This window comes from Esox lucius, chromosome 10 (assembly GCF_011004845.1).
Source record: "Esox lucius isolate fEsoLuc1 chromosome 10, fEsoLuc1.pri, whole genome shotgun sequence".
Classification (NCBI taxonomy): Eukaryota; Metazoa; Chordata; class Actinopteri; order Esociformes; family Esocidae; genus Esox; species Esox lucius.
The window spans coordinates 21261212-21384753 of NC_047578.1; the positions used below are offsets into that span (position 1 = coordinate 21261212).

A 123542-nucleotide genomic window follows, 5' to 3' on the forward strand; every position below is an offset into this window, starting at 1 on the left:
GCCCACATCCCGTGACCCTCAACCACTGTGTTGTAGTGATGGGAAGTCTGGGCCCTTTTGGTGATATGACTCTTCTGGCTCTGTTCACCTGAAAGAACCAGCACCAGAATTATGTTACAGAATGAAATTCATGTTTATGAAAGGTAACATGTTTTAGTTCAAATTGTTCAGAGAGCATACCATATGCACAGCCTTTGCTTTTTGCAAAAATAAGATTAGCACTTTTTTATATACATTTATTTGAAGAATTCAATAGGTTTTTTGTTGAATGGCTTAGAAACCTCAAACCATTTTCAAATTGTTCAGAGAGGACACCCACGTATTGCACAGCCTTTGGTTTTTGCAAAGAAAGTTTAAATTGTTGTTTAATAAAAAATTGAACACAGCCTTTGTTTTTTTCAAAAAAGTATTTAATTTATTTTATAAGCATTGAAAAATCGAAAAATTCTATATATTTTTTGTTGAATGGCTTAGAAACCTCAAACCACATTCAAATTTTTCAGAGAGGACATTCAAATTTTTGAATTTCTTTATTTAAGAATTACATTTTTCAATTTCCAGATGTTTATAAAATAAATCTTTTTTTTGTGCAAAACTCAAAGGCTGTGCAACATGTGGGTGTGCTCTCTGAATTAATACCTTTGAGGCATGTAATTTATTGACAGGACCTAACCATAAGCAGACTGCTGTATACATTGTTTTGATAAACATTGTTTGGGAAAACAAGAGCTGATCTCGGGTTTTGAATATCCGTTGAATTTCCAATATTGAATATCAAACCAACTATAGGAGAGTCAGTTGATTTACTATTATGTGAATCAGAACATAGTGCTACCTGGATTCCTTAAGATAACGATTTTGAAATGATGTATACTTTTTCAAACTAACAATATTTATTGATGTATTGAAGTAGGCTAGTATTTGATTCATTTTAAAGCTATATAATACATTATGAAATTAATTATTAAAGAGACCGCTAATTAATTTGTATACCCATTCGATTTCTAACATTTGGGCAAAATTGTTTTCTTTAGGCTAATTGCCTCTTCATTATTTTCTCTCATTCAATATTCAGACACGACTACAAAGAAAACAACCTGGAACTCGCCGTGTCTAAGTAGCAGAAATACAATGGCAATTAACACCAAACACCAGAAACCAAACACCAAGGAGACTCCAGACAGGGAGGCCAGAGAACTCACCCGGATATTTAAAAAAAAAAATGGTACGTGACTATGTGTGGTGTCTCGCTTTTTGTATGATCTCTGTAGTAGGCTACTCTGGAAGCCAGCCAAAGAGGAAGTACGTAGGGACGGGCGAGTCTATCCGAGAACTGATCCGCATTATTTAACTCTATTCACTTCAAAGAACCGTTTATTTGGCTCTTATAGGTTTATATTGTTTTTATCTGACTCCAAAAGGCTGTCAGCTAACTACAAACGACTCTTTTACACATGAGATTTGGTTTGCGACGTTCCCTAAAAAGAACCGTTCATTCGCAAACGACCTATCATCCGCCACTTTGTTTAGGCGACCAAAGCTACTGAACTTAGCAACTTATATTACCAGTGAACAGGTACAATCGAATGTATTAACAACTGTAGACTAGGATCAACACAACTACATTAACACAATGGCATTTGCAGACGATGTCGGATGGACATGGTCCCCGGAGGAGACAAAGGCGCTTATCTCCGTATGGTCAGACGAGCAGATTCTTCTGAAGATGGAGCAAACGTATAGAAACAAACATGTTTACAGCGAAATTTCAGAGCGGCTGAAGGACCTTGGTGTCAAACGGACATGGAAACAGTGCCAAAATAAGATGAAGGCCTTGAAGTGGAGATACAGAGAGACCCTTAGGAATCCAAGTAGCCGACCGTGTCCATTCTTTTCTAAACTGCACAAATTTCTCGCCGCCATGCCTGACATGCCTGAATCCAAGGAAACTGGCGATGAAGAAGATGAGGAGGATGATGGTATGTAATGGTTAACAAGTTGTAGTGTATGATAGTAGGTTTGTTGTTATGTTATGGAATAGGCCTATACATTAGTTCCTTTTGAATCATGGAAATGCGCCTATTGCCTTTCACAACACCCACTTGTGTGACAGAGGGTCAGAGAGATGATGTGGACGGGTTAAGTGCCTTGCTCAAAAACGCAACAGTAGGGGAAGTTTGTTTTAAAACATTTGATTAGTTTTCGGCATTTTTTTAATATGAAAATATAAAATTGTACAATTTTAAAACGGAAAATCTGTTCCGATCAATCAGATAGAGATTCAGATTTGGTCATCCAATTTGACCTTCAGCAATATTTACATGCTGTTTTACCATTTCTTAATTATTTAAATCACTTTTTGTCTGCGCACTTTGATTTAAATGAAAACGGTATCATGCTTTTGTTAGCACCCCAGAAAGCAGCGAGTCAGTGGGAGACCGCCGGTCCTCTGTAGGCATCCAGGACCGCGCGCTAGGGAGATCGCAAGTGGATTTATTGACGTTTCTATACTTGCTTCCTCCACTGACAGTGCCGGATCCATGCTCAGCGCAAATCTGTGGTTCTCAAGTTCGCGACACATGACAGTCCTTTACAACGTTTCAATTTTAGGCCTTTGCGCTATATGACTACACAAAAAGTACGAGTGATTAGACAGCCACAATTGCGACATTTCCAGCGAGCTGTGGAGTGAGTTCTGTGAAGTTCTAAACCCCTCGGAAATGTCTTTCCACTTCTTAAACTACACAACCGTGCACAATGTATGTGCACAAACGTGAGCATGAAAATCAAGTGCTGGTCCAACTTATTTATGTATTCGAAAAGGCGTGGACTGGTGTCAACCCAATTGAATCAGTGGTTTAAGGTTGAGACCGCTTTGAACCAGTGGTTCCCAACCAGGGGTACTAGGACCCCTGGGGGTACTTGGCCTCTGCACAGGGGGTACTTGAAAACTTTGTTTATGGTGGGGACACCATAGACTTACTAGTGAAATTAACACGAGGGGGTACTTCAGGGGTACTGAAAGCAGTGCAAAAACATTTTGGGGGTATAGTAACTGAAAAAGGTTGGGAGACACTGCTTTGAACAACAGGAATGTGCTGAGACTTAATGTAGACCCTCACAACAGTGGATCCCTGTCCTGTTATGAATGGCGCCTACACAAATAATATTTTTTTAGTTACATTTGAATAGCATATAGTGTTGTACAAGTAAAAAAATTGCTTATCACATTCAATAATTGCCAATCAAAAGACATTGTGGTTCCAGCGTCTCAAACAGCTGACCTCCTGGGATGTTCATCATACAGTCTCTAGAGCAGAGCCTTCGCTAGGATCACAATACATTCGGGGCTTAGCCCACCCCACAGCCCTGCCCGGGACAGAAAATACAGGGTTTTGAATGTACATATATACGCTAGCGGCCTACACTTCTACGTTGTCATAATGCACGATCGAAATTATAGATGAATAGATCAGGGGCAATTTATTTATTATATTTTTTTTTGGTCAATTTGAGATCCGGGGGTATTAATTAAAGATCCGGGGCTATAACCCCAAATGCCCCGGCCTAACGACGCCACTGCTCTAGTGTTTACAGAGCATGTTGCGATACAAAACACCCAGTGAACGGCAGTTGTGTGGCGAAAAACACAGTATTAATTTGAGGTCAGATGAGAAGGGCCTGTTCAAGGTGACCGAAAGGCTACAGTCCAATAACCACTCTTTCCAATAGTGGTCTGCAAAAGAGCGTCTCTGAATTCACAATTGAACATTGAAGCAGAACACATACTCCAACACACACTCCTAGTTGCTCCTTGCTGTCTCTCAGTGTAACACACAATAGCACTAACTTTGGCTGTACAGTAACATCATTAGTCTCACTATGCCATTACCAGCTTGCAACTTTATAGATAACGTTAAGCAGTAAGTACAAAACATACCTAGTTAACTTACTAACTCCTTTCTCTTTAGAAAAGTTCACAGGTCGGAGTGACTTTTTGAGTTGGGTCTTTAAAAGACAGTTATCATTAATGATTGTATCAGAGAGCTGAGGGTCTTCGGCCCCAGTTGCCATCACAGCAAATTAGCTTGCCAGCTAAAGCACCACAGGCTCCCAGCTACTTGATATTATCCCACCCCTGTTCAGGTACTACTGGCTTAAAAAGCAAAAAAATGAAAATCCTATATTGCAAATATTTTTTTTTGCATGTTGCACCTGTCTGGGTATGTGGTGAACATGTTTGATCATCAGCTAATAGGAGCAAAAACAGGCTTGGCTGTGTGCAATCAGTAAAAGGACCTATACCTGTCTGTGAACTGCACCTGTTACACTACAAAGCAAACAGATTGTCCGTGGAGCTGTGGTGTGCTGGTAGTCAAAATCTTCTGTAGGGTTTTATTTAGGAAAAAGTTAATTGTGCCATGTTCATGAGGTAAATTCACAGATGCAGTTCATTCAAAAAGTATTCAGAACCCTTTATTTTCCCCCATTTTATTACATTACAGCATTATTCTCATATGGATAACATGTCATCAAATATTTTTTCCCCCTTATTTAATCTTCGCACTATCCCATATTGAACAAGCAAAAATAGGTCTGTAGACATTTTTGCAAATTCGTAAAAAATTATTACATTTACGGTAGTATTCAGCCCCCTGTACTTTGAGAGCTATTACAGTCTTGAATATTCTTGGGTGTGACGCTACAGGCTTGGTACTACTCCTTGGGTATGACGCTACAGGCTTGGTACTCCTTCTTGGGTATGACGTTACTGGCTTGATATTTATTCTTGGGTATGACGCTACAGGCTTGGTATTCCTTCTTGGGTATGACGCTACAGGCTTGGTACTCCTTCTTGGGTATGACGCTACAGGCTTGGTACTCCTTCTTGGGTATGACGCTACAGGCTTGGTATTCCTTCTTGGGTATGACGCTACAGGCTTGGTACTCCTTCTTGGGTATGACGCTACAGGCTTGGTACTACTTCTTGGGTATGACGCTACAGGCTTGGTACTCCTGTATTTGGGAGTTTCTTCCAGTTTCTCTGCAGGTCCCCCCTTACAAAAACAAAATGTCACTGGCAAACATGTTCACTGCTTGTTCGCCACAAGTTCCAAGTTGTGCCAAACGTCTAGTAAACTTCTGGTAACAAGCAGAAACAAATATGAATTTGCGGGAAACTTGCTGCAAACAGTAAATATTCTAGCAAACCTGCAGCAGGAAAATAGACTTAAAAATAAATTGGGCATCAGTGACTATAGAGTCAGTGGTTGTAATCAAACGGTCCCCTGTTCGAATCTCGACTGGGTCAACTGTCCCTGGGCAAGGCACTTTACCCTATGTTGCTCTGGGGAAAAATGTCCCTGCACTTACTGTGAGTCACTTTGGATAAAATTGTCTGCTAAATGATTAAAATGTAATTGTTTGCCTTAAGTTTTCCACAAAGTTAGCCAGAAGTCCACCACAAGTTTGCCACAAACCTAATTTGCATATGAAAATATTACCTTGCTGCAAATTTGCAACAACATTGCCAAAGGTTAACCACAACTGTCTGCCAGAAACCTAGTATGTTTGTAAGGGCTCTCAAGCTTGGTCTGGTTAGATGGGGAACATCATTTTCAGGACTCTCCAGGGATGATTGATAGGGTTCAAGTCTGTACTGTAAATGTAATGTTCCAGTTTTTTATATATAAATTTGAACATTTCAGACGTTTATTTTTTTCTGAAACGTTCATAAAATAGACTGCTGACCCCTAAAATCTACCTGGTAAACCATTGATATTTAAATTGAATCAAAACGTTTGCTTCCAGTTACTACAAATCCCCTGTTAAATGTTAACTTGAATGGGAATGTCTGTTGTATTTACAGTTTCGTATAAAAGATTGAGAGTTTACTACAATAGACACTGCCACCAATGCTGTACCCCTTGAAAGTTTACATTTTACCACAATGGGTCTTGCAGGTGGTGCAGATGTCTAATGCACTATTTTGTTGCATGAAGCTGAACACTAGAGTGCAGGTTTAAGCCTTGACTGTTTAGCTATGTGACAAGTAGCTGAGAAGCACCATGGGCCATGCAAACCTGCCAGCATCTCCAAGGTAGCCGGGAGTCATTGTCCACCAGGATTTTCTGATCTTATTTCACTCTAGTGGCTAGCTCCGGCTGTTGTAACGGTAATTGAGGTAGTCAGGTGACGGAGCGTTCCCTCATGGTTTGATCTGTGTAATTTCCAGTTGAAAGTGCAATGTGTGAAAAAAGTAGAAAACCTGTCAGGGATGCCTTAGGACAAAAATCAGTGTGATGACTATAAAAAAGACACTCCTTCATACACACTCCTCCCAGAATAATTCATCAGTTTGAGAACCCTGTTTCTAATCTTTGAAATGATATCAAAATCAGCAGTTAATAATTTCAGTGTCATGGGAGGGAGATGCAGAATGGGTCAACTTTGATCACTTCTGTGGTATTTCCAGAATTAAATAATATAAAAAAGTTACATCCCACCATCCGATCCGACCACAAACATCTACGGAAGGTTTTGTTTATATCAAAAGTTGTGCAGTGAGAACTGTTTGTAAATCAAATGGAAAGAGCCATTTATCGAAACTCAGTGGTAGCTTAGAGATTAAGCAGATTTTTACGCATGAAATAAGGAAAATCTTAAACCCACTGAAAATGATTGAGGTTGGATTAAGGCCCTATAACTGAGAGGCTGAGAGGGAGGTTTAAAAAAGATAATTGCATTACATTGACTTCAATATGGCTATGTGGTAGGTTGTATCAAGATGTGTTAAATAAATAAATGAAATGAAAGGAAATATAAGCTCTTACATTTTTTTTTTATTACTTCATTTCATATAGTTTAATAATTTCTGTTTGAATATGATTGCAGAAGTTTTACCTCTCCTGCAGATGCCAAGCTGGGTACCTACCCACATTTAGATACCCAGTTATAACTCCTTCAAGTGTGTAATATCCAGTAACCTATACACTGCATAAACATGGTCTGGAATGTCACTGTTTTCCCCCCTGTCCTACCAGGTCCCCCTCTTCCTCTGTCGTCTCTGCGTCTTTTTGTTCCTCCACTGCGTTTGGTGTCGGCAGCTCTATGGCAAGTTGTTCAGCAGGGAGACATAATGGACTACGGCTTGGTGGAGGAGTTTGTAACCACTGTGTTGGAGGTGGTCCCGGATATGATGAGTTACAGAGAGAAAGTCCAACTCGTCATGGGGCTGCGGGCACAGGTGAGAGTTCAATAGGCCTGACTGAGGTGGAAAGATGGGTGGAATGTGAGACTTTGGACTCAGTAGAACCTCTAATTAATGTCAACAACAAAGAATAAAAGATGAATTAAAAACATACAGATTGAAACCAATGTCAGATGCAATATATCACACATGATCATTGTTTTTCCTATACTTTAGCTAATTGGCATTTTGTATTTCAGTAACTTTGATACATGCTTTTGCCATTCTCAAAGCTTGTCGTCTGTGAAATATATATACATATACATAATTTACTCCCTCTATATTGTTCAGGGGAGATCAGCCACTGCAGCCATTCCATCTATTAAATGTTTCCCAGAGCTAGCACCCCTGAATCAACTTATTAACTAATTAACAAACCCATACCTGTTGAATCAGGTGAGCTAGCTCTGGGATACATTAAATAGATGGAATGGCTATGGGGGCCAAAGGAGAGGTTTGGGAACCACTGCCCTAAGGCACTGCATTGTTTTTTATTTGTGCATTTTCACACAGATGGATGGAGAGGTGTACCTTATTATCACATGCATTTGAATGATTTTGAGACTTCATGTAAATGATCAAATAAAGATTGGTGTAGACATACAGATTATTAAATAGTTTATATTATTTAACATAAGCACATGTACAGTAACATTGGTTTGCAGTAGTTTACACATCCCATTACAAAGTTATGTGTAATCGATTGGAATTCCTAAGTAATGCCCAAATGTTTTTTTACAAGAAAATAAAGTAAACTCAGCCAACCTATTCCTTTATGATGTAAACTCTATAATATTGAAAAAAAATTAACAAAATGTCTGGTTTCCACCGTCCAGAGGTGGCAAAGGGAACGTATGAATTCAAAAACAACAGGGACGCCTAAAAACATGGCACTTCACCCAGAACTTGTGTGTCTTCGCTGGAGTGTTCTGGACTTTTGTGAGCGCAGTGTACATGCTGTTCTCTGGGAGCACCATTACTCAGCACTCAAATATCAGTACACGAGCATAGAATAAAACCACATGTCGTTAATAGACCAAGTGGAAGTACTCCAGGGGAAATGTGTTTCATGACATTCCAAAGGTGTATACATAAAGATACAAATCATTCAATATTTTTTTCTAAACTCATCAACATATTTTTTACTTTGCATTCAAATAAATTGACAGCTCATAAAATGTGTATTCCCTTTGCTACTCTCTGGATGTCACAAACGTATTGTCAGCCACACTTGACAGCAGAGTTCCCCGTCCTGAGGAAGTTACTAGGGGCAAGTGTTTTGGGATTCGATGTATGTTAACCCTGCTGCTCCAAATGCTCGGCTAAAAAACTCAGGAATAATGTGAGAGCCGAGATAAAAGCAAGAGATTGGTTTGTGGCCAAACTGTTTCAGTGCTACGTGTTTGTTTTTGCCAGCTGGTTCTGGAGTTGTGTCGATCTGATCAGTCAGCTGACCCAGAGACCATCCAGCCACACCTGAGCCGAATGAGGACCTGCATCATCACTCATACAGAAAAGGAGGTGATTAACAATCAGTGACAGATGGAGACCTGTAACACTGCTGGACAGCACCATTTACTAACTAATCATTTGATGTGTCATGCATATTGCCGTAGATTGATCCAGAGGTGGAAGCATCGGAATCAAACTTCTTGGAACTGGTCCAAACCCTTTTAGATGACCCAATTGAGAGAGAACACTTCTTCCAGGTTGGTGTGGAAACAATTCTGCTAAACAGGCATTTAAACCCAGGAGGTAAACTCAACTGCAGTGTGCACAATGTGTTACTTTCTGTTAGTTATACGTTTGCATCACTAACCCTAATGGTTGAGAGGTCTCATTAAATCAATTATGCTAAAGTTACATAATTACATAAGTATGATAACAGTACATAGTTGTAAAGCAGTAGTGTGATACTATACTTGTAAGGATTCATCCAGAAGTCTTATTCAAAAAGTAAAAATCCGTTGACTTCCCCTCTTCGCCTACATACAATACCGTTCGAAAATTTGGGGTCACTTAGAAATGTTCTTGTTTTTGAACGAAAAGCACATTTTGAACTATTATGTGTGTGTGCGCGCATGTGTGTGTATACATACATACATACATACATACATACATACACACACAACCAACCTTGGTCGATTAATTTATATATAAATACACACAATACACGAATGGCCAAAAAGCAGTTTATTAATACTATAATGATATGAATAATATATCAAAATGAACTTCAAGTCTTTTATTACTTTAACTCAACTTGCGTTTTAGTGACTGTTGAGTTGACTAGTATAGCTACTAGTGATGTAAACAGTATGCTGCAAGCTGCATGTTACATTAACTGGATATGTTATTCACTACTCGGATGCACTTTTGTTTTCTAGGAAATCTTCCCAGAAGAATTCGGCCCCATGTATGACAATGCACTGCAGACCCTAATGTGGGAGTTCCTATCCAGACTGGAGAAGCTGCTTCCAACACCTTCCTTTCAACAGGTAGGGGCACTTTTTGCCAAGAGGTGTAGCCTTGGTTCATTTTTATTAATGTTATTTAGGTAAGTCTACTATGTATACCTTATTGATGTTATTTGGTCACTTTAATTTGTTGCTCCTTTTGCACTTCCTGTAAAACAGACTGCATCATGGCTCAGACCTGCTCCCTCTCTGCTAAAGGAGTGTGCACAGACTGTAACTCAACCACAACCTTTGAAGACTCTCCTCCAGCACCACAGATGCCATGGTTCTTTGTTCACTAATGGTAGGCTTTTTTTAAATGTTCTTTTTTTTGTATTAAATAAAATGTTTCAACATTTATATCATGTTGATAACAACCTGTAAGACACTAACAGGCATCATACACTGAAAAGTAACCATTGCAAAAACATGCAGGTGGAGATTATTATTTACTAGTATGTTATTAACAGGCATTAAAGTAAAATAAGCATTTTTATAGGGACCACTAACGTCATGTTTGCGTTTGATTTTGAATGATTTATTTGTGTTTGCCATCTTTAGGAATGAGCATTATGGCAATCATGATTGAGCAATAGGTCTGAACTATGGTCACTCAAAGATAGCAAGTCTTGCGAAGATCCCTGATTTAACTACTGCTGATGAACAAATAAATATTGGCAAGATTGAAATACCATATCATCACTTCTATTGAGCTTTTCACATACTTAAATCAGCAAGTAATCCCTCCCTATCAAGCTATGCATGTACTGTTGTGACTGACAAAACTAGCCACTATACCAGACCAGCTAGCTAACACTATATTGTCTGACATAAACATAATGTGTTACTGTTAAACATAAAAATCATGCTTAGCTGGTTCCATGAATATTGCTGTATAAATACTGAGTTTCTGTCCAAACCAAATCTAGCATGCATAGTAAATCATGCTAACAATTGTGATATTGTCAAACTGTTAATTTCTGCACAACACATTCCCTCTTGTAAATTTTCACAATAAAGACGTGCTTATCAAATAATGTAGACATATTTACTTATTCAATCTTTTACATTTTGTTTTTTAGGCTGTATTAGGCATTTGACCTAAAAATCCTTAAGATGGTGCAACAATTCCGGCTTTAGGCACCATAGCACAACCAAGATCATGAGGCATTTTCTATATTGTTTTTATGTTAAGAATACATTTTTGTGTATATACTGACTAAGTGTCAATTCTCTTGCCTTATTGCTCTTTCAGCACATTCATCTTCTGCCAACAATCGCATCCTCTCTTCACTGTCTCACTCATTCTCAGAGAGGATGGAAATGGACATTGATGAATCACGCCAGAACAGTCAGTCTGTTGCCACTTGTGCTCCCAGTAATGAATGGGACACCTTAACAGAGCAAGGTAATGCAGAAGAGCAGCGGACGAGTTTGGACACAGTTAAGAAACCAGTAGAAATGACTGAAAGAAGGACAAAAGAATGGGGAGAGAACTATGAGGAAAGACTGCAACACCAGTTGGCTTATGATGTTTTAAAGGTAGAGATTGTAGATGGAGACGATATGTCAGAAACGTCCTCAATGACCACAGACGATGTAGGATGGACTTGCTGGACCCCAGGAGAGACCAAGGCACTGATATCCGTATGGTCAGATGAACATATTCTTCATAAGATGGAGCAAACATATAGAAAAAAACACGTGTACACAGAAATTTCGGAGTGTTTAAAGGAGCTAGGCGTAAAAAGGACTTGGAAGCAGTGCCACAATAAGGTAAAGGCCTTAAAGTGGAGATACAGAGAAACGCTGAGGAACGCAAGTAGTCGACCCTGCCCATTCTTTTCTGAACTGCACAAATTTCTTGCCCCCGTGCCTGATACTCCTCAGCATAAGGAACCTGGCAAGGTTTCAGGTGATGTACGCTTTTGGGATCAGGATGAAAGGCCTCACGCTTTTGTTGATTCGGAAGAACCTTCACATGAGGAAATGGCTTCTAGAAAAGTGACACAGAGCTCACTTGGGGCAGAGCGAACAGAACAGAAAAACAGTGAGGGAGCCTTTCACAGCCTTCCAAGTGACAGCAGGATGAAAATCCAAAGAAAAACAAGTCATCGCAAAAATATGGCCGAAGACATGTCCTCAACGTCATCCGACAACGACACGCGGACCTGGACGCTGGAAGGGACAAAAGCGCTAATCTCTGTGTGGTCAAACGGACAGGTTCTTCAGATGATGGAGCAAAGTTACAGAAAAAAACATGCCTACAGTGAAGTTTCAGAGCGGTTGAAGAATCTTGGCATCAGAAGGACTTGGAAGCAGTGCCAATCAAAGATTAAGCACATGAAGCACAGCTACAGGCAAGCTCTGAGGAACCCAAGTAGTGGTCGAGCCACCTGTCCATTCTTTCCGGAACTACATGCATTTCTTTCCAGCATGCCTGATATGCCTGAGTCCAAGGAAACTGCTGTGGTTTCAGATGGAGACCTCTTGTCCTCAGACCAGGATGAAGGGCCTTCGGTTGATGTCCAGTTAGACCCTCTTCGTGAAGACATTGGTTTAAAAAATGTGACACAGAAGACACTCACCGCAGAGCAAACAGAAGACACAAAGGGGGATGACAGTGACAGCAGGATTAATTTGGGTAGGAAGCGTGAGGTTGAAGACATGTCTGATTTGGAACTTCAGCCTGTAGTACTGCTGACACAACTTGATGACAATGGTCTTTTGACGGGTGAGTAAAATGTCATATTTATTTTTGATCAGAGAATGTATGCGTGCAATTAATGTTTTGTGTGCAAAATGAATTCCAAGAATAGGGAGTATGAAAATGTTGTATTGAAAATCATGCTTAGTGAATGTATACATTAGGGTTGAGTGTGACATCTTCCTGTGCATCTTTTTAAAATGGAACTTCTCTCCTGTCAACACCAGGTGGCGCTTCTCATTCTTTTACCCATAACGTCAGGCATTCTCCTAAAAGAAGTAAGCGTGCCAAAATATGCTCCTTCTGTGGAAGGAGTTTTCTTGGAGCAAAGGATTTGACAACACACATGAGAACTCACACCGAGCAGAGCCCTCACCAGTGTACCAAGTGTGGGGAAGGCTTTGAACATCTGGACGACCTACAAAAACATCAGCAGAATGAATGTGAGGAGATGAACCAACAGGAAGTCAATGAACCCCAGCTTGGAAAGAAGGACTGGATGTCAAGACTGTCCAGTACTGATTCCAAAACATGCCAGCTATGTCATAAGACTTTTGAATTTCAATATTTGTTAAGAAGGCATCTTATTTTATTTCACAAAGGCAAAAGCCTTTTTAAGTGCCCTCTGTGTCTGAAGGGTTTTGCCTTCCTCAGCGCTCTGAAGAAACACCAGAATAACAAAAGAGGTTGTCCTACAAGTGAAGGCATCAAAAAGAGGAGGGAGCTAGGACCAAAACCCTCCTTTGGTCATGTCATCAAAAGGCGTTTTAAGTGTCCCCGTTGTTTGAAGGCTTTTGTATCCCATAGTCAATTAAAAAGACACCAGGAAAACAAAAGAGGTTGTGGGATAGAGAGAGTTGAAAAAAATGGGAGGAAGCAGACATGGACACTGACTCCTGGGGAAAATAGTAAAGACATTCCTCAGCCTTCCAGTCTAGCAACTGAGGAACCAACTACCTCCTATGCCGTCACCACTTCAGCACATTCCTCAAATAAAAAGACTATTCCCAAAGCATGTCCTATCTGCCATAAGACGTTCACCTTTGAAGCTACCATGATAAGGCACATTGCTTCTCACCAAAAGGAAAGTCTCAACAAGTGCCCTGATATCTTAAAGTGCAACTTTTGTAAAGAGACGTTTTCTCGTGGCATGGAACTGAAGATCCACTACAGTCGTGTTCATCAATTTACGGGTCCGTTCCCCTGTCCTTCTTGTCAGAAGACATTTGTTTCATTAACTGAGTTGCGTTTACATCAGAGGAATGAGCCAACGCCATACCAGTGCTCTGTGTGCCAGCGTTTCTTCAGAACGCAGTATACCTTGACCATTCACGAACGAATTCACACAGGGGAGAAACCATTTGTCTGTGCTGAGTGTGGAAAGGGTTTCCGGAGTGAAAAGCTCCTGCAATCCCACTCGAAGAGTCATGTTGAGGGAAAGCCGCACGCTTGTTCTACTTGTGGACGAAGGTTCCAGAGAGAAGAGCTTTTGAAACAACATATGTTGCATCACAAAGATGCAGCTTTTGTCTGCCCAGACTGTGGCAAGAAGTTTTTCCAGCTGACATGGTTAAGAAGGCATATGTTTATGCACACCGGTGAAAGGCCGTTTCTCTGTGACCTCTGCGGCAAGGGTTTTAAGTCTACGGCTGAGCTGAAGATACACACCATGACCCACACAGGAGAGCGGCCATTCAAGTGCCCAGAATGTGGTAAAGGCTGTAGGCAGAAGAGTGAGCTGCAAGAACATCGGAGAAGACACACGGGAGAGCGTCCGTATCCATGCTCCATGTGTGATAAACGCTTTTATAGTAACAAAGACCGAAAACGGCATATGCTCATCCATACTGGAGAGAAACCGTACAAATGTCAAGCATGTGGCATGGCTTTCAACCGTGGAGCACTTTTGAGTGTGCACCAAAACAAGTCATGTGTATATAGGCATACAAGTCCTCTACATTACACTCCTCTACAATACACATCGTTGTAATGATGAGCTTTAGCTTTAGGAATGTTTGTACCTTGATTAGAAAAAAGCTTGATGTTTTTATTTATGTCTTTATTTAGGGCAATATTATTATTTTTCACAGTGTTATGTTTTCCTTCCTTATTTCCTGCACCTTTAAGTCATCATCCTGTGTATATATAACATAAATTGGGCATGTGAATTCAAAACAAAGTGTTTTGTCACATGACTATGAGTGTATGCGACTCCATTTTGTATTTCCATGACTGTGATTTGGTTTTTGATTCTGTTGCACAGATGATCAGACTGTTAACTCTAATATTGATTGGGTTCCTGTAATGTTAAACATTACTTGTTTTACCACCGTTGCATTCTTTTTTTGGTAGAACTACCTAAATAAAAATGTATTGGATGTATAGGATTGTGCTTCTTGTTATTGTTAGGTGTGTGGATATGATACAGTGGTATATACGCATAGCCTATATTAGCATCGAGCAAACTGCAAGTTGTAGAAGCAGGGCTTAGAAATTCAAAACAGGAATCTAATAATAATACTTTTATAGTTCTGTGTTTTAGCAAAAGGAATTTAAGCAATTCACAGAATAATGTTCAACTGTCTCTTTTTAGCTCATTTATCATCTCATGAACATAACTAAAGGCACCTAAATAGGTGATCTAGATGTCCTTTGAAGTGGAGTATATTTTCTGTATATCTCCTCTTCTTCAAGCAAAACTAGGTCCAACAAGACGTATTTCTAGCAAATAATGATATCATTTAATTGTGGTGTGAAACATCACAGAAGCTGAGTGATATGGAACACATGAGATTAGCATCTGGCTCTACTCAAGCAAATAGTGTAGGCTAAGGCTGAAAGAAAGGTATTAGTCTACAGGCTCTCCCAGTTTTAAAAGGTGAGCGAGACTGCACCAAAGGTGTTTGTCTTGGGACTGTCTGTTCCAAGGATTAGATTCTGCCTAATTCACTGTCCTCACTATATTTTTAAGAAATGCTCCCTTGTTTATACTTTAAACATGCAATTGAGTGTGTTGTGTGGTTATCTGAGATCAGACTTACATGATGGAAAAAAAAACTAGGCAAATATGTTAGCTAGACACTGCTTACAACTGTACCAGAGAATTGTACTCTCAAAAAAGGACAACGACGCAAGTTATTTTGTTCATGTTGAAATAGAAAATTGTCCACTAGTTGCATTTCAATCTGTTATGGAACCCTCTATGGTCCGGGAGCTCAAAGGCCATTATCTAGAGTTGGTCAGCTTTTTTGTTGCAGGGAGATAATGGAGTGGGTTTGTGATTGCCTTGTATTCAGGCATATCTTGACAGCACTAGCACTTCATCTTATGGCGACAAGTGAACAGCACTACTCTGAGTTGTCACCTTGACTGGTCACTGCCAGTCAAGTGAAACTTTTCTTTTGCATTGCCTGAGGTGGTACAAAACCTCAATTTGAATGTAGAACATTGATCACACAACCCTTTTCAGCTTAACCTACCCACTTAGCAAAATATTCTGGAAGACTTCTTTTCAATGTCCTTTGCTCTGTGGTTAGTTGGTAATAACATTGAGTTGAAGATGCTTTGACGTTACGTTCTACTTTAAATCCTATCAGGTGTCTTCCCTCTGTCTCATAACCTTCCAAACAAAAGTAAATAACACTCCACAATTAAAAAAAAAACTGTACCTAAACTTCATGAAGTAGCACTCCTTTACCCAGTGCATGTAACTAGCTGCTAATTGGGACTAATTAAAAAGACAACTTCCACTGACATTCTTAGAAAAGACAGTATAGCCACTGAAAACCTAGCCATAAAATGAATCCCCTTCTCCCCTTTTCAGAATCATAAAGTGCCCCAAATGATTCTGATTTAAATGTACTTTGCAACTGCTACAGATATACATAACCACATGGGGAAACAACATTTCTCACTTTTGAGGTGAAAAATTGTTATGACAAAACAGCACTCATAAATGTTCTATACATTGTAGCCTACCAGGTGGAAAATCAAGGTTCCTATCTGACTTCCAATATAGTGCCATCTTGCAACTATCCACCCTATGCCATAATGTTTGTTTTATTGACCCAAGATACACATCCTGTAATCTTCAATGTGAGCAAGCATATTGGTAACCACAAGGATGAAGAGGTGAGTCCAGCGTGAGCTATAGGCAGCCTATTCCCGTGTTCAAGCATTTATTGTACTACTTTAAAGTATGTGAACCCCTTGTGCAATTCTGGATTTTTTTGTTTGTTCACCAATAAATCTTTATTTAATCAGAATCAGTCTGTTTTATCTAACATTGCGGGGATATAGAGACCAATTCTATATGTTGGGTTGGAGGAAAAAATGCATGAAGTTGAAAAACTAAATTAAATAAGAATTTGTGCAGGTGCAAATATAGGTGAACCTCAAGTGCATTGATTAAATCCAGTAAGTAAGTAGGTGGGTACATAATTGGGTACTAAATGAACCAATAAAAAAGGAGGAATATTTAAGAAAAAGTTTGCGTGGGACTGATAGAGATGAAACATGGTCAGTTTGGTGTTACTTAAACAACATCTGGGAATTTGCAGGCCTCTTGCTGCATCAAAGTTTACTGTGCATGCTTTAACAATATTGATTGGAGTGGCAAGAGCTGGGCCTGCTTTTCCTCTTATGGACCTTGTCGACTGCTTATCAAGGGAATGAGAAGATTCTTGAATAGAAGTAAGAAAAGCAGTCAAGTAGCTAAAATTGAGCCGAAAGCTTCCAAGACAACACCCGAAGCATTTAGCAAATGAACTAAAGAATGGCTCACGAGAAAGTTGATTTGTGTTTTGGATTGGAAAGTCAAAGTCTTGACCTTATTCCAATCAAGATGCTGTGGCAGGACATGAAGCTGGCAGTACATGCCAGACACCTCTTAAATCTTACTCAATTTGCCGAGCTCTGTAAAGAAGAATGGGCAGAAATCCTGTAAAATAGGTTTTAGACACTGATTAGTGGCTATAGGATATGTTTAATCCAAGTTATCGCTACTAATGGAGGTGCTAAAAGATATTTAATGAAAGAGTTCACATAATTTTACACACATAAATTCAACATTTTTATTCAGTAGACCACTTTTATTAAAAGTTTATTCTTTTTTTATTATTATGTATTCGGGTTTAATATTTTATAAAAAAATATTTCATAATCAATCAAATTGATTGATGCAGGCTACAAATTATGACAGTGTAGGACCACCAATTTATCTCTAGATTTGTACCTTTGCTGTCCATGGTAGTCACAAATGCTTTTTTTTCTTGAAGAATAAACACAACATCCAAAAATGTATACACATTCATATCTTTATTAGAATAAGCAAATAAACATTCTTTAGAATTATTCAATCACACAATTTACCAGCTATTATTAAAAGATATTCCATCAAGGTCATTAGATTTTACTATTTAACAAACTCTAATATCTCTATTAGAGACATATTTCCATTTACACGTCACACATAACATTTCTATTTTTTCTTATTTTGACAAAGTTAGCTATTGACATAATGATTAGAGTGTCAAAATTCCAGTAATTTACCATTTATTCCCAGGTTATTCCCCATTTTTTTTGTCACCTAACCCATTATGAGAATTACTAGGCTACTCCGGCTACTCAAGGGCTCTTGGGCCTACTGGAAAATAAACTGGTGGCTGTGTTTAAACAAGCAACCCAATTCTGATGTGTCTTCCATTAATTGGGATTTCAACCACTTGCATTGGATCTTTTCACATCAGATCCTTTTCAGAGCTGATCTGTTTGGTCAAAAGACAAATGTGTGAAAAATCCATCAGGTTTCCAGTGTGAATTAATGTTTCAAACAATACTTAATCTTTCAACTAAAGTAATATTATACTATACTGTTTTGATATGTTTTAATGCCTCTAAACTACACGTGGGAATGTTTTGTTTGATTTGTGCATTGCATTAACAGTGGAGACAAAAAGTGAAATTTCATATCTTATCTTCTTTCTTTACAGTTATTTGTGTTTTACAATGAAATTAGATTGGTGCGAGGGCTTATTGCAGAGAAAAATATATTTGGGATATTCCCAAAAACATTTATAATAAAAATAGGTTCACAATACTGAAAAGATGTACCCTATTCATTTTTAAAACAGAGGAAACAATAATTGATTGAAGGAAAAAAGGGGGAAAGGACAGATCAGGATTATTTTCTGCAACAGGATTCACTCCCCCAATTTCCAAGCTCACTTTCTCCATGTGGTGGCACCTGCTGCCTTTATCTGTTTCTCTTCTGTCTTTTCCCTCAATAAATTACAGAAGTCTATATTCAGTCCATAAATGTTATAGACTCAGATTTCACATACATTTAAGCTCTTCAAGCAGAAACAGACATGGAAGTTGAACAGAGACAAAACGAGAGCTAGAGAGCGCCAGCAATTGGATAGTATACGTTGTTGTCCATTTTACAAATGGATTGATTTGCTGTCACAATACCCAACCTTACAGACAAACACACACCCACAAGGTTGGGAGCAGCACAGCATCAGCCACAAAATAGCGCCACTGGAGCAATTGTATGGGGTTGCGTGCCTTGCTCAAGGGCACAACAGCAGAAAACCACAATGAGAAAAAAAGAGGGAGAGGCATTGCGCCAACGACTACATACAGATGGTGGTTTTGGATGGAAGGCATGGTGAGGAGTGAGGGTTAAGGGAAAGTATGAGTAAGGGAAAGGCAGGATTTTACACATGTGGATTTGGCTTCCTTCCAGTATCTCGTCTTGCGCTTGTTGTCCGTCCCTGAAGAGACCAGCTCAATAGAAGAAATACACTGAAATGGAGAAGAATGAATGAGAAAGAAATCCATATAATAATCACAGATGCAACCTTTTTCCATTGAATGTGAGACAGTATGCAATATAAACAAAAATTGTGAGCATACATTATTTATGCATTATTAACAAATATTCACATATGGTACTTACAGAAGAGAACTCCAACACATATGACTCCTATGATTGCCATTATGATCATCATCTGAAAACACAAAAAAAAAAGATATTGTCTCTAACAAATATAATATAAATTTCCACATTCTTAATCTACCTTAACACCAAGTTAAATTCAGAGAATGTCGGATAGATGTATGCAACCATAATTAAAAGTTAATCTGAAATATTAATTTCAAGTTAGTATTAACAATCTCATTTACAAGAAATATCTTACCAGAAATAGCTGTATATACAGTTGAAGACACAATTAAAACCTAAAATACAAAGTACTACAATTTAAAGGTACATTTAAACATTATGCAGCCAGATGTTTTACGAAATGTTGCGACAGCCAAGGATCAAAGCATTGACAGACCCCACTTTTTTCCATTTAATTTAGCCCAAAACTCATAGCAGTTTCAGACAAAGCTTCAAAGACACAGGAGGCAGAGAACTGGAAAGCCTTTTCCATAACACTTTAAGGGCATTACACATATTTAAAAAATAAAATAACTTGTGAGTGCAGATAATGGTTTTCACTGCTAGACAATGTAATGGTACGTCAAATTGCCGTTTTAAAATGGCCTTTATGAATAATAATGCGCCAATGATTTAATCTTCGAAGAGCTATGGATGGCCAGTCCTATTTCATATAAAGCAGGGCTATTCAACTCTGGTCCTGGAGGGCTAAAACACATCTGTCTTTTCCTTTTATCTAAAAACTAAATTTCACTAAGCAGGTGTCCCAGGTTTGAATCAGTGAAAGAGAGGGTGAAAAGGAGAAACGTTTCAGCACTCAAGGACCAGTGCTGAATAGCCCTCATAGAGACTGAAATAGCCCTCATTAAGACTGAAATAGCCCTCATAGAGACTGAACAATCATAATCCCTATAAAACCTATCGGCAAAATGTGATACTGGTTCTTTTCACATTTCAACACATGTGCTTCAGTAAGCTCTACAAAAAATATCTTTGCTTTTATTTAGCCAATATTGATAAAAGTGAACTTGTCCTACATATACAGTTATGCTCAAAGGGTTGCATACCCTTGGGGAATTGGTAATATATGTACCATGTATAAAGAAAACGAGCAGGCAAAACACGTCTTTTATTTCTTATGGGATTCACATTCAACTGTAGGTCATAACAGAATGGCACAATCATAAAACAAAACATGGCAACAAAGAAAAAAATGAACTGACCTCTGTTCAAAAGTCTGCATACCCGTAGTTTTTAATACTGTGTATTGTCCCCTTTAGCATAAAGAACCACACGTTTGAGATCTCCCTAGAGTGGCTCGATGATGGCCACTCCAGAACCTTCAACTTTTTCTGCTGTAACCACTGGCCTTGTGCTTAGGGTCATTGTTGTGCTGGAAAATCCAAGAGTGTCCCATGCGCAGCTTTCGTGCAGAAGAATGCAAATTGTATGCCAGTATTTTCTGGTAACATTCTGCCATCTTGCTATCAATTTTCACAAGATTCTCTGTGCCTTTAGAGCACACACACCCCCAAAACATTCAAGGGTATGTAAACTTTTGATCAGGGTCATTTGGGTGATTTCTGTTATCATTATGATTTTAAAAGGAGCCAAACAACTATGTGATAATAAATGGCTTCATATGATCACTATCTTTAAATAAAGGAAGGATGCCAAGATTTCAGATTCTGGCAGGGTATACAAACTTATGAGCATAACTGTATTTTCATGGTTATCAAAATGGCAAGGTGGTGGAAGCCTAAACAAAACACAGACTTAAAAGTCCCCTGTGAAAGAAATGAATGGTGAAAGAACCCAAAGAGCCAGTTGTGCTGCAAGGTTTTAGGTTGTTCATCTGAGGTAGTATTTTCCAAATGTTTAGACCTCCTAAGGAACAGATGATTGTTATTATGTCCTTTATTATTATGTGTTTTCCAAAGGTCTCACTCAGGGTTCTGCACAATAACTGTGTCGTCAGCATAACAATGATAGGTAGCTAACATTTGACACTTTTCTACCAACATTATTTATATACTATTGAATTCCCATTAGAGCCAGTCCCACTGCACTCTTCCATGGTTCCCCTCTAATCAAATACTTCTAATTAGACCTTGGACAAATGGTGGGTGCAAATCATTATCAGTTAGAACTCAAATCCAACAAGATGTGGACCTTAAAGATTACTTTGCTTTAGTAAACAACAGGGGTCCAAGATCAGAGTCTTGTGGTGCCATTCTGAAAACAAATAATTGTTTCTTCTAAATGTCATACATTTTACAGTCACTGCCCACTTAACTAGGTACACCTATCTAAAATTGGGTAGGACCACCTTTTTATCTCCATCCGCTTCAAGGTTTGACACGTTGTGCATTCATAGGTACCCTTCTGCATTCCACTCTTGTAAAGAGTGGTTATTTGAGCATTTGTGGACCTTGTCAGCTGGAATGAGTCTGGCCATTCTACCTCTCATTAAAACTGTGTACAGAACTGCTGCACACTTTTTTTTATCACACAATTCGGTATAAACTTGAGAGACTATAGTGTCGAGTTTCTCAACAGGGGCTGTAGTGCCCCCCAAGGGGCATTCAGAGGATGACGGGGGGCGCTAGAAGCAATATTTTGGAAAGTGGGGTGTTGAGGTTTTTAAAATCGAGTTCACACAGAAGATTCACAACAATTAAAGTTTCAACTACTTGCAAAAAACTGTGGTCTGCAACTTTAAAATCTGCCCGTTTACTCCACTGAGACTGGACGAGACGGTGTATTGTAACTCTTCTTCTCTTCAGTGTTTCTGTCAGCTCCGTGCTGCCCTCATGGGAACAGGATGTCAGAGTATCATCTAAAAAATTTCACCCACATGGCGTTTACTGTGTAAACTCTGGGAAATGGTCGCTCTCTTTCTTGGTATTACTCGTGGAAGAATTTCACTCTTAAAAGCATTCATTTCTCTGGGGGATACACCATGAATGCCTTGTTATCGAAGTGGTTACATATTTATAAGAGGGATATTCTGCTGTCGGACTTCCCCTGAAAGCAACTTAGTGTCCAGCATCCAGACGCACATTAAAACACTATTCAATACAAGTTACTTTGTTGACATGACTGCAATACAACCAGGCGCATGGCTTGATAAGTGCCACCTTCTGTTGGAACAATTCATAAGAATGATCATTGTATGGCATTTCTGCATCTATTAAGATTGTTGTCTTAGAATGGATCTGTATCCCTAAAAAGTTGTCTTTCCTCTTCGTTGTGGCCTTCAGTGGTGTTGAGCTCATTGCTGTTCGCGTATGGCCCTGTAGGCACATTGGTTCTGAGCTTGGTTGCATTCCTAATTTAGGTTTGTAAATGTGATTTTACATGTGTGTGAGAGAGAAGGAGAGCAATTAATCCTATATTTAAATCCTATATTTCGAAATGGTTTGTGCCCCACCAATGTTTTTTACATATAAAAATGCCACTGCGCACGAGCATCAGAGCAACAAGCCCAGTCCTGCACGTTCAGAGTATCCAACTAGCTAGTGAGGTCAGAGAAAAGAAACTGGCTGTGTCTGTGCATGCACCCGTTTGTGTTAAACGGCCGGTAAGTGGCTGTCACACTGATATAAAGGTAGCCATCGTCTGTGCGATGGAAGAAGCTAACTGTACTCGATAGCTACTATGGATTAGCGTCATGCAGGCAACAATAGAGATTCGGCAGCAGCAATAAGACCTCCGTTTTTTTTACTTCTATCAAAGTTGCTCTTCCCACAGGACTGCCGCATACTGGTTGTTTTTCCCTTTTCACACCATTCTTTGTAAACCCTAGAAATGGTTGTGCGTGAAAATCCCAGTAACTGAGCAGATTGTGAAATACTCAGACCGGCCCCGTCTGGCACCAACAACCATGCCACGCTCAAAATTGCTTAAATCACCTTTCTTTCCCATTCTGACATTCAATTTGGAGTTCAGGAGATTGTCTTGACCAGGACCACACCCCTAAATGCATTGAAACAACTGCCATGTGATTGGTTGATTAGATAATTGCATTAATGAGAAATTGAACAGGTGTTCCTATTAATCCTTTAGGTGAGTGTACAGTTATGCATAAAAGTATTCATACCCATGCCAAACTTTTAGCTGTAGTGAATTTGTATTTGACCAATAGGTTTCTCTTGTCAAAACACAGTAGGACATTGTGCTGGAGATACAAATAAATAACTTAACTATTTACATTACTGCTGAAACTGTTTTTGTTCCAATTTTTACAAAAAATGCTATGTCCGAAATTATTAATACCCCTTGGAATTGTTGCAAATATTTGAGAAAATGTTTCTATACCATTCATAATGGTCTTGTAATTCCCACCACGAGAGAGCATTACAACCACCTATACATTGAGAACAGCTGAAGCAGTATTTCTCTAGTAACTAGTCAATTGCAAGTCATGGCTAAAACCAAAGAGCTTAGTGAGGACCTCCGGTTGCGCATTGTGGCTGCTCACAAGACAGGGAAAGGCTATAAAGCCATATTCAAGTGTTTCCAGGTGCCAGTGTCCACAGTTCAATGCATAATCAAAAAGTACAAGGAGTACCACATTGTGAAAAACCTCAAAGGGTGTGGTAGGAAGCCAAAAGTGACCCCTGCGCTTGCAAGAATGGTTGTGCGAGAGGCCAAGAAGAATCCAAGGATCACCACCAAGGCCATACTGATGAATCTGAGCAACTCTGGTACCAACATCAAGGCAGACACTCCAGCTGACACTGCACAAGGCTGGTCTCTGTGGACACTGACCAAGGAGGACTCCACTTCTCCAAGTCAGGCACACAAAAGCTTGCCTTGCCTATGCAAAAGCTCACCTTGACAAAGACAAAAGCTATTGGTCATAAATTCTGTGATCGGATGAGACAAAGATTGAGTTGTTTGGACACAGAGACGTGGCTTTCGTTTGGCGAAAGAAAGGAGAAGCATTCAATCCCAAGAACACCATCCCCACAGTCAAGCATGGTGGTGGGAATGTAATGCTTTGGGGGTGTTTCTCAGCCAATGGGCCAGGCAACCTTGTCAAAGTAAATGGCATCATGAAAAAAGAGGACTACATTGAGATTCTGGAATAAAACATCAGGCAGTCTGCAGAAAAACGTAGCCGTGGCCAGCATTGGATCTTCCAAGAAGACAATGATCCGAAACATACAGCCAAAGTGGTCAAGAAATGGTTAACAAACAACAATATCAACATTTTGGAGTTGCCCAGCCAGAGTCCAGACCTGAATCCCATTGAGAATCTGTGGAGGGAACTAAAGACCTGAGTGATGACAAGGAGGCCTTCCAACCTCGAAGACCTGGAGAGCATTGCAAAAGAGGAGTGGTCCAAAATCCCAGTGGAGACATACAAAAAGCTTGTTAGCAATTATAAGAACCGTTTAATTGCTGAGATGGCAAATAAAGGCTTTGCCATTGATTACTGAGAAACAAATTCCAAGGGCTATGAATCATTTCGGACATGACATTTTTCGTATAAATGTGACAAAAAACAGAGATAGTTTCATCATTCATTTGTATCCCTAGCACAATGTCTCACAGTGTTTTGTCACTTGTTTATGTCATTTCCAGCCAGAAGATACCTATTGGTCAAATATAAATTCTCTTTAGCTCACAATTTGGCATGGGTATGAATACTATTGGGATTAACTGTACATTCAGAAGCAACAATAAGACTTCAGAATTTCAAAATAAAAGCCTGCGATGGGTTGTGTGTATTTTTAATATTTAAAATATAAAATATAAATTAAACAAATTACTATTTAAATAATACATTATATAAGGTATAGAATATTATAAGGTGGAGCACACTGAGAAATGGTTAAAGCTTAAGTAAGTTAACATAGAGAACCACAACATGTTTATATGGGACAAAACATTAGTTTTTTTACTGAAAAGATCCTAACTAGTGCAGTGTTGAGTACTTGGTATTGGTACTCTTTATCAGCAAGAACATAAATATAAGTACTCCTACTTGTACTTGGTCTGAAAAAAAGTGGTATCGGTGCATCCCTAAAATTTATTTATGCAGGGACCGCCAATATTTTCATTGGTTGCTTAGAAATTGCCCTGTAGTTATTCAAGTTGGTGAGTTTTCATCCCTTTAACAGGTGCAGAATGCAGGTGGATTTCCATACACTAGGAACAACATTTGTCTTAACTGTGAGATTAAAGAGGTAGGTTAGGGGCTCAGCGACAATGTCAGCAGCACGTTTCAATAGATTTGGATTTAGATTATCAGGACCAGCTGTCTTTTTTTAGTCAATACCTTTTAGAGCTTTGTGCACCTGATAAACATGCTAATTTCTCACTTCCACATCAACTAATGCATGAGTATCTGAGTTTGTGGAAATATTAGGTACTGCTGAAACTGAATTTCTAAATGTTGCTTCTTTGCATATCTCTGTCCTTGGTATTTACAACAAAGTAGCTGCGTGCTGCCTTTTCTTCAATATGCTCAGAGCACCAGAGATACCTCTAAGTGAAAGGCCAGAGAAAAACTGAATTCGAAGCCACAGCCTATTTACAATACAGACTTTGGCTCAAGTGTAAATAACCTTTAAAAGACTGAACTACAGATTGAATACTGGACATCGTCTCAACAAGTAGTCAATAATATGACACTACTGCAAGCCAGTGACATCAACAGACACCCCTGTGTGTTGTGGTTCATGCCTGCATGCAAAAGCATGGTTTGATTTAAAGCCGGCTATGTATAGAGTGCAAGAGACTAGTTTACTATGGTTTGGGGGCGGGGACCGGATGGCTGGGATTAGTAGAGAAACAGGGAGAGGAACAGGGAGAGGAACAGGGAGAGAGACAGGGAGAGAGACAGGGGGCGTGAGAGGGGGATGATATGCAGGAGTTACATCACGAGTCGAACCACAGCTGGGATTTTAATCCCGCATCACACCGTAATCCAGATTGGGATTTCTAACCCCTCCCCCTCCTAGCCATCCCTAGCCGAGACACACGATTGGACAGACGGAGAAACAACCATCTGTGCTCAAATGCAATGGAGGAATAACTTCATGCTGTGAAAAGGATAGGTTGGAGATGTGGTAGACAGTTCCTTTGGTTTTGTACAGGGAGGTAATTTGTATCAAATGCCTAACCACTGTGGAACACCATTTTATGATATGCTGTGACTGCTATGTTATGGTACCGCTATCATACAAATTCAAAGAGGGACATATGTGAAGGGAATGTTACAAATGAAGATCTGTCTGAGACTTGAAGTCATGCGTTACCTCTCTGAGCAAATGCCTATGCTTTGACATCAGAGAGCTAACGCAGACGCGTGGTTGACACTGGGTTCGAACCAAGTCTGGCACAAACGACGAACCTTGAGATTCTTCCACCAGTACTTGTTCTTCAGCTTGGCGGCGCTGCTCTCAAACTGCGAGGCCCCGGCCTGCAGTGCGTCGGCCCGGTCGTCCAGCTCCGACAGTCTCTGATCCCTCTCCAACACCTTGTCCACGTTCACCCGCATGATGTCTACCACCTGCAGAGCACAGGAGGGTTAAGTGTGGCATTACGCTGGACCCGCCTTTCCGGACCTCAGCATGGGGGACAGCGTACAAATGGTGCCATTGGAAAAATAAGTAAAATGCCCCAGCATATTGAAAGCAAAGGGCCCCTTTCATTGTGACCAATTAAGGACACTTTAAATGTAGATGTAGCCTAGTCGTTAGACTGTTGGGTCAATAACAGAAAGGTCCCTGGTTTGAGTCATGGAAATTGGAAGAATCTGTCAATGTGCTCTTGAGCAAGGCACTTAACCTGATTGCTCCCATAAGACACTCTGGACAGGAGTATCCGACGAAGGACTCGAATGTAACTGAATATGACTCACACAGATGCCCGGAAAATACATCAGGTCGTCTCTCTCCATGATCAGTGTTAAAACCCTGTACCTTCTCTGACTCATCCCTCGTTTCTTTGTTCTTTTATTGACTATTCATCCTTGTATCCCTTTGCTGCGTCACATCAGCTTGCCTAAATTCTGTAGTCTGGAACCCAACCTTCATCGTGTCTTTGATTTTCAGATTTTCATCCAGCACTAAGCAGAGGTAAAAACAGTATCCATTCCTTCTTTAATCTCTCTATTTGTTTTCCTAATAGTTCACTTCACATTGTGCCTATTGTATATGCCTGAAAAACCAAGGTTGTATACATGGTTGTGTTAGAAATCGGCCGTTTCGTATAGTGGTTGTAATAATTAGCATACCCGTTTGTCAAGGGAGAGAGAAAGTATATTATTTATTGCAGCATTAGAAAGTCTTGTTCATGAGGTTACAGACCTGGTCTTCCTTACACAACCTCAATCTCATCTCAGTCAATCTCTTCTCATTGTAATGTTGGTTACCAGCTAGCCTATACATTAAGGGCGTTTCTAACTTTTTAGAAGTCAACCCCCATGCCATATGGCCATCGTAAACATTCCTGTCATTAGAGCGCTACCTACTGAGAGACAATCTAAACAGAGATGTTTCTGTTGTTCTCATTATCTAGGCACATTCACTTCCAATGAAACGCACATTCACATTGTAATTGTCAATGCTCAGATTCCACAGTTGTGACATATCAAATCTCTGAGTCTCACCTCATCCACCTGTGCCTGTGTCTGCTGTAGTCTTCGGTTACTGGTGAGGTTGGGGGCCGGGGCCGCGGGTCCCCCGTCTCCCTCAGGGGCCCCTGGGGCTCCCGGGGTTCCTGCATCTGGGGTCGACCTTTGGATGAAGAATTAATACACACAAACACAAACTGATGAGTACGGCCCAGTTAAATGGGTAAAAGAAGGAAAAAAGTACTAGCTTTAAGAACCACCTAACTGTTATAGACCCCTGCAAATACTACGGATTAAGAAACAAACAAATAAAAGTCAGCTATTGTGTTTAACCGTCAATGACATTTTTCTTTTTTTTTTAACTACAAAGCAAATCTAAGAGGGCAGTTAGTTCTTTCATCATCTCTGAGTAATATCCTGATCACTCTGGTTTGATTTGGTCCAGAGCCTGTATTGGACAGGCTTGATTTCCACTGGCAAAATGGAGAGAGATTAGTGGGGAAAAGCCATGTAGCCTGCTCTTAACCAAGATGGATGCATTTTGATCCAGACTAACAAACCGAGCAAGGTGCTGTAGGTTAGTTACCTACACAGCCAAAACAATCAGTCAATATATTCACACAAATAAAATACTGAAAACATATATACATCTTTATACCAATAACTAGGAAGATGACAGTTATTGACTGAGGCATGTAAATTAGAAAACATTTCATATAGTGTATAAAATGCTGCAAGACTAATATTCATTTCTAAATACTGTTTTATCTCTGAGTAGACTTTTATAATAAAATCTATTTCTATAGCTCTTTATATTAACAGGAGAACAACACATAATTGCATTTAGTCAATATCATAGAAACAAACACTTGCTCGAACATCCTAAAGTACTCAAAAGGCTGCAAGCTATTTCGCAACTGGACACTTGTTGTTTCTTGGAAATATATCAATTAAATGTAGCTAAACTAGACAAAACAGTTTGAAATTTCGTTTACTTACATCTCGATGATATAGCTGCTGTATCACAATCTGTCACCGGAGAGTCGGTTGAGGTAGCGCGCACGAGAGAGCGAGCGAGAGAGGGAGATAGAGGCTGATTGACTTACTATAGCTGGTTATGTGAAAGTAATGGCCATACTATCCACAGCCAAGGTAACGACTGTTCAATACTCCGTCGACAGCTTCGTTTGCTGTGGTCCTCACACTAAACTCAAAACCGCAAAAGCAAGCCGACGCCTGGAAAACGTTGACGCGCCTTTGACGCACGACTTGCAGTCGAAATATAGTGATACAGGTTCCTTTGACCGCTCCTACTAAAAAAAAAAATAGTCAAGGTAAAGCTTTTAAAACGAACGTTTTGTAGTGATATAGCCGACTAATAAAAATATACCCAAGAAAGGTCAGTAAACAATGGCTTGTCGCCACGCTAAGTCAGACTCAGAAATGATAATCCTACCAAAAGCTGCTATGGCTAGTGCTATAGCCTTTGACAACCTCCAGTCTATGGAAGAAAGTTAAACCTATTTATTTTTTTACCCCATAAGGATAAGTCTACTGTTTTGTTATGCTCAGGTCAATTATGCTCGAAGCCCTTAGTGTCCAATAAAACCACTGTGCCTAGTCGACAATGGATATAAATTGCTAATAGACTCTACAACCGGTAATGGTAAAAAGCAAAAATGCATTTTCCCTTCTTGTTATTTTATTTTTCACGAAGGTTTACCATCTTTTATGGACAAATACATTGAGAAAAGCTTAAATCAAAATTGTTTATCACTTAAGTAGAGTAAGCTTCAGATCCTGGAATCAAATTATCAAGGAAGTCGCAAAATCTGTCTTATCTCCTAAAACAACATAGCATGCAGGTGCAACATTAGTAAGACTTGTTTAATTATAGGGATTTACTGATGAATAAGATTTAGAAGTAAAGAATACAATGGGAATGTATAAAAGTATGTGTTAGTATGTAAGAAGAAATTCAGTGTAAGCAGATCATTCAGTTTAGCTCAGCAACAGTGCTCACACAGCAGACAGGCTCTCAATGTCTCAATTACTCCAATATTCACAAAACATACCTTTTTTTGCTGGAGGGCACAAAATACTTTTAGTACAAATCTTAAATACACTGTAGTAGTAAATTCCTATAATTGCAAATACCCACTTTAAGTGTTGCAAAGGGCTGTTTTAGTGTCCCATTGATTTGTTTAGGTTGTTTTACCTTTTTACATCGGTTCTTGCTTGGCTTTAAGGAAAGTCTAAATGGAAAGTGAATTATGAAATCATTTGGGGAGTATGTCAGCATAAAAAAGCCCCAGTAACCAGTCTCTTTTCAGCACTTTTATTCTGTTCACCATTTCCATTAATACATAGTGAAATTGTTTCCCTTTGTTTTCAGAAACATTGTTCAGTTACACAGATACACTACATAATGCAAACACAGTGCCAGATAAAATAAATAGGTCATAACACAGTACAGGCTTTTGCGTGCTAACCCATATTAATGATTTTCCTTTACAATGTGGCTATTTGACAAAAGCTGTATGAATAAATCCTCCATATTACCATCACTTTGACAGATATAATTTACCTGAGACTGGAACAGTAATGTTCAACTCATTGACCACACACAGTAGATGTAGTACTACCACGCTGTTACTAGTATATTTGTGTTGCAGATTTAATTGATATATGTTGAGCAGCTTCTGTACACAGTTGCATGACTAGGTATGGGACTGTAGACTAATAGTGGCTATTGAAATAAAACTTGTTTCAAAGTGCTTTTGCTGTTTTTTCTTTTCTTCTTCCTGTACATTTATCAGGAATCCACATCCTGTAATAACAATAATAATATATTTTCAATGTCGAGAGAGTTGAACAAGTAAACTAGGAAACAATTCCAGGAATGCTCATAGACAGCTCAAGACAGACACAAAGGTACAAACATGCACACCAACACAGACACTATCCTTTTTGTATCCATACAAACCCCAAAGACACTCAATGACATAGCCACCTTTTCTGCCATACCATCTGAAATCTCCATCTTGCCTTCTATGAATCTCTTACATGGCTTTGTTTTCTGTACATTATTTACATTCATTACCAGCTAGTCAGGTCAAATATGTTTGCATTTCTATACAGCCTTACCATAACTGTTACTTACTAAGATTTATATGCAGAGATTTACAAACTGTCAAATGTGGACTGAACACTTTTACAATATGCTTTCCAACATCAATAACAAAGTATATGAAATGGCATGACGGTTGTTGTACGTTTGTTGTTAACATTACTGACATTAGTATGTTCAAGGGCAATTAAACTGCGCAACATCCACAGAACAAAAGACAACTCCAGATATCTCACAAGGCATGGAATGACTAGTTAAACACACTTTTATGGTCGGTCCAAAATGTGTTAATTTAATGAATGTGACACGCTACATAAAACCTGTCTCAGTTCCCATGCCTCTGAACTGTCTTAAAGCAGTTATTCAAGCCCTATGCTGTCCTGAAAAGAACCCACATCTACCATGGTACCTTCTCTATTCTGTCGTTTAACCCTAGAGAGCTTCAAAATAATATGGAGGTCAGGATGAAATCCCTGCCAGCTAGGGATTGGTTAACTTACATTGAGTGTGTGCTTTCATGGGAAATGTTTATATAGGCATTAAGCTTGACATTACCCAGGGGTTTTTGCTCCTACCTGCATATCGTTTGGGTTCACATGCACTATGCATGACAGTGAAAACGAAGTGTTTTTCTTTAAACTTTCAATAATACTTATACCAAAGGCATTTTTTGGGAATTGTCCTTGCAAAACTGCATAATGTTATCCTGGGCATTTCTTATAAAAAACAATCATACTTTCAATATAGCAATATTTAATAGAAAATAGCCTAGATAAATAAATACCATTAAAAATAAGTTATTTATCTACATTTCAATGATGAATGAAAAAGGTAATCAAATAAGGGCATTTATATATAACTAAATAAAATATCAAATAAAAATACAAATGTTGTAAAATGTAAACTGCATGCTATTCATAACATTCAGTATAAAAAAAACAATTGGGGAGACATTGTGAATATACAAGTGTTACATCATGGGTAGGAACAAATCATAGTATGACAAAATATTTTCATAAATGGCTACCAACAGCAAGGCCCTTTTTCTTTAGTAAACCGTAAATTGACATTTTATTTGACCCCAATGGACTGGTAGATAATTACTCATCCAGTGTAAATAGCTTGCCAATTGTGCATGTTTTGTTCGCCCCTTAAAAATGTGGCTGTGGTTTTAAATCTATAACAGCAATGTAACATAAGGCATGTATTCTACAGAAACTTTGTGCAAATAGTTTTTGGTTGGAATTTGCTACAAATAGCCAGATCAATGTACAAGCTAAATGTATGCATATATATATATATATATTACTGTTCATAGCATAAGTGATATAAAACCAATAACGTTATGAAATCTAATTGATTTCCTTCAAAAGACATCTATGCTTTATCCTCAGAATAGGTGTAATAATTTCCTGAACCACATGAGGGCAGTGTTAACAGATGGCCCTGGAAAGAGTCTGGTTTTACATAATTCATGGCAAAAATATGTAAACTACAGTACTATCCAGACTAAGGTAACACCACCGGATATCATTTAGGGTTGGAGAGAGACGTAGCACTATTGACCTGTGTGTCACAGTAGGGTTCATCACTTTCGGAGTCTGCCGGCGGAGACACCCTTTTCCTCTCCTCACCATCATCAGAGTCTTCAACTGCAGTGGAAATGAGGGGAGACTTCCTGAAAGGGAGACAGGGAGATGAAGTCAATACAACAGGCACTGATTTGCAAATATGATGACTCTACAGTCCAAGGTGAGCAGTAAAATATACTGAGTCACTGCCTGGCAATACAGCTGCTCCATTCAGGATTTTAAAGCCCGGCCGTGGCATACAGACAGTGCCAAGGGTTCCCGCAGACAGTTATTACTGGCTGAACGCCGTCTGGTGCAGATGGGTAAAATGGCGGACAGGGTTGCCTTGTGTTGATGCACTCCAGCAACTCCTTGTGGAGAGTTGGGCACCTGAAAGCTTAATTGAGGTTGTAGACCAGAGAATGTGCTGCCCTCCAAGTGCGTAGGTTCTGGCAAATACTTGGTTGAGCGAGTAGTGTAATAAGCGGAGAGGCCCATTGAGATATGCATCAGAAGACACGTCTCAATCTTCAACTCTCCTGAACCTTCTGGGAGTTGCTGTGATAAGGCAGGGCCATAACTGCAAATCGGTAGTGGAGAAGAATGGGGTATATTGGGGAAATAAGAAAAGATGGGCAATATTTCTAATACATGTATTTGAAACAGGTGTTCAAATATTCATATAATTAGCTTTTTACTTGTTGGAACTACAGTACAATGTATTTTGTAACAAGATAGAGTATACTTTAGAGCACTGGAGCGATGGTAAATATATGTATATCGTTTATACAGATTTTCTGACTAAAACGTTTTAGTTTGGCTATATATTTGAAATGTATAGAACTGTGCCAGATTTTAATTTACTTGCCTACCTGTTCCTGATCATTTGGAAAAGGGATCCAACAGGATTAAGATCAGGCTGTTTTACAAGACATGCTTTAATCAGCAGACTCCGTCACCATCACTTAACTTACCATCTATCTCATATCACCTCTCTATCCTCAAGCGAGTGGTTCCAAAACCTTTTCACTTAGGGAGACAGAGACAGGTGTATTTAACCTGAAATCATGTGAAACACCTTAGTTACATACAGGTGGACTCAATTAACTAATTATAGCACACTAAAGACAGCTCATTCAGTTGTCATAGCAAAGGGGGTAAATACTTATGAACATATAATGTTTTCTGGTTTATTTTGCAATTAATTTAGAATAGTTTGATACTATGGACTTTTTTTGTTGATTAGTGGCAAAACCTCCAATTAAACCCATTTTGATTGCATGTTGTAACACATCCATGGTGGAGAATACTATTAGGAGGCCCTGTACCTGAATTTCCTAAATGGGTCCCTGGCCACAAAATGTTTGAGAGCCACTGCTTTAGAATGCTTGGTTTATCTTCTAAATACTAAATATATTTAGAATGGTCCTGATGGAAATGTGGTCCTGTTAAGGAGTAGTTCTTAAAAAAAATACCTACAATGCTTGACACTTATTTTCCACATTTAAGTTTTGGCAAATTTAGTTCCCAGAGCAACTTCCTGAATATAATCTACTGTACATAAACAACTAAATATTGCAGTCACAGCAAGTATAACTAAGAGACTACCTTTACAGAGAATGTTGTCAAGGTTAAAGAGAGTGATATAGCCTTGCGGTCAAGAGAGTTGGCCTAGTAACTGATTCTAATCCATGAGGCAACAATGAAAAAACGAATATGTTGTTCTGGCCTTAAACCACATCAAATAAAAAGTTGATGGTTCATGAAAAAAAATATATATATATATGTCTATCACACCTCTATATTAATTTAGTTAGTGGTGGCTAAAGTTCGCTGGAGTTTGTCTGTTCAAAGAAAACGGAACCATGGATTACTTTTTCTCTTGGCCAATAACATTCTTTCTGAGGGAGGAAATAATCTCACATCAAGTTGAAAAACATGATTAAAGTATTAGAATACACAGAGGTAACATATTGAGGTCTCATACTAATATTTCATTTCTGCTTCAGAGAATCTCTTTGGTGGCCTGGATATGTGGATTCAGAAAGTATTTATACCCCTTTATTTTTTCCACATGTTGTTATGTTACAGCCTTTTTCTGCAATGGATTAAACTGATATCGTGATCAATCTACACACAATACCCCACAATGACCCCCCAAAACCCCTGAAATATCACATTTACATGCGTATTAAGACCCCTTTACTCAAAACTTTGTTGAAGTTACTTTGGTGGCCATTATAGCCTTGAGTCTTCTTGGGTATGACAACAAGCTTGGCCCAACCAGCATGCTCCACTGTAGGGGTTTTATTGGCAAGGTGATGAGCGGTGCCTGGTTCCCTCCAGACATGACACCGGGCATTCAGGACAAAGATTTCGATCCTGTTGTTTCTCATTGTTTGAAAGCCCTTTAAGTGCCGTTTGGCAAACTCCAAACAGGCTGTCATGTGCATTTTACTAAAGAGTGCCTTCGGTCTGGACACTACCGTCAAGGCCTGATTGTTGGAGTGCTTCAGGACAGTTGTCCTTCTGGAAGGTTCTCCCATTTACAAACATGAGCTGGGGAGCTGGTCTTCCCAATTGTTCAGTTTGGCCAGCTTTAGGAAGAATGTTGGTAGATATAAAGTTCTTCCATTTGTGTTTTTGGGTACATTCAATGTTGCAGATTTTTTTGGTACTCTTCCCCAGATCTGTGCCTTGACATAATCCTGTCTCTGAGATGTACAGACACTTCGTTCTACCTCATGGGTTAATTTTTGCTCTGACATGCAGTCAACTGTGGTGACTGGTGTTTTGCGGGTACTATTGAATGAAGCTGCCATCTGAGGACCTGTGATGTCTGTTTCTCAAACTTGACAATAATGTATTTGTCCTCTTGCTCAGTTGTGCTCTGGGGCCTCCCACAGCTCTTTCTTTTCTGGTTTTTGTTGTTCTGTGAAAGGAGTAGTACACAGCATTGTACAAGATCTTCAGTTTCTTGGCAAAAATTAACATAGCCTTAATTTCTCAGAACAAGAATAGACTGACGAGTTACAGAAGAACGTTCTTTATTTCTGGCCATTTTGAGCCTGTAATCGAACCCACGAATGCTGATGCTGAAGATATTGAACTAGTCTAAAAGAAGGACATTGTTATTGCTCCTTTAAATCAGCGAAACAGTTTTCAGTGGTGCTAACATAATCGCAAATAGATTTTTCTAATGATCAATTAGCCTATTAAATGGATTAACTTGGATTAGCAAACACAACGTGCCATTGGAACACAGGAATGATGGTTGCTGATAATGAGCCTCTGTACGACTATGTAGATATTTAATTGACAATCAGCAATAGTCATTTACAACATTAGCAATGTGTGTGTTTCTGATGTTATTTTAATGGACTTTTCTTTCGCCAAACTTTTGAATGATAGTGTATGTAAATTTGTTTATTCTGTTTTTTTGTAAATTAGCCAAAATTTGAACAATCCAGTTTTTGGTTTTTCATCATGGGCTATTGTGTGTTGATTGATGAAGAAAAAAATATTTAATCCATTGTAGAATAAAGCAGTTCTATAACAAAATGTGGATTAAGTGAAGGGGTTTGAATCCTTTCTGAATGCACTGTATGTCATAAAAGTATCTCATCCTGATATCCCATTCCTAGGTTGTCATTCCTAGCCGAATGCTGTTTGGTGTCATTTGCATATCAATCATCCCTATTAGCAAACACATTCTCCTCCAGAGCATCACCATCCAACCACAGCATCAATTCATCTTCTGGGTCGTTATCAAACTATATAGAATATAAATAGAGAAATAATGAATTACAAATTGTTTGTTTAAAAGTGTTAATTAATTTGAATAATACAAGAATGTGTTTGTATTAAAAAGGTATTATCATACGAAAAAAACGAAATAAAATAATACAAATTATTATTATTTCTAAGAAACACAGGCTATAGTATTTTCAATTGTTTATTGTAAAAAAAAACAAAAAAAAACAAATTGTAATTACACAGCCAATATGTAGGTGACATGAATAAGTTATCGAAAAACTGAGAGTTATTAGATAAAGAAGAGGCCCAAAATGAATAGGCTATGTGAATGGCGTGTCTTTGCAGGTTTCTCCTGGGGGATGTAGTGGGGCTATCGAATTGATTTTAAAGCCAATGGCTAGCTCTAGTGGTTAAGAATATTGTTGGTATTTCGTTTTGTGAATAATTATTTAGCTTAATACATTTGTAGAATATAAATCTTCAGTAAAATAAGCAGAGAAAATTCAAAAAGAGATGACAGGATGTGTGCGCGATTTAGTTTCTCTTTCTTAAAATAAAAACAGTAACTTGTAATATGTTTGTTCAATTGGTAATTGGTGACTGGTAAACAATATCCTTGGTTTTTCATTTAGTGAATAATTATTTAACATAATACATTAGATTTACATTTGATGAATTAGCCTAGACAATCAGCTGAAAATCCTATTAAAAAACGGTAATGTGTGATAAGTAGCCTATATCATTTGTATTATGTTTCAATAATAGCCTAATTAAGTTTTTGAATGGTCATGGAAATCTTGTATTTCATTTGTAAGTTCATTCAAATTTAACCAAGGCTCTGACCATTCATCTGGGAGTAACGAGCTTTCATCCATTGAGGGGTGGTTTGTGTCTGGGTACCATTTGGGTACCAACACTAAGTGTCTTGGGCTATTGACAGATTAAGTCAGAAAACAGGGTAAAACAAACAGATAAAGTGTCTCAAAATAGTTTTCTATGGAACAATGTAATATACGCCTATTTAAGAAAAGTAATGGATGGAGGAAGGTGTAGCTTTGAAAATGGCAGCTTTATATTAATTACAAACTCAAATGGCGTAAGTATTTGGTGGTTCTAGTGTTAGAGCGTTTAGGGTCAGTGTTCAGCACCACGCTGAGGTGTCTGATACCTGTCTCCGCTCTGGGTGATGAGTCTTCTGCATGTCTCCATCTGCACATCCAGGCCTCGCTTCATGGAACACATCTCCATATACTCATGCAAGTGTCTGTTCATGTCACTCTTAGCTGTGGCCAGCTCCAACTACAGGAGCACAACATAAAAGACAATCCATATTTATAATACTGGTTTCCTGGTTTATGTTTTCTGTCACCAGACTCACCACACTTTGTTTTGTAACGGGTAGATGAATAAATGGTTGAAACAAACATTAATCCATTGTTGCGATGCTATCACAAATGGATTTGGACAAACCTAACCTATCCAAAGAAGAAGAACATTTTTTGGCCCTCTGTTACATTACTAAATCTTTTTGCCTGCTCCTACTGTGGAGGACTCTATTTTTAACCTTTTCCTTTACAGTTCCAAGTAAAAACATTTTGGGTTGAACTACCTGGAACCAAAAATGTCAAAAAGGTACCAGAAACAGTTTTATCTGGAACTATGAAAGAGGGTTCCCCCAAAAGAGACTGAGCTGAAGAACCCTAATGTTCCATGTTGTTTGGGGGAGATTTATTGCTTTTTCAAAGTAGCGCTCCATCGTTCTGCATCCTTATGATTAGTCATCTTATACAGCCAAGTCCTAATATCATACATAGGGCAGTGGGACAAGTGGTCAATCTTACCTCAATCTGGTCAATGGTCTCCTGATACTCTTTCTCTCTGGTCTGGAAGAGGGACTCTGTGTCCTTTATCACTTTCTCTATGGATTCTTCCTGTTGCTGCTGTGTTTGTGTGTTAACGTGTGTGTTTGTGCATGCATATGCATAAGACAGAGAAAGAGAGAGGGAAAGTGAGAGAGGAGACATTTTATGTGGTTGCTAATTTGCCCGATATACATGAGGAAAATGGAAATGTGTTAAGGGTATAGACAATGAAACCACAGCACAGTCTAAGTTCCAAATAGTCTGTACTAGCTTGCCTCATTATCCACATGCTCTAATACATGGAGACTCTTCCTAATGGTCTCCTAAACAGAATTATATTTATGAGAATTATTCTAACAGTACCAGCGTTAATTAAATAGACCTCAGTTTGTGTGTGTGTGACCAGCCTAGCTATAATGCATTACACTGCGATGCAGGAATCAGGAAATGTTGCTATCAAAGCTGTAAATGTCCTACAATAACCTACTGCAAAGCACCGACCTGCAAGACCAACCGTAAGAACGACTGACAAGCAGGGAGAACAGCAGCTTTGCTTAGAGCATGGCCACAGTTCAGGAATCTCCTAGTCTGCTTCTAATCCTAACGATTGCACTGGTAAATATAACACCCATTTTAGCCAGCAGCTAGAGGAGAGTACGGCGGCCTACCTCTCCCTGGGTCTCCGCTGCTCCCAGAGTGTATCCTGGGAAATCCTCCCACAGGAGTAAAGTCTCCTCAGTCTCCTCCCAGGCCAGGCTGTCACAGTCGTCCTCAAACTCACACTCCCTCCTGCAACACCAACGATAAGCCTGGCTTACTAGCGGCACATCTATTTATGGATCACCAGGGGGGTTCTGGCCCACTTATGGCTTACTAACATGCTAATGGCTCACAGCTTACTCTAGGACCGGAGACCAGCGATGTGCATGCTTTGTATTCAGCCTGGTTCCTACATTCCGAATTCCAATAATCAAATAACCATGGCTTGATGTTTGCATCACAAACTTTGGAAGTGCAGAACGGTGACTCATTGTGGGTGGCATTTTGGATTTCAGGAGGCTTCGATTGCTGACCGTTGGCCAATAGTTAAAGAACGACGCATTGTACTCACAGCTGGTTCAGCATCCTCTGCATCTCCTCGTTGATCTGATTGGCTGAGGTGCTACAAGACTCTTCATCCTTGCCCCTGTCACTCTCGGAGATGCTGGATAGGTCATCTCCATCGCCGCCTTTAACCGATTGGGCCATCTGCTTCCTGGGACGTCGTGTCAGTGTGGATGGAGGTGTGGCCATCTGCTAGATGAAGGTATAGTAACAGTGGTGTAATAGCAGGGTAATAAGCCGTAATCAACAAGCTTATTAAGGTGTAATAAAACAGGTTTTGCCAAAGCCCTCACCCACTGCCATCAAATTCTATAAGTTATGTTAAGTACAAGTTCACAGATTTAATGATAGCTTCTCATGTACTCAAATAAAATGAATTTAGATAATTATTTTGTGCTGCACAAAGTATTTTTAATACCAACATTTCCAAAACACACATATTCAAACCCAGGTCTGGCGTCTATGGGTTACTTTGCAGATGCTATAGTTCATAGTATAGTGGCCAATGAGCGGTCCTGACCTGAAAGATCTGGATCATGTCTTCACAATTCCTCTGCTGGGCTACATCACACAGACGAGCAGTGATGTCGATGCGTCTACAGATGTCCATGTCTACCTTCATGGCCTTCTCTTGGATCTTACTGTCCAAATCAGACAAGTTCTAATGGGAAGAGAGAAGAGTGGGTGACATTCACAATGGGAATTTGGTGACCATGAAAGTCATGACTACCTAACTGAACATAAATGTATAAGATTCTGTAAAGCTGAATTCTCCATGTAATCTCTCTGGGGACTTTGTGCTTTAGAAAACATCAAGAACTTGAATTTGGGGAGAGCTACCCAAACGTAGAGATGTCTCACATTGCTCATAAGCCCTTTGAAGAGTACCAGCTCCGCCTTCAGCTGTTTCACTCTGAGGGCCAGCTCATCCTGACACGCCTCGCTCTCCTGGAGGTCCTGAACACACACACACACACACTTTACAGACTCATATTTATTGCATACTGTGTACAACTTAACTGATAATAAGTAAAAACACATATATATGGGTGGTGCAAATGTTATCCCTCTCTCCAGTTAATCAACACACTTTACCTCTCTACAGCTGCTTTCTAATGTACCTAGAATTCTGAGGTAGTATAAGCTGCAGGACTGGTAGAGTGCCTTCCAAAAGTATTCAAAGACCTGACCGATTATCTTCCTGAATAAAAAATTGTAGAATCAATTCATTCAATAGGGTATTTTCTTTGAAAACACTGATGCTCAAAACATTATTTCAAGGTGGAATTGGTTTTATGTTGAGAAACAGTAGTTGCTTTACACAGATAAAAGAAATTGCCATAATGAGGACATCATTAACCTACTGTTGGCCTCGATCTGAGAACCATTAAAGTTGCTGACATGTTTTCTGGTACAAAATAATATCCAAGCATTTGGAGACCCCAGTTAGCACAGTTGGATCGATAATGGGGAATTGGAAGCTTCATCACACCAGCCAGGCACTGCCAGGAAAATAGTGCCCCTTGAAACTCAGCACTCAAACAAAGAGACTTGTGAGAAAAGCCAAAGAGGCCAAGAATCACACTGAAGGAGCTACATAGTTCAGTGGCTAAGAGTAAAGTAATGGTGCACCGGTAAACCAAATCGAGAGATTTTATTGTGGTCACATGCTTTTTGGCCAAAACTCTAAATGCTGTGTGTGCTTTGGCTTGGCTGAAAGACAGTTTGCGTTTGTCTTTCAGCAGGACAAGGATTCCAAAATGGGAAAGTTTTTTTTTCTAACCAATGTTGAACCAATGTTGCCGTGATACATGTGGACAATATGCAGCAGAACAGACTACTGGACAGCCCCATGCCATCAGACCATCAGACAACCCCAGGCCATCAGACAACCCCAGGCCATCAGACAACCCCTGGCCATTAGACAACCCCAGGTCATCAGGCCATCAGACAACCCCAGGTCATCAGGCCATCAGACAACCCCAGGCCATCAGGCCATCAGACAACCCCAGGCCATCAGACAACCCCAGGCCATCAAACAACCCCAGGCCATCAGACAACCCCAGGCCATCAGACAACCCCAGGCCATCAGACAACGCCAGGCCATCAGACAACGCCAGGCCATCAGACAACCCCAGGCCATCAGAAAACCCCAGGCCATCAGAAAACCCCAGGCCATCAGGCCATCAGACAACCCCAGGCCATCAGACAACGCCAGGCCATCAGACAACGCCAGGCCATCAGACAACGCCAGGCCATCAGACAACCCCAGGCCATCAGACAACCCCAGGCCATCAGACAACCCCAGGCCATCAGGCCATAAAAAACCCCAGGCCATCAGAAAACCCCAGGCCATCAGGCCATCAGACAACCCCAGGCCATCAGACAACCCCAGGTCATCAGGCCATCAGACAACCCCAGGCCATCAGACAACCCCAGGCCATCAGACAACCCCAGGCCATCAGACAACCCCAGGCCATCAGACAACGCCAGGCCATCAGACAACGCCAGGCCATCAGACAACCCCAGGCCATCAGAAAACCCCAGGCCATCAGGCCATCAGACAACCCCAGGCCATCAGACAACCCCAGGCCATCAGACAACCCCAGGCCATCAGAAAACCCCAGGCCATCAGGCCATCAGACAACCCCAGGCCATCAGACAACGCCAGGCCATCAGACAACGCCAGGCCATCAGACAACGCCAGGCCATCAGACAACCCCAGGCCATCAGACAACCCCAGGCCATCAGGCCATAAAAAACCCCAGGCCATCAGAAAACCCCAGGCCATCAGGCCATCAGACAACCCCAGGCCATCAGGCCATCAGACAACCCCAGGCCATCAGACAACCCCAGGCCATCAGACAACCCCAGGCCATCAGAAAACCCCAGGCCATCAGGCCATCAGACAACCCCAGGCCATCAGACAACGCCAGGCCATCAGACAACGCCAGGCCATCAGACAACGCCAGGCCATCAGACAACCCCAGGCCATCAGACAACCCCAGGCCATCAGACAACCCCAGGCCATCAGACAACCCCAGGCCATCAGGCCATAAAAAACCCCAGGCCATCAGAAAACCCCAGGCCATCAGGCCATCAGACAACCCCAGGCCATCAGACAACCCCAGGTCATCAGGCCATCAGACAACCCCAGGTCATCAGGCCATCAGACAACCCCAGGCCATCAGACAACCCCAGGCCATCAGACAACCCCAGGCCATCAGACAACCCCAGGCCATCAGTACAGTGAAAACAAACACTGACACAGCAAAAGTTGAATTACCTCCTCAAGCTCAGCCACTTTGTCCTGGAGGTCAACTCGGACTGTGTATTCTTCCTCCCATCTGTAAAAACACACATGACATAAAACAAATAGCAGAGAGATGTAGATAACTCTTCTCCAGTCACTTTCAGATATTTAACACCATAATCCCACTATCTATTACTATGCAGTTTTGTTCAGTGTACATTCGTCTTTAATTAAAAGATACCCTATGCAGCATATTCCATTAAAAATATCCAATAATAACCCTTAGGTGGCGTTAGGTTGCATAGGGCACCTTTAAGAATTGAATCTTGTTAGAGACTCCTTGGTCTGAATATGTGGCTGACATTGGCATGCCTCAACCACAGGATTAAGTTTATTGACAATTTAAATATATTTTTGAACTATAAAGACTCCTTTAGATCTGATGGGGTTCATCCAAACATCATGGGATGCCGGCTGCTTGGTGCAAACATAAGTCACGCTCTTGGAATGCCATTTCCAAAAAGGATAAACATGAAGGACAGTACTCATTGGTAGAGTATCCACCCCCTCTCTCCTGACCCTCTAACTAAAATCACCCAAAGCTTCCAGAAGTAGTCCTTGTCCCAAACAGGGGCACAAAAACACCCACCCCCCCCTCCACCAGACTCACCTTCTCCACCTCTATCACACCCACCCTTTTCCTCCTCCACCACACTCCCTCTCCCCACCTCCACCACACTCACCAATCAGGGAGCTTGTTCTACCAGGACAAGCTATGACCTGGTATCTCTATTCTTGTGTTGATTAGACAGGGTTACTTTTTAAGTTGCATGCACTCGATTCCTTCTATTTCTAATCTGTTAACTGTAACACGTCAACCTACTGTTCCAGGAACCCCTATTACATCTATTAAGCTGGCTTTACTTAATATCAGATCTCTCCAACAAATCATTCTTGGTAAATGACATTATAATATCCTACAACCTAGATTTTATGTTTATCACTGAAACCTGGCTAACAGAAAATTGTAGTGCTTCTGTTCTCAACGAGACAGCACCTGAAAAATGTGGCTATATGAATAAGTATCAAAATGGTAGGAAAGGAGGAGGAGTGGCTGCCCTATTCAAAGATACATTCCAGTGCAAAGAAAATACACTAAGTAATTTTATTTATTTTGAATACCTGTTTTACATTATAGGGTACCCCCAAAACCTTGTTTTTAACCATTTTCAGCCCTCCATGATATTCTGCAAATGTTACTGATGATTTTGCTGAACTACTCTGTTATAATCAGTTGATTATAACTTGTTAATTATTACAGGGGATTTTAACATGCACATAGATAATACAGACAAGAATGCCAAATAACTTTTTGAATTACTTGACACATTTGATCTCACTCAACACTTGAAAGAGCGTACACACACTCAAGGCCACATTCTAGATCTCTAAAGGTCTCGATATTTCAGGGGTTTGGGCCATGACCTTTAAACAGGGCAGGAGACGGGAAATTTAGAAAGGGCATTCCTTAGATCTACAAGGATCTACAGTGGAGAAGGAGAACTGACCCTTCTCCCCCGGCACAATAATATAGCAGTGTAAGACCTTGGGGCTGAGACAGGGGGGTCAGTCCAGTGACACTGTGGCCCTATCTGGGAGAGGCCCTGGCCAGGGCCCAACAGGCAGGAAATCAATCCACCCACATTGCCAAGCATCAACCAAAGGGACACCCACCAACTGCAACCACCGTGAAATGAGGGCCAAGTATTGCCAGTGGAGTTCAACTCAATTGCACGATGGGCGCAACAGAGACAACAACAAGCCAGTGACTCTGCCCCCAAATGGTATTGGAGCGAGGGCATCCCAGTGGGGATGAGAGCCCACCTGGCTAGACAGCAAGGGTAGATAGTATCAAGCCTTTCTGGTCACCTTCACATCCCTGGGCCAGACTGCACTTAATCATAGACGATGCTGAAGAGATGAGTCTTTACAAGATATTTAAAATGTTGCACAAAGTCTGCACATCGAACTTTAGTTGGCAGATCATTCCACACTAGTGGAGCTCTATGAGAGAAAGCCCTGCCTCTGGCTGTTTGTTTAGAAATTCTAGGTACAATTAGAAGGCCTGCATCTTGCGATCTAAGGTTACGTGTAGGTATTTATGGCTGGATCATTTCAGTGAGGAAAGTAGGAGCAAGTCCATGTATTGCTTTATAGGTTAATAAGAAAACCTTAAAATCAGCCCTAACCCTAACAGGCAGCCAGTGTAAAGAGGCTAGTACTGGAGTAATGTGTTCAGTACAAATTGAAGTTTATTTATTGATTTTTCAGGGTAACCAGAAAGAACAGCATTGCAGTAATCTAATCTAGAAGTAACAAAAGCATGGATTCGTTTTTCAGCATCAGTTTTTGATAAAAAGTTTTAGATTTTTGCAATGTTCCGAAGATGAAAATAAGCAACTCTTGAGATATATTTTATATGTTCATCAAAGGAGAGGTCAGGGTCAAGGTTAACGCAGAGGTTTCTTACAGTTTTTTGGGATACAACCATACAGCCAAGAAACAAAACTTTGTTTTTGGGTCCTAAAACAAGAATTTCTATTTTTCTAGAGTTTAAAAGCAAAAATTCTCGGTCATCCACTTCCAAATATCTGAAACACATGCTTCCAAAGTAGCTAATTTTGGGGCTTCTCCATGCTTCATCGAAATATACAACTGTGTCATCAGCATAACAGTGAAAATTGACATTGCGATTCCGAATGACATTACCCAGAGGTAGCATATATAGTGAGAACAATAATGGCCCAAAACTGAGCCTTGAGGAACACCAAAACATACCTTTGATTTGTCAGAGGATAAGCCATCCACACATACGGACTGTTATCTTTCAGATAAATAAGATTTAAACCAGGCTAAAACATGTCCATGTAGCCCAATATGGGTTTCCAGTCTCTTTAAGAGAAGCGAGTGATCAATACTGACAAAGGTAGCACTAAGATCAAGAAGCAACAGGACAGATGCGGAACCTTTGTCTGTGGCCATTAGAAGGTAATTTGTTACCTTCACGAGTGCAGTCTCAGTACTATGATGGAATCTGAAACCAGACTGGCACATTTCATAAATGTTATTTGTCTTCAGGAAGGCATTCAGTTGTTGGGAAACACATTTTTCTGAGATTTTTGATAAGAACGGGAGGTTCGATGTTGGCCTGTAAATGTTTAATATGTTGGGATCCAGATTAGACTTAATTTCCGTTATTTTTAGTGAGTTTGGTTCACATCCGGATGATAGGGAGCAATTAATTACATTCAACATTTGATGACCTAGCACAGGAAGTAGCTGCTTAAGTAGTTTTGTTGGAATCGGGTCTATTTGGCAATTTGTGGGTTTAAAACTCATTCATTTAGTGACCGCGTTGAGCGATACAGGACCTAAAAAGTGTCCCCATTGACACCAGTTTAGGAAGGTTCAGATCATTCTCAGGACAATCGCAATTTTGGGGAATATACCTATTTAAGGAGGAGTCCGTTATTTGTTTTCTAATGGTGATCATCTTTTCATCAAAGAAGTTAATGTATTCATTACTGAATATTGTTTGGTCCCTATACACTACACGTTCGCACAGAAGGTCCAACTGAGACTTGGCTTCCAAATTTAACATAACCCCTGTGAAATTATGGAGGTGTTGTTTCCACATCGACTGTCCAGGGTCATTAGCGTTAACTGTCTACATGTAGCACATCTGACTCACCTTTCACCATGTTTGTCACCTTCATGTTCAGTTGCAATATTTGTGAACCCTTTTGAACAAACTGCTTATGATCTGATCTTCATCCGAGTCATAACTTTTGGGCGGTTTCCTGGACACAGTTTAAGCGAAGTTCAGTAATAGATTCCTATGGAGATTTTTCAGGTTGATCACTAAACCAGGATATGGCTTAATCTGTCACAGGAAAACTACAGGAGTGTGATTTAATAAAGAACACACAAAAATGCGTACATTTACATAAATTGCATAGTCGGGTATTAGTGTGAACTTCTAAGATAATCACTTCTTCCAAAGTGGGTAATTTATGACAGCTGTTCCAGTCAATAAGACCACATTCAGTTGTGGGTCGACGGTCCCTGTTGTATACAAAAAGTTGATGGGGTAAAAAAATAAATACAATTAATAACCATTTCGTGTTTAGGATCATGAAAAAAAGATGATCCTAAACACTAAATCTACAAGAATATACAGAAGAAAATGTGCATCTTGGAACAGCCAAGTCAGAGTCCTGACCTTTACCACACTAACCATTGTCCAGGTGTGACCCACAACTACAGAATAATTTTGCTTTCGACAGATGCTGCAAAAGGAGGTTCCACCAGATTGGCCTAATAAACAACATGGCTCCCATACTTTTCCCAGACATTAAGATCACATTTTTGGAGACCTTTATGCTGGTAATTCAAAAGGGTTCACAAACTTTGTCTCACAACGGTATATTGCACATGTCATCTCAATGTTGTACTCATCTGGAGAAGCAGTACACTAGGTTTTTTTAACTGCATAGTTGAGAATGTGTAAGATGTATACATGGGTAAATCGGTATACCATTTGGTTAGGTGTTCTTGCCATTTCAACTTTCCCTTCCTGAATAAGAAAGTGGACAATAAAGTGAAATGGAGACCTTCTACACAAAAACAATACTGCATGATATTGTATTGTTTAAATCTTGATTGACATTTATATGTCTAAGTGTATCAGCTGGCAAGTCTGGAAGTGAGAGAACTAGCATTGCAATGTCTTCATTAACATTCACATAGTTCCCTTGGAACGATACTGATGTCATCATAGTGATGTCAGCGTCTTCTCAAGGATGCTGCAGAGGGTGAATGATGTTCCAGGATGGGTAGATGAGGTGAGAGGGGGAAAGACCAAGTTTGTGTGCGAACGGGGAACAGAGTTATTGGGAGGGATGGTGAGGAAACAGTGGGACTGAAAGAGAGAGAGGAAAGAGACTGAAAGAGAGATAGTAGGAGAAGGGGAGAGAGAGGAGAGGGAGAGAAAAAGAGCAGAGGAGAGGGGGACAGAAAGGAGAGGGACTAAAAGAGAGGAGACAATTCAAAGTGTGAGGGACAGAAAAAAGAGAGCTAGGGATTGATAGAGGGAGTGGCAGAAAGGAGGGAGAGAGGCGATGGATTGGAAGAGAGAGTGACAGAATGGAGGGAGCATGATTTGGTGATTCTGGTGGCACCACTAGTGGTCACAACTCTCAGTACAGTGCTGCATTGCAGATGTAGAAAGGAAACAGTGGGTGGAGGCAAGAGACAGAGAGTGCGTGTATGTACGTGTTAAACCATGTGAGAGAAAAACATGTGTTCTGAGGACTTCTCACCCATTCACTTCAGCCCTGTCTGGATAATCCTCCGATTGGATAGGAGATTCACTAGTGCTGTTCTTTTTAATGCTGTGATTACCCAATGTTTAAACTATGATCCCCTTGAAGCCTATAATAATATAATTTGCAATATACAAGGGCAAATTGAGGACAAAAAGATCAATCTGTAAACTGTAAAAGAAACAACTTCTAGTGTACAGATTAACCATTAACAGAGTAATTAGGAGCAATATTATGAATGATAATGAAGATGACTAGAACAAAAACAACAGTAAAATATTTATCCTCAGTGCAATACTGTATAGTTATAACAGTAGGCCTAATTGTCAGAAATTATTTGAATGGTTGACTGACATGATGTAGGCCTACAACAGCAGCCTAACAGCATGATGGCTATGAGAATTAGCAGGAAAACATAAAGCCTGTTATATATTTCCGCAGTATATTAAAATATCAGCAGTTGCAACTCATGTTGACCTTCCAGGAGATTATGTAATATTTTGGGGGTTCTGGGTTTATTTGGGGTAACACCCAAAATGGTGGATTAAGATAAAATTAGGCTATTTGAGAAACATTCCACACCACATTTGTAATAATTTGTAAACCAGTACAAAGAGAGAAACCTTAATAGACTACATGTGTAACTCAATTATTTGGTCTAGTTTTCAAAAGACAACTTGGAAAGTTGTAAAGAGTATTTGGAAAGTTTTCAGACTCCTTCAGTTTCTCTAGATTATCCAATCCAGAATTTTCAATGCTTTAACAATGTATTATCCTTACCCAGATATACGCCTCAACACAACTCTATCTTGGAAGTCTACAAAGAGTTTCTTGGACCTCATGGTTTGGTTTTTGTTCTGACATGAACTGTGAATTGTGGGACCTTACAGCAACGTGTGCCTTTCGAAATCATGTCCAATCATTAAATTCGCCAAAGCAGGACACCTATCAAGCTGTAAAGAAATCTCTAAGATTACCAAAATACATTTTTGCACCTCAGCTCAATTTGGAGTGATTGCAAAGGGGTCTGAATAAGTATATGATATTTTTAGTATTGGCATACCTAAGAAGACTCAAAGTTGCGATTGCAAAACGCTTCTGCAAAGTGCTGAATAAAGGATCAGAGAAATGATGTATATAAATGATATTTCAGTTTTTCATTTTCAATAATTTGGCACACACTTCAAAAAACAAGTTGTGCACAGACAGATGGCATTTAAAAAATATATATATAATTTAAATCTTCTGCAACAAAATGTGGAGTCAAAGGGTTCTTAATACTTTCCGAAGCCACAATCGGAAGGGTATTTAGATTTTTTTTAAAAACTCCGTTCCCCTTTGGCTCTCCAGAAAGAGGCAGACAAATCAGGACAGTAGGATTTTTGAAAATGTTGAGCTATCTACACAATCTATGACATTACATCAGGCCTACAGGTGACATCAGCAAGCCCTATGAGCTACATAACATTAACATACCTGCGTTTATACTCATCCCTCTCTCGTTTCACCTTGCCCAATACGTTGTACAAGGCCCGTATTTCAGGGGTGATGGTGTCGATTTGAACACCTACTCCGTCTGTTTGGGCACAAGGCACACCTGTGCCGGTTATGTGTGACTCCCTCCCAACTCCAAACCTGCGGTCGTGGTTGTAGGACCAAACAGTGCCGGGGAGGAACCGGGGCGGCGGGTTAGTTGACATAACAGTCCCCGAACTGACATATTTCTCGTTAATGTTGGATACAGTCTTGTAGGGATCTGTAGGGGTTAATAAAGGACTGGTGGAAATATGTGGAAGTAGTTGATTGGAATTGAGATTGGAATTTGTGTCAGTCAGAGTCGAGTTCCTGTATATTGATTTGCTGTGAGACTCAAAAGAAGGAGTTGTAGGTCTGTTTAGCGATGGAGAGAGTAGGCCCCCGGGCAGGTATGCAGAGTTATTGGCGTTCTGTAGTGGGATATGTGCAGGCCTAACCGCGATGGGCCCTACGAAACCAGTCTGGACTCCCATTTCCTTAGTAAATGGCCTTTTCCCGTGTCCTTCTCCTGAAATGTCCTCATTGTCTTCCAAAGCCTGCTGAAGCTGCTTCTCCAAAGCTTTATTCCGACGCTCAAGTTCGTGAACTTTAGCCAAAAAGCAACGAAAGCGCAAATTCAGTGTCTTGAGAACACTTATATTTGATCCCAAGTCGTTACGCAGTGCCATAGCTGCGGGGGGTGGCGGCGCTCGGTGCATGTTATTTAGGTGCAGATACGCGAGTCCCGAAGGTGGCAGGGTAGTAAAATCTAGCCCAGATATCCCATCTTGTCCAAAGCCACTCGTGTGCTCCCCAAAAACGTACGGTGGGTCTGGTGCACCATATGAATCTAGGCCTGTCATGGAAGAATCCATATGGCTCCCCATCTGGTTATGCTGCTGTTGCTGAACCAGAAGCGCGTTATCCCCGAGTAACGGATTCATTCTTGAGTATGAAAATCTGAAATGCTCAAAATCCGGCATGAAAACCGACTGCTTAGTTTAGCTTGGCAGCTAACACCTGGTGCAAATAATACTAGCGTACTTGCTCTAATACGAATTACTGTAGGCAATGCTATCCCTGTGAAGATCAAAATTGCTGTACCGGTATGCGTCTTAAAACAGAGGTATATAGCCTAACTGTAAAAAAAAAAAAAACTAAAATGATATTGCAGGTTTTAAAAAAAAGAGACGTTTCCGCGATGGAAGATCAGCCAATTAAGTGGTGATGGCTACGTACCTGGCTGGCTGGCTGCAGTGGAACTAGACTAAACTTCCGCGTCTACCTAGGTAACGGTGAAATCAAGACGATTGCCAGTGGGAAATAAACAAGCTACTGCGGGTTTTACTTTTAGCTTACCGTAATGACTGCAATACACGCGAAATTAACAATCTCACTACTTGGCTTACTGGAATTGATCAGTTTCATTATTTCTTCTCCATGTTTCTCCATTCCTTTTCAATAAACTTTCATTTAAAAAAAAATAGCTGGCTTAGTATATTTTCCGATAGGTTTAATTGATAACACAATAGGTTTTATTCGTCTACACTTAAATAATTACAATGGCATGACTGACTTTGTCACCCTTATTTCAAGATGGTTCATAGTCCCTAGTTTGGGTTCCAGACAGCAAAGCTGCAGGAAATTATTGTTTTGTGCTGGTTTATATTATTATAATTATCATTTTTATCCATTTTAAACGCTTATAACGATTGTTCTGTTTAGTGAAAACTCACCAAAATCGGCACACATTTAGGTATGGTGGCTAATTGAAATAAATAACCTGATGGGATGAATCCGCTGCATGATTGGCTAGCAACAGCCTGTTGAAACGCTCGAACACTGCCCCACCATCCCATATCACCTATAATGTTGAAACTTCTCATGAAAGTCCCATTCCTCATGGGGAAAATGTTTTCCTCTGGGACCCATAAAGTCCACCATCTTGGATTTCCCAACATTTTGAATTTTGTGAAAAACCTTTAAAAAATATTCTCATAAACTGTTAGTCCGATTGACTTGTAGGTTAGTATACCTACACTTTATACCCTGCTCTAGTTAAATTTATAAGGTCGATTATTTGAAAAACCAGGAAATGGCATTCCCATCAATTATGGTCATTTTGGTAATTTGTTCCCACTGTCACACAAACAGCTGTCAATCCTGAAAAAAAGATACAATTTCCATGCAAAGCCATACAGGTGCTGGTCATAAAATTAGAATATCATCAAAAAGTACTGGTGGCGCTATAACAATGTTTTGTTAATCTATTTTTATTCATCTTGGAAGTTTCATAGATATAACACATTTAGTGACACTCCCAAACAGACATCGTTTGATCAGCTATGCTTTTCTACTTAAAGGTAAAAAATACATGTATAATTCATAGAAAATATCATATACTTAATCTCCATGACACAGAAAACAGGGAATCCGGTTGCAGTGACACGTTGTGGATCAGTTGCTCAGTACTGTCCTGTGTAATGTGCAATTGGTTTGTTTTTTCCAGCTTTTCAGTTTCACTGCTTGTTGCTGCATTAGCTAGAACCCGCGAATCGCTGCTTGCAGCTATATTTTAAATTACAATTATGAGCGAGTTATTCAACACAACACTAATTATAAAGCACTTAATCTTTTGTGGTCCATTCAAGAAAAAGGCTCATATGAGATGTTTACAAACAAAAATATTAAAAGAAACCTCTGGATCCTACAAACACGTCATCATATACAGTTGTGCTCAAAAGTTTGCATGCCCTTGGATAATTCGTAATATATGTACCATTTGTAAAGAAAACATGAGTGAGCAGGCAAAAAAAACATTTTATTTCTTAAGGGATTCACATTCAACCGTAGGTCATATTATTATTGAATCGCACAATCATAAAATGAACTATGGCCAAAAAATAATAATGAAATGACCCCTGTTCAAAAGTCTGCATACCCTTAGTCCTTAACACTGTGTATTGACCCCTTTAGCATCAATTACAGTGTGCAGTCTTTTGTAATAGTTGTCTATAAGGCCCCAAATTCTTGCAGGTGGTGTAGCTGCCCATTCATCTTGGCAAAATGCATCCAGGTCATGCAAAGTCTTCTGTCATCTTGCATGAACCGCACATTTGAGATCTCCCTAGAGTGGCTCGATGATATTAAGATCAGGAGAATGTGATGGCCACTCCAGAACCTTCACCTTTTTCTGCTGTAGCTAGTGCAGCTGTCATGCAGAAGAATGCAAATTGTCTGATAACATGTTGCATTCTTCTTACCATCAATTTTCACCAGATTCCCTGTGCCTTTAGAGCTCACACACCTCCAAAACATCAGTGAGCAACCACAATGCTTTGCAGTGGGGATGGTATTCTGTTCACTATAGGTCTTGTTCACCCCTTTCCAAACATAGCGCTTATTGTTGTGACCATAAAGCTCTATTTTGGTCTCGTCCAAATTATAGTGTGCCAGAAGCTGTGAGGCATGTCAAGGTGTTGTCGGGCATATTGTAACTAGGCTTTTTTGTGGCATTGGCGCAGTAAAGGCTTCTTTCTGGCAACTCGACCATGTAGCAAATTATTAAGTATCTTCATATTATGCTCCTTGAAACAATCACACCATCTTTTCCCAGAGCAGCCTGTATTTCCAACACCTTGGAGGTTACCTGTGGGTTTTTCTTTGTATCCCGAACAATTCTTCTGGCAGTTTTGGCTGACGTCTTTTTTGGTCTACCAGATCCTTGGCTTGGTATCCCCGAATTTTCCATTAAGAATTTTCCGCTACTTATTGGAAAAGGATATAAAACCAGTATATTTTTATATCATTTTCCATTACCTTGTTACATAAGTCTTTTGACAGGTCTTTTCTGCTCCCCATGGCTCAGTATCTAGCCTGCTCACTGCATCCACATGAGAGCTAACAAACTCATTCACTATGTATACATAGACACTAATTTCATTTTAAAAACCTGGAGGTGTGGGAACTTCACTTTAATTGCCATTTTCACCTGTGTGTGTCACCTTGTGTGTCTGTAACAAAGCCAAACATTCAAGGGTATGAAAACATTTAATCAGGGCCATTTGGGTGATTTTTGTTATCATTATCATTTTAAAAGGAGCCAAACAACTATGTTATAATAAACGGCTTAATATGATCACTATCCTTGAATAATTTTGAAAATATGACTGCATGACTGTCATATTTTCAAAATCAATGCCAAAATTTCACAATTTCTGCCATGGTATGCAAACTTATGAGCACAACTGTATTTTTCGTTCGTTTTAAAGTGACGTTGAATAGATGGAATCTGTATTAACCCGATATAGCTTAATTGATACAATTAGAAGATATGTTTACAGCAGCAGATGAGAGGTTGAATAACCTAAGAAATGGCTAAGAAATGGCTAACTTAATCAAAATAGGCAAAATAATATACAGTGATATAAAAAAGTTATTAACCCCTTAGAACGTTTTTTTATTTATTAATTTTTAACATATTTGGACACAAGGATATGAGCTTATAAAGTTTGCCCAATTCAACAATTCACAAAAAAAATCTACTTTGAAAGCATTTATGCAATTTAGAAAACAGAAATTTTATTTTTATCATGTGGAAAAAGTAAGAACACCCCTACACATCAAATGGCTAAAATTATAACCAAGTGCACCAAAACAGTTGTAAAGAGTAACTTGGGAGGGTCCAGCCTTCCTTAAAGAAAATAAACCTGGTCTGGTTTGGCCTTTACCATATGGATGTTTTGTAACACATCATGCCAAGATCATGAGATATATCCTAGCCACTCAGAAGAAACGTTATTGATGCCCATGTGTCTGGAAGGGGTAACAAAGCCATTTCCAACCAATTCAAAGTGCATAATTCCACAGACCAATGAATCATCTACAAAAGGAGAAAGTTTAAAACAACTTGCTATCAACATAGGAGAGGTCCTCCCGCCAAATTCAGCCCAAGAGCTGGCCGAAAGATACTCATAGAAGTCTTAAAAAACCTAAAAGCAGGTTCACTCATGGCTCGCGACTGCTTGGAGGACTTCTAGGGACAAGTAGGGGAGGAGGTCCCAAATCAAATTTAGTTGAGGGCATCAAAAAGGCCATAGTCGGACCTGACCCCAGGGTAACATCAAAGAAGTAATGGGCCTCTCTTGCCACAATGTCGAAACACATGAGTCAACTGTCAAGAAAGACTTCACAAACATGGTGTAACGAGGACGTGCGTGGAAGACGCACGCCATCCCCCCCGACGTGATGTTCGGCGTGCATCATTGCCGGCCTTCTAGTCACGCCGCTCCTCCTCCCACGGCTCTATCATGTCTTGTTATTGCACACACCTGGTGTCCATTCCCTCATTAGGTTGCCTATATTAGTTCCTGTGTTTCTGGGCGTCTTTGTGTGGTATTGTTCTATGTTCAGTGTTCTGTATTTGCCGTGCGCGGTTGTTTTTGCGGTTGTGCATTATTTGAGTATTACGTGCCTTGTTTGTCAGAAGAACGCAATACATTGACTTTGACTGCCTCCCTGCATTCAACTCCTTTTTTTAACACACGCCACGAAGACACACTGTTACACATGGTCTACATGGGAAGTCAGGAAGAAGCCTCTGCTCTCAAAAAAGAAAATCAAGACAAGACTGACTTTTGCCAAAATACTGTAACAATGTGCTTTGAACAGATCAGTCAAAGTTGGAGTTCTTTGGATGCAATGCCAAGCACAATATTTTGTAAACACAAAACACTGCCTTGTACTTGAACTTGTACCAGCCATAAAGCAAGAAGGTGTTGGCATTATCTATTCATTATGTATTACGTCTGCTTTGCTGCCTCAGAGCCAGACCAACTTTTCATTATCCACATTGTACCAGAGAAAAATGTGAGGCAATAGGTCAAGAAATTAAAGCTGAACCGAACATAATAATTGAAACAGGAAAATGATCCAAAACACATAAGCAAAGCTTTACTTCATCTGTACTATGAAATAGAATTTCAATAGATTTTTGCTGAAACATGATTGCAAATAATAACCTTCTTGTCATTTTTTGAATTAGTTTACCTTTACCAATAGTGTTGAAGTGAAGATTACTTATCCATGTGTCCACATTTTCAAAAATAAAGTAAAAATGTCCAGGAGGTATAGTTCTTCACACAGGTTTTAGAAGTTTTAAAATAATTTTAAGTTGGGATGGCCTGAACATGTGTAACAAAGTTTGGTGTCTACTTTGAATAGTTTAAGAGATAATGTGGCCAAGTGTCATTACATACCCTTGAATGGGTATTGGGTTATATGATAATGTTACTGGTTTATTGGATTATATGATAATGTTGCTGGGTTATTTGGTTATATGATATTGTTACTGGGATATTGGATTATATGATAATGCTACTGGGTTATTGGATTATATGATAATGTTACTGGGTTATTGTGTTATATGATAATATTACTGGGTAATTGGATTATATGATAATGTTACTGGGTTATTGTGTTATATGATAATGTTACTGGGTAATTGGATTATATGATAATGTTACTGGGTTATTGGGTTATATGATAATGTTACTGGGTTATTGGGTTATATGACAATGTTACTGTTAGTGGGGATACTAATTGTGCAAATTACACAAATAGTTTGTTCAGTTAGGAAAACTGTAAAGTTTCAAACTTTGTACTATAACTGAATTAATTGGCTTAGAATCATGATCATTTTGAATGGTAGCCAGTGTATTAGATAAAAATTCTATAGTATACAGTATACATTGTGAAAAAAGTCTGCAGGGACATGCCTGGTGAACAAATTAAATAGATGGCCAAGTTAATAAGGACCCACCAGCTGAACATAGGGAAGCCGGTGAGCATCATTGTAAGGCTGACTATTGTTATTATTAGTGGTAGCAGTTGTAGTAGTAGTAATACTTCTAGAAGAATGAAAAGGACAAGGAATGGAAGAAGCAGTGGTACCATTTCTGAGCAGAAAACTATTCTTGACTGTGGAGTGGCAAATGTAAGTTTTAACATTTCAATTGTGTTTCAGCATGAAATTCACATTTTGCCACATGGCGAAGGTCCATTTGGTACTTCATACCAAATGTTCAGATATTTTTAGCATAGGAAAAAAGTATAAAACTTTACAAGGAATGTCGTGTATAAAAACATTATGCATGAGGATGGAAAAAAATATAATTTCATAAAAATGTCATAAAAACCAATCTTGTCAGCTGTCAAATCATGACCAAGAAAGCATACACAGGGCATGCTCAGAGATTAGTGTGCATGGCCAATCATTGATTGGCTTGGTCACAATCTGTTCATCTCTTACTCAAGGGGTAAAATGTAAGCACTGACAACCAGACACCTTGGAGTTGGAAAAGATTATGCAACATGTAATGATTTTAAAGACTACCGAGTTTCTGCCGGGTACAGTTCATTCCAGGATTCATCTGTGAAAAGCACACTTTCCCAGCATGCTAGTGTCCCAGCATGCAGAATGAGTATTTGCCCATTGAAGTCAATTACAATGGTAAACTGCAGTCAGGTGAGGACAATGTGGATAATGAGCATGTAGGTGAGCTTCCCCCAGACAGCTTCCCACAGTTTCAGCAGAAAGTCTTAAGTTGTGCAAAACCCAGATTCATCAGCTGACCAGATGGCTGATTTCACACTATCCCACAGCTTAAGAAGCCAAATGTAGACATCCTGGGCTGGTTACATGTGGTCTGCAGTTGTGAAGCTGCTTGGACCTACTGCCAAATTCTCTGAAACTGCATTGGGGTATGGAAAAGTAATTAACATTACATTTTCTGGCAAAGGTTTTGGTGCACATTCCTACAGTTGGCATGTCATTTACATACACCTTCAAACCTTGGAAAAAAACTGTGACATTGTGTTGTGTGATAAGATTTTAAAAGTAATTTTTTATTGTCTCCAGCACAAAGTGCACCTATATACAGTAGTAGTCATTTTGTTAAATAAGCTTCTTGATACGTCACACCTGTCAGATATATTGCTCCCTGCATTCCGGTTGGAGAAATGCTCCCTAACACGAATGTAAAAAAATGTATGCAGACTATTTGTGAGAAATACAGTTTCGTATGTATGGGAAATTCCTGCAATAATTTATTCCAGTTTATGAAACACTGGAACAACACTTGAGATGTTGCATTTATATATTTTTGGGGATTAACTTCCTAATGGACAGATTACACTGCAAGCATGTAAATGTAGTGCCATAGTCCAGGACTGGCAGGATGTTTATTTTGACCAGGGATTACCTGGCAGCATGGGTGGAGGATGACACCTGGTGGACAAAGTAACCACTTGTGGTTTTAACCTTACACTGAAGGTGGGTGGTATAGAAAGACTGAGCAGTCCAGTCATCATTTTTTGAAGGTATTTGTGGGTACTGACATACTCCAACTATGACCTATCCAAAATGAAAGCATCAGGAACTGCTATAGATAGAGCAAAAGGTTTAGACAGCAGTCTCTCACATTTGACACATTATACACAGTCAAAAAAAAGACAGTCCTCTGAGATTCCAAGGTGATGAGTATATTATTAATAGTGTGAAATGGTTGACGGAATTAAAGGCTTTAGCCAAATCAATAAAAAGAGCTGCAAAATACTGCCCTAATGTCTAAAGCAGATATGATTTCTTGACCAGGTAAGTTGACTTAAATCAGATTCTCATTGACAGCAATAACCTAGGAGCAGTTAAGGCTGACTGTCCTTTTCGGGGAAAGAACAACAGATTTTATAACCCAGGGTTGTGCTTGGGTTTGATCTAGTAATACTCAGTTGGGTTGGGCTTGGGTTGGATCTAGTAATACTCAGTTGGGTTGGGCTTGGGTTGGATCTAGTAATACTGGGTTGGGCTTGGATTTGATCGAGTAATGTTGGTTTGGGTTGGGCTTGATCTAGTAATGTTTGGGTTGAGCTTGGGTTTAAATTAACATTGTGAACCAACAACCGATAATTAAAATAATTATAAGATACCACTATATTCTGAGAGGTCTTCATGGATATATCTGTAAATTATCTGGATATTGTTAAACTGCATGTCATCCGTACTAGTAGATTTTAGCTCTGCATTTCAAGTGCCTGTAAACAGGACAGCATTTGTGGTGAATTTCCTCCCTGCAGACAGCAAATTCAGCTGTATTCTCATTTTGGCTTGTTTGCTTGGTTTACTCTGTAGCAACTAATACTTGTAGCCTGCTTGTCCTTCGACTATTTTTCTTGTCCCTGGCCAGATTCAATACCCAGTCTACGGAGTGAGTCTGTGTCTCTAACCACTACGCTATTTAACTATGGTCAATCACCTATTCACTCAGTCAGACATTGGTTCTTCTTGGCCAGCTTCGCTTATGAGCTCTGGTTAAAGTTAGACTACTTTTGAAATTGTTTTGAAATAGCACGTTTTTAATGCAATCCACATCTTATCTGAAACAAAAACATGGCAAAAACGACCCATCTAGTTAAATACTTACATGAACAATCTCGGTCTTCTTTGCTTATAATGTTGTGTCTCATCAGATGTTGAGCAATGATTTGTCTGTGGTTTGGTTTCCTTGGTATTTTATTAATTTACGTCTGACACATGCCACAGGTTAGAACATCATGGGTAACCTGTTGTTATTCAAGAAATCAAATCCAATCTGGAGAGTTAAGCAATCTCCTAATACATTATTAATAATAAAAAGACCATACTGTCCAGTGCCCTATGTAGCTCAGTTATATGCTAACAGACAGATCTCAACATCAACTGTTCAGAGGAGACCGTGAATCAGGCCTTCATGGTCATATTACTGCAAATTGCCCAATACTAAAGGACACCAATACGAAGAGACTTGCTTGAGCCAAGAAATCTGTTCTTTGGCCTAATGAGTCCAATTTGAGATTCTTTGGTTCCTGCAATTGTGTCTCTGTGAGACAGAGAGTGGGTGAAAGGATGATCTCCACTTGTGGTTCACACAGTGAGGTATCGAGGAGATGCTGGGGGTTGTGGGGGTGCTTTGCTGGTGACACCATATGATTTATCTAGAATTCAAGGCACACTCAACCAGTCTGGCTACCAAAGCATTCTGCAGCAATATGCCATCCCATCTGGTTTGCCCTTATTGTGCCCAAAATAAAAAAAATAATATATTTTTTCATTCTGATATTTTGAGATACCGGATCTTTTATTTCCATGAGCTGTAAGCCATAATTATTAAGATTGTAACAAAAAAGGCTTGAAATGTTTCACTTGATGCGTAATTAATCTAGGATATATGAAGGTGTCACTTTTTGATTTGAATTACGATATTTATTTTATTTTTCACGATATTCGCATTTTTAAGATGCACCTGTATTTGATCAACAGGGAGAGTGGTGGAGAGCTGCATCAGATGACCTGGCCTCCACAAACAACCAACCTCAACCCAAACTACAATGTGGAAAACAGTATAAATAAATACCCTTGAATGATTAGGTATGTCCAAACCTTTGACATTATATTTGTAAATAGTGAGTAACCTATGAGAAGACTTTGGCATGACAAATGCATTGTTTTAAGCATCTGTGTGGCTTTAACAGAATGTTGTAGGTTATGAAAGGTTTGCTTAATTGAATAAATACAAATTGTCATTCTTTTGGAAAGCTGTGGAGTGTGCTAAATATATTTTCCTTCCTTTTCTGGAACAATTGGATGTCAAATGATTGTCACCTTGACTAAAACAAACTATTACTGTAAAATGTTGTCAGGGCCAGGCTGTAGTCCTTATATTTCAGGTGAGAAAAGAACACCTACTGGTGTGTTACATTTATTTATTTGTTGATCTTGATTCATGCATTATGACTCAGATTCATTCCCCTGAAAAGAACAAGTGTTTGACTTAAATGTTGCTGTGGATGTTGGCACTGGTGATTTCCCCTTGCAGAGGACTGGTTGCGCCGTATGGAGCAGGAATAGGCCGTAGGACATTGGAAGTGTGGTGGAGATTTTACTCCTTGAGTGACATGTGCATACACAGGTCAATAATACGGTTGCTGTAGCCGTACTCATTGTCATACCTATGGAAGAGACAACGGGAGAAAGGAGTCTTTAGCCCATGTCAATATTCAATGGATGTACTAGCACAGGATTACAACAATGATTATATGTGTCTGTTGTATCGGGGAACGTCTGGATACACACCACGAGACCAACTTGACAAAATGGTCGTTAAGAGCAATGCCTGCACCGGCATCGAAGATTGAAGAGCGGCAGTCGCCATTGAAGTCAGTGGACACCACCTGAGGTAATAAGAGCAACATGTTTTAGACTCAAAGAGAACTCCATTGTGATTGTTTTAACCAGATCTACTGTGCCCATATGTTAAGGGCTAGGTATTGAGTTTGATTGGCTTTGAGTCCAAAAACATGAGTGGAATAAAATGTTGAGGCTCTGTTCAAATGCTCTTAGAATGTACCTAATGTTTCTTTCCTTTGGGCAATCACTGATCTGACATGACATGATTAGGGACAACAATAAGGATATCATTGCTCACACCTCTGAAATAATGTTAGAGTAGAGACTTCTTAAAAAATGTAAGGTTATTCATTTTGTATAGTATTTTATAGTATTGAAATAGGGTTTAAGACCTATTTACCTGATCCTCTGTGTATCCCAGAATGCCCTTCATGGGTCCTTCAGCAGCAGCCTTGATGACCTTCTTAATCTGGTCATAAGGGGCCTGATGAAGAAAGGAAAAAAATGAATGAATCTCCATAATGTAACCAAATGGAGACACATTATTATGGATGAAGTGCTTGTTGTGTGTCGTCACTATCAAAAGAAATGGGCAGAACACCTGGCAAGCTAGTTGTGGGATAGCAGGGTGGCCTAGTGGAATACGACATTTCCATCACCTCCACTATTAACATCTGGCATTTCAATAAAATAGCACAAGTACACAGGAAAAGAGAGGAGACTGCCAGACTTACGGCCTTCTGAAGACGGACCGTCAGGTCAACGACAGACACGTTGGGGGTGGGGACACGGAAAGCCATGCCGGTCAGCTTGCTGTGGGTCAGGACATTCTGGTAAATCTCCAATCTGAGATTTCTTTAGAAGAGTTGCTATGGCGGACACAGTTAATTCCAAATGAGGTACAGGGGTTTCTAGGTAAATATTAGCCTTTTAGAATATCGAAATGCTGACCACAGTGAAAAGCGCACTAAATCTGTTCTGTGATCTCAAAGTTTGTGAAAGCTCTGTTAAGAAATCATCGGCCCTGGTTTGGTTCATACCCGTTCAGCTCAGGGATAACCTTGCCGACCGCTTTGGCTGCGCCGGTGGAGGCGGGGATGATGTTCTGGCCGGCACCACGTCCATCTCGCCACAGCTTACCGGAGGGCCCGTCAACGGTCTTCTGTGTGGCTGTGATGGCGTGAACAGTGCTCTGGAGGGTGAAACAATAGGGATGCTAGTATTTTCAGGATGGTGCTGTTAAGGCACGAGAACTTGTCTAATAAGAAACAAAATGCTCCAACAAGCACCACATCAGGGCCAATAAGTTATGCTCCAATAAGCACCGTCAGGGCTAGTGATGAGCAGCAATATCTTAATCAGCGTTAGCATTTATATCACCAGTGCTGACACACGGGCCTACATTTGCTTTGATGTAGTTACTGTATCATCCGCTCTTACCATGAGACCCTCGACGATGCCGAAGTTGTCGTTGATAACCTTGGCGATGGGAGCCAGGCAGTTTGTGGTGCAGGAGGCGTTGCTGTAAAGACATCGTTGTAAATAACGATCAACGCAATCTACATCTTCCTACTTGGAGAAATCCTTCGTCCCATCAGCCTCAAGTCGAAGAAACAGTAGCACCAACCCACTTCTACACCCACTAAATATGACCAGTGTTGAAGACTGCCGCTGTGAATAACAAACACGGACACAGCCCAACTGCGAATATATTGACACCACTACAAACGTTTAGTAATTCAACATTGTGCCACACAGCCATAAAGGAATCCTTGAAAAGCCACATTCTGTAAATATGAAAGCAATTTTGTTCCATATTGCCCAGTCAGAGTGGTTCAGGTTTTGTGGCTGTCAAAGATTTTCAATACAAGGTGTATGGAAAGCCCTGTAAAGTAAACAATGCATGGAATGCGAGTATAAAAAAGTAGACCAAAAAAATTCCCAAGACAAAGGATATTTTTATGTTTTAATACTCAAATTCTCAATTGGACCAAGAGGGATGGTTTTTAATCTGCTGTAACGGTATTTTTCAAATCAAGTTAAACTGTCCCTAAACCAGATTACATTCATCCAGCCATGTTGCAGTGAAAACAAAGCATGATCGTATTTTCCCTCTACAATTGGAGCCTTACTCTTGAGTTCACAAAGCTTATTCTTCAGTGCTTGCACATTTGCCATCAAAAAACTTGGAAGACGCCACATAGCCAGTCTTTTCAGCCTAGTCCTCCATTCCTGCCTCTCCTCTTGTAAAACGGCCAGGTCTTCAGGTAAGCTTACAGATAATCTCAATGGATAGGATAGGAGATATCATATATATAGTACAGTGGGGCAAAAAAGTATTTAGTCAGCCACCATTTGTGCAAGTTCTCCCACTTAAAAAGATGACAGAGGCCTGTAATTTTCATAATAGGTACAGTTCAACTATAGGAGAAAAATGAGAAAGAAATTCCAGAAAATCCCATTGTAGGATTTTTAATGAATTTATTGGTGAAATTCCTCGGTAAAATAAGTATTTGGTCACGTACAAACAAGCAAGATTTCTGGCTCTCACAGGGCTGTAACTTCTTCTTTAAGAAGCTCCTATGTCCTCCACTCGTTACCTGTATTAATGGCACCTGTTTGAACTTGTTATCAGTGTAAAAGACACCTGTCCACAACCTCAAACCTCACAACCTCACCATAATTTACCAATAAAGTCATAAAAAATACAACAATGTGATTATCTGGATTTCTTCTTCTCATTTTTGTCTCTCATAGTTGAGGTGTACCTATGATGAAAATTACAGGCCTCTCTCATCTTTTTGAGTGGGAGAACTTGCACAATTGGTGGCTGACTAAATACTTTTTTGCCCCACTGTACCTGATTCATAATCAGTATGGTCTTAAGAAAATGTTGCATGAACAAATGAAGCAAAGAAAGTATTAATTTACCCCAAAATAGCTAGCTTAACAAAAACAATCCAATGGAACCTAGCATTGCAATCTTTTGGACCTGTGTGTGTGTGTGTCTTATTCAGTGACTGTATATGTAACATACAGTGGATATGAAAAGTCTACACACCCCTGTTAAAATACCAGGTTATTGTGATGTAAAAGAAAATCCACTGTATGTGCCTATGTAACAGTTCTGACTATATTATAAGTGAATGGGGAGGGGCTTACCTAACAACCTTCAGGGAGTTATCATAAAGGTGGTGGTTGACACCCATCACAAACATTGGTGCATCAGCGCTGGGGGCGGAGATGATAATCCTCTTGGCACCTCCCTTCAGGTGAGCCTGTGGTGGTGGGTGGAGTCAAATTGAAATAGCAGAATTAACACCTACAGGTGATAGGACCCCTTATGTTCCTGCTCTACATGATCCCACATGATCCTCAACAGTGCCCAGTTCCTCTGCTACATATACACTGATCAGCCATGACATTATGACCACCTGCCTAATATTGTGTAGGTCCCTCTTTTGCTGTCAAAACAGCCTTGACCTGTCGAGGCATGGACTTGTCACTAGACCGCTGAAGGTGTGCTGTGGTATCTGGCACCAAGACGATAGCAGCAGATCCTTTATGTCCTGTAAGTTGTGAGGTGGGGCCTCCATGGATCAGACTTATTTGTCCAGCACATCCCATAGATGCTCAATTGGATTGACATCTGGGGAATTTGGAGGCAAAGTCAACACCTTGAACTTGTTGTTGTCTTCCTCAAACCATTCCTGAACCATTTTTGCTTGGTGGCAGGGCACATTATCCTGCTGAAAGAGGCCAGTTCTATCAGGGCATACCGTTGCCATGAAAGGGGACACAATGTCTGCAACAATGCTTAGGAAAGTGGTACGTGTCAAAGTAACATCCACATGAATGGCAGGACCCAAGGTTTCCTAGCAGAACATTGCCCAAAGCATCACACTGCCTCCACTGGTTTGCCTTCTTCCCATAATGCATCCTGGTGTTCTCCAAATAAGTGGCAAAAACGTGATTCATCAGATCAGGCCACCTTCTTCCATTGCTTCGTGGTCCAGTTCTGATGCTCACGTGCCCATTGTAAGCACGTTCGGCAGTGGACAGGGGTCAGCATGGTCACCCTGACTGGTCTGTGGCTACGCAGCCTCATATGCAACAAACTGCACTGTGTGTTCTGCACCAACATGAACTTTTTCTGCATTTTGAGCTACAGTAGCTTGTCTGTTAGATCGGACCACACGGGCCAGCCTTCATTCCCCACGTGCATCAGTGATCCTTGGCCGCCCATGACCCTGATGCCGCTTTTCCTTCCTTGGACCACTTTTGATAGGTACTGACCACTGTAGGCCGGGAACACCCCACAAGGGCCCCCACAGTTTTGGAGATGCTGTTACCCATCTCAGATCCTAACGCTTGTCCATCCTTCCTGCTTCTAACACATCAACTTCGAGGAGAGAATGTTTACTTGCTGCCTAATACATCCCTCTCACTGACAGGTGCCATGATAAAGAGATGTGAAGTGAATAACACTCACTGTCAGTGGTAATAACGTCATGGCTGATCGTTGTATAACACACAGGAGTACAACAAACCCAAGCCTGATGACACCTATCCGTCAACCCTGTCCAACTGTTTGGATGAGGCTCAACCTGGGATGCAGGAGAACTTCCTCCTACTCAATAGCAGCAAGACAAAAGCAATGCTGATAAGCAGCAGCCTAGCAAAGCCAGATGATCCCGCGTGCGGGATCCATAAGCTTGAGGGATCAGGCGGCTTTGCGACGCTAGATAGGCCCCCCCAAAGCAGATCAGCAACCCCTGTAGCCTCTGCCATGGATGGCAATATCATTCCCCTCCCCTGGGTCACTACTGAGCTGGGAAATTCAGAAGTGCTCTCTCATTTAATGCCCACATTAAGTTACATCACACTTTCACCTAAAGAAGGTCTCTTGCCTAAGACAGTCTCTCGCCACCACTGATGCTTAAAAGCTTGTCAGTGTGTTCGTTTCTCTTGCCTGAACTATATATATATATATATATATATATATATATATATATATATATATATATATATATATATATATATATATATATATATATATATATATATATATATATATATATATATATATATATATATATATATATATATATACTCACTTCATATATTACAGCGGATTCAGAAGAGTGCTTCAAGTATCCTGACAAGTACAAACTTAAATGCCCACAAATCAGCCTACCTGTCCGATCTATTTCTCCTCTTATAAAATATTATATTACAATGCACATTGAGAATTTTGTATCATAAAATGTGCGTTAAAAATGTAATAAATGATTATGACTGTTATTATTATTAGTGCACAGGGGTTTTCCTTACGGAGGCCTTGTCAGTGGTGGTGAACACACCAGTAGACTCCACTACATAGTCAGCTCCAGCGTCACCCCACCTGATCTGGGATGGGTCTCTCCTGAAGAGAGTACAGAGATGGGAGAAGTTAGGAATATAACCCAAAACTAGAGTTAGACTGACGGATGCTTTGTGCAATGGGAACCTGAATTAACTGAATTTCCACATCTGGATTTACGTAAGATTAAGTTTCAACAAAACTTATCATCTCAAGAACACTCCATTTGTAATTACAACATTGGAAAAGGATAAATACGTACTCATGGAAGACTGTTATGTGTAGGTTGCCAATGACCAGCTTGCCATTCTCTTGTCTCACTTCACTGTGCTTCCACACACCGTGGGTGGAGTCATACTTGAACATGTAGACCTACGGAAAATGCTCAGCATTAAAGAGACATTACAGTGATATTACATTAGGCACAATCAGTCCAATATAGAAGTGTTGAATATGTGCAGAGTAAACTTGTTCATGGGAGATATTTATTATAAAAAACCAAATCAACTCAGGCGGATTTAGGATCTCATTTTATCTTCAGCAATCACAGCCGTAGTCTATATCAAGTTCTCACCATGTAGTCCAGGTCAATAAAGGGGTCATTGATCGCCACGACATTGACCTCTCCACTCTTGGCAGCGGCACGGGTCACCAGACGCCCGATTCGGCCAAATCTGAGTTGAGAAATAGCAAAGCCTTAATTATTTTCCATGTATCCATATGAGTTTCCATATGATATCCACAACACTAGTTGATAGCAGCTTTATACCAATACATTGGAAATCGCCGGTAACTAAATTTGACATTTGCTAGCCACAGCCTTTGTTAAATGTCTAATGTGGTTGAGGTTGTCAGTGTGCCTAAAAAATTATAAAATGCCAACGCAATGCTGAGGTCAATCACATTGGAGAAGGTGCCTAAACCGTACATTTAGGAAAATATTAACATCATAGAATAAGAAAGGGATGTTAGAGGATGTATCTCAACAGAAAGAAAAATTATGTGTTTTTTATGTGCCATTTAAAATGCTCAGTTGTACTGATTAGTCAAATACTGGCAGTGTTCAGTCGTCACAAGATCTATCAGTCTGTCATGAGATAGAAATTAGTTCCCATATCTAAGTTGGTCAGCAGAAGAAACATCAACAGCATTTCATTTTTTAAGAGAGCACTGTTAAAATTCCAGGTTGATCTTGGGAAACCTGTCATAACAAACTTTAATCTTCCTGCTGATCAGTGACAGCTGACTCTGGGTGAAATAAAGGTTACAGGGATATAAGTGATCCAAGATCTCCTTCTGTACTGAAGGTTAGTGGTTTATTATTACATGATAGATTAAAGGAATGTGACAGCTGAAAAGAGGATAGATATATGTGCTGCAGAAAGGCGGTATGACAACCAAACTACGCATAATAAATAAAACCGAGAATGGTTGTGGTCAGAACCATTCAATAAGCACTCAAATCCTTAACATCCTATTTGAAACTTATGATGACGGGTAAGTATTCCTGAACTTGGTCTTTTCTGTTCATAACATACTAGGCATTTAGGATCAGCAGAATAGCAGCCCAGTTCCATATTCCTAGAAAGACCACTGTGCACGGCTGTTCAGCCACCAAGCTTACACCAAATTATGACCTCATGCTTCAGATGTATACATTACACGGGCTCTCTCTACCGCTGTGTCTGTGTCCCAGGCCTGTTAGGGTATGTACAATAGGCCAGTACAATGCAATACAGGTGGGTCCCCCGCAGCACTACTCAATGATTGATTTGTTCTAGCGCCCTTTTCTTTAGTTAGTGTGTTAGTGACCTTGGTTTGGTCATGCTTAAGAATGTAAGAGAATGTTAGAACGTATGTGCAATGCAACACAGGCTGTATCCTTCCACACAAACCTGTCACCAGCCAATCTCGGAAGTGATTTAAAAAACGTAACTTTAAAAACAGGCACATGAAAAGAAAACTTACCCATTGATTCCAATCTTAACCATTTTGACTGATATTGTCTACTGTAGAAGTCCTCTGAAAAAAAACAAAAAAAAAGTAATCAATAGTGAGTTAAAGTAAAAGCATGAGGCAAAATGATAATACGGAACCACGTTATCCACAAATACGTGTGTACATTATGCATAACTAACAGTCACTATAGAAACCAGCAGTGAAAGATGCAACGTCTGCAATCAGGATTTAAAATGTCTCTAACAATCCCTCTAACACCTGCCTCAATGCAAGTAGTTACAGAATCAACATATGAAATGTCAAGCATTAATTAAATATCAAGTTGGCTATGAACACATGTACAGCCATAAAATTATATAAACAGTACCGCTTGTGGGTTCCTCTGTCCACAAGATTGGCACTGGGCTCTCGCAATATACGTTTAGGTCCGTGGACACGCCTCCGCTGGAACACAAGCTCATGCGCAGACGCCCCTTCTGAATGTCAAAGGTCAAGGTTGTATAGAGTACAGAAGAGAAAATGAAACACCCTTTCATAATCCAATTATCCCACCCTCATTGCAACATGGAGTTTGGTCTTGCTGACACCAGTTCTTACGTGGATTGCCACTATTAGGTAGTCTATGTGCATTCGCATTGAACTAATGACCTGAAGCGAACCTGAATAATACTTCCATAAACAGGCCCAAATGCCAAGGTAGGACCTATGTGACTAGTTTACAATGGAGATGACTTGTCCAAGTCAGTGACACTTGAAAACATGACAAGGCATGTGAGGCACTGTAAAGTTTAAATGTCTTTAGGGAGTTAAAGCACTTTGGCTTTGGGGATGTGATTAGTAAAAGGAGGGAGCAGTCTGAGACTTTGTGTGACCTGAGAGATCAAGCCTCTCGTTGATCAGTACCATGATAGCTGTAAGATAACCTACTAACCTCTCTTACTATCCAGGCTTAACAGCTGGCATGCTGTTACCCGAGTTGCTCTCCTCAAGATGTTTGTTTCAAAATGTAATATGGCGATCCCATTGTTGAAGAGGTTATTGGAACGGAGTTGTTCACTTCTAAGTGGTTGCTGCTTTACATTGCTATAACAGTATGTAATCCCTTTCCAATGGCATCATTACATTCATGCATATATTGTGTTCTGAGTCAGAAGGATGATTCATTATCACAGCCTTATCCAACAGCAAAGGAATCAGAGCATCTAAGACATTCAGCTGGAGACTGGCTCAGGGAAAGCCTGGGCAGGCTATGCCAATCCCCCCCGGAGAGCTCGGCTGGTACTGATCAAGACTCCACAGTTGGAATCCGACTGTCGTGCCATAATTTCAGTCCAAATTGTAACACCAAGTAAAGCCAAAATGTTTACATTCGCATTTAGATTTGGCAGAAATCCTTCTGGCATCCTTTAAGACAAAGACTTCAAACTGAATTCCTACACGTTCACACAGGTAATTGCACCAGTGCTACAGTTGCTCATGACACATCCATCCAATATAGTTATTAAGCAGATGGGACAGTAGTCTAGTTTCAGCATGAAACATTTAACATGGGGAAAAATGTCATTGCAGACAGCAACCCATGAATGTTGTGGTACACACACCTTTAAGGATGTTGGAGTTGTCAACATTGACTGGAATTCTCTTTTGGGAACAGGATATAGTGGAATATGAAATATCCCCACAGATAGTCACTAACGGAAATCTGAAATGTCAAGCGCACATGCATTACATCTCTTAAATAACATTACGCTGAATTGCGGCAACACTACATGCTGTGCTTTGGTATTCTGCTACAGAAAGACAATCAGGCAAACCACCAACATGAATACAGTGGCTTTCTGAACTATTCAGCCCCTTGCACATTACATGTTAAAACACAAACAAAATGGATTAAGACATGCTACCTATCAACAGAAGCCCATAATGTCAAAATGAAACATAAAAACTACCAATTGTATTGAATTGATAAATTCATTTGATGCGGTTCGGTTAAGTCTCATCTTCTAAACCAATGTCCAGTACAGCACTCTAGGAAATTATGGTTTTAGTGAGCCAACCGTTCCCAGACAACCAGTAATTGTGCATGCTAGAGAAATGCACCATTACTAGTTGCAAACTACATTGCTGTGTCTCCTCTGTGTAGGGAAAGACAGCTGTGCATCAGACAGTGCATACCCTACAGCAAGTCATACCTTTGAACACCTATGGCTACATTTAATGCAATATTTAAGGTTAATTTCATAATTGACCAGTTTCAACCAATTGTCTTTTAAGATTGGAAAAAGCTAAACCATTGAAGAGTCAGACCAGTAATTGAGTTGTCAGAAATTCAGTTGCAAGGTTTCAGAACTTTCTGCCCAAAAGAACTTTGAAAATATGGGATGAGTTCAGGATTTTTTTATTGCATGTCAGTGCATTAAACAGAAATATTCTGCAGGGAAATATCCTACCAAGTCCGCACTGAACAGAGGTGTGACTTATAAACATGTTGCCATCGAGTTTACTACAGGTTCAGGCAGCAGACTGGTGGGACATTCGTTCAACAGGGAATGGGAAAGGCAGTTCAGGTGCGATGACTTCACTCCTTGGAGGACATGTGCATACACAGGTCAACCACACGGTTGCTGTAGCCAAACTCATTGTCATACCTTAAGAGAAGGGAGTATAAAAAAAAAAAGGTAAATCTTGTGGTTCAGACCCGGACCATGTCCGAACTTGTATGATAGAAACCCCTCAGACAATAGAATACAGATTTGTGTTCAAGGCACTTCCTGGAAGACTACACAGATCAAGAAACATTCAATGCTAATGACAAATACATTTCCATGTTGTCAGTCCGGCAGACCTAGTATGAAGGTCTGGATACATACCAGGAGACCAACTTGACAAAATGGTCGTTAAGAGCAATGCCTGCACCGGCATCGAAGATTGAAGAGCGGCAGTCGCCATTGAAGTCAGTGGACACCACCTGAGGTAATAAGAGCAACAGGCATTAAACTTTGCCATCACAGCAGTTTGGAAGTTGGGACATAGCATCCTGACTAAGACTAAAATAGTACAGAAGAGGAAACTTGCGGTTGGTGTAATCAGTCTTAATGTGCACCACATACACACATTAACATAAGTCTCTCAAGTGCCTTAGCAACCTACCTGGTGTCTCCGGTTAAGAATTTTTCCCATTTAATACACATTATGAATGAGTGGACACCCCAGGGAGTGTTGGCCACCCCATCGCCTACAGATGGAACAGGCAGCTCAAACTCCTGACACTTAGAGGCGCATCCTTAGCATTTAAAGAAACTGCAATTCTGGCTCTCTAGTGTAAGCTTTGGTTACAGGAAAAATAGAACTCATTGGTAAGCGTTCATTTCCTCAACACTTAAGTGAGACTCAGTAGATGCTTACTTTGGTCAAGGCCAGCAGCCATTTCACAGGAGGAAGTAGTCCCGACAGGAGGAAAATATTTACCTGATCCTCTGTGTATCCCAGAATGCCCTTCATGGGTCCTTCAGCAGCAGCCTTGATGACCTTCTTAATCTGGTCATAAGGGGCCTGATGCAGAACACATTACATGTTGAAATCAACAAAAAGTACTTAATGAAATCCTTGTTGTACACAGTATTAAAGTAGTGACTGCCAGACTTACGGCCTTCTGAAGACGGACTGTCAGGTCAACGACAGACACGTTGGGGGTGGGGACACGGAAAGCCATCCCGGTCAGCTTGCTGTGGGTCAGAGGTTAAGGAGTAAGCAAAAGCACATCTTAACGCATCCCTCGTAAAGAAAGCACCAGAGCTGAGTCCCACTAGGGTAATGAAGCCTCTTAAGAAACCAGGATCCTGTTTGGTTCATACCCGTTCAGCTCAGGGATAACCTTGCCGACTGCTTTGGCTGCACCGGTAGAGGCGGGGATGATGTTCTGGCCGGCACCACGTCCATCTCGCCACAGCTTACCAGAGGGCCCGTCAACAGTCTTCTGTGTGGCTGTGACAGAATGAACTGTGCTCTGAGGGGAGGAAGTGATAATGTATTAGTTTATACATTACCTGAACAGCCCCAGGATGATCCTGAACTCCCTCAATGTTACTTTTACATACACCCATGACTGACATTGTGACAAACCTTTGACAGATTGAAATAATTTTTGGAAAGTCAAAACAATCCACTCTTACCATGAGACCCTCGACGATGCCGAAGTTGTCGTTGATAACCTTGGCGATGGGAGCCAGGCAGTTTGTGGTGCAGGAGGCGTTGCTGTAAACCAGGCCAGTTCACATTTAAGTACCATGAACCCACAGCTATGAAGATCTGTTCAAAGAGCCACTACTTTGAAAGAATTAACCATAAGACTTAAACACATGTTCTCAACTCTTTCTACATCTTTCCACACTCAGGCAAGCAGCAAGGGGGAGGGGCTTACCTGACGACCTTCAGGGAGTTCTCATACTTCTCGTGGTTGACACCCATCACAAACATGGGGGCATCTGCACTGGGGGCAGAGATGATAACCCGCTTGGCACCTCCTTTCAGGTGAGCCTGTAGATGGGGTGGAGTGAGATCAGAGGTTTGTGTAACAAAACCACGAAGCCGACATGCTAAAGCAGTGTTTCCCAATCCTGGTGACCCAAAACAGTGCATGTTTTTTCCCCCCTAGCACACCTGATTAAAAGTTGCCCTACCAGTTACACTTGATTGATGTAATCAACCAATCAAGTCTTTCATTACAATCAGGTGTGAGTGCCTGGGCGAAAACGAGCACCCCTTCAGGTCCCAAGGACCAGGATGGGGAAATACTGTGCCAAATCATAGTTTACAGATTAAGGGAAGTCTCATGCACACCAGTGTCCCAAGGAAGTTGGATTATGGCCTACTGTGTGTTAAGATCTACTTACAGAGGCCTTCTCAATGGTGGTGAACACACCAGTGGACTCGACCACATAGTCCGCTCCAGCTTCACCCCACTTGATAAGGGAAGGGTCCCGCCTGGAAAATGGAAGAATTAACCCAAACGTCAGTCGACCAGGTTCCTAGGAATAAATTATACAATGTAAATGCACCACATTCAGTCCACCAAGTGTGGGCAAGGGTGTTCAAAGAATTTATTTCAATTACTTTTTTTTCTTACAAGATCCCTCAACAAGGAGTGACCCACTACATGTTCTCATAGCAACCCTCTAATCAGGGATTTATTAAGACCTGGGACACCAGGCGGGTGTTACCGAGGCACAAACCAGTAGGCTACTGACCCTATAGGTTAAGAGTTCAATACCCTTCTCCTAGAGTGGTGTTGCTCAAACCTGTTACCCTCATCCATGTATTAGATGAATTCCATAGTAAATAATGGATTCATGTAGCTGCTAAACAAGACCTTATCTGCTTCATTTACAAGCTAGTTCAGAGCTCCCACAAAAACAAGAGATGGCTGAGAAGTTCCTGAACCATTGGTAGAATGAACAAAAACACACTCATGGAAAACTGTGATGCGCAGGTTGCCAATAATCAGCTTTCCACCCTCCTGCTTCACTTCGCTGTCCTTCCAAACACCATGGGTGGAGTCATACTTGAACATATAAACCTATGGAAAAAGGGCAGAGAGAGTTAGATGTAAAAGTTACTTGTAAAGAAATTTGAGCAGAAGAGTAACATTGTATTAAGTTCTCACCATGTAGTCCAGGTCAATGAAGGGGTCGTTGATGGCAACAACATTGACTTTTCCACTCTTGGCAGCAGCACGAGTCACCAGACGCCCAATACGGCCAAATCTGAAGAACAGTTGATCCCCATTACCACACTAGACCAGCAGGGGGAGCAGCTTTATAATGACACAGCTCAAGGTCTACCAATGTTGACTGATAATAAGACTTCACATGAGCAGCACTTAGCCTTTGTTTATGCCTAATATGGTCAGTGTTGGTGCAGTGTGACCAGAAACAGGACCACGAATAGCAAGAGGAAACTGGCCTGAATAAGATTACTTCAGGCCTTGGGCAGTTAAAGAACATATTTAAAGTTTAAAATATATGCAGCATTACTTGGGTGTAAAGTTCAACAAACCACATGCAACAATTCCCCTGGGTGAACTGAACACAGTGAAATGGTTACTGTTTAACTCTTACTAATTGCTGATAAGACAACTGTCAAACACTGAATGCAAGAGACTTCTGCTGGACAGGGGGGTTGAAAGCATGAGTCAATATTATGACTAAAGCCAATAAAATAAGGTAAACCGGATTGCATTGGATTGTTAATCAGAAACTCCTAAATTACTAAAGACTTCAAATATATAGCTCTTAAATTTTAATGAACTAAGAAATCCTTGTGACCGGATCAATGGTGGCGATGAGCCTTGTCATGCTTGAACTCAACTGAACTTCGCCCAGTGATGCAAGCAAGCAATCCTCCCCCACCCCCTGTTTTCAAGGGACAACATATTGACCAACAACAAGTCAGAGTGCGTCAGAACACAGGTTAAGAGGTGCAACAGGTATGATTAACCAGTTGTCATACTGCAAAACACTTAATTGACAAGGGGCGTTAAGAACATTGAGCAATAAGGATGAGAAACTGCATTCATAGTACCTTTCAGTGTTTCCTAACCTAAGGCAAATCAGCACAGTAGATTCAGATCTTTAATGGGCATTCTTATAGGTTGATTTAGCAGTCCTGTATGTTTTGAAAGGGCCCATAGACATCTTCCTCCATCTCAATTATAACAGCCTTTGTTACATTTAGGATGGGAGTTCCTCTAAATAAATGCTCATGCTTAGCTGAAAACGTTGCAGGATATAATTAGGTGAACAGAATAAAGGAATGCAGCAGCTGAGGGGGAGATAAGTGTTTCAGAGAGGCAATGTGACAACTATACTATAAATAAGTAGAGAAACAAAGTGGCCAGAATGTATGGGAACTAGTTGCTAGTTTGGCTCAACAGTCCAAACTGTCCTACAAACTATCAACAAGCTTTTTGAAAACAAAAGCTAACTTACCCATTGATTCCGATATTCACCATTTTGCCGGAGAGTCTGGTCCTGAGAAAGTAACATTTTTGGTATGTATGAGCATGACGCAAATCATAAAAAACGCATGTATTGTTTACCTGTGATTTTATTTGTTCAGCTATTAATTCATTAATGCACAAGTCCAGAAAAATTATATAACAAATAAAGTTTAAGTGACTAAATCTGCATGCAGAGAACGTTGAAAAACATGCAGCTCCAAATGAAATCACAACGAGAAGAACTCAATAAACCAGTTCAGCATAAATTACCAACAAATCACACACTTCCAGCTTTGTTAACTTAAAAACAAACATTAAGGCAAAACCGAGATACAACGTATTAAACCAGGCCTACCGTTCGTGTATAAACAGTCCACTTGTTCGTAAGGGAAAGCGAGAACAAGTGAAGGTGCGCTCGCGTTTTATCTTCGCGTAGAGGCTTTGGTCACGCCTCCGCGTGTGCGCACACCCTGTAGAATGTCAAGGTCGTGGTCGCTTGTCAATCGACGGGAACAGGCCTATAGAATACAGAACCATGAACCTAAACAATGAAATAGTACGATGTGTATAGTCCTGCCTTGTCAAGGTATTCCTGTTATTGTTTTGCATCTTGGCACGATTTCTAAAAAAACTTTATTTGCATAATTTGATGTTCACTTGTAAATGAAACAGGTAAGTTTGATTAGACTTATGAGCAAATTTGTGAATTTTGTTAAACATGGACCAGGAAGCTACTAAAATCATTTGTCTAACTATTTGAGACTCAGGTTCCGCTGCATCAAGATATTTGTTTACAGACAAGTGAGCTCTTCTCCAACGGTCATAGGGCATGTAATGCTTGGGTGCCCGTTGGATACGTGAAATTCTGCACATGCACAATGCAGGCTAGGCACGCTGGGAAACTACACAGCATATATTTGTAAAAACTTTTTTTGTTACACAAATGTCATGCTAAGGATACATTAACTCAAGTACGTTTACCCAGCTTGTTTTGTTTTGCATGACTGTTTAACTGCCTTTTCTGGAGAAAAATCATACAAATTAAAAAAGTATATAAAAGACAAATAACAATTGTAGGGCAGGGGTAGGCAATTTCAATCCTGGAGGACTAAAACATTTTGGTTGGAGGGGAACATGCATGCATCAAGCATCCATCCATCCATCTTCTCCCGCTTATCCGGGGCCGGGTCGCGGGGGCAGCAGTCTAAGCAGGGATGCCCAGACTTCCCTCTCCCCAGACACTTCCTCTAGCTCTTCCGGGGGGACACCGAGGCGTTCCCAGGCCAGCCGGGAGACATAGTCCCTCCAGCGTGTCCTAGGTCTTCCCCGGGGTCTCTTCCCGGTGGGACGGGACCGGAACACCTTCCCAGGAAGGCGTTCCGGAGGCATCCGAAAAAGATGCCCAAGCCACCTCAGCTGACCCCTCTCGATGTGGAGGAGCAGCGGCTCTACTCTGAGCTCCTCCCGGGTGACCGAGCTTCTCACCCTATCTCTAAGGGATCGCCCGGCCACCCTGCGGAGAAAGCTCATTTCGGCCGCCTGTATCCGGGATCTTGTCCTTTCGGTCATGACCCAAAGCTCATGACCATAGGTGAGAGTAGGAACGTAGATTGACTGGTAAATCGAGAGCTTCGCCTTGCGGCTCAGCTCTTTCTTCACCACGACAGACCGATACATCGACTGCATTACTGCAGAAGCTGCACCGATCCGTCTGTCAATCTCCCGTTCCATCCTTCCCTCACTCGTGAACAAGACCCCTAGATACTTAAACTCCTCCACTTGAGGCAGGCACTCTCCACCAACCTGAAGTGGGCAAGCCACCCTTTTCCGACTGAGGACCATGGCCTCAGATTTGGAGGTACTGATTTTCATCCCCACCGCTTCACACTCGGCTGCAAACCGTCCCAGTGCATGCTGAAGGTCCTGGTTAGAAGGGGCCAACACGACAACATCATCTGCAAAGAGCAGAGACGAAATTGTGTGGTCCCCAAACCGGACACCCTCCGGCCCCTGGCTGCGCCTAGAAATTCTGTCCATAAAAATTACGAACAGAACCGGTGACAAGCATAATTTTTTTAATAATTATGCCAGCTACAACAGTATTCCCTGATGTTACTGTTCTTCACCTGTACTTCTGTGTTTGCGATTTTCTTGCAAAAGAAAGTGTTTTCTTGAATGGTCCTCCCTTTCCCCCTAATCCTCAGACAAAGCTTGTGTGTGACCCGCTCACCAGACAGTCACTGACTGAGCGCTCACCAGACAGAGACACTGACTGAGCGCTCACCAGACAGAGTCACTGACTGAGCGCTCACCAGACAGAGTCACCGACTGAGCGCTCACCAGACAGAGTCACCAGACAGAGTCACCGACTGAGCGCTCACCAGACAGAGTCACCGACTGAGCGCTCACCAGACAGAGTCACTGACTGAGCGCTCACCAGACAGAGACACTGACTGAGCGCTCACCAGACAGAGTCACTGACTGAGCGCTCACCAGACAGAGACACTGACTGAGCGCTCACCAGACAGAGTCACTGACTGAGCGCTCACCAGACAGAGACACTGACTGAGCGCTCACCAGACAGAGTCACTGACTGAGCGCTCACCAGACAGAGTCACTGACTGAGCGCTCACCAGACAGAGACACTGACTGAGCGCTCACCAGACAGAGTCACTGACTGAGCGCTCACCAGACAGAGTCACCCCTGCTTGCACCGTCTTTCGGAGGCTCAGGCCACTGCCTCTCTTATTCTCTGCCTCTCTTATTCTCTGCCTCTCTCGTGGTGAGAGGCCCTGGGGAATGGCACAGTCCAGGTTTTTGGACAACACTGTTTGGTTGTCTAGGTCGTTTCTCCTTGAGGCTGAATAACGTGAGTTGTTGGACAGCCCGTTTCCCACACCTCGTTCTGCCCGTAGCAAGGAGAAACCCAGGAGAGAGCGCTCTGCTCATGCCTCCCTCGGCCCCAACCCGTTCCTCTGGTTTCTGGTCTCTGTTTACCGGTCTCACGGGTCGGCGGGCCCATCCTTTGCCTTTGCGTGTTGCGGTCTCTTCTAGTGGGAGAAGGCGTAAGAGGCGCACCTAGGAACCAATGTGGGCGGATGAGTGGGGTGTCGGGGTTCCCTCCTCCGCCTGACCGCAGTCAGGTGCCGCACGGCGTGTTGCTTGTGGTGCCTCCGCCCCTCAGCATTCCCTCGCCTCGGTGAGCACTCCACTGTGAGCATGAGTCCAGCGCCCCCACCCATAGCTTCACCTTGTGGGGACTCTTTGCGAGGTTGGGGGGGGATTTGGTTGGGACACAGACCACAAACCACATCAATACCCGGAGCTTTCGGCTGTTTTCCTAGCCCTCCAGCGGTTTCCGTTGCTCCCTGGTGAGACAGTATGATTCTCGTCAGGACTAACAGGACGGCGGTGGCATATGTCAACAGGTCAGGTTGGACCTAATCTTTTTTTTCTGTTGATAGTGGCACCCACTCTATGTGTTTGGAGTGATTGCCACCTCCTGTCACTGTGTGCTGTTTATCCCCCTGGATTTCTCAGCCTAGGGGCAGACCTTCTCTCCAGGGAATGGCAACTTAAAAACCTTGGAAGTAGAGCAGATCTAGCAGAGGTTCGACAGGGGTTGTGTCAATCTCTTTGCCACAAGGGAAAACGATCATTGTCAGCAGTTTTTTTTTCCAATGGGAGATGCGAGCGCTTCTCTGTTGTTGGACTAATCTCTTGGACAGAGGCCTCCCTTTGAACCATTAATGGAACAATTCAGGCTGATGGGGCTCCCTCAACGAGGGCTCTCTGTGCATATAAGTGGTGGGTTTTTGACTCATCAGGGGCAGGGGTGCTCCACAGCTCCGCTGAACAAGTGCCGGCTTTCCTACTGGAGCTTTTGTTGCGGGGCCTTTGTTTCTCCACTATCTGGGGGATCTGGGGGCCATTTTGGTTTGCCATGTTAGATTTGACGGGGCAACGCCTGGGGCGCACCCTAGTGGTGACTTCCCACTAAGAACGTGTCCCTTGTGCTCAATGCACTGTGTGTAACCTCGTTCAAGGCTCTTCAGGTGGCGAATGATCAGTTTTAATCATTTAAGACCCACTTTGCTTTTGACCCTGGCTTCAGCAAACTGCCTGAGGCAATCTCCACGTGCTGTCGGGCCATCCCGCTTGCACTTCGCTTGCCATGTTCCCATCAGGTTTGGGAATTCGATCTCCCACCCTTTTGTTATCCCTCCTTTTCGTCCCACTGACGAGGAGCGTCTGCATGCATGTCCCGTTCGTGTGCTCCTCATTTATACAGACCGGACCAGAGGGGTTCTGGTTTAGTGACCAGTAGTTTGTGTCGTTTTCTAAGCAGTGTCTGTTAAACTGGGTCACAGGAGACGCCTCTTGGGTTGAGGGCTCACTGACAGCGGAATGGACCTCCCAACACACCTTTGTGAGGTTCCACTGCCTTGATGTCATCTCCCCTAGCCTGGGGCCTTTAGTGCCTTTGGCTTAGGGGCACAGATGGCCCAGCAACCTTGCCTGTGGGGTCTTGTTGTTTTCATGGACTCATTCATTTTGGGCGAGTTGCCTTGGCCCGCGACCGAAAGGGAACCTTGGATTATGAATGTAACCTTCAATCCCAGTGGAAGGGAATGAGGTGACACACTTCTTGGAGCCCTACGTCATAATGGTCCCAGCGAAGACTGGTTCTGAAATCAGTGAATAGAGGCGTGGCCAGACATTTTATAGCACAGGAAGTGTTTCTCCTGGCTGTTGGATCCTTTTGTCTATTTAAGGAGTGAGTTTACCGAACAACTTCCACAATGTGAGTCAAGAGATACCACACCTGTATGGGGAGATTAAGACAAAACTTTCTTCAGGACTTCTTAATATACACCCTGCCATCAGACCTGGCTGAAGATTGACGTGTCATGTTTTGAGAGCTAATGTGTCATTACTTTTACTCTGCATGTAAAATCAAGATTGTTTATCTTATTTTGTTTATTTGGCAGGGATGATCTCAGAATAAGTCTCAGAACAAGACAGAATTAGTCTCAGAATAAGTCTCAGAACAAAACAGAATAAGTCTCAGAACAAGACAGAATTAGTCTCAGAATAAGTCTCAGAACAAGACAGAATTAGTCTCAGAATAGGAATGATAGGGATGTGTTGCACTAAAGGAGCCTAGAGTTTAGGACAAACAAACTCATTTTAATACCATTTTATTAGGTGTAAAGACTAATAGTCTATGAATAAAAATATGCATATACAATTCAGAATATGTTTTTATTCCCAATAGAGATTCAAGATTTACTTGATTGTCCCCAAAAGGGGACTGCATACAGTAACAATACAGACATAAACATAAATTAAAGTACAAACATTGCATGTGTCCTTATAAAGAATTCACCAAAATCAAATGGTTGAATCAGATCTACATACAGTACAGGAGCATGGCATACATTGCTGGAAAGTACTGGAAAGTGTTCAGATCCATTCACCTTTTACACATTTTGTTACGTTACAGCTTTATTCTAAAATGGATTCAATAGTTTTTCCCCCCATCAATCTACAGAAAATCCCCCATAATGACAAAGCAAATGCAGGCAAAGATCTGGGAAAGAATAAAACATTGCTGCTGCATTGAAGATCTCCATGAAGTGGCCTCTATCTTTCTTTAATGTCAGAGGTTTGGACCCAACAACAACATTGGTCCATCTGACCGAGCTCCAGATTTCCTGTGTGGAGAAGGAAGATTGGCCATATTCAACAAACTACTGAGTAACATACAGTCATGGCCAAAAGTGTTGGCACCCCTGAAATTATTCCAGAAAATCAAGTATTTCTCACAGAAAAGTATTGCATTAACACATGTTTTGCTATACACATGTTTATTCCCCTTGTGTGTATTGGAACATAACAAAAAAAAAGAAGGAAAAAAAACAAATTGGACATATTTGCACACAAAACTCCAAAAATGGGCTGGATGAAATTCTTGGCACTCTGAACTTAATATTTGGTTGCATACCCTTTGGAAAAAATAACTGAAATCAATCGCTTCCTATAACCATCAATAAGCTTCTTACTCTCACCCAGAATTTTAGACCACTCTTCCTTTGCAAACTGCTCCAGGTCTCTCATATTAGAAGGGCGCCTTTTCCCAACAGCAATTTTAAGATCTTTCCACAGGTGTTCAATGGGATTTAGATCTGGACTCTTCAGAACTCTCCAGCGCTTTGTTGCCATCCATTTCTGTGTGCTTTTTGAAGTATGTTTGGGGTCATTGTCCTGCTGGAAGACCCACGATCTCGGACGCAAACCCAGCTTTTTGACACTGGGCCCTAAATTGCGACCCAAAATCCTTTGGTAATCCTCAGATTTCATGATGCCTTGCATACAGTCAAGCAGTGGGGATTTCTTTAAGACTGCAAGGGAAGCTCGGCTTCCCCTATAATGTCAACAGCAAAAAAATTGTCAAATATGTACTATTGTGTAAAAAATGTATTCACTAAAAATGCGTTAAAACACGTTCATCTCTAAAACTAGTTAGTTCAGAATCAGCTACAGGTCGGCTGACTCCATTTTCTTCTCATACATGCATTTCCCTGTTGAAACCGAGCGTCCATTGACTTCAATGGGGCTGCTTAGAATAGTTTTTTTCAGTGCTCCGAAAGTAGACGGTGATTGGATAAATGCTGCGATTATGATATTTGTTTGGCTAAATTGCTAGCCAATTTGCATCATACATTTCACACAATCATAGGCTACACCACAATCCTTGTTTCAGTTTTACAAAGTTCAATATATTTTTTTTAGATAGTTCATTCATTCATATACAGTAGTAGGCTAGGCTAGCGTCGTAAGCAGGTAAAACTGCGCACGATGGCAGGCAGTGCTAATATTGTCGACCTGAATTTTCCTAAAAATTGGCAAAAATCTTACATTAAACCTTATAAAATTATCCATGGTATCCCCATGAATGAAAGTTAGAAATCTGGGTCTTTTATAAAGTGAATTTTACGTAAAATGCAGTTTTTTTGTAAAAAGCCTATATTTAAATAAATATTTATGTATTTATAGAAATATTTAAGATATCATAAATCCTCCAAAAACTGCACAAATGTTGAGTAAAAACATTAATAAACAGAGTAAAATTATATTTTTTATAAAATAAAAAAATATTGTTCTGTTACAAAATTAAATGTTATTGTCTGGGGTCCAAAAGACCCCAAAGACCCCAAGTGTCACTACAAATGAAGACCATCAGAGGGTTATAATTGTAGGCCGAAAATGAGCTTCCCCTCTTTGAAAGACCAGCAGGCGCCACTGCACTCAAGGCACCCAGTGCCAGAAGCAGCAAAATAACCCCAAAACATCTTTGAACCTCCACCATATTTGACTGTAGGTACAGTGTTCCTTTCTTTGTAGGCCTTATTCAGTTTTCGGTAGAATGATGTGCTTTTAACAGTAGAATGATGTGCTTTACCAAAAAGCTCTATCTTGGTCTCATCTGTCCACAAGACGTTTTCCCAGAAGGATTTTGACTTACTCAAGTACATTTTGGCAAACTGAAGTCTTGCTTTTTTAGGTCTCTGTGTCAGCAGTGGGGTCCTCCTGGGTCTCCTGCCATAGCGTTTCATTTCATTCAAATGTCGACGGATAGTTCGTGCTGACACTGATGCACCCTGAGCCTGCAGGACAGCTTGAATTTCTTTGGAATTTGTTTGGGGCTGCTTATCCACCATCCGGACTATCCTGCGTTGCAACCTTACCTAAATGTTTCTCTTCCGTCCACGTCCAGGGAGATTAGCTACAGTGCCATGGGTTGCAAACTTCTTGATAATGCTGCGCACTGTGGACAAAGGAACATCTAGATCTCTGGAGATGGACTTGTAACCTTGAGATGTTTTTCCACAATTGTGGTTCTCAAGTCCTCAGAGAGTTCTCTTCTCCTCTTTCTGTTGTCCATGCTTAGTGTATTACACACAGACACACAATGCACAGACTAAGTCAACTTCTCTCCTTTTTATCTGCTTTCAGGTGTGATTTTTATATTCCCCACACCTGTTACTTGCCCCAGGTGAGTTTAAAGGAGCATCACATGCTTGAAACAATCTTATTTATCCACAATCTTGAAAGGGTGCCAATCATTTTGTCCAGACCATTTTTGGGGGTTTTGTGTGCAATTATGTCCAATTAGCTTTTTTTATTCTTTTTTTGTTTTGTTCCAATACACACAAAGGGAATAAACATGTGTATAGCAAAACATGTGTTAATGCAATACTTTTCTGTGAGAAATACTTGATTTTCTGGAATAATTTCAGGGGTGCCAACACTTTTGGCCAGGACTGTAAAGTGGTCTGTATACTTAGGTGTATGTGATACAGTGGGGAGAACAAGTATTTGATACACTGCTGATTTTACAGGTACTTACAAAGCATGTAGAGGTCTGTAATTTTTATCATAGGTACACTTCAACTGTGAGAGACGGAATCCAGAAAATCACATTGTATGATTTTTTTATAATTAATTTGCATTTTACTGCATGACATAAGTATTTGATCACCTACCAACCAGTAAGAATTCCGTCTCTCACAGACCTGTTAGTTTTTCTTTAAGAAGCCCTCCTGTTCTCCCCTCATTACCTGTATTAACTGCACCTGTTTGAACTCGTTACCTGTATAAAAGACACCTGTCCACACACTCAATCAAACAGACTCCAACCACGCCACAATGGCCAAGACCAGAGAGCTGTGTAAGGACATCAGGGATAAAATTGTAGACCTGTACAAGGCTGGGATGGGCTATAGGACAACAGGCAAGCAGCTTGGTGAGAAGGCAACAATTGTTGGCGCAATTATTAGAAAATGGAAGAAGTTCAAGATGACGGTCAATTTCCATCGGTCTGGGGCTCCATGCAAGATCTCACCTCGTGGGGCATCAATGATCATGAGGAAGGTGAGGGATCAGCCCAGAACTACACGGCAGGACCTGGTCAATGACCTGAAGAGAGCTGGGACCACAGTCTCAAGGAAAACCATTAGTAACACTACGCCGTCATGGATTAAAATCCTTCAGCACAAGCAAGGTCCCCCTGTTCAAGCCAGCGCATGTCCAGGCCTGTCTGAAGTTTGCCAATGACAATCTGGATGATCCAGAGGAGGAATGGGAGAAGGTCATGTGGTCTGATGAGACAAAAATAGAGATTTTTGGTCTAAACTCCACTCGCCGTGTTTGGAGGAAGAAGAATGAATACAACCCCAAGAACACCTTCCCAACCGTCAAGCATGGAGGTGCAAACATCATTCTTTGGGGATGCTTTTCTGCAAAGGGGACAGGATGACTGCACCGTATTGAGGGGAAGATGGATGTATCACAAAATCTTGGCCAACAACCTCCTTCCCTCAGTAAGAGCATTGAAGATGGGTCGTGGCTGGGTCTTCCAGCATGACAACGACCCGAAACACACAGCCAGGGCAACTAAGGAGTGGCTCCAAAAGAAGCATCTCAAGGTCCTGGAGTGGCCTAGCTAGTCTCCAGACCTGAACCCAATAGAAAATCTTTAGGAGGGAGCTGAAAGTCCATATTGCCCAGCAACAGCCTCAAAACCTGAAGGATCTGGAGAAGGTCCGTATGGAGGAGTGGGCCAAAATCCCTGCTGCAGTGTGTGTAAACCTGGTCAAGAACTACAGGAAACGTATGATCTCTGTAATTGCAAACAAAGGTTTCTGTACCAAATATTAAGTTCTGCTTTTCTGATGTATCAAATACTTATGTCATGCAATAAAATGCAAATTAATAACTTAAAAATCATACAATGAGATTTTTCTGGATTTTTGTTTTAGATTCCGTCACTCACAGTTGAGTACCTATGATAAAAATGACAGAATTCTACATGCATTGTAAGTGGGAAAACCTGCAAAATCGGCAGTGTATCAAATAGTTCTCCCCACTGTTTATAAAAAATACAAAAATACCTTTCAAGAATTTCTATGGTTTTGACATTATGGGGTATTATGTGTAGATAAGAAAATTATTTATATAATTTAAGTATAAGGTTGCAACATAAAAAATGGTAAAAGTTAAGGGGTCTGAATAGTTTCTGAATGGATTGTATATTTATACTTCAATGTTTTGGCAGATCCTTTAATTCAGAACAACAGAGTAACGACTGTATATCACATGGCCTCCCCCTACATAGTTTTGTTAGGAGAACGACTCACAGAAGTATGAAGGACTGTTTATTCAACATACACTGAGAAACCCTTTTGCATCTGCTTGAAGGGAGAAGCTGAAACACTTGGAGTAGTACAGTACAAGGAAAAAAGTCTGATCTTTTATTTTGCTATTCCATGATTGACTTAGGATTTGAAATTCACTCTTTCCCCAAACAGGCTGGAATATCATAGAATACATTGTGCTCTGCCTGCTAGAATAGGAGCATAACCTGTTGACACCGAAAACCCTGAACAAAACTGAACTCTGTTGGAATATTTGTAAGAGTGAATCTGATTAATGTCCACATTATGGAGCACCCAACCACAGGTGGAGACCTACAGATGGTGGGTCAACATACAGTTACCTTGCTTTCTTGATGTGTCTGTATATGACTGACACCTGTTTGAGCTAACAGGAGAGAGTGAGGTGTGGCTACAAGATGTTGAACACAGATCTTAAGTCCACATACAACAGACATTGGCCCAATCCCAATGTCCCCCCTAAACCCTAAGCCCTGAACCCTCACAGACTTAACTAACATCACCTGGTAAGTGATTGAGTGCAAGAGGCTGCAAGGGCTCTAAATGCTATAAATAGTAATGGGACAGCACTTGGTGACCTTATGTTACCTTGACTATGCTGAAACAGTGCAACCTATTGTGGGTTTGGGACTTTTTACTATCTACACGGCCAAGTCACTTTAATAGACTGACTGCCTGATTTATGTCCCTTAGGCTCTTGTCCTACAGAGTAGGACAATCTATATTTGTCAATAATCAATGTACTATTTTTGCTCAAAACAGCATTGTTAAGCAAAAACTAAAATAGTTTAATATACTAGGTGTGTATTAAGGTGATTACATTCCTCTGATTTCATATGTTCAATGTGCCATCTTAAATCCTTGTTAAAGCAGTGCAGTTTACCATTCTTCTTTTCTTATAAAGCGGGTTTGCCGGGATTTTTTTCTCGCAACTAGGCTTCCCTTGGTAACCCCAGTATTTCATGTCACAACGCTATGAACTGTGGGTAATTCCCTCAAGCAAAGTCTGCAGAAATGTAGACTTACGAAAAGGGTGCATAAAGGGCTCAAAACGTCTGCGAAATAGCCCTTGCACACTTTACGATTTGACAGCAGGACAGCCCTAAGCCCTCACTTAGCGAGAACACGCTTCAAAGTCTGGACATTGGGATTGGGCCATTGAGCATAGTCCCCTGGTCTCCCCAGATGATGCAGGATGAGGTGCTCAATGCTGCTTCATCATTGCAATGCAGAGTGATAATGGTCAGATGGTGTGTTCATCTGACTCAAGCTTACAAATCATCTTTTAGAGACACTTAATTTCAGTGTAGGTCAGAGGTTGTCTTCTTTGGGAAAATGCTTTTTGAAAGGGAATGATGATTCTACGGACCTCTGAAAGAAAGTCATAGGGGTTTATGAATTATTTTAAGAATAATCACAGATCAAAATCTTTAACCAATCCCAGAGTGCTTTCTACTTCACACGACCCTCCCTTTTCCTCACCATATGACATTTTTTTTACATCAAGATTCTTGACCAATTGTCCAATAATCATGAAAAGAAAAACATATGCATTTCTGATTTTATTAATAGTAAAATGAAAGCTGCAGTTATTAATGTGACAGTACACCATGGTATAAACCAATCTTTTTCTAATGTAAGTTATTGTATAGGGTAGTATGTTTTCCATGCGTTGTGTTGCCCTTTCCCTGTTTCTAATGCAACATTTTGTATGAGTAAGGACATATACAAATACATTTCCATAACATTTTCTATGCATTGTGTTGCCTTTTCCCAATTCACCATCCAGTAGTTATAAACTAATGTGTAACAAATAGCTGATGATGATGTAGTAAATTCTACGCCATTTGATTTGCTTTACTAACAAAGAAACATTCTCTCAAAACAATGACTTCACTTAGAAGTCAGAATACATAAAAAGGACAAAAATGTAACAAAGAAAAATGTACATTGAAGAATATTCTTAAGGCACCATTCAAAACACACCGAGCAACATATCCAAAATGTTTGTCTTCTACCTTTAAGTACATTGAAATATCTGTTCTTATAGCACTGACCTTAAAGTGTAAGGATTCAAATAAATTCCTCATTTACATAGGATACTGGTTATTTTTTTGTATTGTTACCATTTACATTTCTTTAATTGGTTTTCCAGCTCACTTCCCTAACTTTCAAAGAAATTAATATTCAGGGGAAAACTGTTTGAGTAAATGTGAGAGACATGTCCAATGCTTTCCAAAGCATTCTGAACTAGTGCTAGATCTCTGCTTTCTGACCCTGAGTATGTTTTTTTCAGTCAAATTATTTATCTACATCAACAACAAAGCTGAATTAATTTTCATTCCAGGCCACCAAATGTCTGATAGGGCAATAATCATAGTTATTTGCAGAACTTATTTTCTGTTGATACATCTGATATTTGCAAAGTGTACTACAACTGAATAGTGTACAGTTTAAAACGATTCAGTGCATGTCAGTATGTTTTCATGCACACTAGTTCAATATTGAGTGATCAATCGAACACCCTAATTCATATCCCAGCTGGACATTTGATCCATGTATGTTCTAGCACCAACCGAGTGAGCCTCCCTATTTAGTGTGAGGGATGCGAGTTAGGGGGAAATAATGTCTCGGTAGTAGTTTTCACATAGTTTCCAAACACAGACTCCAAATAGACATCCCAAATATAACAGTTGATGTGTAGGACTCATATTTCCTTTGGACATTAATCCAAGTCCCTGTAAACAGGATTATTAGGGAAATTGTTCTTCTTGCAAAACATGTTTTAACCGAACCATTATGTGAATCAGACTATCTGTAATAACCACACAAATGTAATTAAAGTGGTTGAAAGACATCTAGAACCAGTGGCTATAAAATAAGGGTGTAAAATCATTAAAGCAACCATCACAAAGTTAAAAAATGTTAATAAATTGGATTAACCGCGGTGCTGTAACTCTCCTCCGTCAAACACCACCCCCCCCTACTTCTTTTTCAAAGAGAGGTATACTGGATGGCAGACCGGCAATAACCTAATACTGGGGCATGTATTCATAACACACCGAATGGAAGAAAACGGACTGATGCAAGGAAGGGTCTACCCGGACTTGTCCAACAGGAAACTCATTCTGGTTTTGCGTTTCAAAACAATGCGCCGGTGTTACCTACTGAACACAACCCTGCGGAGAGTGCCCAGGTTAAGTCTATGGAGGGTTTGTTTCAATTGAAACGCTGTTAAGCCTCCCTGTTTAACGTCCTCCCCTATAGGATTATGACTGCCTCGGAGTTCACTTTTTCTTCCTCTCCTGAGTACATCGTGGACAGAACCTAAAAGACACAGGGGAAAAGGGGGTGACTCCAGTAAATGACATGTTAGAAGCATTAATATTTTTTAATTAAAAATACAAAATAAAACAGTATTCTAGATACGTGTCTCCTTAACTCACCATTTTCCTCTGGGTTTAGTCGTCAGCCCCACACAGGCAAAGTGAAACCATTCAATGGAGCACTGCAATGAGACCAACAGATCACATAAAATATGTACTTGCTTAGTATTTCAGTAGTACATAGGATTAGAATTGTATAATGCTGTGCTGCCCTCTATTGAGTTTCACAAAAACACAATGTGTTTACATCAGTAGGAATAGGTTCACCTGTGATTTATATACCAAACATACAAAAGCCATAACACATTTACTGGCATTAGAAGTCCAAATCCTAATTTCTAACTAACTATTAGTCAAAACTGAATTGGTTTTTAAACATTCTGGGGCCCAGGTTTGCGGTCCATTTAGGATTCAGTCAATCCAGGCGATATCAATGCTTCTCTATGAGACCAGACGTCTTATTTCTGAAATCCCATAGAGAACAAAGCCCAGCTCCGGACCTAGCGCCCTTCTCCCTGGACTCACGTCGGTGTTGTCACAGCCGATCATCTCCCCATAGGACACTTGGTGACACAGGCAGTAGGTGGGCTCGTTGGGGTCCACCGGCATGTCCAGCACGTCTGAGGGGTGCACGTTCCCAAAGTTCGCCGCGGGGGCCGTGAACTCTGGCCTGAGGACACGAGGGGGGAAAGTTAAGACCAATACGGGGAGCTAGAGAGCCGACGTTGTAGAAGCTGTAGCGGGGGGGGGGGGGGACTTAGGAAAAGATCACGCCTCTACGAATGGGTAGGTATATAAGCTGTCCATCTTAAATCTGTTACAGTTTCTGAGATGTTGACTTTAGAAACGTATGACTTAAATTGTACACACGCTTGGGTTAGTTTGACTTTCTTCTGCCCACTCTTGGGGCTGCAGTCGTCATCTGACTTGACCTTTAACCTCGTACGAGCCACCTTCTTCTCTTTTGGCCCCCTGTGCTCACCTGGAAAGAGGCAAAACTCATTAGAGTACAGATACATAAGGAGTCCACTTGGCTTGTGGTTATCAAGCACCAAACGGAAATAAGAGTCAGAGGGAGAGACTGCCAGGATCTGTGAAATAAGAAAACACCTGTGTTGCAATGCTTTTTTTGTGTTTGCCAAATGTTGTCCACTGTGTGCCCGAATGAACACGGCCCAACTCACACACATCTACAAGCATGGACGTTTGTGTAGGGACATCAATGAAACATCACTAAAAAAGCCACATCTGGATTACAGTGTGAAAATGTGCAGATTCTGAACAAAACATACTCTTGTTTCCCTTGCTAGAGGTGGAGTCATAGTCTGTGCTTTCGATCTGTTTCTCCTTGAGATCGGCCTCGAAGCGGGCCAGGTCTGTGTCCAGCCGGCGGATGTGTTTGTCCACCTGAGAAGACACAATGAATCAATGAAACTGAGACAGCACACCACTAAAAATATAGGGATACACAAACAAGAAAATTATTGGCCAATACCAACAACTGATAATCATGTACTACAATCGTCCAATGTTTTGTCATGAATTGTTTAGGCAGGGCCTCAGTGTAGGTTTTCGGTTCACCAGCAAATGTTCCCGTTAGATTCAAAGTCTACCAGCTGCTCATTTTAGCAGCCAAACCCCATCTCTTTCCACCACAAAACACAGGAGGAGTATGCTGGGTAATGAGTCTAAAAAAAAAGAATAAAAGTTCAGGCGGAAGTAACATGCTAATTGCAGATCAATTTACTAAACACCTGGTGACCTCATCTGAGTGTACTTTAAGCCAAAATATCACAGACTGGCAATGTCCCTGAAAACAGCACTTGCATGCGTCTGTGTAGCTTTAGTAATTTGACTTTGTGGCTAGCATTTGCCGTTTAAACTCTAACATTGTAAACCACCAAACATGTGATCAAAACCGTTCAAACATTCAGAAATGCTGGCTTCAAAAGTCTTTTGAATGAAAAGTATCTTGTCCTGGAAATGTAATCTTTCAACAATGCCAGAGCGCAACGGTAAAATTAGTGCAGTGGAAAAACTGGAAAGCATCATTGGTCTGGAACATTGTGCAATTTAAGCAACCGGCTGATACCAATTATTACATTTTTGCCTCTAATCACACGATAGCGGTTTTTGGCTGATATATCCGTGCATCCCTCCTACTCACCATCTCGTACGTCTGCATGGCCAGCTGGACCTTGTCATCGCCAAACTCTTTACACTTGCCATGGGACTGCTGGAGCTGCCGGAGCAGGGACAGCTTCTGCTCAGAGGAGAGTGTGCGTGCGTTTGACGTGTACTCGCGGGCCAGAGAGTCTATCTGCCCTTTTAGATCTGTGAGAAATATATTGATTTACAGCAAGTTGTGGTTAGAGGTATAATGTGGGCTACATGTAAACTGACCTTTAACAATGCTGTTAAAACCTAGACACTCCGTAAAAGTTTGCTATTACAAGATGCAGTCTGGGACTTTCATTGTGGGCTGGGTGTTTAATATGTTATTTTTATGTGCATAATCTACACTGTTTGTATGTGCATCATTTATAAGTTCAATCACTATCATCTCAGAAATCCCCCTTTTTAAAGTACGTGATAGGGCACATATCCGAAAATGCATGCCAATACGCAATTTTTGGCAAAGCGTTTTGGTTGATAGCGCCCTTTTCAGAACCAGAGTACAAATAGCTCGGAATGCATCTTTATTAACAGAATAAGAAGAACAATCATAATAGCAGGTGTGTGCGAGAGCGTCACCCTCTGTCCGTGTGTCCAGGTCTCGCATGAGGGTGAAATTCCTCTGCAGCTCAAAGGGTAGGTTCTCGATGCCTAGAAAAACATGGCGTTACATCAGAGCAATAGGTTTGTGCCAATTCAGATACAGCAGTGATACAATGGAATACACGGCTACAACTGTAAGACAGCCCTACAATCCTACAAGTGTATTGACATGATACTAAAAATGGTACGATTTGTGCACTGTTTCGCTAGGTTAGTTAGCACGCTAGCTAACAGGCAACCAACTACTTGTAGCTAACTCGCGCTCTCTCAGGCCTTCGCTAAAAACCTTTTAATGTGAGTAGGTAGCTATACGTGTTAATACAACAGACAGCACATTATCGTACACAATATTTCATATGATTAATTATACATTATTCATCAACAAAACACGAAATTGGAAACGCATCTTACTGTCAAGGTAGTGTTCTAAATACATTCCCGCCGCCATCTTGAAAATAGTAAACAAAGGTTTTTTCCGGTCAGACAGCAGTTACTGGTTATTCCACCAAACACCACGTTTAGCTGCGAAACGTATAGTCAAACGGAGTTTCTATTGGACAAATTCAGGTACGTCCCTCCCTGTTTCAGATGCAGCCGTCTCTCACGAGAAAGTACTTTCTCAGACCCGCCACAGGCTGGATACATCTTTCTAGAAGTGAATACTGCACCTTTTAAACCAGAAGAAACAAACTGATGTTTTCACATGCTTAGGCTATCCCAACCAATTTTTAAACATGTATCAGTTCTGACAATATTAATTCACTTAAGTTCCATAACAAGCATCTGTAAACCCCCCTAACAGTACCTCTTGAACCATGCAGTCTAAAGAACACCAAAGCAACTTTGTTTCAATGGTCTCAGCCATCCCAACTTAATATCCTTAAACGTTTATTGACTATATATTTATTCATTACCATGCATAATTAGCATGAATTAACCCTGAAACAGTATCCCTTGATTAAAAAACAAAATAAAATCTTTGAGGGGGAAAATTAAAAATTTAAAACTCACAATAACCTGGTTGCATAAGTGTGCACACCCTTAAACTAATTAGCATGGCACATCTTTATGTGGAAATATTTGCCCACTCTACTTTGCAAAAGCGTTCCAAATCTATCAGATTGCGAGGACATCTCCTATGCATAACCCTCTTCAGATCACCCCACAGATGTTCAATTGGATTCAAGTCTGGGCTCTGGCTGGGCCATTCCAAAACGTTAATCTTCTTCTGGTGAAGCCATGCTTTTGTGGATTTGGATGTGTGCTTTGGGTCGTTGTCATGCTGAAAGGTGAACATCCTATTCGTCTTCAGCTTTCTAACAAACGCCTGAAGGTTTTGTGCCAAAATTGTCTGGTATTTGGAACTGTTCATAATTCACCCTGACTAAGACCCCGGTTCCAGCTGAAGAAAAACAGCCCCAAAGCATGATGCTGCCACCACCATGCTTCACTGTGGGTATGGTGTTCTTTGGGTGACGTGCAGTGTTGTTTTTGCGCCAAACATACCTTTTTTGGAATTATGGCCAAAAAGTTCAACCTTGGTTTCATTAGACCATAGCACATTTTCCGAAGTGCTTTTGGGAGACTTGAAGTTTGTTTTTGCAAACTTCAGCTGTGCTTGGATGTTTTTCTTTGTAAGAAAAGGCTTCCGTTTTGCCACCCTACCCCATAGCCCATTCACATGATGAATACGGGAGATTGTTGTCACATGTAGCACACCACCAGTACTCGCCAGAAATTCCTGCAGTTCCTTTAATGTTCCTGTAAGCCTCTTAGAAGCCTCCCTGACCAGTTTTCTTCTCATCTTTTCATCAATTATGGAGGGATGTCCAGTTCTTGGTAATGTCTCTGTTGTGCCATATTTTCTCCACTTGATGATGACTGTCTTCACTGTGTTCCATGGTACTGTGGGGAGAACAGGTATTTGATACACTGCCGATTTTGCAGGTTTTCCTACTTACAAAGCATGTAGAGGTCTGTCATTTTTATTATAGGTAAACTTTAACTGTGAGAGACGGAATCTAAAACCAAAATCCAGAAAATAAAATGTTATGATTTTTAAATATTTAATTTGCATTTTATTGCATGATATAAGTATTTGATCACCTACCAACCAGTAAGAATTCTGGCTCTCACAGACCTGTTCGTTTTTCTTTAAGAAGCCATCCTGTTCTCCACTCATTACCTCTATTAAGTGCACCTGTTTGAACTCGTTACCTGTATAAAAAACACCTGTCCACACTCAATCAAACCGACTCCAACCTCTTCACAATGGCCAAGACCAGAGAGCTGTGTAAGGACACCAGGGATAAAATTGTAGACCTGCACAAGGCTGGGATGGGCTACAGGACAATAGGCAAGCAGCTTGGTGAGAAGGCAACAACTGTTGGCGCAATTATTAGAAAATGGAAGAAGTTCAAGATGAAGGTCAATCTCCCTTGGTCTGGGGCTCCAAAAGATCTCACCTCGTGGGGCATCAATGATCATGAGGAAGGTGAGGGATCAGCCCAGAACTACACGGCAGGACCTGGTCAATGACTTGAAGAGAGCTGGGACCACAGTCTCAAAGAAAACCATTAGTAACACACTACGCCGTCATGGATTAAAATCCTGCAGCGCACGCAAGGTCCCTCTGCTCAAGCCAGCGCATGTCCAGGCCCGTCTGAAGTTTGCCAATGACCATCTGGATGATCCAGAGGAGGAAAAGGAGAAGGTCATGTGGTCTGATGAGACAAAAATTGAGCTTTTTGGTCTAAACTCCACTCAGGGCGACTGCACCGTATTGAGGTGAGGATGGATGGGGCCATGTATCGTGAGATCTTGGTCAACAACCTCCTTCCCTCAGTAAGAGCGTTGAAGATGGGTCGTGGCTTGGTCTTCCAGCATGACAATTACCCGAAACACACAGCCAGGGCAACTAAGGTGTGTCTCCGTAAGAAGCATCTCAAGGTCCTGGGGTGGCCTAGTCAGTCTCCAGACCTGAACCCAATAGAAAATCTTTAGAGGGAGCTGAAAGTCCATATTGCCGAGCGACAGAACCGAAACCTGAAGGATCTGGAGGTCTGTATGGAGGAGTGGGCCAGAATCCCTGTTGCAGTGTGTGCAAACCTGGTCAAGAACTACAGGAAACGTATGATAATTGCAAACAAAGGTTTCTGTACCAAATATTAAGTTCTGCTTTTCTGATGTATCAAATACTTATGTCATACAATAAAATGCAAATTAATTACTTAAAAATCATACAATGTGATTTTCTGGATTTTCTTTTTCGATTCCATCACTCACAGTTGAAGAGTACCTATGATAAGAATTACAGACTTCAACATGCTTTGTAAGTGGGGAAAACCTGCTAAATTGGCAGTGTATCAAATACTTGTTCTCCCCAATGTATATTTAATGCTTTGGAAATTATTTTGTACCCTTCTCCTGACTGATGTCTTTCAACAATGAGGTCCCTCTGATGCTTTGGAAGCTCTCTGCTGAACTTAATTTGTGATTAATCAGAGTCACTTTAAATGATGGCAGGTGTGTAATGACTTCTATTTTACATGAGTTTGAATGTGATTGGTTTATTCTGAACACAGCCAAATCCCCTGTTATAAGAGGGTGTGCACACATATGCAACCAGGTTATTGTAAGGTTTTTATTTTTCATTTTTCCCTCTTGAAGATTTCATTTAGTTTTTCAATTGTATTGTTCACATTATAGGTCACATTAAAAGTGGAAAAAGTTCTGACATGATTTATCTTTGTCTCATTCTTTTACATCACACAAACCAGGCATTTTTACAGGGGTGTGTAGACTTTTTATATCCACTGTATGTCTTACAATTCTTCCAAGTAAACAAGCTGGCAAGCAAACCACATTTATTTCTGTAAATATATTTTCTAGTTTTTGGTTTGTTGTATGTTGCACTGGGTTAGGGTTTGTATATTACTACTTGTAATTAGATAATGCAATTCTTTATTAATATCAGTAAGGATACATTTTCTCTATTAGGATATGGGTATACCAGTGTGTTTTTCACCTTTTATTTTAAGATATATTTTCTGCTATATTTTCATTTAATAGAGACAGTGTGGTAAGATAGAGCAGAGTTTTTGCTGAAACCTAATATGACATGATTCATACCTTTGATGTAGTAGAGTATGGTCACCGGAGGCACCATCTTAGACCACTCGAATACCATAGGTCACAGTGTTTATCAATTTTAACAATGTAATATAATTAAGGCAAGCATGGCGCAATCCAATGTGTCTGGTACAGAATTAAGTCGTGGAAGATTGTCAATATACCCCAATCCCCGAGGGGTGGCTGCTGTTCTAAGATTGCCATTATAAAGTGGTTACCAAAGCATTGAGAACAGGATTTTTTTTTAATCATACCTGTGGTATACAGTCTCTCATACGAATGCTTTCAGACAATCAGGGTTTGAACCAACTGGTTTATAATTAAAGGTCAATACTCAGGACACCAATACATAATAATTTTGAGGGTAGGTTATTCATATTATTTTGGGGAACAATAATAACCCCATTAGTTCCTATGCATATTTTAAGGAATTTGAAGTTAGACTATCCTGAACTTGCAAATGATGGTTTGGTGTCTCTAGCTTGACCTGTTAAAATATTACTGTCAGGGATATGCTGATAGTTTGATTCTTCTAGCTTGAAAACTTCAGGAGTAACTTTTTAACTTCTAACTGGGAGATGTATCCAGTAGGTGGCAGTACAGTGGTAATAGAAATGACATCCCCGAGACAGCAGCTGATGGGGTGGGTTGTACCTGAATGGTCCATTAGAAAATCTGTTTGATAAATCGTTCCCAAAACGTTTTGTTTGGCTGACTGAATAAACTCAAATGGAGGGACTAGGCCTGTAAGATTAAGAATTACATTATATAAATATTAATTTTATTATAGTATATACATGATTACATGGAATAAGCATGGATTAAAAAATAATATATAATTAGCCAGGCCTTTTTATTTTCAGGTATCCAGACAGATGCACACAGATATGAAATCTTTCCTGGCAAGCTGTAATTTTGTCTTTGTGTCATCCTATATAGAAGATTGGGAATCTAGTGAACTCAGAAAAGCAGTTTAACAGCTGACAACCTGATGCAGGCAACCTGATGCAGTGAATAAAAGAAAATGTCTGAGAATGCAGAGGAGGCACTTTTTGGTGAATTTATTGCTCATTAATTTATTCAATTATTCATTCATTGATTTGTTCATTCTTCATTTAATTCATTCCTGAGATATTGATTTACAGTTTTTTATTGGTTTAGTACTTTTTTCACTGGTATCTAGTTGATTTTGAAATCCATTATAAAACTATTAAAATTTGTCACATTTACAACAAAGCCGGTTTTACATTGATAATATTAAATTAAACATTTAATTTGTTTCAATACATCTTTGACCAAACTACCATTGATTTAAACATTTATGTTTGGTGTAAAACATTTGTATATTGGTTTGATCAACAAAATACAACAGTATTATAACTTCTTGGTTTAGGTTTTTACCAACTAGTTGATCCAAAATCCCCAAATATACATCTTGCCCATTGAATGTAATAATCTAGAGTACTGTATATTACAGTACATTACATAGTTATTACATTAGGCATACACTACCCATTAACAAAAACAGAATTCATTTCTATTATTTTAATCCAATATTAGAATGTAAGGCAAAAATGCCCCATAAGTGCTGTTTTATAATTACCATATAATTGTGGCCAAGTGTCTGAATCTTAGTAGCAGCTTTTGGATCTCAAAATATGAAGTATTACATGAACATTGGTAATGGTCCACAATCCCCAACATGGCTGGAAACAGTGCTTAGCCGTGGTATTTTTGCAATATACCACGAACCCCTGAGATGCCTTATTGCAATTCTAACCTGGGTACCAATGTAATTAGAGCTGTAAAACATGCTGTGATGTCATACCCATGGTATACCATCTCATATACCACAGCTATCAGTCAATCAGCATTCAGGAATCAGAGCAACCAGTTTAAGTAATAAGACAGAGGGAAGATTATAAAAGGACCAGTGTAAAATAATTTGTTGTATTCAGGTTGGAACTACACAGTATATTATGTGCAAACTAACTTTATATGAATTGCAATGAGAAACATATATTTAAAGATTACCAATTTCCTTTGGTGAAAATATTACTGAGGGATTTATTGGTACATTCTGGTCACATGATCAATAATTTGAATTCTCGTTCAAGCTGAAAGGTCCCACCTTGCAAACATAATTGGTTTAAATGACAAAATAAGAGTGCCCTCCAATTATATCCTTTTAAAACAGAGAGAGAGAGCAATGTATCCCCCTCCTCAACATACTGAACACATGAACTTCAGTTTGATTGGGATTGGTGGTGATATGGTTGACCCTGGTCACTTTTAGGCAAGGTGAGATCACTATTTTAAAACTGTGTTTCTGGAGGAGCTTGGGAATTGCAATGGGTTGTTGATGTGACCAGAGTGCACCTTGAAAACAAAAGCTTTGAGAAATTATAAGAATTGACAACATAATTCAAAATACTACAAAATTAAAATATCTCTATGCTATAATTTAAGGGTGATGAAGATAATAGGAATATTTCACTTGATTCACAATTGCATATACGTTATATGAGTATGTGTTACCAACAGGCAGTGCACAGTATTATATGACCATCACAGACAGTTAATGTCAGTAAAGAACTATAAATGGGAGTTTCTAGGATTATTTTTTATTTCCAATCACAACCTGGCAAAGGGCGCAGGAATGGACACAGGCATACAAGAGGACAGGACAGCATCATATAAATAAATACAAATAAAAACAGGTAGAAATACAAGGGAAACACCAATTATAAAACAATACATATTCTAAGAACCACATACAGAATAGATTTGGTGTTAAGGAGCGACTGAGTGCTCAAATGAAAAGCACTACAATAAGTAGGAGCACAGGTGAGATTCGAGAAACAACCATCAGGGGCCAAGGCACTTGAACAACCAAACACACCCAGTCTTAGAGATACAGGCGCAGACATGAACAGAGGTCAACATACTGACTGGCGGTGAGTGAAAAATATAGACCTGGGCACAACATGACTTGCAGAATGTTTGAAAGGCTCTGAATTATGGAGAGGCAACAAGCACACACACACACACACCCTTGTGCACTAACTTGCTCTAACGCATGCATGCATACACACACTCTCTCACTCTCTCTTTCACTGTCTGCCTCTTTCTCTTCCCCCCTCCCTGTTTCTCTGGGTGCAAGTCTGTATCCTCATGAGCTGTGCCTTACTATATCAAGCAGGCCATCCACATGCCTGAGGAGGTTTAACTTGATTAGCCATTTATCTCGTTTTCTCTTTTAGACTCATGTTTCACTGTCCAAGCTGGATTCCAAAAAAATAGACTTATGGTTCTGAAAACCTGAAGATGTCACTGATTGTAAGTTAACACCGTGGCATGGCAACATTTCCAATCTGACCCTGATACCAACATGGTAACATAGTCATCCAGCTTCCAAATGCTGCTAACTAGGGCAACCAAAAGCAGTCTAGTTACTGTTGCTGAGTTAGTAACTTGTTGGCTAACATTAATTTTTACAAAAGCAACTGTTTCCAGTCTGATTTCTAATAACAGACACTTTTATTTTGGGGCAGTACTTTCACATTTACAAGTTAAACTTACTAAGAACACATTGTCATTTACAGAAATGAACTGGGAGCAATTAGGCTTAACTATTACTGCCTTGCTCAGGGATAGAATTGTCACCTTACCGGCTCTGGGATTCAATCTAGCAACCTTTCAATGACAGATTGGATACTCACCTTAATGCTAGGCTACTCTTTTTCATGTTATGTTTCCTGTTTTTTTTGTTCTTCAAATTATTTTTGATGTTCTGAGTCCATATCAGTGTTTAAATGTAATCAAAGAACACTTTTTCAGGCCTGGAAGAAAAACTAAAATGATGTCATTATTTCATAATTATGTCATATTCAGTCTGCCTCTATTTTCTTAGCAACTTTGCTTGCTTAAACCTCTCATTACAAACACCTGAAATAATGCAGGATTGGAAAGCTGCTGCTGTAATAAAGCGCTAGTTGCATTTAAAATGGGAAACTGCTGGCCACTGGTGCAGGAGGTCAGCTCCTGTTGGCGTCCACTCAATATAAGCCCACCTAATGAAACCAGTCTTTATTAGTTCCTGTCATTCAAGCCAAGGAGTATTCAAGTATAAACTTCGGTGAGTCGTTACTTTTGTACCCAAACAATCAATCGTGACCAGGGGCAACCAGCAACTAAAGGTGAGGGCCTCAAGTGGCGCTCTCTGTCTGGATTAGTGGGCTGTCAACATAAGCGAGGCCACCAGATTTATTCTTGCCACGCGCTATTGTACGGCGTCTGCATGCAACACAACACCTGTACTGTGAATTCCACTGTTACTGCCTGGGCTTGGATTGGCAGTTGTGAACACTGTGTGAGTGGCTCTTTACAGCTGTACCATCAGTCATGTAGCAAAATGTTTAGCCGTACCATATGCTTTGGGCCATCATGCATATGGCTGGTTTCTGATAAGCTGATGCTATGTGGAAGAAGGTATTTATTTATGTTGACGCTTCAGGGTAGCTTGAACAACCATATGGTGAAACAAGGGTAAGACAAATACATTTAAAGAAAAAAAACGAATGTGGGTTCAAACTGTGTTGGAATTCATTTTAAACACTAACTCTATTTGACTGAGCTTGCCTTCAATAACAAAACCAACGGACAATTCTCCAGAGTAAAAAAAGTCTTCTCATATTGCATTCCAGACAGGCCTAAACAAACAGTCAATGTGAAAGATCTTAATTAGTATTTGAACCCAGTTCTGGGCAGAACATGACTGCGTGTGAGAGAAATATGAATAATATAAGTCAGAAAACATGAACATACGGTGATTAAGGGAAATAGAAGCATGATAATTAGGCTGCCACCATGTAACCACGACAGATACCACCAATTAGTCCTGGACCCTGGACAGACCTGGAAAAGCCATGAATGACAAGCAGGAACCGAACGAGCTCAGAGCTTCCCCCTAAACACATTACGAGCCTAACATTTTACCAATCAGATTTCGTGGAGGAATTGAACCAATCTCATTTCTCACCCTAACCAATCCCATAGATTTTTGCCCTGAAGGCAGAGCTGCTATTAAAACCAGAACATTCTCTTCTAGAATACATATGGGATGATACTGAAAGACATCATATGTTTTTGTCGGAAGGAAGCCTAGTGGGAGGATCAAGAAGTGTTCCTGATTTCCAAATGACACCCTATTCCCCATTGCTATGAGTCTCTCAGTCCTTTTCTTTAGGAGGGAGCAGCAGAGATCAGATGCTTTAACTTCGGCTGTCTGAAGGTGGAGTAGGCATATTGATTAAGCCAGTCGCGAATGTGTAGGCGGGACCTTTTTGATCCTGATAAGCCTTTTCTGTCCTGTATATCAGTGAATATGTGTGGGGGTGTCTGAATTATTCATAAGGAACGAGGGATAAATATTTTCCTATCCGAAAGTCCCTGTAAAACCACTACAAAGAACGCATCAGTCAAGATTGATAAAGTACTCTCTTTTGTCTGCCTGTCGGCTTGCCTGTCTGTTTCTGTCTGTCTCTCTGTCTGTCTGTTTTTATCTTTCTGTTGCTCTCTAATTCAGGCATCAGCGAGGTCAAAGTGAACATCTAAGTAGCGTCCTTCCATGACACTCGGCATGTGACAGACCAACTCATTGCCAAGCACAGGATTACCCATCTCTCCGTTCTGTTGCCATGTCTCTTTCTGATCACCTCTCTGTGACCCCCAACCCCTTACCGTGATGGAGCGATGAGTACTCACGCCTGATGCAAGCATGTGCCCGGCCAAACACGCAGGGATGATTGGCGTGGACAAATGCGCAGATGCATGCAAACCCACACCGATACAGAAGTGCCTATCAAAAAACACGGACACACAAAGGCCCTTAGCCAGCTACCGTGTAAGCAAGCCGGACAAACAAGCAAGCACGCAGACCCACGCATACACACCAGTGCGTGCACACCCATGCATGCATGCGCGCACACACACACACACACACACACAGACTGAGCTATAAATAGAATCATGGCTGTTTTTTTCTTTATGCGGACCCACAAGCATCGCTCCTTGCCTCTGTATCCCAGTCACCCTTCCTCCTGTCAGCCACCCCCTCTTCTCTCCTAGAATACTAATTTGTGCGTCTCAGCCTCACCCCTCCCTTCTAACATGACTCAAAGCCTTTCCCCCTTTCAGTCCTTCTTTCTTAGGATCCCCTTCTGTCTTTCTTCTTTTCTTTATGCGTGTCTATCTGTCTTTCTCTCTCTCTCACTCTCTCTCTCTCTTTGTAAAAAAAAAAATACTTTCACAGCCAATGCTTACTTATAAGTTATTGTACACTTTTCTGTTTTAATATTTTCTCTTCTACAAACACAGATGTTTTTCCGCTTCAAGCTTGTGTTTCATGACTGCCATCCTGAATCTGACTGCCACTGCCCTGGAAGCGGTGAGGTACATAGGGCAATGAGACACTATTCAATGTATGAAGTAGATGGTGAGGGAGTAGGAAGTCAGGGAGCTTAAGGACTTCCATTGTCGTCCCGCCTTGCTTCCTTGCAATTGAATCAGCCTGTGTTTATATGCATATTGTGTGAGTGAGATGGAGAGAAACTAATGCAAGGAGGGGCAGGAGAGTGGTAAACAGTTGTACTGCATTGTCAAACACGGCGAGAGAGAAAGGGAGGGGGACGTGATGGAGACAGGGGGAGAGATAATTTGGGAGAGAGAGATTGCAAGGGGAGGTTTGCGAATGGGGAAGAGAGCAGGAGAGAAAGAATGAGAGGCAAGAAAAAGAGAGATAGTTCGTAAATAATTTATGTTAAATTAATGGCAATGAAGTAATCAGTACCTGCTTCTTGTCATGATCACCCTCCCTCCTTTCTGCCCTGCTCTTAGACTCATAGACGTACTGACCGAACGACTGACTGAATGACTCGTTTTGTAACTGACTGACTGTGTAACCGACCGACTCACTGACTCACTGACTGAACCGGGATGCTCCGGCACGGCAGCACTGCACTTTCCCGGTCTCTTTGTGCCGCGCCAGTGTGTGTGACGAAGGTAAAGAGAGGGAGAGAACCCACGCGAGAGGGAAGCAGAGCGAGAGGAGGAGAGTGAGAGAGAGACGAGCACACGCGCGCACGCACGCACACACACACACATACGGAGCGAGACAGGAGGAGAGACGAGGAGCGGAGAGAATGCCTAGCAAAAGGGTGGCGATTCCTCGCTTGCTGCTTCCAGGGCCTCTGTGAGCGAGATACCATGGGCTGCATCGGCTCCCGGACCATCAGTAAGCAGACCTCATCTTTTCCCCTTTCTGCCTTCCCCCAGTGACGAGAGAGGGATGGGGAGGGGTTGGGGTTGGTGCCGGGGGACCTCTCAATGTCTCATCTGAATTGGAAGGTACGTTTCTATGGAGACGTGTCTGTTCGCCGCGCTCGGCAGCGTCCGGATGAGGCTAGACAGACAAGAGTGGTTCGGCTCCACGCCGGGGAGAAATGGCAATGCGTCTACGGCGTGACAGCAGAAGTGATGGCAAGACTTGGGGCCGTTTGTGGTGGAGGGGGAATAAGGGGCGGATCAGTTGGCATTTCAGATTTCTATGCCTGACGGGCTGTGTGACTGGCAATAGGGGCATGTGTTGTGTTGTGTTGTTTGTGTGTGTGTGTGTGTGTGTGTGTGTGTGTGTGTGTGTGTGTGTGTGTGTGTGTGTGTGTGTGTGTGTGAGAGAGAAACTCAGGGATGTTGCGAGACAGAAAAACTAAAAGGTATCTGTAGAGGTTGTTTACAACAATCACAGAGAAGACAAATGAAAGGAGAGAGACTGAGAGGAAGAGAGAGAGAGAGCGAGAGAGAGACTGGGGCAGGAGGAGGGGGAGAAAGAGTAGATGACGGGAAATCGTGTTAGCGCTGTCTGCACGGTGTACTGTTGCACGTATAAATAGTGATTGGGAGACTAAAAGAGGGAGAGAGCGAAGCAGAGCGAACAGACTCACCGAATTTCATTAGGGAAGATGGGATCGTAGGGTGGGATGGACGGATGCTAGTGAAGAAATGGACTGTCAGTCAGACTAGGTGATGTGTGTGTGTGTGTGTGTGTGCGTGTGTGGGCGCACTCCGTCCTGTTTAACCGCCCCGCTGCCATTGGAACTAAGGTCAACGCTCGCCGGATCTGAGGGAATAGCAAATGCTCCCCTCTCTCTTCCATCAGAGTGCGTCACGCCAGCTCGCCATAAATTAAAGCCTGCGTGCGGCAGTGCATTTCAGGTTAGGAGGTATAAAACGGAGACACGCGGCCGCGCGCGCACACACACACGCCCACACACTCAGTTGGAGAATGACCCGCATTGTATGAGTCACAACCGGTCTCGGCAAACCCAGGTGTGAGCCCGCACGGCGCTGCACATGTAGGTCAACCGAGCAAAGTCAAGGCTGCGTGTGGTTGATGAAGCCGGTATAGCTACGCTGGGGTGTGTGGCTCAGACGAGCCTCAGTGCTAAACATATCGTTTCGTAGACCAAATTGAATTACCTGCTCTGTGGAACTCACACGGTCCTTCCGGCTGTAACAGAGAAAGGGGATTATTTCACTGAGTTGATCTGGCTCCGATGGTACTGGTTATTATCAAGAGTTCGTTATACTGTAGATCGTGTAGCGGAGATACATTTTGCTTGATTATGTGTTTTGGGGGCATACGTGAGGGAGAGCGATTGCAGTCTTTGAGACATTTAATGGAGCCACGTCAATTCCTTTATGAAAACAAATGAGGCTCCTGTCTGAGATTAATGAAATAAATAAATGGATGGATACAAATTTGACCTTTGATTGTCATTGAGCGTGAGTAGGTGGTGTAGCATTTGTCTTTTTGGAGCGGTGAACAACACTTGAGTTTTCCTTGTTCACTACGAGGGATATGCCCTCTGATTGGATCTCTCATCTCTCGTATTTTCTTGATATGCTTCTGCAGAATGAACACGTGGGATATAGTAAAATGCTCTGAAATGTGTGTAGAATAACATGCTACGCTAAAACGCCTAAACTGCTGCTTATACTATAAACCGCCAAACAAATCCCAGTTTTCTTTGTGTTCTTACTAGACATTCCCATGTTAGTGTGAAAGGATCAGGTGCAACGGCCATTTGATATCACGTTTGAGGTGTATATCTCGTGAGAAACAGCAACATCTCATTGCTGCAAGCTCCATTGTAATAATAAGCATATTGGGCTATATATAGCATCTGGTAAAAAGTGAGGTTGACTGATGGGACTGGAGAGGCAACGCTTACAGTAAATATGGGTCAACGGCTCCTCTGGGATACATTCAGAGGAACCATGCCATGTCAACAAGACAGCATAATCTGATTCTGATGTATTCTACAGCTTCGGTCGAGGTGTTTGAATCCTGGGAGTGTGGAAGCTATTGGTTATACTCTTACTTTCACAATGGATGTTGTTCATTATGAATGGTGATCTGTGACAAAAAAGAAAAGCTCAACAACTCCTTATTTAGTAAGGCCTTGGTTAATTCTGTGGTTGCACTTAAGGTGAATTGTGTTATTATCGTTGTATATCTCAGCAAGTTAACATACTTGTTGTAATGCTTTGCCAAAAGCCTTGTGAGACAGACTAGGCAGAGAAAATTGCATTCAGTTCAAGAATTCAAAAACCTATGACAGAAACTTTAGTTAAATGAATAATCCATGGCTTTTGAGGGTTTCTTAACTATAACACATTTTTTACCCAAGAAACAATAAGAAATACCAGTAAGAAATGAAGGAAGGCTTATTAATGTATTGTTTTTCAGTGTGCAACCATAACGTGTTTCCTTTGACCTCTTCCAAAGATCAATAGGCTTTTGGAAAATATTCAGAACCCTCCACATTTTTTGGTGTTATAGATTAATTGATTACATTTATGTTTTGCCATCAATCTACACAACGTACATTATGATGACAAAGGGAAAACATGTTTTTAGAAACTTTAAATTTAAAACTGAAATTTACATAAGCATTCAGAAGTCTCTCTCATTCTTCCTTGTAGATCCTCTCAAGCTCTGTCAGACTGAATGAGGTGCACCAGTGAAATGTAATCTTCAGGTCTACCGACAGATGTGCAATGGAGTTCAGGCTTCGTCTGGGCCACTTAAGGACATTCACAGGCCTATCCCAAAGCCAGTGTTGTCTTCACTGTGCTTAATTGTAGGGATGGTATTAGATTACTTACTTTGGCCAGACGGCTAGATCTTGGAATGGTCTTGGTGGTTCCAAATGTATTCCATTTCACAATGACAAAGCTGTGCTCCTGGGAACTATGTACAGGTTTTAATAACCTTCCCTAGATCTATGCCTTGACAAAGGTCTGTGTTGGAAGTGTATGGGGGGAAATAAAATGTGGAGAACACGAAAGGATCTGAATTCTTTCTTGAAGGCACCGTATCTGTGATTGTTGCCGGAAATATGTCGTCTTTAACTGATGCTGTGAGATTTAATAAACCTCCATGGTCATACTGGACACTGGCCCAATATCTTCTATCTGAAAGCCAAAATGTGGACATTTGTAATGTTGAGTGAGTTGAGATCTGCATTAAATCATGTCTTAGGAAAGCATTGGAATCCAGAAGAGTCCGTTTAAACTCTATGATGCAGTGAATAGTTCAATGTGTAGGGTACAGGATACGAGGGGCAGTGTAAGACTCATCCTCCTGTGCACACGGATCCCTGCTTTGGAATCCAGAAGAGTCCGTTTAAACTCTATGATGCAGTGAATAGTTCAATGTGTAGGGTACAGGATACGAGGGGCAGTGTAAGACTCATCCTCCTGTGCACACGGATCCCTGCTTTGGAATCCAGCCAACAGGTCGACACAAACCAAAACTCTCCTCTGTTTCCCACCTGTATCAATCAATCAATCACATTTATTTATAAATACTTTTTTTTACATCAGCAGCTTTCACAAAGTGCTTTTACAAAGCACACAGCCTGAAACCCCAATGAGCAAACAACAACAGTGTTGAATTTCAGTGGCTAGGAAAAACTCCCTAAGAAGGCTGAAATTTTGGAAGAAACCAGGCTCAGAGGGGTGTCCAGTCCTCTTCTGGCGGTGCCGGGTGAACAATTTAAGTGTTCAGGGATTAGATTGCGTCCTATTCAAAAAGACTTAACAGTCCCCAACCCAAACAAGCGGCTCCACACCCCAACCTCATTTTGAATTGTTATTAGTGGTGATATGTCTGAGACAGGTAAACAAGGTGAGATTAAAAACAATGTGTTTTTGGAGCTTGACAATTCTAGTGTGATCATGTGACTGTAGTGCACTTTAAATGCATCATGCCAAGTAAGTGTAGTGTCTGGAATTCCAGATTAGGTATGTTTGTTTTTACAGAGAGGGATTTTCTAAAATTAAATAAGATACTGAAAGTAGATGTACTGTAATGTTGTAACGGAAATTTGGAAACTGATTTAGGTTAATAAAATGTAGTACCACAGAAACATTGTGTGTATTATATTACTATAAAGTATGTTTTATAAACTTGACGATTAAAATAGGCCAACAGGAACGTGGGAATGGCAATTTCCTGACATGACTGTATAAGGAAAGAAGCCAAGGTCCGCTTGTGAAAGGGTCTATAAGGTAAGTGCTGAGAGGCAGTGAAACGGACACTTTCTGATGGAAATTGTGATGGAAATTTTCTGAAGAATAAAAACCCACCCAGCTCAGTCTGTGGAAGCCCTGACCTGCACTGCTGTTGGACAGAGCTGCCGCTTGATGTGTATTTTACACCGTTCGCCATGTTTCTTGTACTGTTCTATTGAGTGTTTTTGAGCTATTGCCTTACAAAGGAATGCCCCCCAATATTGATTGAATTAAAAGTGCTGACAGACTGACTGACAGATGCTCTGCTATTGAGCGGAGCACACTCGCCGTGTCACACACGCCGCCCAGCTGATTGCGTGAGTTGACTGACGACTCGCGAGGTGATGGACACGGGGCCGGTGCGACTTGTCGACAGAGTTTGATTGACATGTGGTCATGGTTGAGGTGCTACTGACCATTGAAGATTACAGTGTGATTACATTTAAAAGAGGAGTGGGACTGGATAGGAAAGAGAATGCAGGATTTTCGGAGCTGTGGTTTTCTGTTTGAATTTTGTTGCTTGTGAGTCTGACACTTGACCCAGGTTCTAGTGAGATACTGTAGTTGGATACTTCAAAATACCTCACGTAACATACTACATTTTTCCAACCTATCTAACAAGCAACTGGCTGCCTGTAATATACCATAAAAACAACAGAAAATAGTCTACTGTGTATGTGAAGAAGAGTTGGTCCATTTACCCAGTTTTTTACTTTGGTTTCAGTCCCTGGCCAAACAGTGGCCACTTAGCATGATTATGGCTGCACGGACAGTAAGCTCAGATCAAAATGTCCGGCTAGAACCCCCTTCTACTGGAGCTAAGGTGATTCAGACTTGGCCAATCGCCCTGAATCAGTGTCAAGGTGCAAGTCACCCACCATGTGTCACCGCCAAGATGCACCACTCCACCCCAAGCTATCACAAACGACAGACGTGGATGGTCTCTACAATGTGGAACCACGAGCTCTGTCAGGAGCAATCGTGGCATGGGCCAGGAATGCTCCCTTCCCCCCTGCTCGGCTTCTCGCTTCTACTCGGTTGGTCAAATTCGGCTAAAGCCTCCTGTAAGGAACTGCTGCAGTGGAGCGTGAGCGGAGAAACCTACACAGTTTCACCAAGGGTGTGCCTGTTCACAGCTGCTAGCAGTCAAGGCTTCCTCCAAACCTTTGCATTTGTACATAGTTGTGTCAGGCTGTGTATGTCTGTCATGAAAGTTGACGCCTTACCATTCCTTTCAGAACGTGTAACTCTGATTTGTTTGGTTCATCAATCATTGGGGGAAGAAAATTCTCTACAGCGATACAAATTACACAGCAAAGTGGAAGAGGCTTTGTTCTCAATGGGGTTAAGAGGTCTGTTTGTCCATCTACTCTTCTCCAAGCTGTTAGGTGACAGGGATTCATGTGAAGATTTGGGTTGGTTTCATTTGTGCATGGTGATGTGACTATTTCACATGTCTAATGAACACAATTCACTGTAAAAAATATTGACTGTTCACATAGCAAAATGTTGTATTAATTAAGATTCAGTCTTGATAACACATAATATAATAGAATGGATACTATTCAAATATTGTTCTACCAAAACGCTCCACTCTCCTCCTTGTGAGTTGTGTCCTTCTTTTTCATATCCCCTCTTTTCTTTTGCCTATTCCCCAACCTTTCCATCTCCTCCTCTCTCCTTATCTTCAAAGGCTACTGCCTCTTCCTCTCCCTCATTGTACTTGGTAATCTTAAAGTTCCATCAGCTCCAGAGGGCTCTGGGGTGTCCGTGTCTAATGGAGGAAAATGGCCTGTAGGTTCCCTTGGGTGTGAACTCAACTGTATTTAAGAGAGGAGCTGTGACTAAGACATCTGCCTTTGATTAAGATTAGGTGCTTAGACATTCAGTAACAAGTGTTCCAACTTAGATATTAGAAATTGGTTAGATTGTGGACCTGTTTTAAAAAATATATATATTCACGAAGGTATTATGTTTCAAATTCAGAATTTGATCTCACTCCTATTTTAAGCTGGGTCGACCTCTCTCTTTATGTTTGTTGCCATTTAAACAACAGTTTATTAGTTAAAATGTGAAAGTGATATGATAGATATGAAACATTTCCACATGTAAAATGTTTCTAGGATTTTGAATTGTATTAATTACCTTTTCAGCTTATTTCTGTGTGGAGAAGAGGGCACGCAATGCTGTGTCAATTTACAGTATGTGCCAACATAATATTACTTTACTATATTGTCTGTATTTTGAGTATACTACAGTTTTTCACATTCGCTAACACAGTTCTATGAACAATATACATAAAACCATTTAGCAAATTTCCAGAAATAAGACTACCCCAACCCATAAGCTTTCACCTGTTTTCACACACATTTCTGTTTCATTCAGACTTTTTTCCAAAACCATACAGACAACTCTCTTTGTAAAGCACAATTGCCATCCTGTTGTCATGTTGAAAACCCTGCCATTCAATACACCAGATTCATTGCAATTCTAACATTCTCAACACAGTTATCGAGGTGTAAACACTATCCAGCATAAAGAAAGGCTCACAGGTGAAATCACTTGTGTTTTGGAACAATAAATCAGAATGTCTTAAAATAATAGGAGATGAAGAGGGAGAGAAAGAAGAACGATGATCTCTATGAGATTCGTGACACTGTACTTCACCATGTTCTTGAAAATGGTATGACAATTAGGGAAAGTGGGCTCACATTTTAGACATACTTGAGCCATTTCACTGTTGTGTCAAAAATCCATACTTTCAGAAAATAAAATAGGCAACTTACTGTAAACCTATCTGACTACTGTGCTGACAATTCTGCTTACTGTACTCTGAATCTGTGTGCGTTTGCGCAAGCAAGAAAATCTCATGAACTTGAGGCCTGTATTTATATTATTTCAGATTAATCTAAGTATATATGGTGGCCATACACTTTTTCTTCTTTTTTGTAGAATCAATAGACACCAGTTGATGGTGATAGACCACGCAGGATGTCTGAAGCCCTTTAATTATACATTGTGAACATGGTTAAAGGGTTGAAAATAACCTTATATCTCCAGGGATATACAGTCAAGAAGAAGAATTCAAAATAATAGTGTTTTTTCCCAAGGTATAGAGACAGTTAGGAAATAAATCCCGAGATGTTGATGAAATTCTCCGGCCAAGGTCAGAGACAGGATGCTGAGGCAGAATAAATGTTTATTTTTATGTCTAAAACCCTACACCTGTGTAAAAACTCTTATTTATTCCATCTTGCCTTGGGCTGGATTTAAATTGTTGGTGAGTTACAGTGCAAACTTCCCCACAAAAATGAATGATTATGGTATTCATATATTTTCTGTACACTTGAGGATAATTTCAACACATCATTTAGAGTATATAACATAATGCAATGTACAGAATTCATAGGGCCAAACTCTGGAAAACCTTTTGGTTATTGATTCATTAATATAGTTGAGTTTAATGATTTGTGTGACAAGTCTGACTTTTAATCAGTGAGTTTTGAGAGATGTGTTTATATTTATGAAAATATTTAGTGGATATTCAGGAAACGTGTGTTAGCAGTTGTGAAAAACTGTAATACAACGTGCTTACCCATAGTTGAATAATTAAGGATACACAAGACATGTACAATAAAAATTCAGCTTTACTGATGTATTTAAATGCATGATTTTAGTCTGCCTACTATGAAATGCATCTTAACTGTTATGCAGCTGAATTAATGACATTTAAAGTTTTTCAGACCTTTTAAAGTAATCAGTACAATTATGAATAAAATAATCATAATGAAACATACTAGTTTTGCTGATGTGCCAACAATTTGTTCAGACAATTAAATTTTACTGCTTTGTGTTAATGTCAGCATAAATGTTCAACAGTGCTGTCGGCTCTACTTAGTAAAGGTTGCATAAGGCTGGCTTCATGTTTATTTCATCTGTTTCTTTCTTCTTTTTTTCTAGCGACGGATGCTGTTCCCGTGCGAAAAGATGGGGAGCAGGTATGGATTTCAGCATCTCTTGTCTCCCACAAAAGTAAAATAGCGTTTGACTGGATTGTAATGCCAATCCAACTATACACGCAAGTGCATTTTTTCAGTTATGCAAATTGGATTATTGAGCCAAGATTGCGGTTGAGGAAAGAGTAGTTTCATGGTTTCTCATATCCTAGTAGTGAAACTGAGCTTGCTTCACAAACACTGCTTCCCCTACTGAGTGCCATGACATAATGTTGCTCAGGGATGGTTTGTATTGAATTTCTCACAAAGGTCACTGGAGCCAGTCCCAAGAGCCCCAACCATTAGTGTACAATACATCCCACTCCAGGGATGCTGCATATGATCCATCTAACTCCTTTATCGGTGTTGCTGTGTTTCTCTGTCTTTAAAGAGACTACAAGGCTGGATTTCAAATGGTGAATAGACCACCAAGACCACAGTTGATGTTCATAAAAGGAAAGCCAGTCAACATGCTCACACTTATTATGCTCCTTTGAAAATATATGTTTTATGGAACCACCATTACCATAGACTGCGATAAAAAGATAGTTATCCAATATATTTGTGGATTAGGATGGATATTGAACACTGGTCACCAATTTGTTAAAAATGTATCTACTTTCAGATGTATTAGTTTGTGAAATACCACTGTAGAATATCAGCGGAGAAATGTCAGCTGAGCTCAAGCAAATGCAGTCAACAGCCTAGTTACATATACATGATTAGAGAGACTCAAAGTGTTAGGGAAACAAAACAACCACTGATGTCTGATTGGGTGATTGAGGAAAAGGTATTCCCCAGTTCTCTTGGGGAAACGTATTCCCAGACATCCTTGAGGTTGATGATAGGAAGAAGTTCCAAGGACACTCATGTCATACTGCTCGTTGTCAGCCCTTCATGTAAATACGTGTTCCACAGTCATGACAAACGCTTTTAGCTACTCCTCTCGCCGCCCTGTTATGACTATGGAATTGACCCTGGTAGTGTTTTGGGTGATTCATTCAGTATTTAGTGTGTTTCTTTCATCGCCATCTCAATTGATGCAGAAATCCTCTAGGCATCTAGCTGTGACTTCATGGTGCTTGGTAAATCCTTCTGGCATCTAATGAGGTGTTTTGTAATAAATATCTATTTAGATTCACTTGCCTTTGCCATACATATTCATAGTAATAAAATGTCTCAGATATGTGTTTTATTTTTAAGAGGTAGTTATTAAAAGGACTGGGAACCCCTAAAGATTGTTATAAGTAATAAGTACTCAGTTAGTATTGTGGCCTTCCGTGTCTTCCTGTTTCACTGGGGTATAAACATTAGCCTGCACAGATTTAAATGAATGTATCACCACAGGAAAAGCCAAAGCTCACAAATGAGACTTTTTAAAATCCACAAAACACAATTATAAAGAATGTAAGTGCATCTTTCCTCCCTAAGCACAGTGAAAATTATGGTTTGGCAAGCAAAGAAGAATCCTAGCCCACATTGAAGACTAAAAGAAATTGGTTGCATCTAGCAGACATCATGTCTCCAAAACCACAATTACAAGCCCACTCTGAGCTGGTAATCTTGTTGAAGGGTTGTCAGAAAACATCCTCAGGGAGCAAACAAAAAATGACAAACGAGTGGTGGGTTTGGCATCGAAAGACGGATATGTATGTAGAAAAGAACCTCATACCTCTGGTAGACTATGTTGGTGGATCTTTGATGTTTATATAGGTGTTTTGCATTCACTTGTCCTTAGCATAATGAACTCTACCATGTACCAAGAATGTTTTTTGCCAAAAACCTAGTTGACTAATGAATGAATTACAGTATATGCTACATGTTGGAAAATTACAATACAGCAATTATCTGTGTTTAATACAGCCCTTTTGCTAAAATGTGTTTAGGATGCCATTATTTTGGCAGTTATTGTATATCAGGCTTTTGAGCATTTTGGAATTAAAATCTAAAATATTTTAATTTAAAATGTTGTCTGTGCAACTCAGTTGGACTGAGTAACATTCAGTAAATCCAAACCAACATGCACTCCTCAATGCAATGCTTGGAAATCACATCTGTAGCTGTGTGTGAGGCAGATAGAACCAGCAGTATCCAACGAACCACTCGGGCAAGCCTTGTTCTTGATGACTGTAATGGAAAATTGTCTAGTTAGGCCACTAAACCGCATGGAGATCTTACTGTTGCCCCTGGCAACTAGGTCAGATTGTATCTCTAGCAATTCCTTGTTATTGTAACACTGGAGGATGACAAGCCTGTTTGGTCAGATGTTACAGCTAGACAATTACCTTACATGGGCCACCGATTTTTCTATGGGATCGTATTCTACACATGGACCTGTTTTGAAACTATAAGACTAACCGTAAGTAATTCTACAAAAATCTCCCGTTATTAGGTGAGACTGACACCTGCACTACAAACACCAGTACCGGCTTAAATAGCTATCCAGGTATTTAGCCAGGATCACAGGTGCTGAATGCTTTCCAAAGCTGATGGTGTTGTTGATATGACCGAACTTATTCACTCACAGACAATGAACTGTCATCTTGATTCTATCCTCAATTGATTGGTGTTTCCATCCTGCTCTGCCCCGCCTCGCCCCGATCCTACTTTATATTCCATCCCCTTTGCTCACATTCTTTCTCTTCCTCCCTCGACCCAAATCTTTGCCACTTTACTTTCACCGGTTACGTCCTGAGTCTTTTGCCCACCTTATTTCTCTGTTTTGTTGTTCTTGTACGTGTTCGTCTTTTAATCCTAACCCCCCCTGTTACATTCCCTTCCCCGCCCCTCCACACACACGCCGATCTCCTCCCTTTCTTCTCCGTCCTCCCCCCCCTTACCTTCCTCTCTCTCAGCATGGGCGTGCCGAGTTTTCCTGGGAAGGAATCAATGTAAGTCCCGTGCTAATCTCTTCCTCTTCTTCCCTCGTCCCGCTGCTCGTTTTGGCTCTCTGTCTGTAGATAAGCCAGCGTTTTTTTTGTCCTCCACTCTCGCCCCATCTCACCTCCCTCCCTTCTCCCTGTCGCTCTATCTTAGTGCCGCTGCTAATCTACTGTACTGCCTGTGTTACATAGTCTCTCATGTTGGGAGATAACGAGCTGTAATAACCTTACCTTATCTACAGCGGCTAATGTTAGCTGTTAGCATGATGCTCCTTAATGCATCAGTTATTGAATCACAGGGCCTACAGGTAGGCCTGTAATACACCACTGTGGCGAATGTCCCAGGTTTGACTAAATTTGTGACGTGAGATGTTTTGGATAATGGAATGCATTTCACTATGGTGATTGTTGTATTTGATGTTAGAACTAGCCCCATTTGTTTTTAATTAAGGATCTGTAATTGTTTTCATCCTCAACCAACAATATTGTTTCACCCCCTCATGACAATTGTCCATTACCCTCTCTTTCCCTGCCACATCACATTTTTCTTTATTTTCAACCTGCATCCCTTTCTACAGCTCTCTATGGAAGACACCACCTCCATCCTGCCTCGTCTGAAGAGAAACTCCAACGCCTACGGGATCGGTGCTCTAGCTAAGTCCTCATTGACAGGTGTGTCAGGTGTGTGTCTGTCCTGGTAAATGGTAAACCAACCCCATGTTGGCTCCAGGCAGGAGGAGGAGATGGAGCCAACATGGTCGCCCCTGTGGGTGCCCTTTCTGTTCCACTCCCTGCCTCCCCATTGATACCTAATGTACACGTCAATGGCCGCATATACGTGCCATTGATGGAATCCGATCAGATTTCTTTTTAAATAAAAGTTCTACAGTAAAGTGCAGAAACCAAGATGCAACTCCACAGGCGTGTTGGGAAATATTTGTAGTGTGGTGTTTGTGGTCGTAGTGTGTTTATTGTGGTTGCAAGGCACTTTTTTATGTCTCTGTGCTTGCTTGTGTTTTAAGTTTTTTGTTAGTTTTGTGATTGTGTCTGATTATAGTTGATCTACATTTTATCGATGTTGTGTTTGTGTAAAATAGATTACATTGACCTTGGAATGATATAGCCCTCACTTTAGATTGGCCTAACAATTTTAAATCTCAGAATAAGCACATACCTCTTAATTGGCTATTCTTTTATGAATTAATTTAGTGTTTTTGAGTTTAAATTTTTTCATTTTACACCACTTTAATTAATCAACAAATAGCAGTATATCTGCTGTTGCCCAATGGATTCCATTCACACTCATTGTATTTGATTTGATATTTTATTGTTCCGTAACATTTATACTAAATGAATACATCTCTTGTTATCATCAGATATTAGCATTTTAATTAGGGATTTGCTGTGTAGCCCTTTCAGAATTATGTTTACAGCAAAGATAGCATTTGTCTCGTTTTAATTATAAATAAATGCTTAAAGTCTAATGAATCTCATCTTCTTGATTACTTTGATGAGTAATGACTATAAATATGAAAGGGGCTCATTCTGTTTTGTAGTAACAACAGTCACTCAACACAGACTACGAGAAGCCATTTTTGTACTGAATTGGATACAGCGCATTTAGCACTTAGAGTACATTTACCAATTTCCCCAGTTCCCAGCCCCTTTCCCTTCCTGAGCCCTAACCAAATGTGGGAAGTGCTATATTCAAGTTGAGTGTCTTGTAACTTAATATGCCTTCTTTATTTAGGCGTGTCCCGTTCAATGAAGGATAAAGTGACAAAGCCCACTGCCATGGCCTCAGGTCGCGTAGCTCACATGATCGAATGGCAGAGCTGGAACACGCCGTCCACAGGGACAGAGGGGACCACGATCACAAAAATCCCAACCTCGCAACGCGAAAAGGAGAGGAGGATTGAGAGTGAAATGTACAGTGAACTAAGTGAGGGAGAAAAGGAGGCCCGGTTTACAGCAGGTAACAGAACTTAAGAACCAATAAAAATATACAAAACAGCTAAATAGAGGATATTTGAAACCATGTTCTTTTTTCTTTACATTTACAAAGTGCATTTTTGGTTTCTGACAGGATTAATGGCACAATTTGCCTTATCTGAGGCTACTCTGCTGGGCTGGAGGTCTATGGAAGAAGACAGCTTTTGTGCTGGCTCCAACCAAGGCAGTGTTGCACACCTCAGTGAGACCAACCAGGAGAGCATCACCAGCAGAGGTAAAGGACAATAAACACGACCAAAGACATAACCGAAGACATTTTATCATAACTTGGGCTTTTGAAGTGCAAACATAATTTCACTGAATAACATCTACTTAGTTTGTTCATCAAATGGCATGGTACTAAATAATTGTATTGGTTAGGAAATGTAAAGAAACATTTGGAAGCCTATAAGATTTAATGAATGTACAGTTACCTCCACTAATATTCTTTAGGTTTAGAGGTCCACGCTTGTGGACTCTCCTCATCAACTCATTCCACAGGTTTCTATGGGGTCTACATCAGGGGACTGGGATGGCTTTGATAGAACCTTCATTCTGCGATCAATGTACACTTTTTGTGTTGATTTTGAGCTGTGCTTTGGGTCATCAATCTGCTGGAAGATCCAACCACAGCCCAGTTTAAGCTTCCTGACAGAGGCATTCAGGTTTACTGGTACTTGTTGGAGTCCATGTTTAAAATTAGGCAGCACAGATTTAAATTAATGTATCACCATGGTGAAAATCCATGATGGGATGAAGTACATTTCTGCATGGCATCTTTCTGTCTATGCCAAACCCACCTTTGGTTTGTTTCCAGGTCTATATTTGTCTCACCTGATCATAGAACCTTGCCTGTCTGTCACCTCATATTTTTTTTACCCCAGTGAAACAGGGAAGTCACAGCTTACTTAAACTTAAGTGTTCCTCACTACTCAAGTAGACCTAAAAACAGATAATATGAATAGAAATATTGTTAGTTAGTTTGATAGTTAATGTAGTATGTTTTTCTAGGGGTTTCATTAATTGTGGCACACATATTTTACAGAACAATATTTCTTGATTTTATTTCACATGTATTTTACTTCAATTAAAGGTTAGAATTCTGTGAATATCTTTAATGAAAACCAAGAGGATAAACAGCAAAGCCCATTTGCTCATATTTACCAAGGGTGCCAATATTAGTGAATGGCACTTTGTTTTATTCATAAAGTATTATAGGCTTTCAAATATTACCGCAATGTATACAATTGAAGCATTTCTTTTTTAACAAATATTAATACTATATTAGTAAATATCATGAGCTTGGTGGCCACTATGGTGTAGTTCTGAAGAGGAATCATAACTGAGGTGTGATTTCTACAGTACCTACACTTTGTTTTAAATTGTGTTTCTCAATTTCCTACTGTAGAAGGCGACCAGCAACTTTGATTGATCTTGTTTACTCCGGTTTGATTGATGTCATTTTCATGCCATGTGACAGGCTGGCTAGAGGTGGAATAGAAGAAATGTCCCAGAGAAGCTAAAATGGCAGATGTGTTTGGTTGGGCGTTGTCGTGTTGTAGCAGAAAAACCTGGGATAGCTTGCAGAATAACAGCCATGCTCTCATTACTACCACAATGTGGGCCTATTTTCTGCTATTATCAAATTTAGAGACCAATTCAAACCAACATAATGGTATTATAATAACCATGGCAAATAGTCGTCAAACCAACTATCCTGATACACTTGGTGCCCTGAAAAAGGAATAATATGAATACAATTTCCAAATGGTAAAAACCGACGTCTACCAATACACATAAAATCATTAGAATCTATACCCTAAAAAAAGAAAAGATGCTTCGCTGTCCCAATAATTAGGGAGGGCACTGCTATATTAGCCTTGTGTGATACATCAAAAGCTTGGTGCTCTGTGATCCCAGCACTGAATCTAGCTGGGGTGTGCTCCTCTCTTAATCGCTCTGTAACGTCAACAGACCAGGCCTTGCACCATTCCTCGGCCGACGTGTGGCCTAACACCTACGTCGCCCAGGGCCTCTACTGCCTCTCCTCCTCCGACGCCTGGGAGCCAATCAGCAACGATCCCTCGGGGATGGCCTCGCCGGCTGCCGGCTCCTACGTCATGGCGGGCGGGGGTACTCCTGGCGAGGGCTACGGCGAGGTGAACAACATGGGGGGCTACGTGCAGCAGCAGCAACAGTCCCAGCAGCTCACACTGCAGCAACAGTCCCAGCTTCAACTCCAACAGCTGCAGCAGATCCAGCTGTACCAGCACCAACAGCTAATGCTCTACCAGCAGCAACAGGTGAGACAGGTGGGAATGGATTGCCCCAGGGAGCAATGTTCACTTGCGTAGTCATTTTGATAACCACAACAAAGTGGCTAACTTGCAGCCATCGCAAACGGCAGTATGCTACCCTTTCGTTAAGGCACGGCGGTGTTAGCATTATGTTGCGTAAAAACATTTACAAACCTTTAATCTTTCTTGCTACTAATGTAATGCTGCCACTATAGTGTTAACAGCAACACACAAGTCCTGCTAATTGCACAAAGGAATGCATGTTGCAAAGAGCAAACAGATGAGTCATTCCACCCACTAGCCATAAGCTATCGAGTCATGAGTTTTTTTTAGTGGTGTTTCTTTTTGTGTCATGAGAATATATATTTTTTTAATACTGTTACGTTAACTCGTCCATTTAAAAGGCAATGGAACACAGGCTGCACAGTGCCAATCACTCCCTCCAGGCCACGCCCAACAGCACCATCCACAGTCTGGGCCTTCCCACTCACCCGCGCCTGGCTGACCTATGGGGTTCCGCTCAGGTGGAGGTTGCCGGACAGATGAGCGGGGCAGTGGCGGACACAGCTGGAGGCATGGTCGAGACCGTGGGGGAAGAGCCAGAGATGGAGAGCCAATGCATTCCAGAGCAACAGGAAGAGGAGGAGACTAAGGTTAGCCATTTAGTATTTTTGCAAAAAATAAAAAATCTTTTGAATATACATATTATCAAATGCATTTTTGCCTAATGGTACAATTATTAGCTAAACCAGTAGGTTTGCTATTAAGAAAGGTTCCTACAAGTGTTTTAACTTCAAAGTCTCACATTAAAGTTAGTCCAGCTGCAAGAAGGCATTTGAGGTTAGTGCCTATGTTATGGATTAAGAATATACCCATACCCTTTTGACTAATCTATCCAAGAATCAGGATATTTTGTAAGTCGGGTTTAGTCACTAAACCATCCTATCATTGTTTTCACAGGAAGATGAGGTTACGTTAACCTTGGAACCAACTTTGACCCCTTCCCCGCTTAGAGATGATGCCACCCCGATTGGTGGCACAAGTCCACAACTAGCATGCCCAGAACAAATGACAGAGCGTATACCTTTTGATGTCACACCCTGCATCGTTCAATCATTGGAGGAGAAGGATGAAGAGGTGGAGGAGTCTATTGTTGCTGTGGCATCCAATTGAGATTACCAATAGGGATAGTCAGAAAGAGAGACTGACAAACCGGATATACCATCATCAAATAATCAACCAATCAAGCTATTCTACCACCATCCAGATATTTACCCACTTTGAGACTGAGAAAAAATAGAAAGACTTTTTCTGGAGGAAAAACTGTTGGATATGACAATGATGCAAGAGACACAGAAAAACTTGAAAGACTTAACTCATTGACTGCTGGAATCTGTCAGTTTGCAGAAACGTGAGGATTTGTTTTGCAGTAATATTGAACTGAGGAGTCAAAAGCATGAAGAAAAAGGAAGAAAATGGTTGCTGGGGAAAAGATCAGTGCAATGCAGATTCCTGTGAAAACCAAAAGACAGAAAGTGCATGCTTTTGAAAGTAATTTAACAATAATAGTCAACAGTATACCAAGTAATAATATAAAATAATGATTTTTTTATAAAACAAAAAAGCCAATAAAGTTATATGTATTAGTGTGTGAGTTTGTGTGTTTATGGATGTGTATGTATGTATGTATGTGTGTGGGTCTACTTTGTGTGTTCAAATGTATGAATGTATGTAAAAAAATATATATATATTCTCGAAAACATATTCTTGTTGGAAATGGTATTGTGTGGTGGTCAATAGTTTTTCTCAGGCTTAATGTTTTCTGCGTTTCACTCATACATACATACACTCATACATATAGGATTGGCACCTTTGAGCAAACAAGTTACTGAGCAATAATGTCCGCAAAAAAAAAGGAACATCATTTTTGGGGAACTTATCTTTGTAAAAGACAAGTAACAACAGTGAACACTAACAACAGTGAGCCTTTCCATAAAATCTTTAATGACACCAGAGAATACATTGGGAGTGTTTCTGTGTACCTACAGATCAATGGCATCCATCCATACCATTGTGGGATGGCTGGGTAGCCAAGTAGCTGAGGTCCGGTTAACGAAAGGTCGCTGGTTGCTAAGGTGACCTCACTAAACAACAATTGTCTGGTAGCCCTCAGATCTGTAGCCATAAAATGCTTTGAAGAGGTTCCTTTTTTTGCCTCACATCAACACCATCATCCCCGGGTCTAGACTCCACATATCTACGCAACGGATACACGGATGACACAATAACCCTGGCTCTCCACACTGCCCTCTCCCACCAGGACAAAAAGTGAATGCCGTTCTACTGCAGAATAGCGTTTAACACCGTTCTGCCTACCCAGACCACCCCTAAGATCAGGACCCAGGCCAGGAGGTGGTCCGTCACCATCAGGTCTGCTAATGACACAACAGTGGCGGGCCCCAATCCCCAATGAAAATGAGACCATGTAAGGGAACCGGTCGTGTGATGACGGGTCAACTATCTCTCTCTCAGCTTCAGCGAGTCAAATGAGCTGACTGGGAACAACAGGAAAGGGGGAGGGGGGATGATGCCATTATCCATATCGACATGGCTGAAGTGGTGCGGAGCATCAAGTTCTTTGGCGCCCATATTGGCAACGGGTGAATGTGGTCCACGCAGCATACAGAATCTCTTCCCCCTCTGGAGGCTGAAAAGATTTGGCCCTGAAAAAGTCAAAAAGTTCCACAGCTGTACCACTGACAGAATCGTGACAGTCTGCGTATCTGGTCGGTATGGCAGCTGGACCGCCCACGATCGCAAAGCGATTCAGAGGCTAGTGCGAACGGCTGAGTCAGTAGCAGGTGGCCTAGCGACTGGAGCATCTGACCAGTAACCAAAAGGTTGCTATATCAAAGCCTGACATTTGTCAAGGACCCCGGTAAGAGGTTGGATGAGGGAGCTGCTTGGCAGTTAGAGAGGCCTGTAGTGATAGCCAGGTACATCATCACATAATGCAGACCTGAAAACCCACAGCCACTGCAGCACCGGAGGCGCTGAAAGTAATGCAGTGGAGGAGCTGATAGCAAGGCCAAGTATCAACAACATAAAACAGCCCAAGCACAAAGTCAAAAACGTCACAGTAGGAACACAAGCAAGAGAGGAGAAACAGCACTCCAAGCCAGTTGCCATGGTTACAAAGGACAGGGGATGGCCAAAAAGGTGGTTGCCAAAGGGGAGGATCCCACAACAGAATATCATTAGGATGAGCCAACTGTAAGCCTGAATTTAAATGATGTAATTGGACACGATATGAAGACAATAAAAAATTAGGGACAGTTGAGTGCTAAGGAAGTAAGGCCCCTTTCCCATCTATGGTACTCTCACTCTCTCTCTCAGTGGCTACCTTATTGACTGCAGCTGGACCAGCTCATAGAGAGATAATGACTGGGAAGGCACCCAAAACAGTCAGGGACACAGGCAGGCTGTTTTCTCTGTAACATTGAGAGGTCAGATTGTCAGAAATACATAAATAATGTTCATACCTACAATAAAAGTTAATTTTTAAAATAAATATTCTTCTAGATCTCCGATCTGCAAACATTTACCTAGGTTACACTCCTTTGCCTCTGGCGCTCATGGGCGAGCATCCCCCTTGTAGGAATGCTGCACCTACAGTGTCGTGAAAATGTATTTGCCCCCCTCCTGCTTCCCTCTATTATTGCATATTTCTCACACTGAATGGTTTCAGACAAAGAGAACCTGTCAGTGTTGGAATTATAATCTTATTTTAAGGCAAAAAGTTATCCAACACCAACTGGCCCTGTGTGAAAAAATGATTACCCCTTAGTTTATCAAATTATTACCCACACTCAAATGTTCATTGGATTGAATTACAGCAGACACATCCAGGCTTGATTACTGATTACTAAACACTTATACAACACCTCACAATCAATGTGAATTGGGCTACATGGTCTCAACAAACAGCACGCCATGCCATGATTGAAAGAAAGAGATTAGAAAAAAGGTGTTTTCATAATTTCAGTCTGGAAAGGGTTACAAAGCCATTTCTAAGGCTCTGGAACTCCAGTGAACCACAGTGAGTGGCAATGATTCCAAATGGAGAAAACTTCTAATAGTGGTGAATTTTCCCAGGATTCTTCCAAAAGAGCTGCGACGACTCATTCAGGAAGTCACAAAAACACCCAGGGAAACATCCAAGGAACTGCAGGCCTAGCCTGAGCTCAGGTCAGTGTTCATGATTCAACGATAAGAAAGTGACATGGCAAAAATGAAAGTCATGGCAGATTTGAAAGGCGCAAACCACTGCTATCTAAGAGAAACATTTCCAAAAAAGCACACTGATGGCCCCCAAGCCATTTGGGATAATGTTCTGTGGACAAATTCATCAAAAGTCTTATTACGTCTGGCGTAAAGCAAACACAGCATCTGACAATAACAATCCCAACAGTCAAACATGGTGGTGGCAGTGGGATGGTGTGGGGATTCTTTGCTGACAGGAAGACTTGCTACCTTTGAAGAAACCATGAATTCTGCTCCCTAGCAGAACATTCTGAAGGAGAATGTCTGGTCATTAGTCTGTGATCAGAATGAGAATGTCGGGTGATCAGTCTGTGATCTGAAGCTGAAGGGTAATTGGGTAATGCAGCAGGACAGTGATCCTAAACACAAGTGTTCCTCAGAATGGCTCAAAAGAAATCAAATTATGGTTCTGGAGTGGCCTGGTTGAAGTCCTGACTCGAACCCCATTGAGATGCTTTGGCAGGATCTTAAATGAGCGGTTCTTGCTGGAAAACCCTGCAATATCGCTGAATTACAGCAATTCTGTAAAGAAGAGTGGGCACAGATTCCTCCATAGTGATGAAAAAGACTGCTCTCCAATTATGGGAAGTGTTTGATTGCAGTTGTTGCCACTCAACGCAGAGAAAGCAGTTATTAGGTTTAGGGGGGCAATAATTTTTTCACACATGGCCAGTTGGGGTTGATGAACTTTTTTCCTTAAAAAAATAAAACAATTTAAACAGTGAATTTTGTGATTACTTTGGTTCTATATCGTGAAGCTTTGCCCATAGGAGCTTTGCTCCTATGGGCAAAGCTTACCCTCTCTGCAGGCACTGAAGGCA

At 40.8% G+C, this 123542-nt stretch overlaps 7 protein-coding genes across 16 annotated transcripts; 2 read left to right on the forward strand and 5 right to left on the reverse strand.

Annotated features, from left to right (window-relative positions):
- The first annotated feature begins 1321 nt into the window (after positions 1-1321).
- LOC105025854 lies at positions 1322-16620 on the forward strand. The gene is made up of 8 exons (XM_010896862.5): positions 1322-1979; positions 7044-7246; positions 8666-8770; positions 8866-8958; positions 9637-9747; positions 9886-10009; positions 10961-12439; positions 12640-16620. The coding sequence occupies exons 1-8, from the start codon at positions 1634-1636 to the stop codon at positions 14400-14402; spliced, it is 4224 nt and encodes a 1407-aa protein (XP_010895164.5). The 5' UTR covers positions 1322-1633; the 3' UTR covers positions 14403-16620.
- Positions 16621-17706: 1086 nt separating this feature from the next.
- Positions 17707-29439, reverse strand: LOC105025855 (vesicle-associated membrane protein 2). The gene is made up of 5 exons (XM_010896863.3): positions 28948-29439; positions 27985-28111; positions 26725-26883; positions 19374-19425; positions 17707-19219 (listed from the first exon to the last, which is right to left on the reverse strand). Coding segments are annotated over exons 1-5 (357 nt in total). The 5' UTR covers positions 28950-29439; the 3' UTR covers positions 17707-19202.
- An 831-nt stretch (positions 29440-30270) lies between these two features.
- iffo1a (intermediate filament family orphan 1a) lies at positions 30271-50848 on the reverse strand. 4 transcript variants are annotated; one of them, XM_020050004.2, is made up of 9 exons: positions 49485-50848; positions 42658-42718; positions 40233-40328; positions 39892-40032; positions 39379-39563; positions 38936-39056; positions 38247-38342; positions 37574-37704; positions 30271-32756 (listed from the first exon to the last, which is right to left on the reverse strand). In XM_020050004.2, exons 1-9 carry the CDS (start codon positions 50504-50506, stop codon positions 32609-32611), a joined length of 2001 nt encoding a protein of 666 aa, XP_019905563.1. In that variant the 5' UTR covers positions 50507-50848; the 3' UTR covers positions 30271-32608. The 4 variants fall into 4 exon arrangements, with proteins under 4 accessions (XP_019905563.1, XP_019905562.1, XP_010895166.1 ...); XM_020050003.2 differs by having other exon boundaries at positions 38247-38345; XM_010896864.3 differs by having other exon boundaries at positions 38247-38345; positions 39379-39560; positions 49485-50847.
- A 9626-nt stretch (positions 50849-60474) lies between these two features.
- Positions 60475-68481, reverse strand: LOC105025858 (glyceraldehyde-3-phosphate dehydrogenase). The gene is made up of 12 exons (XM_010896867.5): positions 68433-68481; positions 68075-68128; positions 66681-66780; positions 66369-66478; positions 66079-66169; positions 63907-64022; positions 62185-62266; positions 61785-61936; positions 61479-61557; positions 61145-61228; positions 60691-60788; positions 60475-60566 (listed from the first exon to the last, which is right to left on the reverse strand). The coding sequence occupies exons 2-12, from the start codon at positions 68095-68097 to the stop codon at positions 60497-60499; spliced, it is 1005 nt and encodes a 334-aa protein (XP_010895169.1). The 5' UTR covers positions 68098-68128; positions 68433-68481; the 3' UTR covers positions 60475-60496.
- Positions 68482-70447: 1966 nt separating this feature from the next.
- LOC105025890 (glyceraldehyde-3-phosphate dehydrogenase) lies at positions 70448-75480 on the reverse strand. The gene is made up of 12 exons (XM_029122769.2): positions 75418-75480; positions 75052-75093; positions 73728-73827; positions 73531-73640; positions 72958-73048; positions 72486-72601; positions 72238-72319; positions 71920-72071; positions 71712-71790; positions 71534-71617; positions 70936-71033; positions 70448-70713 (listed from the first exon to the last, which is right to left on the reverse strand). The coding sequence occupies exons 2-12, from the start codon at positions 75072-75074 to the stop codon at positions 70644-70646; spliced, it is 1005 nt and encodes a 334-aa protein (XP_028978602.1). The 5' UTR covers positions 75075-75093; positions 75418-75480; the 3' UTR covers positions 70448-70643.
- Positions 75481-86843: 11363 nt separating this feature from the next.
- LOC105025859 (inhibitor of growth protein 4) lies at positions 86844-91994 on the reverse strand. Its single transcript, XM_010896868.4, has 8 exons — positions 91876-91994; positions 91441-91512; positions 90854-91020; positions 89979-90093; positions 89557-89668; positions 89212-89356; positions 88747-88808; positions 86844-88627 (listed from the first exon to the last, which is right to left on the reverse strand). The coding sequence occupies exons 1-8, from the start codon at positions 91910-91912 to the stop codon at positions 88588-88590; spliced, it is 750 nt and encodes a 249-aa protein (XP_010895170.1). The 5' UTR covers positions 91913-91994; the 3' UTR covers positions 86844-88587.
- Positions 91995-102368: 10374 nt separating this feature from the next.
- fam131ba (family with sequence similarity 131 member Ba) lies at positions 102369-120049 on the forward strand. 7 transcript variants are annotated; one of them, XM_010896870.4, is made up of 10 exons: positions 102369-102889; positions 109386-109433; positions 111193-111230; positions 114083-114118; positions 114688-114790; positions 115860-116084; positions 116196-116336; positions 118076-118404; positions 118803-119051; positions 119359-120049. In XM_010896870.4, exons 1-10 carry the CDS (start codon positions 102862-102864, stop codon positions 119569-119571), a joined length of 1410 nt encoding a protein of 469 aa, XP_010895172.1. In that variant the 5' UTR covers positions 102369-102861; the 3' UTR covers positions 119572-120049. The 7 variants fall into 7 exon arrangements, with proteins under 7 accessions (XP_010895172.1, XP_010895173.1, XP_010895174.1 ...); XM_010896871.4 differs by having other exon boundaries at positions 114688-114781; XM_010896872.4 differs by lacking the exon at positions 114083-114118.
- The last annotated feature ends 3493 nt before the right edge of the window (positions 120050-123542 follow it).

Coding starts and splice junctions, on each gene's coding strand:
- LOC105025859 (XM_010896868.4), bottom strand. CDS start 91,912: ATGGCGGCGGGAATGTATTTAGAACACTACCTTGACA. Junction 90,094..90,853: donor CCATGCAGACGTACGAGATG/GTGAGTAGGAGG, acceptor GTGTCTTCTCAG/GTGGACAAACACATCCGCCG. Junction 88,628..88,746: donor ACTAAACCCAGAGGAAAATG/GTGAGTTAAGGA, acceptor TGTGTCTTTTAG/GTTCTGTCCACGATGTACTC.
- LOC105025854 (XM_010896862.5), top strand. CDS start 1,634: ATGGCATTTGCAGACGATGTCGGATGGACATGGTCCCCGGAGGAGACA. Junction 9,748..9,885: donor CAACACCTTCCTTTCAACAG/GTAGGGGCACTT, acceptor CCTGTAAAACAG/ACTGCATCATGGCTCAGACC. Junction 12,440..12,639: donor TGACAATGGTCTTTTGACGG/GTGAGTAAAATG, acceptor TGTCAACACCAG/GTGGCGCTTCTCATTCTTTT.
- LOC105025858 (XM_010896867.5), bottom strand. CDS start 68,097: ATGGTTAAGATTGGAATCAATGG. Junction 64,023..66,078: donor CCACCACTGACAAGGCCTCC/GTAAGGAAAACC, acceptor CCACCACCACAG/GCTCACCTGAAGGGAGGTGC. Junction 61,229..61,478: donor CGGTCCGTCTTCAGAAGGCC/GTAAGTCTGGCA, acceptor TTTCTTCATCAG/GCCCCTTATGACCAGATTAA.
- iffo1a (XM_020050003.2), bottom strand. CDS start 50,506: ATGCCGGATTTTGAGCATTTCAGATTTTCATACTCAAGAATGAATCCG. Junction 39,057..39,378: donor CAGAGGATGCTGAACCAGCT/GTGAGTACAATG, acceptor TTGGTGTTGCAG/GAGGGAGTGTGAGTTTGAGG. Junction 37,705..38,246: donor AGACCATTGACCAGATTGAG/GTAAGATTGACC, acceptor GTGCTCCTGTAG/TTGGAGCTGGCCACAGCTAA.
- fam131ba (XM_010896870.4), top strand. CDS start 102,862: ATGGGCTGCATCGGCTCCCGGACCATCA. Junction 114,791..115,859: donor CTCATTGACAGGTGTGTCAG/GTGTGTGTCTGT, acceptor TTCTTTATTTAG/GCGTGTCCCGTTCAATGAAG. Junction 118,405..118,802: donor TGCTCTACCAGCAGCAACAG/GTGAGACAGGTG, acceptor TCCATTTAAAAG/GCAATGGAACACAGGCTGCA.
- LOC105025855 (XM_010896863.3), bottom strand. Junction 26,884..27,984: donor CACAGGCACAGGTGGATGAG/GTGAGACTCAGA, acceptor TGTGCTCTGCAG/GTGGTAGACATCATGCGGGT. Junction 19,426..26,724: donor ACTGGTGGAAGAATCTCAAG/GTTCGTCGTTTG, acceptor TTGTGTTTTCAG/ATGATGATCATAATGGCAAT.
- LOC105025890 (XM_029122769.2), bottom strand. CDS start 75,074: ATGGTGAATATCGGAATCAATGG. Junction 72,602..72,957: donor CCACCATTGAGAAGGCCTCT/GTAAGTAGATCT, acceptor CCCCATCTACAG/GCTCACCTGAAAGGAGGTGC. Junction 72,320..72,485: donor AACTCCCTGAAGGTCGTCAG/GTAAGCCCCTCC, acceptor CCTGGTTTACAG/CAACGCCTCCTGCACCACAA.